The following is a 128,429-nucleotide window of genomic DNA, read 5'->3' as shown; positions in this document are numbered from 1 at the left end:
TCTCATCACGGCTCAGAATTACTTTCTGATGGGGAAACTCTCACATTTAACATTTTTATTTATGGCCCTACAATTACTGAAATTATTATTATGTAATAAGTGTAAAAAAAATGAATCAGACAAGAAAATGCAAACAAAGTGTTCCATATGTTTAAAGTACAAATATTCTAAAGCGTATTTTAAAGTCACACTTCAGATATGATGCTAAACCTTATTTTGAAATATAGACCAAAACCACAGGCTAGCAGTTTACAAGGCGTGGCACCTGTTAGAGTATTGAGTATGATAACCTGGTGATTTGGGTTTCCAAAGAAAATGACTTGCTATAGAAGGCAGATGAATATCAGCCGGCCAGCCTGGTCCTCAGAGCCAGAGTAGTTTTGTGTGAGATTTAAAGAGGAGCTATGTGCAGGTTTCAAAACCCCACGCTGTAAATCCCCCACAGGGACATCTGTGCCTGTGGCCTGAGTGGGCTGGGTGGCCTGCTCACAGCAGGGTGACATCAAGGTGACATCTCGACACATGTCAGCACGTGGTGGGATCGTGGGGAGGAGAGGATAGGGTTTTTTTTTTCTTGATGCGGTTTGTCAAGTGCAGATGATTTGAGAAGATGTTCATGTGTGCTGCCATCTACAGACTGGAGGCTGCAGTATAGATTATATGAAATAGATTACACGAATATTTTCCTTTGAAATTTACGATTTCCTCCTCTACAGCTGTGGCTGCAGGTGAACACAAAGTTGTGAATCAGGCTGAAATGATCTGTATTTAAGTGCATTTACTCAAGCTCTGTATTTAAGTCGAAATTCAGTGTAATTGTACTTTGATATATCCAGATTATGTAACTTTATACTTTACTCTGCTCTGCTCTGCTTTGAAGGAAATATTGTTTTTTCACTCCACCATATTTGTCTGACAGTTTTAGTTAGCAGTAACTTTTCACTTTTCACTTTTCACCCCCATCCTGTCTGGTGAAAACTATACATTTGTTGATTTAGAATTTGAATCAGATTTACATTTGTTGTTGTTTGTCTGAAAAATTACTCAAGTGGTTAATTTATTATCAGAATAGTCTTCTTGGTGGCCCTCTATGTGATGAACTGCCTTCTATTATTTTTGCCCCTGCCCCTCAAGAGTGCTTCTTAGAGATTATTATTTTGGATGAAGAGTATTTCACAAGAAAATATCAAAGATGAGTGAAATGTATCTGTGTGTAGAAGATATGTGTGTTTTTTTTCATCTCTCCTAACTTGTTAAGCATCACAAGACCCCTTCAATTTGGACTTGCTGGTCTAAAGTATAGATCTTAATATAGATCAGGGAATGACCAAAAAATGATCAAAGAAATAAGTTAACAACTAGGGACACATTTTTAGATTAGAACTCAAAATCCTAGAAATAATAGGGGGTCATCATCTACAACCTCCTACTGTTTTAACTGAAAATATGCTTGTGCAAGATTTTAAAATGGCATAAGATCATATATCACATTATTTAACTATATTACACAATGTAATTTTCATTCTGCCTGATCTGAGCAACTTACTGTTGAGTGCTGTTGAGAAATGTTGTGAAAGAGGAAATACATCACACCAGGCAAAAGCACTGTGGTGGCCACCTGTGTTTTGCTTCGTTTTTTTTCATATAAGCCACATTTGCTTTGTGCGTCAACATCTGCTTTACAGCTGTCAGGTGATTAAATGTGTTGACAACTGCATACAAAAGGTAGAACAACCTGCAGCTGCTGGGGAAAATCAATGTTTATGTTACATAACTGACATGGCAGCTTGGGGAAAAAATGTGTGTAATAAATTGTTCTAATCTCAAGTTTTCCTCCCTCTCTCTCTCTCTCTCTCTCTCTCTTCTCGTCGTCCCTCCTGTTGTTTATCACTGATTGTAGTGTTGCTTTAGCTGCTCCACTCGATCCCGACTCTCAATGGGAATCATAATTGCGTTCAATTTGAATAAAATCATAAACTTATTCACGTACTTTTGCAAGTCAATCAATTAATTTATCCCTGCTAAAAAAAAAATCAGAGGTAGGTGGCAGTTACGCAACACTACTCTCATTCTCTAGAAAGAGAGAAAACATGGCATCCTTCAAGTGAAATAACTACTGATGAGATGCCAAAACAACTTCTGCTCAGTGACAAACAGCAGACAGTTGGAGAAGACTGTGATTTCACTTGCAGTTCTCTATGAATAAGAGACGGGGCATTACAGAAGCTTTAAAACAATAACACACACACCTGATAGGAGACCATGGCATCCCCAACGCCTTCCCAAAGACCAGTGACGGGGCGGAGCGTCGCCTGTTAGCCAAGTGTCTGAGGTGCTGTAAGAAAACAGAGGTGAAACAACATCAGTGTGTCTGTTTATTTCACACATGCTTTCACACTGTAAATTAGCAGCTGTGGGGGATTTGGCACCGTTGTCTTTGTTTCGGCGCCGGTGAAACTCTCTGACATCAGCACAGAAAGTCCAACATTACACAGCACGAATGGAGCTAAATACAAGGCAGAAATCCAATGAGAAACCTGCTTGGAAATACAGAACGTCTCAGATTGAGTCTGTAATTTATACTCCAGTGAGTCAAACAATTCAAATAATCCTTTAATTTTAAGAGTTTAATACGCATCTGTGAGGGAAAAAGGGAAGACTGCAACATATTCGCGCATGTTGGTGCATGAGCTCATCAGGATCCACTTCAGACATGTTTTCCCTAATCGAAAAATCCCGAATCTATGTATATTTAATGTCATTTTCAAAATTAAAATGTCGAGCACAAGAAAAGTCCTTTCTCGGTGTTTGTGCACTGGGTGTTTCAAGTTTCTACATCACACTTGCGTACGTTGTGTATTGGACCACCACTGGCTTCAAAACTAGCATCATTATTCAATATATCATTGTTGAAATCATGTTAACAGAGAGCTCCGTTATGTTTAGAATTTGTACATATTTTGGCGTGTAAATGGCTAGTAAGTACAAAATGTTTTGCAACTGTCCCAGTAGACTGTGTCAGACAGCAGCTGTGAAACAGGTTGCAATGGATGCAACATAATCCTTTGGGGCAACTGCGCCCAATCAAAGTACGTCCACTAAAAGTGCTTGTTTTTGCCACTGACAGGCTCAGATTCCTCCTCAAAGAGTCTAACAACGTTATGGTGGTTGGATCCTTTTTGTTTAACCAGAAACAGCAGTTATATCGTTCTCTTCAAAGCCACAAAACTGGGAGGTGTGGGACTACCGCTGCCTGGGTCGGTTTGTGTCTTTGTGTTATTGTGTGACTTTGGTGTTTTAGGTGTAGGTTTTAGTTCAAAACCAAAGTCCCTCTTTAAAACACACAAAGTCACATGTTCTGCAGGGTGAAATTACTGTTTTTATCAGTGTAGTTTGGTGGCTTTGAAGAGAGAGGAACTCTTTGAAAGATAGGTTGATGTTTAGAATAGTTTAGTGAGCAGGTTTAAAACTACCTGAGTTCTCCTTTAAAGTGAGATTCAATTTTGGTGCAGAGAGCCTTCCCTGAAGAGGAAGATTCATGTGAAAACAGCCTTCAAGTGTCAAACTCTTGCTCATTTATCATTCTGCTGCGATGACCCCTGAGGTCATCTTGAGGGCAGCCCTGGTGGTTCGTGTCTGTTGTGCTTGAGTGGCTGATTGGGTTACTCAGAAGCACCTGTGGGGCCCAGGGTGCTCCTGGGTTATTTAAGAGCTAGCCACCTACCAGCCACTCTCTCTGCTCACCTTCGCAGGTAAAACACGCACCGAGCTCGGCCATAGTGTTCCAGTTTTCTCCTTTATGATTTGGCATGCATTTACGACGCTCACGCAGACATGATTCACACATTCATCACACCCACACTACTGATTCTACTTACTTTCATATTTGGTTTAAGTTAAATAAAATACACCTTAACCTTTATGCTTTGTGTGTCTCTCCTTTTTGTCGTGGCCTTTTGAGCCAGGTCCTAACACTGCGCAATGAAGGTCAAACATCCATGAGGTTGGAGTCATGAGGTGACAAGAAAAAATAACACATTTCTGAGTGGAGGATGAGAAATCATTCACCTGTATGTTTTCATTTGTTTTGTGTTGTTCAGAAGCAAACTGCTCCCTCAAAAGACTGAACATAAAGGAGGCAGAATGAGATGGTCAAAGTCAGACACAGCTTTGAATGCAGTGGACATAGTCAGTGGTGGATGTGTACCACAGCCATCTACAGATAATGAGGTGTTAAGAGCCAGCGGGAAGCACAGAAAAATAGCTCCAAGCCTCACCTCACTTCATCTAATGGAACAAATTCAGAGAGTGTTTGTGTTCATTCAGTGGAGAAGACGGACACAACACCATCACAGGAAAATATCTGAATCTCGCTGAAGCAGCCGATGCATGACAATAACATACAGTGTGTGTTTTTGAAAGCCTGAACGTATCTGCGGTTGATCGCTCATGTATTCACTCGCCAGCCCAGAAGTGACTGAGAAAAGCTGGCAACGAGACCCTCTCTGTGCAAAAGAAAAAAAGCTATACTATAATAAAAGGTAGAGAAAATGTTAATGAAAAAAAGGCTTATGTCAGCTTTGAGAAGTAATCCTAAAGGGGATAAGAGCTCTGTTTCAGTCTGTCCTTGATTAAATTTATCACTTTTACTGAGCGCACACTCAAGAAGAAGTGATATTTTCCAATGTCTCATGGTTGGAAATGCATCTGGGTTTGTATATATGTGTATCTAGTAGCACATTCTTTTAATTTTCCCAGCAGGAACAGTCTTCTATAAGCACATCGACTGTTTTGTTAATTTGGGTGAAAGAAAACAAACAGGTTTTCCATCCTGTTGTAGTTGCTCTTGTGCGCTAATTGCTGGACAAACTGAGAATTTGGGTTGAGCAGAACTAAAGACAATGAGGAAAAACATCGAAACAAAACAAACAAAAGCAGGAACACTTGGCAAAGCATCTCTTTCTGGCCTCTGTCTCTGCAGCAAGTTCCATGCCGACACCCATTGACTCCCACTGACTCGTGATGGACAAGGACACAAAGGGTGCACGCAAAACTTCAGCTGTCTTGTTTTCTGTCATGAAGGAAGAGAGCTTTGGCCTTTCAAATGGTAAAATTTAAGATTTAACGGCATTATTGTAATAAGATGGTATTTGCCAATGTGTAAATAGCCAATGTGGCTATTACAGTGAATGTTGGGAATGTTTAATGTACGCTGCCGTTTATATTTGTATTCAATTTATTATATCAAAGTAGTTTTGCTGCCTAAACCTAAACAAACTGCAACTGAAAACTGATAATAATAAAAGAAAACTAAAATATAAAATCTAAATAAATTGATAAAATAGCATATTTCTAGTATATTGTTAGTTTCACACAGAATTTGTACCTTATTCTTCTGAGTGAAAGTCCTGTTACTAAACCATTCAGCCATGACACCCACCGTAATCTAGCTAAGAATTTATTGTTCTTCATGCTCTATGACCAAACCTATTTGCACCCAAGTGTAAATAGACACTATTTCTTCTTTCCCACAAATTCCTCTACTGATCTTTCTAAATCATTAGTAAAGGATTGGTTCTCTGATCTCATAACACAGAGGCTACATGCACTGTGTGTTAATTATAATGGCTTTTATCTGCTCTCTGTGAAAGTCAGAGAGCCTGATTCGCATCCAGATACTGAACTGAAATCGTTGCAACAACAGGCCTCTTTCTTTTGTAACACAGCCTTGACATTTTTCCCATATACACACAACAAGTGATGAACAAGGTGCAACAGTACGCTGATGTAAGTGGCAGATTCATGAGCCGGGCAAAATTAAAAAGCAACATCTCACACTCAGAGGTCGACAGCAACAGGATCTTTTTCACCTGTGCCTATGGATGGCGGGTCGATACTCACAGGGCGGAGAGAAGCAGCAGCATCATCATAGCTCCCTCTCCTCATTGCTGCAATCCCATAATCTGGAGAGTCCATGTTGGTGTCTCCAAGCTTGCCCGCTGCAGTCCTGTGCTGCAGTTTGTGTGGTTGTTCTGAAAGTAGAGGGGAAGTAGTTTGCGTCCCAGTTTGAGAGGTCTGCAGTGAACGAGCCGGGCAGCAGCTTCAGAATGATGCCTACTGTCCTGTAGAACAGTCTCTTCTAACCGGTGCTAATGAGGGTTACAACAATGGAGGCCCGGCTGGCACGCAGAATAGGAGAGAGGGTTTTTGTGCATGACCTAGACCTGCAGTGCCAGTCTGATCCCAGCCACCACCACCACCACCACCACCCTGCCCCCTCTCTTCCCGAGAAAAAAAATAACGGCACCCATCCAACCATCATCCCTCCCTCCATCACAGTCTGTCCTGTTACGCTCCAGTGGGGCAGCTTCCTCTCATAATGAGATCGCCGTGCGTCCCATCAGGACCGGTCTACTAACGAGGGTGGGATGCTGTGACAGACTGTCCTTCTGAAAAACAGGCTCTCACAGATTCTCCTCACCCCACCCCCCCCCACCCCCCATGTATATACATGAATAGCTGCACATACACAGATGTACTTTTTTAAGGCTAGTACAGTCTACTTTCAGTTTGGTCACAGTCAATACATTGATGCGAAATGTACGGATAGGCATGAAATCCAAAATCTTCTCTGAATGCAACGAGCAGGAGAGAGTTCGACAGTAAACTGAGCAGAAAGGAGAGCATTTGTCAAGGAAAAGTGAAATGTGTTTCTGTCTGCTTAACTGAACTGTTGTGGCAGTGAAGTTTTAGCTTTTCAAAGCAGGAATAATTGCATCGGCGAAGCAGGATATCTGTGGACAGAGCCGGGGAGCCATAGTTAGTCTAAAAGAATAAAGTGTCACACTGCAACAAAAGAGCGGCTCTGAATCTTTGACCCAGCGCAGCCAATCACAGCGGACTCATAGACACACCCTCTGATCTGCTTCCCACAATATGAACACATGCAGAACATGTTGGGATTTGATTTTTAGGCTACAAACACAATGCTCAGTGGTAGAGGAAGTATTCACATGCTTTACTGCAGTAAAAGTACCAATAAAACGACGTACAGTAAAAAATCCATTACAAGTAACAGTCTTGCATTCAAAGTATTATCATGAAAATGTACTGGAAGGATCAAAAGTAAGAGCACTCATTATTCAGAAAAATGGCCCCTGTGACACATATATCAGCAAGGCTGATACGTCCAGCTTAAGCATTACTTTACTGTTACTGCTGGTCAAAATGGAGAAATGTTCAACTACTTTATATACAGTACAGTTGGGTGGTTTAGTTTAATACTCGTGATTTATAAATTGTTACGTCGCGGCTTTGTTGAATATTCTGATTGTTTTTTTCTGTACAGCAGAATGCTGTTGAGTATGACAGACTGTCTCGTAAGTATGAAGCCATGTAATAAGGCCTGCATCACCCTGTCGGGGTTTGCTTTGCAATAACAACCGGCTCGCTGCACATCTTCTGTTACCTAATCATACTTTTGGCAGCGCTTCTTTCTCCACTTTCGAGCAAGTGTAATATACGTCAGACCTTGAGCCAGCTGGATCACACAGCTCAATCACAGGTTAAAAAGGTACCATTTAGACTGAACAGCAGAGTAAAATAGGGACCCAGCTGTTTTCTTAATAGTAATCATAATTATAATAAAGTTGTTACTTTCCCCCAACTTCATTTATCCCACACAGAGGAAATGCTGGTGCAGGTTCGTAGTCCACTCATAGACATGAGGCACAAGTATGACACAAGTATTAGTTACACATCAGGAGGACTGATTTACCATACAGTCATTACCTGGACCATTATCCACCTTAAAGCTGCACTAATCAATAATTTTATATGAACAATGGATCATGTGATTACATGTAATGTAGAAGGTGTCTCTCATAGGAACAAACTCACAGAGAATTATCACCCAGCTCTGCATTTCAGCCCCATCGCTCTCACGTTTTTTTATTACCACAGTGAGATCCCTTAGAAGTCCGTGATCACACCAGCGTGACGTAGTGTCGTAACAAAAAACCCAGGTCACCTGGAGCACTGCTATTAACTTCACTCGAAAGTACAAATTTCAAACTCTCCCAGTTTTTGTTTGACGTTGTTAGACCATGTAAAACTGGAGATATGATGAGAAATGCAAACAACAAATACATTAGCTTCTTTATTTATCACTGAAGTTCACCACTATCACTTACATTTATGCTAAATTTTATCATATATATATGTGTGTGTGTGTATATATATATATATATATATATATATATATATGTGTGTGTGTGTGTGTGTGTGTGTGTGTGTGTGTGTGTGTGTATATATATATACACACACACATCTATATTTTAATCTTTAGATTAAGATATAGATCTTTAGATGTATGTATATATATACATCTATATTTTAATCTTTAATCTTTAGAATCTTTGCGTACCAACGCAATTTCGTTGTATGCTGTTAACAGTTGTACAATGGCAATAAAACCTCTTATGTCTTATGTCTTATGTTAATAACTACACTCATTGACACAAAAACATGCTAGCAGCCGGAGGGAACATTCAAACATAGAAATAGCACTTTTGCCCTATTGTTATTATTGTTATTATTGTTATTGTTGTTTTCAGTTGGCCCTGTTCCTGGGGGACTCCATTTAGTCTTGTTTAGAAAAGTTAATGATTTCCATCCAGTTGTCAAAGGCTCAGCATGGAACCAATTCTGAGTAGGTCACTGCTTTCATTAGTGGAGTGGCAGTGATTTGTTCAATGGATGTATTTAATTTTTCACATGTTTTCTTTCATAGTTCTCCTCTTGAGACCTCTGAGCCCTTGCAGTGAGCAAGCAGCAAACAGGAAGTTGACCCTGTAACACATTGAGGGAGGAAAATGACGTAAAGCTTAGCTAGTTTTATTTAAGATTTTCATTTTATTGCACAATCCTTCACTAATAAATCTTAACAGAAATGAATGTGTCTTAATTGATAATGATCCACTGGAAAAGGAAGATGTGCATGTGAAATATTATATATAAGTATAAATCAAATTGTGGTAAAATATGCTTAGACTAAGCATCAAAAGATCCCAAATGAACCCAAGAAAAAAAAAGGCAATAGACACAAAAGGGCAGGCCCTTCTTTCCTTTTCAGATGGACAGGAAATATCTTTTTTTTTTTATTTATGGCAACGAAGCTTACACATGGTGGAAAATAAAAGAAATGTGCCATCACCCTTAATTCACCAGATTTGAGACCACGTTAATGTTGCTGATGGAATCCTGGTGAGTTCGTACAGAGAAATGCTATGAAGTCTGGTTGTTGGTGGGACAGTGGAGGAAACACGCTGCAGCTTTGCTCATCAATGCAGCCTCTTGTCAAGACGTTACATAATCCTCAGCACATAAACAAAGCCCGGCTAAACAGCTCACCGCTCAGCTTTACACAATGATGGCTCCGGGGCTTTAACCAATGGGCCGCTTGACAACTGATGCAACACAAAATAAACATATTTTCAAATAACCCCAGCCATGAATAAAAATGACCTGTGTGGCTGACTGGCTAAGCCGGGCGGGCGGGCGGGCTGCCAACTGTGGGGGTTTTACATCTGTCACCAGTTCAACTGTTCTCCAGAGTTTTGCAAATAATGTTCAGGTGGCGACATCGTTTCCCTGCCAAGCACGACAGAGGGTTATGAGGCAGATGGTGAAAATGATTGACAACTTCTTTGGTTGTGAACTACTTGTGATCAGACAGCCACACTTTGACACAGAACTCAAGTTTTTAATATTTTTTAGACATAAAAAACTTGCGTATGTCATTGTTGTATATAGCTACATGTAAATTATATTCCTGTCTCAATGTTTTACACCTGTGGTGTTTGGAAGAGCCAAAAACACTCACATCTCGTGTCATGCTCTAACCTGAAAACGAGAGAACGTGTTGGGAGCGTAGGTGTTTGAACTTTATGACTTTGTGAGATTCTACAGAAATCCTGCTGGCACTGTTAGCTGGAAATTTTTTATGTGTGAGTCGTACATCAAAACAAGTTGTAACTACAGCTGCAGTGAACGTCCTCAGTGTAACATTTTCACAGAGTGTGGATTTGAATTTGTTAATGTTAGCTTGTGTGCTAATGCAGTGGATGTGTGTCTTCATTATGCATGGATTATTTTTCATTTATTTTGTGTTCGTACTGGTTGCTGTTGGCAATGTTTTATTAGAAATAGGGCGTATTGTCCAAAAGTCAGAATCATTGTTTTTATGATACAAATAAAGTTGTGATTACAATATTAATGTAGTTCCAGGTGATGATCGCAGAGTTGTTGCATGGTTGTTTAGTATGAGCTTATCAGGATTAGAGAGCTGAATTTTAGCAGTGGAATAGACGTGTTTAGACGTAGCTAGTAGATGTATTTGTCGTAATGACATTACCACGTTCATCTGTATGAGTGTGTAGGTATTAAAATCAATAAATATGTGAGTCAGTTAAAGCTGTGCCACTATTATTACAGACGCCCATGTGGGTGCAGGCAGTTGTGGGTCAATCAATCAGAGAATATAATTAATTGAGGAAGGTGGTTGATGATTTATGAGGATTCGACTGATGGCTGAAGACTGAGTAACAAACGTCATTTGTATGACACTTATCTTAACTCATGTTAGAACATGCAAAGATCAGAGGACATACGCACACAGCAAGCAAAAACAATAAAAGAATTAAGATAAGATAAATAGGAACAGTACAATCTCATTAACATGTATGAAGCTATTAAAATCACTCAGATTGAGGATTCAGAAATGAAATGAAGCTCATTCTGCTCAGTGAGGGAATTTTTCTTCTTTCCATGTACACCACTGTTGAATCATCAGAGCATTAGACTGTGGACTGAATAGAAATGTGAGAATATTTGAGGATTTAGAAGCATGAAATATTTACAGGAAACAGTGGAAGGCACGTTTATTCTCAGTTAAAATGAATCTGACGTTAAACTGTCGTTTTTCTATCCACATATTTTGTGAGGACTTTCATAGAAACACATTCTTCGTATGATGTCACAAAAGAAATTTGAGTTTTTACGGCTGTCTAAAAAAAAAAAAACACTACACAAAAGAAATTCAAAACTCAACTTTCTGTTAATATCTGGGAGCCAAAGCAGGCAAAGAAATAGTCGGCACACATCAGCATTGGTAGTTACTGATCAAATAAATATTCAAAATGTTGGATAATTCATGAACTTTGAGTGAAAAGAGCATCACAGATAGGACTCCCAGCTGGTAAAATGAGGCTTTTATTATCATTATCTTTTTTAATCCACAAATTCACAAAAAAAGAAACACATCAAAGTTACATAGAGACATTCAAATATCATTAAAATGCAGGTAAATCAGTTTAGATTAAAATCAAAGCATCATTTGAAAACTTTAGTAAAATATAAAAGATAATTTCAAAAATCAGACAGGAAATTATATGTTGATTCAACATTACATCATTACTGACATTGTTACAGGTAGGGAACAGAACCACATGTAAAAAAACACAACAAATAACTCCACAATCACAGAATTCAGACGGTGCAAACAGTGACGCACACACACACACATGATGACACACACACACTGATCCAGCATCAAAACAGCACGTGTTCCTGTTTCTTTGTGTTCGGTAGATGAAGCAGAGCAAGCGGACAGAAAACTCTCTCTCAAAGTGGGTCTGCTGGATGTAGAAAAGGCAACTGCAGGCTGAAACTAAGATACAACAAACAGAAAAAACCTAAAGAGCTGGATGATTGCAGAGTTGGTCATGTGGGCATAAAAGTACTGTGCATTGGTGTCGTGACACCAAATCCATTAAATTTGAGTGAAATTTCACCTCGTGTGGATTTGAATTTGCTAATGTTAGCTTGTGTGCTAATGCAGTGGATGTGTGTCTTCATTATGCATGGATTATTTTTTAACTTATTTTGTGTTCGTACTGGTTGCTGTTGGCAATGTTTTATTAGAAATAGGGCGTATTGTCCAAAAGTCAGAATCATTGTTTTTATGATACAAATAAAGTTGTGATTACAATATTAATGTAGTTCCAGGTCCAGGGGTACAGTTCTGATTGGGACCTTAACTGGACCATTGTGTTACTGATTTTAAAGTGAGTCTTGGTATCAGGGTAGGACGTCTTAGCAATGCAATTAAGTTTTAAAGAATTAAATCGTTTATGCATTAATGATGATCACAGAGTTGTTGCATGGTTGTTTAGTATGTGCTTATCAGGATTATTTTGTAAATTACACGTTACATAAACAGACATCCAAGTCAGACAGAACTTTAGCAGCTGAATAGACGTGTTTAGACGTAGCTAGTAGATGTATTTGTCGTAATGACATTACCACGTTCATCTGTATGAGTGTGTAGGTATTAAAATCAATAAATATGTGAGTCAGTAAAAGCTGTGCCACTGTATGGAACTTTATTCTTTGTAATTAATTGAGAGCAGTGCCCCTTTTTTTCTCTCTGGAGGACCTGCCCCCTCAAATACATCCTGAGCTCCATCACAGTTGTAGAAATGTTTTATTTCAAAAGCTTGAAGTTTAATTCTGTTTGCCCTATAGGCTACAGGTTTTAGTTTTTCTGCTTAAATGACCCACGATATTTGCTACACTGACACACATGGAAACATTTACAATTGCTAAAAGCCTCTCTAGCCTTTAAAGTAAATTATTACAGACATCCATGTGGGTGCAGGCAGTTGTGAGTCAATCAATCAGAGAATATAATTAATTGAGGAAGGTGGTTGATGATTTATGCGTATGAGGATTCGACTGATGGCTGAAGACTGAATAGCAACCGTCATTTGTATGACACTTATCTTAACTCATGTTAGAACATGCAAAGATCAGAGGACATACGCACACAGCAAGCAAAAACAATAAAAGAATTAAGATAAGATAAATAGGAACAGTACAATCTCATTAACATGTATGAAGCTATTAAAATCACTCAGATTGAGGATTCAGAAATGAAATGAAGCTCATTCTGCTCAGTGAGGGAATTTTTTTTTCTTTCCATGTACACCACTGTTGAATCATCAGAGCATTAGACTGTGGACTGAATAGAAATGTGAGAATATTTGAGGATTTAGAAGCATGAAATATTTACAGGAAACAGTGGAAGGCACGTTTATTCTCAGTTAAAATGAATCTGACGTTAAACTGTTGGTTTTCTATCCACATATTTTGTGAGGACTTTCATAGAAACACATTCTTCGTATGATGTCACAAAAGAAATTTGAGTTTTTACGGCTGTCTTGTTAGTAAAAAAAAACACTACACAAAAGAAATTCAAAACTCAACTTTCTGTTAATATCTGGGAGCCAAAGCAGGCAAAGAAATAGTCAGCACACATCAGCATTGGTACTTACTGATCAAATAAATATTCAAAATGTTGGATAATTCATGAACTTTGAGTGAAAAGAGCATCACAGATAGGACTCCCAGCTGGTAAAATTAGGCTTTTATTATAATTATCTTTTTTAATCCACAAATTCATAAAAAAAGAAACACATCAAAGTTACATAGAGACATTCAAATATCATTAAAATGCAGGTAAATCAATTGAGATTTAAATCAAAGCATCATTTGAAAACTTTAGTAAAATATAAAAGATAATTTCAAAAATCAGACAGGAAATTATATGTTGATTCAACATTACATCATTACTGACATTGTTACAGGTAGGGAACAGAACCACATGTAAAAAACACAACAAATAACTCCACAATCACGGAATTCAGACGGTGCAAACAGTGACGCACACACACACATGATGACACACACACACTGATCCAGCATAAAAACAGCACGTGTTCCTGTTTCTTTGTGTTCGGTAGATGAAGCAGAGCAAGCGGACAGAAAACTCTCTCTCAAAGTGGGTCTGCTGGATGTAGAAAAGGCAACTGCAGGCTGAAACTAAGATACAACAAACAGCAAAAACCTAAAGAGCTGGATGAATGCAGAGTTGGTCATGTGGGCATAAAAGTACTGTGCATTGGTGTCGTGACACCAAATCCATTAAATTTGAGTGAAATTTCACTGAGATTGGTCTTAGATAGAATTCCTCCAACATGGCAAGACTGCAGCAGAAAGCACAGTTGTACTTTCAGCCAAATGCTCATAATGACGATGCTAACATTCTGATGTTTAACTTTTAACATGTTTATCATCTTAGTTTTAGCCCGTTAGCATGCAGACAATTGTCAGTTAGCACTAACCACTAAGTACAGCAAAGGCTGATGGGAATGTCATTCATTTGGCATTTAGGTATTAAGGTATTTTAGATCTTAAACCAAAGTACAGGACAAATTTATGGACAAGAATTAGAAGTCTGCACAACACAAACACATTATGTTTCATGTGTTCATATTTCCATGTAACATATAACTAATGGTTATGGTCAGTAATGTCAGTAGCGTGCAGAGTGATGCACATAACGCTGAATATAACACAGCCATGGCGATTTGAATCTTGAATAGGAGTATTGTGTCAACAGAGGACAAACTTACAAGCTAATCAGCTACCACTTATTACTCCTATTCTTAATAAGTACATTATCAAAGCATTTAACAAGATGGAGACTGTTGTGCTCACTGAGGACAATGCTGCCTTTAAATCAGATGCTGTGTCTGTGTAACAATAGACAGAGTTCATATGGAGCCAGGCAGGGAGTCTTTGGCGGGTTTATTTTCTAAGAGGTTGGGGGCGTTCTTGGATGAGGACCCCCAGCAGGTGTACACCGGCCTGTTGCGGTTATGGTTACTGTTGTTGTACGTAGCTTTGCCTTTGCCTTTGCCTTTGCTATTACTGTTAGTGTAAGTTTTGTCCTGAGACAAACCAAAGTTTTTCTTTCGGACGCAGCCTCTCTCCTGGAGCTGAATGTGGATGGGATGCGGGGGTTGGTGGCCCGTGCCGACGTGATCGCCCACTCGATTTCCTGCCAGCTTGGGCCAGAAAGAGAGCAGCAGGCAGCGGAGCTCCTGCTTAAAAGTCTTGTTGAAGTAGAAGTAGATGAACGGGTTGTAGACGTGGGAGCTTTTGGCGAAGAGGGCGGGGAAGACAAAGCCCTCGGGAGCCATGTAGCGGTTCTCCTTGTGGAAGATGAAGAGGAAGGACACGACAGTGTACGGGGCCCAGGCTATCACAAAACCCAGGCTGATGCAGAAGAACATCTGGAAGAGGAAGTAACAGGTTACAGAGGGTTACTACACTGGAAACATTGTCAGCGCTGTAAAAAAACAGAAACTCAATGAATCATTTGTTATGATGTTCAGTAGTGACAGAGGGGTGTAGTCACATGAAGCCTGTTTCCTAGGAGATTGTCTTCTTAAGAAAAATTTAAGTAATGGTCTTGTGGTCAAGTGGCCATTTTCCAGGCAAGTAATCGCTTCTAGTCATGTGAATAATGACAGCATCAGCCACATGTTCGAGTGACCTAAAGGTTTATTTTTAGTAGCAAAGCAGGATATTTTGTGCTGTTTCATAGCTCTGAATAACCTTTGAAGCAGAAGCTGAGGCATCTGACTCTGCTATCAGCCTCAACTTTGACTTCTTTTGACCATAATCGCCATCTCTTGCTACATCTTTGCTTTCACCAAGTGAAGTTCATGCCTCTAAAACTTCCTCAAATAAAAAAAAAAAAAAAGGCAAAGTCACTGTGTGGTTGACCTTTCTTAATCAGTAGACACATGCAACTGGTAGAAAGTTGACCTTGCTTTGCCAAAAAAAGCCAAAAAAAAAAACAGAACCTGCACTAAAGAACACTCGAGACATATCGTATAGTTTCAGGCTATTCGATATAAGTATGTTTCAGGCAATTTAGATGCTTATAAGTGTAGATGCTTAGACGTTTATACTCCACAGATCACTCACAATTCCATTTAGTATTTTCTTCACAAACTACATCTTTTTTTCCGCTGTACAAGAGGACATACTCGGCACAAAATGAATTTCACCCTCGAGGATAACCTCACACACTTTAATAAAACAAGTATATTAAATAGTGATGCTGGAGGAATAACAAGCTTATCGCTATATCTCTGTCTGGCAAAAAAAGGTACAAGCGACCCACGTGAGATTTAGTTTAGTCAAGGCCAAATACCTTTTCATTGAAAGCTTAGAGGGTAGGAATCAAATTAAGTACGTAATCACACTCAGATGGACATGTGAATGAGAGACAAAGGAAAACCTGTATCAATGCATGACAAATGTTTCTGTTACATGTGAGTGGTTCTGTGTATGTTCTATAACAGCTTTTATAAAATAAAGAAAGCTTTCTGCCATTTGAAGATTGTTTTTTTCAACAAACACTATATGGTCTTTTTCTCTAGGGTTCTACCAGGTAAAAGAGGTAAAAGGGACTTGAATGTTTTTGTCGTTGAGTCGTTTAGGGTCAAGTTGTAGAGCAGTCAAGTTCATGTCAAGTCTCAAGTCTTCATCTGTGCAGCCTCGTGTGAAGTCAGTACTCCTGGCCAAGAGGTAAACTTCTCTCACCATGGAGAGTCGTCTTTCAGTAAATCGCAGGTTGTTGCGGATGCCTCTTGCAGACAGCGAGTAGGAGAAGCTGGACACCTTGTAGAGGATCTGACACTGAGACACCACGATGAGGAGGACAGGGATCAGCGTGAAGCAGGTGAAGGAGCAGATCACGTAGAAGGCGTCCTTGGCTGAGGTATGGTAACCCCTCCAGGCGATGGTGCAGGACAGTCCGTAAGGCTCAGGGACGTACTCGCCCCAGCCAAACAGAGGGAAGCTTGACCAAACTGTAGCCACGAGCCAGATGGCACAGCACGCTATCCAGATGTTGGCCCCCTCCAGCCACACAGCTGTAAAGAGGAACCAAACCTGTAAACCAGCTATACAGCAGTGTTCGTACAGAGTTGCATACACTTAGATGACAAGACCAATACTGCTTTAACGTCTGTACAGCAGTGGCGGGCCGTTCATTTTACACCTGGGCCTTCAGTGGCGTCCTACCTGAATCAAACCACCTCTTAATACCATCATTATGACGTCACGGCTATAGAAACCATCAATATTATACAGAAAGGCAGTATAACAGGATGCTGCATTGCAGACAGGTATCTCATGCTGGAGAATGAATGACATCACTAAAGCAAGAAACCCAATTAAAAGAATTCAACAAGTTGTCAACACCAGGCATTCTCAGCAACACAATCTGCTCCTCTGAGCCTGTAAGCCGAGGGTACCGCTCGTAGTTGCTGACCTGAAAGTGGCGGACGAACCCTTTTCCCGACTGGGACAGGCTTGCTAGCATTTCCTCAAAATGTCCAGCTTTTCTTGGAAAGTCCGCCTTGAAAATGGATTTCTAAGTGAACGTCTTCTCCTCCGTCAGCCATTGTGGGTTAAAAAAACTGCTATTAATACTTACGATTATGATAAAGTTTTAGCTTGTGCTAACATAACTAACATAAACATACACTGCTGGAAGCACCCCAGCCCAGAGACGCGCTATGAAATGAAGAGCATAGACTATTAGGAATAATCTAAAATGATTAATGGGAAAATATTAAAACGTAAATCAGTGATTCTGAGTTTAGGCCAGCAGTGAAGGCCTTGCTGGCCCTGACGGCCCACCACTGCTGTACAGAAAACATGAAACTTCAACCAGTAGTCAGTTAGATTAGCATAGCTTAGCTTAGCACTAAAACTACAAATAGGAAAAAAGGGGGGGAAAATCCACTCACCAGCAACAGCTAACAGGTCCTAATTTGTTTAATCTATTCCAAAAAGTGCAAATAGGACTGTCAGGCAGATTTAATTACCTTTGGACAGAGCCAGGCTAGCTGTTTCCAGTCTTCATGCTAAGCTAAGCTAACTGGCTGCTGGCTGTAGCTACATATTCACTGTACAGACACGAGCAATCTTTTCATCTAATTCTCAGGAAGAAAGGAAATTAGCTCATTTTTAAAGAAAATGTCTATTTCTTTTTTTAAAAATCAATCTTTTACAAGTGAAATCAGTGAGGAATCATTTCCTGTTATGTACCAGGTGTTTTAATGAGTCATAGTTATTAGTTGTTCAATCATACAGCTTGTCTTTTGATTTTTCTTTTATTATTATAATTTTTTAAAGACACAAAATCAGAAAAAAGGTGTTTAGTCCACTCTTAAGGATACGCAGCAAGCTAATGGATGGAATAATGAATATTTTTACAAATTGAATACTAAAACCTACCTTTTAAAGGACAAGTATCTCAGCATTAAAGATCCCTTCCCCCACCCCCCCTACTGTGTTAGCTGAGTAGTTTAGCTGAGTCTGTCGCTGGGCAGCAGCTCTGACTCATTTTCCAGCTAAGTTTTGATCCAGAGGAGCTCAGACTAGAACACACACAAGAGCGAGTGTGACTTAATTCTTTGCTCAGGTCGCCATTTCTCCACTGTATCTTTACATAGCAAATTGTTGTTTAACGCTCTGACTATCATATAGAGGATGTATAACCTTTTGTCAACATTTCATTCAAAATCCTTGATCAGTCCCCACCCAATCCACAAACGGCCACACACCGTAGACCAGGCTGTAGCAGGTCTTCAGGTAGCGCATGATGCTGATGGCGGCGATGGTGAACATGCCACACAGGCCGAAGATAAAGCAGCCGAAGCCGTAGTAAACGCACGTGATGTTTTCTCCCAGCCACGCGTGGTTGAAGGAGGACAGGATGGAGAGCGGGTAGAAGCAGATGCAGCAGAGGAAGTCGACCACAGCCAGGTTGACACACAGCAGCTCCGAGTCCAACATCTTCTTCCTGCTGCGGTAACAAATCACCAGAACCAGCCCATTGCCCAGAACGGAGAGCACAACTAGACAGCGAGACAGAAGACGAGAGGAAAGCATCATCTTTGTTTTTCGAAATTACTATTTGGTATGTGAGAGGTGTCGCTCACAGCTGTTTTGGTTGTATGGCCTGCACCCTGTTTGGGCATCTGTTTTCTGTTTTTTAGAAATAAAAAATAATCCACTGTGCACTACCTGCCCAGCACCGAACAGCAGGCAGACAAAGCAAGTGACTAGTTGGCGGACATAGCGCCGCATTCAGCAGCTAAACAGCCAAATATTTCCCTCAGGAGTTGGTAGAGACCAAAAACAGAGTTAAAAAAAAATATAGCGAATACTGGATTAACATTCATCAGGTGACCAGAGACACAACTCCAAATGAAGGATGACGTTGCTCTGAACTAATCAGCTGATGATATGTCAGTGCTCACAACTCACTTCACAACACAATTTCTACTGACCCCAAGTGTCCAAAAATCTGTTACTGCAGCTTTAACCTCTGTAATTAAAATGTTCTCTCTTCACAGATCACTGCAGACAGATTCAGCCTCTCGTCTGCCATGGAGATGAACATATCAATGACAGGAGGGTGGATCAACGTCTTCATCGCTCAGACATTTGTAGAATTCAGCAGTCAGCCAATTAGGTGATTCAGTGGGTAGGAAAATAATCATATATGGATCAATAAGGATTACAGTGACAGATTCCTGGAGGTTCCTGGAGACTCTTCGATTGAGGAAAAAAACACACAGAAATGTGTATCTTTAAATGAGATAAAAAGGTAAACTGGACCTTGACATTTTCATTGATTAGTCATCTTCAACTTTAAAAAGCATATAGAATATCCTTTAAGACTCAGAGAGAAGTAAGGATTTGGTCTTATCTGTATTTGTTTTTTTAATATTTATAAGGAAAATAAAAGATGAATGATGGAAAAAGATAAAGGGAAATTAAAAGATGTGTCTTTTATCAATAAAAAATCTTCCCCATCACAGTGTGTAAAGAAGTCAGCGATACAAGAGACAACAACCACTGATGAAACTTCACATTTTAACCGGGTATTTCATACACAGTCTAATAACTCCTCCTCATAAATGACAGACCTTCATCAAATGAACCAAACCAAATGATGTCGTCAAATTTGATTTAAAAAGTTGAATCACCATCCGAGTGCTGATAAAAAAAAAAACAACAACACATTTTCTGTTATTAAAATGCTTCATAGTTGAATATGTTTGGAGTCTGGAAGTCCTACTTTTCTGAAATCTGTCAGCATGTCGCTGTAAAATACATATTTTAGCAGAGAAATAACACACACGTCTAACTAACATTTTTCTCTCCGGCTTCATGCAGCAGATCGTCTAGATGAGTGTTAGAAATGTCCTCAGGTCCAGAGGGAGGCACATACCGACGGAGAGGATGGCCAGTCCCACACATATGTCTGCAGCGGGGGTCAGTTTGGAGGCGAACACTGAGGCGGTCCGGTCGGAGGAGTTCAGAGGCATCGGCTCCTTCTGGTGCTGCTGCGGGTCAAATCATCGGGACTTGTCTCGCGGAGTCGAGGTGTGAAACCGCGGAGGCTGATTTTTATGAGGGTTGTACCGTGGTTACCATGGTAACGAGAGCCTGGAGCCAAACCGGCTCCGTTAAAAGCGCGGAGGGCGCGTGAGAGCCGAGAGGTTGATGCCTGATGAATGATCGGATCAGATCCTGTGGATGGTATTTTTTCTGCTTTTCATTTCCAGTCCTCTCGCTTTTGTGTGTATATATGAATATATATATAGTTGGACTCAACATTATTCAACCCCCCACTGCTAATTAGGTGTTTTATCAAAATGTACCAACTTTCAGCTGTGTTCAGTGAACAACACTAATATTACAGGTGGTTTCTTCAAATTTAACACAACAGTTTCAAAATTATTCACCGCCCTGAACAGGATCCCTCATAAGAGCACTGATTTGCATATCAGGTGTTATCTGAAGTTCACCTGATGGAACTGATCAGAGGCCTCACTGGTTGCATCAGATGCGCTTGAGATCGAACGCATCAAATACCTGGACTGGCCAGGGGTTAGTTCACAGTGACGTTTGGCTGCATGTTAGAAATAAGTCAGGAGGATTGAAACAACGGCTGCCACCAGATTTCTGGCCAGAAACACTTGAGTGAACGAAAAAGACCTCCAGCAAGACATAACGGCAGCAGACACTGAGGCTTCAGTTCCTACAGTAAGGCGTGTACTAAACGCTGAAGGCCTCACTGCCAAAACTCCAAGATGTAGATGCACTACTGACCCAACAGCACAACACAAGTCGCTCCAATATGCTCCAAACCATATAAATAAGCCACAGATGATACGGGATTCTGTTCTGTGGAGCGATGAAACAAAACTGGATCTTTTCAGGTTTATGGATCAGCGGTATGTGTGGAGGAGGAAGAATGAGGCAGACGCTGAAAAGACACACCCTGTCTACAGTGAAGCATGGCGCTTTGCTTCTTCTGGCTCTGGAAACCTGCAGCGTTTAGAGGGAAAGATGGATTCAATCAAGTATCAGGAAATCCTAGAAGACAATGTCATGCTGTCTGTGAGGAAACTGAAGCTTGGGCGTCATTGGACCTTTGATCCCAAACATACCTCAAAGTCCACAAAGGCTTAGCTTCAGAAAAAGTCCTGGAAGACACTAGAGTGGACGTCACAGTCGCCTGACTTGAATCCCGTGAAAAATCTCTGGTGAGATTTGAAGAAGGCGGTTTCAGCACGCAAACCCAAGAATATTAGAGAGCTGGAGGCTATTGGCCACAAGGAACGGGCTACGAGTCCTCAGGAATGCTGTCAGAACCTGGTGTCTGGATGTGCATCACGTTTTCTGCAGGTCACAACGGCAATAGGGTGCTCTACTAATTAATGAAGGTGGTTGTCAAGAAGGGGTTTGAGACAGCAGTTGTCATTAAAAGTGACATTGTGTTGAATTTGGAGAAGCCACCTGTGATATTAGTTGTGTTGAGCTATTTCAATTGTTCTTGTTTGAGTTGATCATTAAACTCAGCTGATAGTTTCTAAATTCTGCCAGTACAGCTCATTTGCAGTGGGGGTTGAATAATTTTGAGTGCAACTGTGTGCGTGTGTATATATGTATTAAAAAATATATATATAAAATGCAATCAAATGAATGGACCCTGTTGCTTTCTCTCCGTCTGTGAGCTGAAAGCCTCATATGTGTTATTTCCATTAGTAACCTTCACTGCTGAGCCGTCAAATGGCCTCAGACCCTGCTGGAAGGCCACAGGCTGCACAGGTCTAAGTAATCAAATGAATGACGGCTGAATTCCATTTAGCCGCTTCAGTTTCAGGGTCCAGCTGTAGTGCACCGTCACACTCACCGTCACGCTGGCCTCTCTCGCTTTCTTCATTGTTCCCAAATGAAGCAGACATGTCATGTTGACTTGGCATAGCGGGAGAAACAGAGGTGGAACAAACAACAACTGCTCTGTTCCAGCTGTAATAACTTAGTGACAGATCACATATCTGCTGTGAAAGTAGTCCAGTTAGTTTGCTTCATACAATCTGACATTACATCAAGTACCTGTTGCGACATTCTCCTTGTAAACAGTGGGCAGTAATGACTGATTGGTCACTAATGTTCTCTAAACACAGTTCAGTACTATCAGCTCTGCGTTAAGAGCGGATCTTGACTGATGTCTTCAATGAGAACTGATTTCTATTGTTTCATTAATGATCCTGTTTCCGGGTTAAACAACATGTGATTACATCATACACACTTTCTGCTGTTCTGTTATCATGTGACTTGTAACTATACTACCACTGTGCACTATATTATACTTATTATACTGTTCTACACTGCACTATACCACTACTGTATTATACTACACTGCTTACTATACTTTATCATTCTACTTTACACACTACTGTATTGTATTAAATACTTTAAGTACATTTAGCTGATGGCACTTCTGCTTCATTAGTAGGATTTTGAATGCAGCACTTTTCCTTGTATGGTTGTATCAGTACTTTTACATAACAATCTGAATACTTCCCCCACCACTGACCTTGCATCAGATAAATGCAAAAATGCAATAGAACATCCAATTAGGTGAATTTTAACTCTTAAAGTTTGAACAGTTTTTAGAGCTGTCTTGATTTCAATGTGAGAGGTTATGCAGAGAGGACACATAATGACTTTTTAAAGGAATATATTTGTCAAATGAAGCAACTGAAAATGAAACCTGCGGCCCAGGAGCTCAGAGCTGGTGACAGGCAGCAGAAAAGATGACCTTGCTCCATCTATTGACCTCCATGATGTACTACACAATTCAACACACTTCAGTAAAAAAAGATCGGAAAAAAGGGACACTGGTATTTTGGCCTTGAGTAGAAAGATAAAAGTCGACTTTATTTGATGGTGAAACCTAAATAAGATCTGCGATTACAAAACAGGTTCCCCACACAGTTTTTTAGACGTCACAAAGGTTGGAATGCTGTACTGACAGAAAGGCATCAGAGGAGACTGGACCTATGAACTCAAAAGGTAAGAGAGCACACACTCGGGTTCACTTTTAAAACCTCAACAAGTTGTTCCTATAATCTATGGCAGTCAGATTAAGTTCATGAACACATAACAACTCCCAGTGCCACAAACTGCAAAATAAAAGCGATTGTGAGGTTATAAAGTCTGGAGACGAAGGGAGTGAACAGGCATTAATGTGTAAAGATTACTTGTAAAAACAATCCTGTGGGATATTCTGGTATTAAGCGTTAATTTCCTTGATATCGCTACTTCATAATGAGCCTTGCTTGGATATAAAAAGTCACAATACACAAAATCAGCCTCTTGTGCATTGTAAGATACCAGATAAGTGGTGAGACGAGTGCTTTTCAGCTTTGACAGAGAACAGTTTACGTTCCTAAGCACTGACTGCACTTTCCTAGACCACAGAAACAATATACTGTACATAAAATCTTGAATTGAGTGGCATTTCCCTTTAAGTAGCCTCCAAACTAACATATACACATTTACGCACTCAACAAAATTACACTCAAGCGCATCCTACACCCCCATCGTAATCCATCGGAGAAATAAAACATTCAAAAATATTTGCCCTCTCAATACTCTGGAAAAATATAGTACTGTAGGTCTCATGTTTTTATTTCTTTAAACTACTATTTTTTTAAAGGAATAGTTCAACGTTTTGAGAAAACTAGTATTTGCTGCCATGCCGAGAGTTAGAGGAGCATATTAATACCACTCTTGTGTATGTAGGGTAAAAATTAAGCTAATGTCAGCAGCTGGTTGGCTTAGTTTAGCTAACAGCGAGCCTGGTTCTGTCCACAAGTAACACAATCTGATTACCAGCAGCTCCACAGCACCTTTTATGTTGTTTTGTTTAATCTATACAAGCATCCAAGTGTAAAAACACCAATCCAGTGCGTAAAATCCCTAAACTGTAATTTTTACACTCTGTTTTGAGTGAATTAACAATCACTAGGTAACGTTTGAAGTCGTGAGTTTGAGAGATTTACGATTCTGGAACGTAAAATGATTTTATCTTTGGTCATGGCGATCGAGAGAGTAAACACAAGTATTATGGCGTTCTCCTTACAAAGTAATGGACCAGAAATGTATGTTTGCTTGTGTGTGATTAGTAAATGTGGCTCCTCGCTGGAGCAAAAATTGAGCCTCGTTCAACTTTTAAATATATGAGTAAGCTGTGTTCTGGGCTTAGCTGGGCTGACGTCGGTCAGAAGGTGGCTTCAGGCAGAGCTTTATGCTAAGCTAAGCGGCTGCTGACTGTAGCTTCACATTTACTGCACAGACATGGCAACGGCCTCAATCGTCTCATCTAATGCTCAGCAGGAAAGCCGATAAGCCCATTTCCCAAAACGTCAACCTATTCCTTTAGTTGCAGTCATGCTGAAAAATGTTAAATTCTTTAAAAGCCCTGTCCTCAATACTTTAGAGTAAATCATCTTATAAATGTAGGTGTTGTGTTACAGCTGTTAGCTTCACGTTTTCGCCCAGATAAAAAATATTTACCAACAACTGAAACACAAAAATAATCTCACAAATCTGACATTAACCCTCATTGTGAAGTAGTTTCAACATCATCGTCTCAACTAGAGTCACTCCAGAGATATTGCTCCATTTGTGGGATTATTATTCTTCAGGATTGATCTTTTTGGGCCATGAACTTCTAAACCCTCCATCTCTAACGGGATATAACTAACCTCTGGCTTCCTCTGCTCCTGAAAACAGCCCTGTTCTATATGTTAATGGCCACTAAATGTCTAATTGTGGATCTGGTCCCATCAGCCCCAAATACTCCCAAAGTCCACGGTGCCCTTCTTCCTTAAGGTTTGCACCCAAGTGTTGGCAGCAACAAGGAAAAGCACATTAAAAAATAGACATCTTTAAATAGCTACTCAGCTTGTCTAAGTGCAGCACAATCGGAAACATTAAATTCAAGTCATTATTATTTTCTCCCCTCCCAGGTATCATACAATGAATATAACAAAAAAATCATTTTCAGTTAAGAAACTAAATGTGAAAGGATACATCTTTGATCAGACAAATAAAACAATATACTGCAGCCACACTGTAACATCCAAAAATAGTCTTAAGTTGAAATATATATATATATATATATTTTTCTGCCAAAGAAATGCTGGCGTTCTAAGTCACTCTAAGTAGATTTAATATACTGTTGAGGTGTAATTTGTGTTTTTCTGTCTCCGTTAATCCTCTCCTGACAGTCCTGAACACGTTGTCAAACCGAAATGGAATAAAAAGCTGACATCCGGTGTCATTTGGCACATGGGGTGCTCTCACTGACTGCCCCACTGGCGTCTGGATCGCTGTTGTCTGTAGTGACGGCAGCAGCATCAACGCTCTTGTCCTGGTTGTCATGATTATTATTACTATTACTATTGTTGTTGTTGTTGTTGTTGTTGTTGTTCTGGACGCTGGGGAGCCTGTGGCTGTTGTTCTGGACGAGGGCGGTGTTGCTGAGCCTTAGTTCCTCCAGCTTCTTCCACAGCTCGTCCCTCTCCTGCTCCTTCTTCTTCTCACTGGGAAGACAACATTTTAAGACTTCTATTTAGGTTTGGATTAAAATATAGCCAGCAGCAACAAAAATATAAAGAGTAAATGACACTAATTGTGCAGCAATTCAGTGTAGAAGAAGCAGCATCTAGTTCAAAAATGGCAACACTTGGTAACATCAAAAACAAATGTAGAAAACCTGCTTGAACCTGGCAGACATGTACATATTCCTCAATACTCCTGACAAACTGATGCTCTCCTTTACAAAAGAAAAACGGTTTACTGGCTGTAATGTTTAAAACCACTTCTCCAGGTCCCTTTGGGGGTTGGGTAAATAAAATTTAGCCAAATAATTCTATACACAGGGACCGATAATGATAAAAATGACTAATTTTGTGATTTGTGATGTACTGACACGCAGCTAGATCTCGAATGGACTTGAGGGTGGCAAACTCAGCTGATTGGACATGATTTGAAAAAGGCTCACACCAGCAATTCACTGGGCTCATCAGACCAAAACCTGATCCGAACAGACACAACATCTGCTTTACAAGATGAACACAGCCGAATTGATTTAACTGCCTGGCAGACAACCAGCAATCCTTTGCAGAATTCAGTCGATCGTGCCCCTCAGACCCCAGAGAGTTAATGTGTTCAGAATGTTAATGTGTGCACATGTCAAACACATTATTTGTGGCATCAGGGACAATTAGTGAAATTGGCCCAGTAGGTGACAAACATGCTGAGCTAACATTTATGGTCCATGTTTGATATTCTGGAAGTGTCTGATACTCACCGCTGTCTGTCTGCTTTATAGGAGGAAGTCAGCTCATCGAACAGCGTGCAGTTCATCTCCATCAGTGTCTTCAGCACGTTGTAGACCAGAGCAACGATTGTCCTGTAACACGGCACAGAGACTCTGGCATCAGTAACACAACCAGGAAACATAACACACAACAGGGTTTAGCTTTAGCGTTCATTTAGTGGCAGTATTTAAAGGGTCATGCAAATTACCCCCAAATGAAAATCAAACTGAAACTGAGGGATAAGTCTGGTATTTTTAACTGTGGCCTTACTTTTTATATACATATTTTTGTGTTCAGCAGCTGGGCACCCTCAGCTGGCAGCCAGCATCAGACTACAATGGCTGTAACGTAATCCTTTAGGCAATCTAAGTGTCTGACAACATTACAGAAATGATCCCTACAGAGATAGACCTGTAAGATCCTTTTTGTTCAACAGGAAACAGTCGTTGACACCACTCTGATAAAAACAGTAATTTTACCTCACAGAACAAAGGCTTTACTGGTCTACTGTGACTTTGGTGTTTTAACGCATTAGTTCAGATTGGATCCAACTCTACAAAACACCAGTCACACAAACAAACTAACTAACTAACCCAGGCAGCAGTAGACCATGGTTGCATGGTTGCAGTGACTATAATGCTTACGTACGCTTTACGCAGACATGGAAGGTTTCCGTGAATAGGTAGTTCATTCTTTAGCCTTGGGAACAATGTGTGGGTCCAAACTATTCATTGGTCCGCTTGCTTATGATTCATAGATGTGGTTCAAGTTGATGATTATTAATCAGACCTTTGTGCTCAGATTCTCTTCATAAAATAGCAGGTTTTCTTTAAAAAGCAGAGGACCCAAATACCTATGGGGCAGTAGGCAGCTTGGCAGAAAGATTTGAAGGACTTACGGATTCCAGTGCTCTTTTGAGATTCTGTACAGGCTACCGAACATGATGGGAAGGACCTTGTCGATGTTCTCCTCGATGAGGCTGAGGATGTATTCGTTATTCCAGAAGTAGAGCGCTCGCTCTGCTACCTGAGGACAGAGACAAGTAGAAAAATGCAAAGTAAAATCTCTCCATATGGCTGGCTGAGTGGGTTTGTGCTGGTTTATGATAAAGACCTCTGATTTCCTACTGAATCCAAAAAAAGGAAAAGGTCAAATGAAGGAGAGAATAAAAGCCCCTTACAGACACGCACCCCGCTGGGTTGATGTTACAGCAATTTCCCATGTAATGTGTCGTATCAGAATAAGCACCTGAGCCACTTAATTATATGACAGCAATCTCTAGAAAATAAACTCTGTTTATCAGGACACCTGACTAAAACTAATGGGGTCAGAGACAACAGTCCTGCAAAGAATCTTTCTGTTTTAGAGACATGTTGATTCATCCTTTATGAGCATTTTGTGGTCCTGTTGAACTGTGTTGTGTTATCCAAAGAGGTGACTGAAGTATAAAACCAAAGGGAAAATATTAATTATAACATTAAATCTAAATCAAATTCTCTTTACTTTTCTACTTTCCTGCATCATCCATATAATACTTGATGAGGTGTCAGAGTTGCAGCAGTATAGAAATACAGCATATGCAATCAACAGTATTTAAAACCTTAACCTACTACATATCTGGTTAGTGTAAATGTAATGGAGAAACAGAACAGTTCTTTCCTTTGAAAAAGAAGTCTGAAGAAACACTAAGTGGAAGTACAAAGTGTAAAAGTACATTACTTGAGGGACTTGATCACTTGCTGTCATTTGATGCTTTGCATTGTCAGACTATATAAACTGAGAATCCTGATAAATGGTTATGAGGGCTGAGGATTCACTGTGAGAAGCTGAACGAATGTCATTAATCAACGGTTCAACTACAAAACATTCTGAAGTCAGTCTCTGAAGCAGCAGAACAGAAAACACTCAAATGTAGGTACGATATTTGTCAGCAATTATAACTTCTCATATAAGGACATATTTTGTATTATTATAACTGTTTTAATATATTGTCCTTAATTATCTGTTCATACAGCCATTTCTATTTATAAGTGTCCACGGGGGAGTTATCGTTGTTGACAGGTACATTAATACACACCTTAATCTGCTTACAGACGGGAATTAAAGTAAAGTGTTACTGACGTGCATGTCTGAATGACAAAACGCTGTTACAGGGCGTCTATATGTATCAGCATGTTAAATTTAAGACTTTTTAATACCACAGTTTAATTTAATTTAAGCAGAATTTTAGAATAAAAATAAACATCAAGTGTGAAAATATAATTGCGCCCTTTTGAGCAAATACATATTTCATAAGGTCAAAAATATGAGTACGGCAAAATCACAGTAACTGGTTGACTTTAAGAACATTTGCTCAACTATGTTTATCAGTAAGAAAGAAGTATACTTGTCCTTAATGATATTAATCACAAGAAGAGTCTGAAATTAGGCTGTCTTGAAGTCAAATGCCAAAGCTGAAAGTCATTTAGAGCCGTGTGTGAGTATTGTGGTTTTCTGTTTTCTGGATAAATTATGGAGGAAGCAATCCCACAGACGCAAACTGAGGTGTCTGCTGAATTGATTTCATCATATTAACACACATTAAATGTACATACATTTTGGACTTGAAGTGTATTTTAGACCATGCTTACCGCATTCAATAAATATGTCCTGAACATACCTGAAAGTGTGGATTGGCCACACATTTAGAGATCTGTTTGAATAGCGGCTCTTGGATTTTCTTGAACTGCGTTGGCTCAATGACATCCAGGATCTCCTCAACCTCGCCCAGGAACATCACCTAATCAGATGAGAGGTGCAAGCCGTGAAGCAACATTAAGATGCGTGTTTTCTTACATTAAGATGTGGTTGTAAACTGCGTAAGACAAGTGTATGGCAAACTTGCAGAATACCTCCTTCTGGCTGCAGGTTTTAGGCCAAAACTTCAGTAGCCCCCTGATCACCTGTACAGACAGCAGAGAATTTCATGAGAATTTCTAACCAATGTGAAAAAAAACAGAGTATATTTGAGTGGGTGGTTGTTCGCACCCACTATAAATTCATCTGCAGTGTAGACTAATTTAGTGCTTGAGGCTTTGTGCTTTGAGTGGGAGGAATGATAAAAAAAAAAAAAAAAGTACCGGTTCAGTGAGTGTGGGATCCTTCTCCAGGAACTGGACCACGCAGTAGGCCAGCTGATTGACATGAACGAAAAACAGTAAGTGTACCCAAACACTGCATCACATAAAACCTCACCCGAAGAGATGTCTCTTGTTAAATATGTATTTGGACTGAGAACTGAGGAGTGAAATCGAAGACTCACTAAAGCACAGGCTGTATTTGAAACGGTCTACTACATACCACTGAGAAAAGCAGTGAGCAGTATGTTCTCCGTACTGCATACATACAGTTTTTCATAGTAGCATGCAGCAGGAAACGGTTATGCTGATTTAAGTTTAGTTTACCATAAACATTACAGTGATAACTGGAACCAGTTATATAAATTAAAAAAGAAAATCTTGCAGTAAACTGCATGCTAATGTTAGCTAACTTGCAAACCTCTATAGGACATTACAGTAGTAAGCTAATAGGCTAGTGGCTGAGAAAGCAGCTTGGCGACACTCTGAACAGCCTGTAGATCTAATATGAGTAAATATTCAGCAGGTGGATAGCTTAGTTCTTGCCTCAAATTTCTTCAGAAACACATTTTAGTGGGCTGCTGAGGTAAAATAAGTGCAAGTTTATGTAGCTTTCTAAACCATCTATTCATACAACCGTATGTGCTTTGCATTTTGGTACCAGTGCCAGTTGGCATGGTAGATTGGTGCGATGCATACTGGAGAATTTTTCCGAATCAGTACGATATCTGGGTATCTTTGGCATATTGCAGATTTTGCTTTTGTTTGCACACGACTTAATACTTTTTAACCAAATCAGTATGTACGGCCTGTGTAGTATGTGGTTTTGAATACAACCAGAGTAATTATAACTGAACCGGTGCATTTCCACTTCCAAGCCACCGGGAGGTGCTATAGTGCAGAGATAACATAATGAATCCTGCAGACTCACAAATGGTACAATTTAGCTATAGATCAAGTCAAATATTTTCTGTGCAGTTTTAAATGATATAACTCAAGGATATGCAGACAAAGTTAATGGTACTTATAACAAAATAACAGAATTAATAGTGGACAGTTCTTCCTACCTGTGCATGGAAGAGGGACAATGCTTTAGCTGTATGTAGGGGGATGAGCACCTTCATAAGGAACTGCTTGTGCTCTGCCTTCAGAGGCAATGCAAACCCATTGATGATACTGTAAACAGAAAAACACCATGCCAGTGTTAGACGCTAGATTGCTGTTGAGCAGCACAGACTGAATACTACAAGATCAGAGCTTGGTATGGCTGTGAATATTCGGTTCCTGAAGCAGAAAAGAAATATATAGAGAAAATTCACTGCACTGGTAGAACCAGGGTGACAGAAGGGAAGAAGCCTGAGGGGCCTTTTAGTTTCGGGCTGCAAGAGAGCACAAGTCCTCCATGTCGTCAGACACAGTTAAAGTTCTGCACAAGCCTGTTTAACAACTTTGACTGCCTCCAGTAACGCAACGACAAAAAAGTCTATTACCAAATACCAGACTCAAAAAAGTTCAAACAAATAATAGTACTTGTTAAAAAGGACCCAAGGCAAATGGCTGAAGGTTTAGCTGTCAATATTCATTAGTTTCCAGCCTACTGTGTTTACCATCAGCTATAAGTAGAGGTCTTTCAGTTTTGTTTCCAGGGCATATCCAGATGATGTCCCATGACCAAACGTTATTACTCACCTTCCCAGGATTTCTAGCAGCTCAGCAACGCCATTGAAGTGCTCCGTTTCATAGATGAACCTGCAACAGCAAGAGAGATTATGAAACACTTGAACCCCAAAAAACATCACAACTCTAAAAACAGCACAGTGAACAGAACGACTGATTTAGGCTGCTCCCAATGCTGTTCTCCTTTGAAATATTGTCACTCTGATTTGGATTTCATCTCTGGCGTTCTGTAATTCTAGTTTTAATATGATGTTTTATTGGTCTTGTGCCCAAACATTCTCTGATTGATAAAAAAGTCCCATTTATATAGCTGTTCTAATAAATAATTAGAAAAACTAAACATATTGAGCTAAATTGACTGCTCTTATGTAATTTAACAATCCATACATCATCCAGGTCCTCTGTTTGGTCACCCACCCATCTAGCTGTGCAGCCATGGTATGTACAGACAGGGCCTGACAACTGTGACACTATTTTTATTCTCAGTGACAGATGGTCGAAGTACGTGCAACCGTCTTGCCACCTCGCCTGTTGGAAACGACATCAAGTGCCCCCTGTTTCAATCATCTAAAGCCCTTTGTCACGCAGCAACAGGAGCCGTAAAGAATCAACTCGCTGCTGTTCAGAATACTTGATGCCAGATGACTGAACATTTGTCATCTTGTTCTCCATTTTAGGGGGCAGGATAAACTGGTTTATAGCCCCCAAACTTATCTAGACATTACCCGGAGGAGTTTTATTAGGGTTCGCAAATGTCTGAAGCAGTTGCAGTTGCCATTGACTGGACCTAGTACCAAGTCTGTGTACAAAGTTCGATGTGTGAACGTCCGGAGAATTCACAGCGAGTGAGTGGGCGTGTTTATGACATTGCTCAGAGCGTAGCTGCTTTTTACTCTTTTCTGCTTGCATCCATGTTGCATTCCACTCTTTAGGTGATATTGCGGGTACGTCCAACTGTATGTAGCCTCTCTTCCTGCACACTCTACCCAGGTGCCATCCCTCGCCTGAACCGGAGTATCTACATTAGGTGAAAACACGCCTGGACAACGTCCACACCTGATTCTCCACACATTGTCTGGACACTGCTATTGTCTGCATAACGCAATGACGTGTAGAGAAAATTCTTGTCCTGGATGCCTAAAACATCTATTTTGAGTCCAACATGCTCACAGTGGGGTCAATTGAAAACCAAAACCAGAAACTCCACACCAGAGCTTACAGTTAACTGAGTTGATGGAACATATTTTACGGCTGCATTCATTGTATGTTTCTGTGAAGCAGAAAGCCAATGTAAACTGAGACAGGCCAGAAAGTGCTCCAACACTCCTGCAGGGGAGCCGTCCTATAATTCAGATGAAGATGCTTTAAACCAGCTGAGACATCCTCAGTAAAAGCTCTTTTTGACCATTTAGTCTCAAACAAGTATGGAGCCAAAGGAACTTAAATGGGAACCATAAAGCTCCCTTTGCATGTTCCTGTCTGAATTTCCAATATGCCTGAAGACCTGAGAAGATTCAGTGTCAGATAAAACACAGATACTAGGACACAACACAGAATAATCATGTCTGAATCCAAAATACACACATTGAGTGTTTCATGTTATGTATTTCTGCTTTATGGAGTAGCTGACATGATGCTATCATCAAATGATTCAAACTTGTTAGAAAGCAGACATCATAACCTGTTTTAACATTTGTCCTAATCTTGACTAGTACTAGTAGCGGCCAGTGGTTCCTTGTTTTTGTTTTTTTTGAATGAAGCACCACACAGGTTGAATCAGCCACAGTGTCTGTTTGACCAGGCAGCGACCCTGTAAAACTCTGTAAACTCTGCCCTGGTAGCTGCCAAACTTTGGAAGCTACCCCCTGAGAAAGGACTTTATGGTACCTGGAACTATTGTACAAGAGCTAAATTTAGTCCCAGACTCCTCTGGTTGAAATGCAATTTTAGTTCCTGTTTTTGTTTCTGTGGTGGAAAAGCCCCATTGGACCCTTGGTGTCTTCTTTAAAATACTTGATTGATGTGGGGGTATGTCAGGGTGTCTATAAATCACTGGTCCAACTTTCTGCCAAAGTCTCAGAAGAGAGTTTCAGTTTACCAGATCAACTGGCTGATGACAGGTAAAAAGAAATAAAGGGAGCAGGTGTTGGGGGTCTATAGATCAGTTCCACTGACGTTGGTGAGAGCAGCAGGTCAATCAAACTGATTAGTGACTTGTTTTCTCATTTCTATCTGAATTGATCACACTATCAAAAGATGTGAATATTACACGAAATTACTTGTTTGTTTGTGTTACACTTCTTATTGTAACAAAGTTTTGATGCTGCCTTCCTCTCTTGATATTTTAATCAATGTGATTTTACCAGGTTAAATAAAGGAAAATTAAGACTTTCATTGCACAATGACATACAACAGATGAAGAATTTGAAAAGAGAAGAAAAAGAAAGAACCACTCAGCACGACTACCTGATAGAACATCTAACACGTTTCCTGCCACATTGGCTGCCGTTTGAAGACTTCACTCACCGCAAGAAAATGTTGTTGATCTGCTTCCTGATGAAGGCTCGCAACCCCAGGAACTTTCCATAAATCCGATGCAGGATGGTCTTCAGGAAGTCCCTCTCCCTCGGGTCCTCGCTGTCGAACAGCTCCAGCAGCTGAAAGGACAGATGGAGAATAAGACAAACATTCACTTCCTCAGATTTCAGTTCTGACTGAACTGAAATGGGTAATAAAATATTATCTTTTATCATGTCTCAATAAAATGTGACTGGATGGAGATGCACGTGTATACAGTGTAATGCCGGCTGGTGGTTCTGACTGACTGGGCTGCTGCTCTCTAGTTTATCAACATGTAAAATCATAGACTGTTTTCTTTTGTTTTTTTCTAATGTTGTGACGTGTTGCTCTGATTGACTACTGCAAAGTGGGCGTATGACGTGATCAGCCCATCAATCACCTGCTGATGACAGGTTCTGGCGCTTCTCGTGTCGTTCTCCATGTCATTACTTGATGACTTATTTAAAATGTGTACTGGACATTTTCCCTGAAGCCTTCGCCATAAAACACTGCGGGTTACCCTGGTATTGCTACTGAAATGCCGTTGTGTGCTGTGATCACGGATTACTTATTGTGATATTAGTTCTCCCTACATCGCCAACCTAACCGCTCTGAAAAGCAAACTAGGGACACATGTTCCACTCGAGCATTAATTGATTAGTTGTCAACTATCAAATTCAACTATCGGAAACTATTTTACTAATAGTTTAATAATTTTGAGAAATCTCAAATGTGAATATTTCCTTGTTTCGTTACTCCTCTACAACAGTAAACAGAATATTTTTGTGCTGTGAACAACACAAGACATTTGACAACGTATTTTTGGGCTTTGGGAATCACTAATCGACATTTTTCACAATTTTCTGACATTTTCGGGCAAAACAACAAATCAATTATTCGACAATGAAAACATTTGTTTTTTGCAGCCCTGTTTCCTACCAAGCTTGACAAATTTACTGTGCTTGCTGTATAGCTGTAATTTGTACAAATGCCACCATCTTCTATAACAAGTATACAGTATGTGTGCCAAGATTGTACTCTATTGTAAATAGCTTTGAAACCTCTGGCATTTAACAGCTATTTCCAGCAACATATGACGACATGAGTCATTTTTATGGTACAGTTGAAGGCAGCCAAACCAATGACACTGGGTTCAAAAAGAATGGTTTCAGGCTCAAATCAGTGTAACACTACGGTTCTTATCTTCCACAGAGCGCCATCAGCACCTCGGTGACAGGTGTCTATTTTTAAACCCATGTACATACATTAACGGGTTTCATCATGGACACATGTCCTTCTTCTGCACTGCACTGATTCACATTCATTCAGTTTCATGTAGCAAACCATGAGAGTTAAACAGTGCAATGAGTCTCTGTGTTATAACTGCAAACCAGAGGTTTGATCACAGACCCTTCCAGCAAGCCATAATTATTTATAATCACCTTCCACATGTAGTGAAACACTAAATGTTTGTTCTTGTCAAAAATATGTTTTGAAACAGTTTGTCCACTAGAGAATGGTGACAAGCTGATTTTTTTCAACTGTACAATTACCTGCTCTGTACATTTCTTGGCTGCAATTGTTAAAAAAGGTTATATTGTGTGTGAAGAAATTGTATCAGGCAATATATCATTATTGGATTTTTTAACTGTAAAACATCAATATGGGGATCAGTCTAAAAAATATATAATGATAAGAAAAATAAACAGAGGCAATTGACTATTACTAGTGCTGGTCAAGTCCAGCTTCAGATTTACTTATATATCCAAACATCCCTAATATCACAAAATACCAGTACCTTTGGACTCTGTATGACAATATATGACAATGACATCAGGGAAACTAACCCTAATCGCTCTGCTTTGTGACCAACACTGGATTTACAGAATTTTTGCATCAATGAGTTGAAATACCTTAATTTATCAGATATTCAATTCTAGCAAACATTTCCATCTGTTATTCTGTCTACGAACACTTTCTCAAGTTTACTATATCATGATATATGTACATGTATATAATGGTGTAAATGTATCCAATAGTGATAGAAGACCTCCCATGAAATGACCCTAAACAGATAAATCAGCATTGAAACAAAGAGTTGATCAACAGAACATGAATTTCCAACTATTTTGAAGTTTGGTTTTGAAGTTATTGAGCCTCCAGAATTAAAAGTATGGTTTTTACCTTGAGTTCAAAAGGCTACATGTTATGTCCATCTGTAGTTAGACACAAGGATCAATCATGAAGGCAATCTACTTACATAGGGTCCATAGAACTATTCAGGAAAAAAACAAAAACATCTAGGAGTGGACATTTCTTTTGGAAATCATATGCAATCAAGTCTATTTCTGTCCCTTTCATAGTTATGATAAAAGACTATCCACCATGAAATTGTATTAGTAATTCCCCGACTAAAAGCCTGTCTGTCTCCCAAGTATGAGCGAGATTGAGACTCTCCTCATACACAGACAGACCAAGTGTCACCATGTGACAACAACAAAAACAGAATAACTGAGAAAACTATTTGTATTTACATGTAAATCATCAGCTCTACCAGATAGAATCGGGCTACTACTACTCTACATATATAATATACTACTCTACATATATAATATACTATTCTACATATAAGATTTGGAAGTTTTCACTATGTTAAATGTATGACTGTTAATAGGCCCAATGTGTAATAGGAGCCCTCAGTAATATTTAACAGAGGAAATAAGTAACAAAGAGACTAATATGAGAAAAAATAGAGAGAGACAGACCCACTCTAACGTTTTGCCGGTGATCCCTGTCATAAAAAAGCCTAAAATACACACTGACCACATGTCTGACCACACGTTGTGCTTTTAGCTCCACATATGGTTGTTTTCCCATGTCGAAGGCTGTTTTCTGCAGCAGCTGTGCTCTCCACAAGTTGATCCAGAAGCACCAGAGCAGGGCTAGTTTTAAAGCTATGTATTCAAGGACCAAAATATGCCATTAACTGGTGGTCATCAGGCTTGAAAGCACAAGCCACAAAGACTATCGTATCGTATAATTGTTTTCGGCTACTTCAGGATGTTAAAGGACAAGTATTAGTGGAACAGCATGATTACACAGAACAGGTACACAGCTTCACACGACGCTGACTAAATCAAAGTTGACATCAAAACATTTTTTTCCACACTGAGCTGCTATGCAGCATGTTCGTATTACTCCACACCCATTTCACATTAACAGAGTCACTCGAGTACATGTGCAAATGTCAAATACTTTGGAACAAAGTCTGAAATAAGTATGGTGCACCCAGATACACTTAACAAGGATACCCCCTTGGTGGCTTTGTATGGATGCCCTAGTGCTTCATCCATTTGACCAGTGCAACAGGGGCATTTTGACTCCCTGTCAAAATGTCCCTGAGCAAACTACTGAACCTCTGCCTCCTCTGTCCGACCGCCCTTGTGCTTTGACCCTTACAGTATTTATGTACGTGAACTTTTCAGATGGGACACTTGAGACCTTTTCCTATGCCGTGTGTATTATGATAACTGAAAATTACCAAACCACGGGCCTTCTCTCCCTGCCTTTATTGCCACCCAAACCTCCACCTTGTTTCCTCTGCTCCAACCACAGTCCTCTTCTCTCAACCTGAAGAGTCAACAACAGGCAGCTATTTAAAGCTCCCCCACGACACACGCTCGCATCATGGAAAGTCGGTCCAGGCACCTCGGATGTGGCCCAGCCAACATTCCTGGCCCTGTGGTTCCCTGTTAGCTGCTGCTTCGCTCTGCAGCTTCTCATAAGAAATGAAGCATTCCTGCAGTAGGTGGGTACACAGCAGGGACAGATGTGGTATGGCTACAGCAAATTAATGGTCTGACTCATCCAACATACTACACACACATCACAATGTGCTGGTAATTACTGTTATAGTATGTAGTTGTTATAATATATAGTATAATATACCACAAAAAAATCTAATCTGTAACAGCTGATGGAAGCTGTAACAATTAATCACTCAAAGGTTTACAGTAAAAACACAAAAGGTTGCAGCTTCTTAAATGTGAATATTTTCAGATTTCCTTACCCTTCTGTGATCTTTGGACTTTGGACTGTTAGTTGAATGAAATTTGAACACCGAACTCTGAACTTGTGACAGCTGCTTTTCAAAATTTGCTGACGTTTTTTGTTTCAACAATGAATCAACTATTTGAGAACATAATCAGCAGTTGCAGCCCTAAAGTTGTCACAACAGCCAGCTAGTAGTCTCCTCTGACATACAATATATACAGTACTAATTACCTTAATGACAAACTATTTATTATGTTAACTATGATAACTATTAAAAGTTCTTAGCTTTCTGAACTGCACTGATGCATGTACAGTTGTACAATCTAGTTAATGTGATACAATATGATCCGAAATGTCTGTTTTACAAGAAATCGAGATTAATGCCTGTTACTGACAACTTTTGTATTTTACTTTGAACCTGTTGATACATTTACACAATCGTTATCATGATAAAAGTTTTCAAAAAAGGACTCCTACCTGCAGAACAAATTTCTGATCAATGTATCGCTTTGCAATGCTGGGCTGGAAGTCTGGATTCTCTAGAAAGCGGAGCAGAAACTCGTAGACCAGCTGGAAGAAAATTGAAAAGTTTAAAGATGAATACAAATATGCACCTTGGAACTACTACAACACACAGCAATGTAATTTAAGGGTTGATAAGGACAGACAGGCTGAAGTATTGAATCCTTACTTGAATGTGGGGCCAGGAAGCCTCTAAAGTGGGCTCATCCTCCTCTGGGTCAAAATCAGGGTTTTCACTTGGTGGAAGAGTTCTGAATATATTGGTGCTGATCTGGAGGGGGGAGAGAGTCTTATTAGTAAAAAACAGAACACAATGGCTAACATCCCAGGAACACTTGAGATGAGATAATAGGAAATAGATGGTTATTCACATAAATCAACAAGTGAGCCTTTGCTTAAACATGCATAGATGATGGACAATGCTGAAATCTGAGAAAAAATGGGGATATTTTTCTCATTTCTGTGGCAGATTATTGTGATGATTGTATGCCACCAAACGTTGTTTAGTTTCACCAAACTGTATTTGGTTTCCAAAACAATTAGCAGGACAATATGCTTACAGAGTGACAATCCTCACAAAAGTTAAGTTGGCTGTATACCATATACAACTGAGACATGATTATTTCATTTGTAGCCAACGCAAGATACCAAATACACACTGTATGGCACATTTTGTTGTGATTAACAGCTGTTAAACTTTACCAGAGATTAAATAAATGTGGGTGGGAAAACAAAATTTCATTGCAAGCCATTACAAGGTTGGTCAAGGTTCGTTTTGAGAGTCAAGCCAGGTGTGAACTGCGATCCATCTCAACTGGACCTACACACAGTCTGGACATAAAATTAATGAACTGGTGGTCCGTCCCAAAGGGAATATAAAGCCAACACACGTTCGTGACATCACTGACAGCTTGCTAATTGGAGTGGAAAGCAACTGTTTTAGAGTGTGATGTTTAATTTAATTGAGAATGCTTAATAATACCGCCAAAACACGGACAGGTTGGGTAAAACCATTACAGACTCTGCATCTGTCGCAACCCCCTATTAAAATTCTGCACCAATTGTCATTGTAGACAGGTCACCGCCACCTCTATCCTACCTTGTTATTTTTAGCAAGGGTAAATTTGAGAGTGACACACATAGCAGTGGGGAGCTGGAAAAGCTGGCATAATGTGGCTGGGTGCACACTCTCATGCTGAAGTGATAAGGACAACATCAAATTACGTATTGGCAGCTGGAAAATCCAAATGACACTAATGGGAGAGGAAAGTGGCAAAGGAATTTTCAACCCGACAGTGGCCCAAAATCTGACATGCTGAAAAACCCACAGAACAACTTGGCAGCGGAGTGTCATTTCTGAACTAGCTAGTAGAAATGCCATGGATGGAAATGGTAAAAACAAAGCATGGGCACTGAATTAAGAATATTAATTTTCTATTGTCACGTCCTAGTGACATTTTGTGTCATGCTTGAGAATTTTTGTCATTAATGTCCTGGCAGGATCAGAGAGCAGCGTTTCATCAATGATTCCCAACCTTTTTTGGTTTGCAACCCCTCAAAACAAAGCTGTACCTACTCGTGACCCCAATTCACAACTTACACATATTTATTCTTAGTTTAGTTTTAGATGATTGGAGACTTTATCCAGTAATCAAAGAAAGAAGTCAAAAGAAAAAAAGTCTTTAAAAAATAATTAATTTTGTCTTTGTTTGCCTTTGTTGTGACCCTTGGGAGGCAAGGGTTCTTTTAACTTTGGCCACACAACCCCAGCTGATTCAAAATAGCTGGATTTGTTCCTTAAATGTTGATTAAAGCAGACTTGATAACATCATAATTCATATATTTCTTGCAGATGAAAACCAGAGCCACTACAATATGAGAGATGAAAATGCTTTTAACATTACATATGACTCTACTGGAGAACTTTGGCCAGCAACAATGCACATGATCTGATTTTGATTTTCACATGACTGTTTGCTTGATCTCGTTATTAGCTGAAAGAAATGGTGCCCAGCATGGTCTTGTGCTACTGTAGCCCATCCCCTTCAAGGTTGAATGAGCTGTGCATTCAGAGATGCCCTTCAGCTCACCACTGTTGTACTAAGTTGTTATTTGCCTGCTTGTGTCCTTCCTGTTATTTTAGAGAAGTCTGACAGAGTAGTGCAGCTGTTTCAGAGCTGCTGAAAACAACATCTGGAAACAACAACTGTACAATATTCAAACGTGCTTATGCTGAACATTGCGTCCATTCTTTAGCCAAGCTTTATACATAAACTAATTCACTCTTTGGAGTTTCTGGCTGTTTGCATTAAGCAGCACTTTTGACAACCACACACCCACAAATACATCAGAGAGCCATTATATCCAGCTTATTTTAACTATGCCTATGACCTGTGGCTGGCAGTACACCTCAGCACAAAGCAGCCAATGCATTGCAATCCTTTCGAACAAAGGATAAACAGGCAAAACTATTATCTCTACTTATTGACCAGAAACGCCTTTTACATTTTCCTAGAGCTGTTATTACAGAAGAAAAAGGAAACCAGGAAATATTGACATTTGAGAAGATGGAAACAGTGAATATTTGGCATTTCTGGTTTTAAAAAATAACTTAACTGATTAACAAAATTGTTGCAGATTCATTTTCTGTCAATGAATACTTGCAGCTCTACGGTAAACACAGGATAAATGAAGTGGATAATGATTTCCTTCACTACAGAAGCCTCTGACCTGCCCTCTTCTAAAGACTCGCCTGTTAAGTCAAGGTTTAAACTGACATGCTGAGTGTTGCGCAGGCTATGGAGCACACCTTATGATACAGTCACATTAGTTTACATTTTCTTTTCTTTAGATTAGCAACAATTTTCACTGAATGCGAGGATGCTCCGCAGGCCTTCAGGTAAGACTTTGTGATGGCTTTAATGATCTGCACAGTATGCAGATGTAAGCAGATGCTGATAATGAGGCAGATGAATAAATCAGCGTGCCATCTCTTTGAGCTCTCTGTGGCATATTACTCTGAGGCATATCATTGGCAGAGCTTGAAACAGATGACTCACAGAGTGGGTTGCCAGGCGGGACGCTGTGCCTCAGTATGATGCCCATTTTTCCCAGGGGAGTGCTCTGAGGCCAAATGCTCACAAAGTCAAGATAAATGGTACGGTTGATGGCATTGGGGCTCACACAGGAGCAGCATCTAAACCATGTCTAGTCTGGAGATGGCATAGAGGTGTAACTATTGTTTAATAAGGATCACATTTAACATCACAGAACTCCTGTGTCAGCCCGTCTCCATTAAGGGTATTAATCTGTCTGTTCCTTACCCTACAGCAAAGGTTTTCAAACTGTGAGCTGCACATATATCTGCTTAGAAATCACATCCATGGTTAAATTACCTACAGAACTGTAATGGCCAATTCTGTATATTTGCAGTTGGTGACAATTTGCCTAAGTGTTAACAAATATAAAGAAACAGGCCTAAAGTTATGGGAAATTATGGGAACCGGGGAAATTTGAGCAAAAAATGTAAGACAAAGACAAAATTTTAAGTTGTAGATGGTGAATTACATAATTCACCACACACGCACAAGGCACCTTTAGGACAGGGCTCCAGACTGAGACCATTATCTTGCATTTTGTGACAATTTTTGCCAATACTGCAAAATTTTACAATTAAGCAAGCATTATATTGGGGTGGTGTGTGCGTGTAAAGCTGCAAGCAGCTATGAATGGGACCCTCGCACCTTAGTTCAAATCGGGGTGCACCGCAACTGTAGTGCTATACAAATCTGATGTCAGGTGCACAATAATTCCTGTAACATGCTGGAATTAACAGGCAAGTGTTTTTGATTTCGCTTTGTGAAATGTGTACAGTGCTCAAAGTTCCTTGTTTACTTGTTTTGCTGTGGTTATTGTGCTATACTGAGAGCAATGTACGGACTAGAAACTGAACCTTATGTTTACATTTGTAAATTCATTATTCTGGTATTTGGTGTCTGATAAACACAGTTTTTTGAATTGATTGTGACAGATAAATGAAAAGTACCACTTATTATACAACTGCTATTTCTGTATAATCTATTTATTAGCAAAGCATTTATCAGTAAGACAATTAAGATGGAAAAAATATAAATATGTTGCACTGCATGCCGATTTTAGAGGTGCTGCTGAATTTTGTGCTGGTGCTCCTAAAATTTTGGGAGCTACTAAATCAGCCTGGAGCTCTGGTTTAATTAATTCCCCCAGTCACTTCAAAATATTGAAAATTAACTACAGTTGGACAAAATATTGTGAGAAAATACTGTGAGGAGAGCATGAGAAGTGTGAGAGCAATTTTTATTAAAGGAAAAAGGAAACAGCGATTTGTGTGTGAGTGTGAAAGTAATGTAGGAGGATCCTAAAACAGCCATTCCTCAGTGACTGTATAAGTGAAAGTGGTGCATGCTTGCTGATGACAGGGGAGGCTGCAACTCTGTATGGGGTCATACTGACAGTGACAGTAGTAGCAACCAACACCTAGCAACAGGATGATGGAGAGAGAGAGAGAGAGATGGCAGAGGAGTGAGATAGAGAAAAAGTGCAAGCATTGAGTGCAGCATTAGCAAAAAGGATTAAAAAGGTGGGAATTAAAGCAAATAATGGGAGAATTATAGCTCATAGATGCCCTTTTCAACAAACTGTCGTTTTTTTGCTCATCTCTGGCACAGAAAAGGAAGAATTCAATCAAAACTGTCTGAGAGAAGTGATTTTCTTTTAACGCCAATTATAGAGTTGATGAGAAACCTTGCTGTTTGTACACTTAACAACCTCAGTGATCAAAGCAGTCTTCACTGCAGCAGAATAATGGGTGGCACTTTGAACACTCACCTCTTCATTATCATGCGATGCCAAGCATGGTGTATCCGGGAGAGCTATTATCAAGCCAGCTTTATGAAAGTGCAGTTGCTATTTGTCTAACCTCATTCAGAAGGCTGGCTGTTACACAGACACTTGGCTGTGAACTGGTTTCTCCTGAGCTTGACCCATGTCCCTCCATTCTGCCCTGAATAGATAAATGACATTACTAAAGCCTCTTTTCCACTGCATGATATGGCTTGGCTGGAGCCATTCTTTTTTGGTTTTCCATTGGCAAAGGTTGTGGATAGTACCTGGTACTTTTTTGGATATCACCTAATTCGAGGTTCCAAGTGAGCTGAGCTGATATGAAAAGGTGGAGTGAAAACCCAAAGCTAAGCCACTGACAAAGCCAGAGTCATGCATTTAAACTACTCCACCTTACACCCAGAAGCCCAGGAGGTCACTAATGTGCAATGTGCAACCAAGCAACACTCATTTGCCGCATTATGATAATACTAAAAACTGAATTTCAGATACTTAAAATCAAAGGATATATTCTTAAAATGAACACACCAAAATAATTAGTTGTCGTGATTTTAAGATGGGCAGCATGGTGGTGCTGTGGTTAGCACTGTTGCCTCACAGCAAGAAGGTCCCGGGTTTGAATCCCGGTTTGAACCCGGGGTGTTTCTGTGTGGAGTTTGCATGTTCTCCCCATGCTAGCGTGGGTTTGGCTTCCTCCCACAATCCAAAGACATGCACATTAGGTTAATTGGTAACTCTAAAAAATTGCCCGTAGGTGTGAGAGAGTGAGTGGTTGTCTGTCTGTATGTGGCCCTGCGATTGGCTGGTGACCAGTCCAGGGTGTACCCCGCCTCTCGCCCGCGACCCTGACGGATAAGCGGTATAGAAAATGGATGGATGGATTTTAAAATTAACTAAAGCAGATATTTCTTGCTTCTGCTGTGTGATTTATTAGGATGATTGCATTAGTGCGAGTATAATTCACCATCACTTTTATTTCTACATCAGAGGATTTGCTGCTTTGTTTACCGTCTGTGTTGGCACATTGAAAAGTTATTCATGCCATGTTGCACACAGAGCACAAAACCCCATTTATCCATCTCGTATTTATCACGAAGTGCAATGTTTATATTAAGAAAAAAATCTGCTTTATTATTCTACAGACATGCCAATAGTGTTCTATTGCCATCATTTGCCTGATTGTAAAAACTAAGAAAGATCCTGCAAGTTTTTGTATGTTGTGTTTCTGTTTATATGAGCTATTTTTGATTGCTATGTTTGTTTGCTATAATTGTTTGTATAGTTTTACGGTTTCATCAACTCCCAAAAAAGTGAAAGTGGACCGCAAGTATATATTTGAATTCTAGTTTTAATTGTAGTTGCCACAAATGACAACTGTCATAATTCTCTGGGCAGACTCTCCATTTGAAATCAAAACTTTGTCCTTGATGTGTGTTTTTCTGGTTGCTTTAAGGGTGGGACCAGCACAAAAAGAGAATAGAGTGTTGCTAATACACAGTTTCTTAAAGGCATGTTGATGTTGCATCAGTTTAAATATTGACATTAAATGTAGTGTAAGCTGGTTGACACTGGTAGCTGTCAACGTCTTATTGACCCTCCTATGTTTGCAGTGCCTTCCCAATTTGCAGCACCCAAAGCCAGCTTACACTGCCGGTGAACTCTTTATTTGCGCATGTTTTTCTGTCACTGTCACTGTTCGACTTTAATCTTGTTGGAAATGGCCCATTTCTTGATCACTGTAATTAGACATCTTCACCATGCAACATGTAGTTTTGACACAAATGAATCCAGAAAATATAATTTAGCAGATGACAGCTGCATTATGATGCTGTTTGCTAAATCTGACAGCTGGTTTGTCATTGGAGCACTTAAGAAATATTAGCATTAAATTCGTCTAAATGGTGTTTTTTCACAGATATGGTCAAAAAAAAAAAAAAAAGAAGAATGATATGACCGCACTCACTGCACTTGTACCCCTGTCCAAATTAATGCAGATTAAGGGGCAGATCAACTTCAATAAACATATTCAGCGTATTGCCATGATACAGATTGATCAACGTACGTGTCTATCAATTTGCATCTTTCTCCCAAATGTTTACCACCCACTTAAACAAAGTGATCTCATTGTTCTGTAAAACACCTTTAAAGACAACAGTGACAAACTGAATCCTAAATCAATAGTGGCAAGGTATGACATGGATTACCACCTACAGTCCATTAATCGTCTGAGGACTCCTCGACTCAGCTGTGTGTGCGCTCATTCGTGTCCATCATGATAATCTGCGCGTGGACTGAATCACTGCAGCACTGACTACAGTACTGACTGTTGTGGTCTAAATGTTGCACATGAGTCACTATTGTACTGTAGGAGGAAACTAGGCAGCTCAGGGCACCTGCTCCATGAGCACAAATCTATACCACGTTGGCCAAAGATACTTTGCTGGGGGTTGGGTTGGTTTTCAAACAGACTATTGTGTAACACGAGTCCTAAAACAGCCAATGTGTTAATCAATCAGCCCCGACCTTTGCTTAACTGGCTGTGCAAACTGACTTTTCTCGTCAATGCACTCATTGAAGTCCTGTATGTATACCATATATCTCCAGGTAAAATGTTAAAAAAAATGCAAATTAATATAATATTCGTCCTTAAGTGTCATGTTCACATGCAACTGGGTGATTTTCCGATTTGATTACTATTTGATGTTTTGTGCAAAACTGGCAAATTAATTGTAATATACTGTATGCTGCCATGTAAATAATAATGACCAACACCTACATAAGGTGGGAGGACTTAGGGCTTTTAAATATATATTGGATCTAATGGTTTAAATTATGATAACTGAAGGAGGAGCATTCAAGCAATGTTCTCCGCACTTTAAAGTTGTTTCTTTATGTTGATGTTTGGGAAAGGATGTCAGGTGAACTGCCCACAGAAGAGCACTGCTTCTTGGAGTTTGGAGAGAGCATTGAGACAAGGGACAAGTAGAGTAACAACATTTCAACAAAGACGTGTGTGTATGGGGTTTGTTGTGAAATAGATCCAGGAGGACTTGCATGGTAGACACCATGCTATAGATTAGTATTATGTATTTAGGTTTAACTGAGGTTAGAAGTTTAACACAGTGGAAAAAGACAGTGGCAGTGAGCTGAAGACTCTTACTGCAGTAAACCTCAAACCTACGGCAAACATCATTAAGGTCAGCAGTGTTTTTCCCTGTGCTGTGGCTAGAATAATAACAAAATGAATGGGTGGGTGTCATCATAAAAGCTTTCAACAGCAGCAACCGCTAATAGACATCATGACTAACGTTGAGAGTCAGCACTTATTACTCTCTAAATCAAACATGCTTGCGAGTGAAATTGAGAAAAAAGAATGACCAAAACTGTGTCAAACAGACATTCAGTTTGTACAGAGCCATGTTAGAGATGATGAAAGATCAAAATCTGATTTTAAGAACTCCATATGCACTGTATTCAGTGGGTGATGAAGTGGGTGAGAGAGAGAGAAGAAAAGAAATGGACAAAACTTCAAGTTCAAGGCTTTTCCTGTGGATTTTGAACTTAAATGGAACCAGGGGTTTGGTATGAAGATGGGAACATGTTCCTCTCGTGCTGCTGACATGACACACCCTGTCTAGACACACGATCAGCCTCCATTTTTTAATCCAGCTCAAGTGCACAGGATGTTACACAGTGACAACGAGAGGAGACCTCTTTGCTGTTTAATAATAAACACTGGAAATAGCACATAATTTAACACTTTGGAATTAGTTTCACCGATTGTGAGATTCTTGGCCAATAGTGTTTAAAATCATAATTTGGATCGGAGATGCTTTTTATCATGTTTATTTCATTTATTCCCCTTTTTGTGCAAGGTAAACAAATAAATCTTAATTATTAAAAAACCTCTAACTGAACTGTTTTGAAGTCATTCAGCCTCGTCTATCTTGCGGTGTTTATCGAGGACTGTGTCGTGCTGGTGGATTTCTGTTTTTCAAATGGTTGATCAGATTTGATGAGATAAAAGTCTTCCTTGTGGTACCTCCTCTAAATGAAAAACATGTCTTACAAACTGCATGTGAATGATCTTTCTCCTACAGTGTTAGTGCTCCCACACAGCTAACTTTCCCTATTCTTTCACTTTTATTTGAAAAGACCATACGTGAGCATAGCACCTGTTGCCGTGTTACGTCATCAGCAGCTGGGCATGCTGGCTACTGCTGATGACAGAGACTGACGTCAAATGCCAAACACAACACTTAGCCAGCGCATAATTAATGCGGCACAACAGAAGTGTGTTACTTACTGCCGTTAGGCCGTTAAATCAGTGCATCCCCACTTTGCATGTAGAGTTTATTTTCCAAATCTAAATAAGGTCAGAAAATTAGAGAAGCACAAAAGAGCTTAGAGCCCAATGCACATTATGTATCCTCACCATATCAGTGATCTCTGGGTACGCAGACTCCACCAGCACACCTCTGTTGGTGGAAACATAGTCCACAAGCTCATTGAGTGTGGCCCTCTTGATCTCCTTGCTCTTCAGATCCGTCACGGAGTCCAGGAAGTCGAACAGCATGCAGCACTGCTGGAGTTTCTGGGTGAACAGTTCCTGCTGCTCTGTGGAAGGGGCATCTGGAATTACACAAGAAGAAGAAATACACTGAATCCCTGCTCATATACACTAGAAAGAATAATCTAATGCTCTATGGAGACAGTTATAGATGAGACAGGAGGACTGATGGCTGCAACTGTTCCCTCTAGGTGGTGTGACTTGCTTGTGTAGAAGTACAAGTACAGTAGTAAGGCAGAGCATTTTCATGTGGCATGAATTAAAATTTTTGTTTTTAACCTCCCCAGCTATTTGAAATCCTCAATGAATGTAATTAATGGCACTCTGACACACAGACACACATAAAAAATGCCTATAAATGGTTTATTGCTCACTGTTGCATATCTAACTAAACCTCTGGACAAACTGGGCGACAGACACAATACTCCAGTGCATTTTGCCACACAGAGACAGCCCAGTCATTCTCGGCTTTGATTGTAAAGCCTTTTATGGATTAGACGGTGAGTGCGTTCAGGGTTATTAGAGCTGTCAAACTTGACCCCAGCTAAGCTATAAACAGCATCTGGCAGTCGTCCAGAAATACAGTGACACACTGTACAGTGATGTTCTGTTCCAACACAGCAGCAGCTCATGGCTGCAGACACAGAACTCTCTCTGTAATGGGAGCAGAAGGACACAGTCCTTAAACACTGCAGGTCCGAATTACAACTCCTCCAGAACCAGTTACCCCAAAGTTTCTGGGGTTACGCAAATAGAGATGCCATCCATGGCACTTGTTGACTAATGCTAATAAATGTCTTCATTAAAACGACTGACTAATTTACACATATTCTATGTGTAAATTAGACGGACATAATTACAATTGGATCTTGTATTAGTTCATTTTAGTTATTCTTTAGCAAAAAGATTTTATCTAAGTCTAAGAAAAGGCAACTGCAAATGAAATTATTTGAGACAGATGGGCATGTATTTTTTTAGTTTCCTTTTGTTCTGTTATATTTTATCTGAGAATATGTGCGCCTCACAGGTAGGCTACATTGAACATATGCGAACCCTTTTGAGGTGCAGCTGCTGCTTCCACTATTAATGAACCTGGCTCCACTTGGCTTGAGAGTAGCACGGCAGAAATAGGTCAGTCTTCTATCTGCTTTACTTTCTACTTTTTATTAAACTACTGATATACAGGAAATTTTGGAATTTATTTTGCCTGACTCACACAATCTTAAACTGTATGTGCGCTGCAGGTGTAGCCACTGTGGCTCACCAGCTCTGCACTGCGACTTATTTTAATTGGAATAAAGTCTCCTCCTTTCAAATAAAAAAAATGTCTACAGGCCTTGATATTGTTCTCAATATAGCCTGCCAATCAGTCGTTTTAAAGCTCAATAAACACAGATAATATTTCACCGGAATCTCTCCAATTTGACAAAACGGTTCACAGATGAATCTATCATCATATTGTTTCTTGCAGCCCTAAACCACACAAACACACTTGTGCATTGTATTTTAACAGCAAAAGCAGATGAGTGAGGGTGAGAAGTATCAGGCTGCAGGATTTCTTATTAAGTGATATAATGCAACTGAAAAGGCGTTACCTGTAAAATGAATTTTTTGGCTCTTCCTGACTGTGCGTTGCCTCCATGCCACACCAGTGAGTTTCACACCTAGTGAAAATGTTCCAGTGGTGTTGACAGCTGACAAAGTACTTACGCAACTGAACTCCACAGGTCAGACCACAGGGCTGCTGCTCTGAGTGAACTCAATATCCGAGTGTAACTACACCAAGCTGACTTGTTAACACACTGCTTTGCCTTAATGCCAATTTTCCGAAGTATCGAATCTCTAAAGGATTCCACATTCAAAGGGCGGACTGAATACCAAACTCGAACAAGAGAGGAAGAAGAACCATGATGTCCCTGTGGCCCGAGTGTGCCGTTATTGACATGACACATGGGTAGCTCATATTTCGTGCATGCAAGTTCATAAACTGGCATACAGCATATGTGAACCTGGGTATAGATCACTTTGGGCAGGCATGCTGGACTCAGACCTTCAGTGTTTTCTAGGTGCACATCATTTCAGTCTCTAAGAAAGATACAGCACTGACGGCACCTTCAAAAATCGTTTGACATCTTAGGAAATGCACTCATTTACTTTTTGGCCAAGAACTACATAAGAAGATCTGTGCCTCATGCTTATAAAAAAGTAAATAGAAGATATTTAGCTTAGCACCCTCAACACAAAGGGAAACAGCCAGCCTCACTGTCCAAAAGGTAAAAATGTTATGTGCATTTGGCCTTTCACAATTTCCTTCTGGAGCCTCAGCTGGTTGCCCAGCAACCTCATGGTGACGCCAAAACTCACCTTGAACATAATCACCCGTACAAACCACAAATTATTGTTTTTTAGGCTTCAGTGTTTAGAAGCTTAAACAAACAAGATATAGCATGTTAATTAGTGAGCTTTTGAGGTTCTAGTAGGTGATTTTTGCTGCCTATGGACAGCTGTTTCCCCTGGATTTCAGACTTAAACGAAGCAGTCTGACTGCATCTTCATATTCACTGTACAGATAGCTGTCTTCTCATCTAACTCTCAACAAGAAAGCACATGCATTTTTATTCCACTATTCTTCTGAGTCTAAACACTAAAGCCCTTCTCTTTTTGTGAATCTTGAATATGTATTTTTTTCTCTATTTGAAATGCTCCAAAATTCCTTCATTGTACGTCATGGCCATAGGAAGACTAACTTGGCCTCCCGTGCTGTTTCATAGAAACAATGTGCATGGGGTTTTTATATTTACAGAATGTGCTTTCTGTAAACTTTTTTTTTTTTTACGAGTATTTGCCAAGTGTTTACAAGATAATTTTTTTTCTTCACAGGAAATTGTCCTTAGGAGAGATGGCTGGGCCTGTTAGATAGAGTCTGACATGTAGATGCTTTTCCCAAAGTGAATCTATTTTTGCCTTTCTGATACAGATGCATTAGTGCAAATTCCTCTGGGTTTTTTGAGGAAGGAAGGAAACTATGAAGCTATGTATGAAAACAAAGAAGCAGAAAACATCAGAGAGATGTGATAGATATTCTAAATTAACCAAGATGCCACAGAGCTACATGGGTTTTGTTCCAGAGCAATACATGGCCAAGTTAATCTGAAGGATAAAATAAGAGTCATTTACTCCCACATCAAATGTTTTCCAGAGGTAAGATGACGAAACACATTAAATAAAAGTAATCTCCCTCCCTGTACTGAATATTCTGACAGCTGTATCTCACACAAAGCTTTGGAAATCACCTAAACAATAATCTGGATACAATAACATGCAATTTCAGAACCACACATGGGCATGAGTAAGAAAGAGGCAGGGTTAAAAGGAGAGACAAATGCAGCACAAGGTGTGTAATTATTCCTTAGAGTGAGTTAGAGTAAATAACTTACAAAAGGTCTTTGTTGATTGCTGCAGGTATTTGTATCTTATAGCTGACCTAACATATCTTTTGAGTATAAATGCCTCTACTGAGAGGGGCTCTGTGGCACTGGATTACAGGTTTTACCATTCATTACTGGCCTTTTAAATATCTTAAAGATGATAGCATGACCTCAAATGACAGACCCAAGAAGCACAATTTTGCCTTAACAGCAAATAAAATGAGAAGCCATTGGATAAATGTTACCAATCAAATGTACTAAAACAGCATTTACAGGAAACCTGAATTGCTTCTGCACAATTCTGTGGGCAGCCATCACCCATAGGTTTCAACGTCTATTATGTCCTGAAATATGCTGCAACTTTTTCTGTTGTGTGAAAAACTTTGAAACAAAAAGAAACAGAGCAGCTCATCTGCTCTGTATTTAGCAACACCAGACTATTTACTGCCGACCACTGTTGAAACCAAATGTTGCACAAGCCATTCAGTCAAGATGTTTTCTGGGTTTCTTTTCATGCTGGTCAAATTTTTCAGTCTACTATAAATGGGTGACTACAGCAATGGTGTGTCGCTATGAGACAAATATCATGCTGGGATTTGTTAAGCACCATACTTGCAGAACAAAGCCTGTTTGGCAGGGTGCACACGGTACAATGCCGTTGTTATTTCCAAATCCTATAATGGCATATCTAGAAGATTTGCTGAAATGAATAGTCTTGTTTGTGTGCTGAAACTAAACTTTTCCAGATATCACTGAGAAACTGCAATTAAACAACGCAGTTTTGCATGTATGATGCACAGTAATTTCTCAGAAACATCCACTGTATGACACACTGCAGAGACAAGATTTGGTGACAAAAACAGGAAATATGATCACAGATCTAAGAACCACAGCACTGAAAGAGAGTTTGAAGAAATCATGTCATGAATTGTTCAATTAACTACATATAGATGCGTGTGAAATGAAGTGAAAAGCCTGAATAAATCATAAAAAGCACAACATAAGCACATGTTTCCACACAGGGTGGGAATGTATCACTGGATCTTATGCTACAGCCTTCCAAGGACCTGATCTAAACTCAATCTAACACCTACAAGACATTTTGAACCAACAATTCTCACATACAAACAGACACATAATACCTCACACTGACAAAGTAAAAGCATATTTCCATAAACGAGGTACATACAAGGTGGTCGGTCCATAATTGTGAGGCTGAGGGCTGAAGGCATTTCACAGTGGAATTCATGGAATTTAAAGTTTCAGGTTAGATAAAGCATTCAGTTGTCTATCAAGGTGTAGCATGACCTGACACTGACAAGGAAGATGATGAGCTTCTTCTTTAAAAAGCTGCTAAAAATCTCCAGAGCTAAGCTATTTTGTCAATGTGTCAATGATTTGAGTGCATGGCTGCATGCACATACACAGTAACAAAGAGGGGACATTTCTAGAACTTGTGTGGAGTTCAGACTAATGTAGTTTCATCAGCATTATTTAGAAAGGCTAAAAATGTCTAATTAAGGTCCTAATGTTTACAATTAATGCCAGAAAACCACAAAATGTCATGACAATGTCCAAGCAACTTACCATTACACATCATTGAATAGGAAAGCCTCAAAAATGCAAACTGCAGCATACAGGGTGCAGATTCACTACTAAAACACCAATACTAATATCCACATCACCACTGAAATGTGTTGCATGTAAACAGAATGCAACACTGTACATGACAATGGTGCAGTTATGCAACCATTTTCCATTTCAGAGTCCCTTCTTTCACTGCCCCAGTGACGGATGTGTTGTGCCTTGAATGAGCAGTGTTCTGCTGCTTTCTACTGCAGCAGAGGGCAGTGGTCGGGGGGGAACAAAAATACATCTCTCTCAGGGCACATTTGTGGCGATCATGCAGTTTTTCCTCAACACAAGCAGGATTACATTACACTATGTGAAAACCTGCAAGTATAAAATTCAATGAACAACATGCTGCAGTATTAGGAACAGACATTAAATGTACAAAAAGCTATTTTCAGAACAATGGCAGTTTGATACTCTGCAGCTAGAGTTAAGTATCTGACCTCTATTTGCATTTTGATTACCATTATTTAGCAGCAACAGTACTTGTGTGGTTAAACAGAAGGAAAATACTCACACTGTAAGGGAATGTATCAAGCCTAAGTTTAGGTTTGTCTGTTTTGGCCAAATCGTCAGTTTTTAAGCTTTAGCACAGCAACAGCTACAGATTTGTAGTGTGAACATAGACAAATTATCACCATGATGGTAGAAACACTGGAGTTCCTGACCTATCCAGTTAAATATACAACAAACATATTTATATCACACTTCAGAAAACCAAAAGTCAAAACTGCTTTACACTAATCCCTGCCCTTATGGTGCCCATCAACATTTCACAGAATTATAGCCAAGCAGAAAGAGACCAAAACAAACTGAAGCCAAGTATGCGGGTCAGGTGACCTCTGAACGGTGACAGACGGGTCCTGCAGAGTCTTTGTCACTTAGGAGTTAGATTTGCTCTACCACAAACGTATGTATGCAGAGCCACCTGTTTTAAAACAGCTACAAAAAGCTTAACCAATCAAATCTTTCACGTTATTAATGATTTCTGTTCAGATAAAGCCCATTGTTTACGTTAAAGTTTTGTACTGTATGTAGTCTTGAACAAGGCCTGTCTGAGAGGCTCAATCAAAAAGAAAAGAAAAAAAGTGTACAAACCCGCCTCCTTCTTTGACAAATCTTGAAAGATTTTTGGTATATTGAAACAGAGAAACCTAAGAGACATGAAAAGGTATTTGCCAAAAAACATTACATTTCACGTAAAATAAAAAAAACTGAATTAACTAAAAGGGTGTCGTATTTGGCTGTAACTTCCAGATAACCAGTAGGGAATGATGGTAGAAGGCCCTGAGCGTTACATCTGTAGATGCCCTTGTTAAGAATCCTGTAGTGTTCATTTACACTTGTCTCCACATTTGTTTTGAGTGGACATTAAAAAAAAGTTGGCACGACAGCAACCAATTCTTAGAACGGTGTGTTCGTCAGTTTGAGAGAGAAATATACTCATCAGGTGTGCCCATTTTCAGTGGAAATGTTAATCAGCTTTAACAAATACAACACAGTTACCACAAGCTGTAAGCAGAAGACGGTGCCAATAAGTGTGTTTAGGTATACCAATGCTATTCTTTGTTTAGTGTTATAATGAGAAATACATACAACAATGACAACTGTGAAGAGAAAATCAGGCTAAAAAAGTGAAATCATTCCCATATCAGCTGTCCTTTTCACCCAAATTCAAACTTGAAGAAAAGTGACAACCCTAAACGCAACTTTAGCCATTATGTGTCTCTGGCTGGCTGTAATCTGCAGTCCCTCCCTCGCCTTGGCTAAACATTTGCATCAATGATAAACTGTAAACAAGTGCACTTTAAGAAAACATTATACATAAGACATTAGAAAGGCATGCAGTAAACTGAATACTGTTGTCTGACAATCAGCCACCAGCAGAATGCTAATAAGTAACAGCTGTCGCTAATATGTTTGTTCACCCACTGGGAGCTTCAGTAGCTAACCAGTGATCATTCAACAAGTGTTTCAAGACTGTGTTTCACTAGATAGACTGACAATTACGTGGTGGACAGAAGGCATCAAATGTTTCTTCACTAATGTCAGGAATTTGTAATCAAGAATCAAGTGCAAACAAGATGGCCATTGGTCTCTAGTTACAAGCCCATTCAACACCAAAAGCGGTGCACAATGCTCATTTAAAAATGAACCCAATTACAGTAAAGGCATAAAGCCACAACTCCTCTCTTCTTCTTTTTTCTTATATGTTCAAAGATGGTAAAAACATGAATGGGAAAATAACTCCTTAGCAGTTTAGATCTATTTTGGACTTTACACTGTTGTACAACAAACAGTAATCCAGCCTGTGAACATTTTACTCACATTACCTCTATAGGTTACTCTGAAACCTGAGCATGTGTTACAGTTGCTGAGGAAGATGAATGTCAGACGATCTCGCCAAAGGAGGTCAGGGCTGTGAGTCAAGTAAGGGTGAACAGAGCTGGCAGGCCATGTGCCTGGCACATTCCCATTTCAACCTCGGTTCGAAGATTTCAACACATCAAGGTCTGCTTTTGCATCACAGGACTTGTCAATCCCAAATGGACCCATAAGGGTACATTCATGCTGTTCCTGTTTTCAGGGTTCCCACACCTAATTCTGTATCTGGTCAATAGAGAACAGCCATAAGGTGGATGGAAACCAGGTGCTTGAGATGGTGGAGTTTCTTCTAATTGCAAGACTTTGTGCCTTTTTAAAGTGTTTAGATCTATAAATGATTATGGTTTGCTCAAAGTGACAGGTGCGGGTTGATTGAGGTTGAATTATTTTCGACATCATCATCATTAGATGATGTCACATTGTGCTCTAGGGTATTGTGATGGCCAGTTTTCATTGTTTCCTAAAGTTTCACTGATGAAAATATAAACCAATTAAAGAAAATAACTGGCAGATTAATCAATAATGAAAGCAATAATCATTACTTGCAGACCTTGGTATAACCAATATAAATAAAATGGCAGTGTTAGAGATACATACTATTATGTAGCTCAGTCTTTTATTCTGGTATAGCACATACTTCAATTGTCATGTCACATAAAGTGCAGCATCAGTGCAACTTAATGCATGTTAACGAGCATACATTTCTTTATCTAAGCTATAATGCCGATAAAACATTGGTGAAGAGATGAAGACAGGCAGGCTCAGATGATGAGGAAACATTTCTGCAAGACTGATTAGGAATGTGCCGTCAAAACAAGTAGCTTTAGCAGTGGGAAATAGAAAAAACACAACTAAGGCATTTTTGCCTCACTGATTGGTCATTATCCACATAAAAAAGTCAGTGGTGGAGGACATGACATATGACATAACTGTGAATCTATGTCAAGACGCTGTTGCCATCAAAACAGCTGTAAGAGACAGATTTAAAGCAATGGTGGCAAAGCTGCATTTGCTATATTTTGTACCAAGCTGCAAACAATTTACAATAAATAAATCCCAGACGGGTTACAGCACCCATTCTATGATAAAAATGTGTTATGTAACGACACCCAGCCCTAGTTGCAGCTGGTCATTATGGGAGCACAGCTTCACACAACCCACGTCTTCAGCCAGCAGACTGCCAGCAGAAAATAAAGTTGAGGCGGCAGTTTTATAAAAAAAAAAAAGGTGGAAGCACATCCCAATCTGTCAGAGGCCACAATTACGACACCGACAGCTACAGACCCAAGAATACAAATGCCGTCGCAGTGCTTTACAAAACTTTTGCCCCTTTATTTCCTGGAAAATTATGTATCGATTTGCCATCTGCTGGCACACATGATGGAAACGGATTGTGTGGTGCATTTGTTAATCAATAGGCTAACAGAGTGGGCATGTTTCCATGAACAGAAATGAGCCAATGGTAAAGGTTGCTGTAATCAAAACTGGCTAAAACTCATGAACATAGGCTGCAGCGAACGATAATTAACAATACAAGCAATGTTATCATTTTTAATTAAAGTGTTAAGAAAATTGTGAAAATGTCCTTCATAATGTCCAACAGTTCAGGGTGATGTCTTGCAATTATTTCGTAGTCCAAAAATCTAAAGATACTCATAAACAGAGACATGCTTCAGATCCTCACATTTGGGAAACCAGAACCATTGAAAGTTGGGTGTTTTTACTTCAAAAATTTTCTGTCAATCAACTGATCGATTAATTTTTCAGCACTATGAGGCACTAAATTAATGCACAGTCGATGCTAGGATTAAGTGAGGCCAAAGAAAACATTCAATAATACAAACACTTAATAAAGAAATAAAAGAAAACGTGTGTAAAATACCACTCTGGGCTTATATAGTTCAATCAGGGGAAACTATCTCAAGCTGAGAGAAGTGGTACATGTAGTGTTCAGCTGGGTCGTATATCTTTGACTGAAGAGACAGCAGGTGAATGGACAGAGGCCAACAAGCTGGTTTAAAAAGTGTACAGGTTATACTAGCAGTGTAATGTAGCAGGCTACATTAGCTGTTACTCTCCAACTGAACCCTTGATGGTTGACTTGCATAGTGGGTAATGTAAACGCCAGGATTTGACAAGAAAGAAGACAAATCTCTGGTTTTGCTTCATCGATTCTTATCCTTTTTTAAAAACAGCCCATCTTGAGTCCAGTGTATAAATCAGCGTATTACTCCTTTAAAAGATGTACTAATTGAAGGAGTAAGAGGAGACGAATAAACTAGTTGTCAGCCAACAGATTCAAGAATCACAAGAACAAAACAAGGACAGAAAATAGGACAACATACACAAAAGAACATCAGCCCTGGTTTTCCATCATGGAAATTGAAATCAAAGACTTTTCGACTGATACTGTCACTGTAGTGTATTCAGGCTACAGACAGTATCCACCACACCGCCCAAACGTAAGCTTAGCTCTGGTTGGGAATCATGGCTCAGCTCAAAATTTCACTGCAGTGACAGAAATATCAACCTAAATGAAGCAGCCTGTATTTGGAAAGTAAAACATTTCCCTGGCTTGCTCTCAAGGCTTCTGGCTGCCATGGCAACAATGTTGGTCTCTGAGTGACTCATCTTTTCAGTGTCTATCACACAACAGGAGCTATAAGCACTCCAACCTCTCCATTGCAGGAGGGAAGAAGCATCTTTGTAGACTACTATCTTTTAGGACCTGAAACCTACCGACTGCAAAGATTTACTTAGTCTAGTTAGTCGGGAAACAAGAAATAGTGCCGATTAACTCAACAGGGCAACTCAGATAAAGTAGGCCAGCTAAGCATGTGCTCCAATTTGTCATTCCATGTTAAGAAGCTTGATTTATACTAATAAAGATGGCTATTGTTGCATGTTAACACTGCACTCCTATCACTTTTAGGGAACTATGTAAATTGATTCAGAACAGCAGTATCAGCTGATAGCACAATGTCACCATGATTTTGTTTCCTTTTATCCACAGCATTACAACTATTGCACTCTCTCAGTTAGACATGGTTAAGGTTACTAGCAGGTGTGGATACTTGGTATGTATGTGGTGTATAGTTGGCTGATCAAAATCAAATGTAAAATTAATTCACAATATTCAATACGAAATTTACCCCAAACACAAATTCAGCACTTAGATCTACAATATCCGTCACATTTCTTTGCCGTGCCAATAAGAGTTGCAGCTAACGATTATTTTCATTATCGATTAATCTGCAAGTTACTTTCTGGACCAAGTGACTAATTGTTTTGTCTGTGAATTATTAAGAAATAATGAAAAAATGGCATTCACACTTAGTCAGACAAGAAAAGGCACACTTGAGACATCATAGTGGCCTCTGCTTAACAGTCCTAAACCTTAACATATTCAATTTGTACAACAAGGCATAAGGAACCTGACTGCAGAAAGCCATCTTCATAAGGTAAATATGAGTGAGCATTTTCTGCTGCATGCCCGAGGCCAGCAGACACACGTAAAGTGGATAACTCCAGACTTAGTTTGCATTAATCACAAAAACAGGACTCAGCCTTTAAGTCCTTATGGGAAATCACTCACAACTGTGGTTCATGGCCGCAGGAGAAAATAGCAATCACATGTATCAATCTGTCTTGAGACACAAGACTACACAGATTTCACTGCAAAAGTGAACTCCACAGAGAGTAAATTATGTATTCATTTTACTGAGGAGGACTCATTTACTGTTACACATTTACAGTGCAGGCTACTCAACATCACAGCATGCACGTTGGTCTCCAATTTCAGTCATTTCTGCTGCTAATATGATGATATCTCTGTTTTTAAGTGCGAAAGAGTCTTACTCTTATAAAATTAGCTTCTGATTATCACAGGTATGATTCAAGCTGTCTCGCCATTTACAGTGGATAATTAACACGTTTCTACGGATCCACTCTACCAAAAAAAGTCCCAAAACCTGTACGAATCTAACTTTTAGATTTCCTTAATTCTATAAAAGCAGCAGTCGCCATGACACAAATGGCACAAATTAGCCTCAAGCTTTTAGTGGAACAAAGTCGGATAATTTGCCTGTCGCTTTCACACTTGTCAACAAGACAGTTGCTGCCATGCTGTTTCAAGTTAATTTTGGGCGCTGTCGTGGTGCAATGCTCTAGTTTGGGGGGAAAAAAAGTTTGGAGCGGTTGCATCATGTTGAAAAGTTCCAACTGCTTGATCAGGCAAGTCTTTTTTATTATTTCAACTGTGCTCTTTACTCCAGCACCATACACACTTTTGATAAGTTGTTGAGGCTTGTCTGTATAAGTATGAGCAAACCCTCATTAGATTTTAAAACAATGTTTAGGAAAAAAAATTACACAAAAGCTCTTGATATAAGTGAGTGCAGCAATGTGTGCCCAAAATTCAGTATTTTTTGAGTAGGATGCAACAGAATAGAATATTTTTCATTTAGTATCATACACAATAGTGTGTCTGACAAATTATGTAGTGAATACATCTGTGTCATATTTGGTGTTGTAGGTTTTGTTGTGTGTCATATCTCCATTCCTCTGTATTATGCTGGCTTAATGTAAAAAAAAAGTACAAGAGTTTTCCTCTCCGCCACTAGCCATGACCATCACTTTTGCTTTTGTCTTTTTCTTCCTCTTTGTTTTTTTGCAAGGCAAGCATCCTTGATTGATTTGTTGTGATTCAACATGCCTCATTCACATGAACACACTACTGCTTATTCATGATCAAGCTACAGACACTACAAATAGCTCTGGTGTGTTAGCCTTTCCTGTTCAGCTTACAGCTTTATGCTTAACAAGCTGTACATTTATTGGTTAACTTTTCCCCTGCTCGCATTCACCATCACTTTATCTGAAGTTCACTCTCTCTCTCTCACTCGCTCGACCACACACTCACCATAGGCACTGCCCAAAGGAGCTATGCTACTCTTTTGACAGTTGTCATCTATAATTTGTGAAATGAGGCCTGCTTTGGACCAAATATTTTAAACTTGTACATTTTAATAGTGCTGGTCAACAGTTAATAATCCCTCAACAAAGCTTGGCTATTGGTCAGAAATAGTTTTCTATACAAGCATCCATAAATGGAATGCAGCAATATCATGGGAGGTCTATGTTGAAATAAATTGCACAGGCAGAGATTGACACAGCTTGTAGTTCAACATCCGAGTATACAAGATGAGGGGTATATAGAATATATAACTCTACACTGAAGAAACAAACAGACAACTTGCTGAAAAGTCTGCAAGGGTTACAAGTGCCTATGACTTCAGAGAACTATTAAATTCCTAATTAATATACGTGTTTGTGTATGACAGTCGTAGTTCACAAAAAAAAAGGTTAAGGGATTCTCCTTTTAGGAAGAGCAGTACTACACTTGACAGGAAGGGAACAGACTCCAGGATCAGGTCACTTGGCAAATCGTGCCAGACCACCGCCCATCATTCCCAACTCCAACTACAACAGCGTACTGCATCAACTGACAACAGGCTCCCAACACCCACATTACCCCCCCACAGTGTCACGTTTCACTTAATGCATTTTTGCTGTCCTATATTTTCCAGTTTTCTAAAGGCATAGTCCTTGCTGGTTGCCACTGACATACATTCAGTGTATTATGATAAGAACTAGGGTGGCAAAGGGTCGATCAATTTCCAGGAATTTTCCAAGCATTTTCAATATAAATATTCTAAAAAAATCATGCCATTTGGCATGTTTTATATTCCTGCTATTTCCTGTAAATTTACATAATTTGCTGTTAATTACTATGCGTGCATGTTTCCACCGTGAATATACCTGGACTTTTATTTCAGGGTACAGATGATCCCCTGAAAAAAAGCTGAAACTAACTAATCAAAAACAAACCCTGTGGTAATTCAACAGGTAGTTCGAATTTTTCCTAGGTGCTCACCTCTTCACAGACACCTGTCAGTTTTGTGAAGTGCTGGAATACTACCCTTTTATTGGGACCAGGCATTAGTATCAGGCTTGGATCACATGGTTTGTGACCTTGCAGCTTCCATGTTCAAATTCTCAGACTTGCTAGGATGATTTAAGTAGTGTACTGGAATTAATGGATATGAGTTAAGACAGCCGTATGCTTAGTGGAGGTGTTCCAGCGATCCTGCCTCTGGCTCAGCACTTGAGCTATAACTCAGCATGTTTGCACTGGAAATGGCTTTGGCAACACCACAAAACGTAAACTTGTCGAGCCATACAGGAAAGACTGCTGCACCTTTCTCGGTGCTGTTTGCACTAACAACAGTCTTTACCAGCATCAACATACAGAGGGTAAAAACACAAACAACCCACTCTGATCCGTCACAGGCCTTGTGTTTTACATGCTGGTTCTCCACAGCACCAAACTGTAGACAGTGGTTTATGGAGCATAAATCCCTCTTAACCCCCTTTTCAACATCTCTCTAGATGTGCCTCTGCATGTAAATTCAACTGCTCCAGAGGGGTTACTCTGGGTCTTGTGACTTGGAAGTAAGCACAATGCAACTGTGATGCAAGGGAAGTGAACGAAACTGTTGAGGAAACTCAGTATTATTCATCACAAACACAAGACTGATGTATTGTACTTTGGCAGTCAGTCGTGCCATTTTTTTTTTTTCCCCCCCCAAGTGATCTGTGGTCAATTCTTCTAATCTGTTACTGCAGAAGAAAAGCAGCAAATAACTAAGAAGGAGATATGTCCATAACTCTTTTGACCACTGTGTCCAGCTGGTTTAAACATGGTGGCCTTCGACTTATGCACCGTGCTTGCTGTATGTGAACTAGAAAATATTTGCAAGACTTGCTTCCACTTTCTCTGCGTCTGCTGCAGCTCCGGTAACATGCAGGCGTGCTGAATGCATGTGCAGCACATCTAGCAGGGCAGATAACACACTAGTCATGACAGCCTATTTTAAGCGGCAGACCCCTTCATCCTCTTACCGTACCTTTGAGCTGCGGCAGCGGTGAAAGCTCGACCGGAGCGCTCTGAGTGCGATACTGAGACGAGCCTTGGGATTTCCTCTGTTTCTGGGCCTTCCTCATGGACTTTCTCGTAAACCCGTCCACTTTCTCGGATGCGGAGATGGCCGACATTTTGATGCATTAACTGACGAAGACTTCAGACAAGATATTGAATCCCTAGGTCAAATCAAAGGTTTCCTCTTGTCCTCCTACTGTTCGCATCAGCACAAAAATATGGAGCCGACCGCAAGACTTGAAGCTCGTCCCCTGTCCAAGTCTTGTGTTATTCTGTATGATCCAACATGGTCGCTCGGTTTTGGGGTTAGACTGTGTCCAAAGACCGCATCATAGGTGCAGCTTGTTTTCGGAAAAACGGGAACAATCTTCAAAACACGATGCAAAAAGCCAAACAACTACTTATGACATTGCCCGCAGAATAACCCGAAGATACCGACGTAAGGAAATTATCACTTAAGTTTATAAATTTCCGCTGTTTTTTTACTGCTTTGTTGTGTTTGCAAAATGTCTACCTGTTGCAAAACATACGAAAGTCATTGTCACGAAAAAAGTTGCCTCGATTAGTTGTGAAGTCCTAACAGCAGCGAACTACTGTACTGCTAGGCTGCGAGCTAATGCACCTAAGCTAGCTAGCTACGGTTAGCTGACGTTCATCTATGTCGCTACGACAACACTTTGCACCGCTGCGGAGGGGGGAAAGTTACAAAAAAATAGTTGCCCCATGAAATAAGCGTTGTTCTTCGTGAAAAATAAGTCCAAATGCTGTTTTTAATCCTACTTAGACTTCCGCTGCGAGTATTTTCAGAAAGAACTATCCGCGATCGATGAAGTTCAATTTCGCTCGACGACCGAGTCTCATTTAGCACTTAAAAGTTAGCCGCGTCCACATCCGATTGACTTTGTTATGAGTACATTCCTCGGTGAATTCAGAGCGGTGGGTTCGTTTACAGGCCTCTGAGAAGACCTGGCGTTCTTAAATACAACAAATGAGTGGCTGTCGCGCTGAGTAGGCAGCCGTAAAACACTCCCAGCGCTGCCGTTCAGACGCCGTCTGCCTGCCTTCACTGTTCAGCGGACTGCAGAGCCCGACGGGCGTACGTCACTGGTTGACACGTCCGGCGGCCAATCACAAGCAGAGAATTAAGAACACGGTAAACTTTTTAAACCAATCAGATCGCGCAGAAAGCGGGCCCTGACCATGTGACATGTGAAAACAAATAGGTGACGTTGTACGGCTGAATGAGGAGTGGCAGCTGTAGTGAGTGTTATAGTCAGTCTGTGGTATCAATGAGCAGAGAAAGTTACTGCAGTTACCCCGCTCAGAGGGAAAAAAGGACATCTATTCTGCCTATTGTATGTATTTATGTTTGTGTATCTTAACAAGAAGGATGATGGTCTTATTATTTATTTGCCTACAGGATATTATTGGTTCCCAAACAGGCGGTCAGGTCTATGCCAAGAGATTGTTTTACAAATGGACCTTTTTCACTGCAGACATTTTGACTGGTCATATTAGGAAGAGCATAGGGTTACTAAAAACATTAACATGACACATTGTAGTTCTTTTTTTACTGTTCCAGTAAGCCGTAACAGTCTGCACAATGCCAGCACTATGAAAATAAAGCAGCTAAATGTCATCCAGCTCTCATTCATTTCATTATTTACACAGTGCTTTTTCTGCAGTCAAATTGTCTTCAGTGAAAAAGAGCTATTAGGTGTAGCAAGAGGCCTAATGGGATAGAAAATGAAAGGAAGACACGTTTCATTTCCAGATTTTTTTCTTTCCTCTTTGAATAACTGAATTATTCAAACTCTCCACGCCCTTAAAAGTTCTGCAATAAATCAATCAGAAGACAGAGATATGTGTAACCTGTGGGGAAGGGTGCAGTACATGATTAAAGTCATGGCTTTAGCGCTGTCACTTATCAAACAAGGACATGGCTCACACTGATAATATGCAACCAGCAGCAGTCCACACACTCTGAAAACTCTTTTCAATTTAATAAAATCTGATCACAGAAAATTTGTGTCAATTAAATACAAAGGAACCAAGCAACAATGTTGTTTTGTACATATAAACAACTTAAGCATTTGCTCAAGAAAAATTACATTTTATACGTGTAACACAGAAAGAAAAAAGGTCAAAACCATATACATGAAAAAAAAAACAGAGAGGAAGTGATGAATCTCAGTGAAGTGGCTAAAATGGCTCAAAGATTTGGATCAAATATGTATCAAATGTTTGGGTTTTTTTTAAAGCAGAACTTAAAATGACGACGCCTGCAGAAAAAATACTTTTCTCTGCACTTGAGGATCAATACTTGGCTGACCTCCTGGACTACTTCATTAAACACTAATGTGTCTCTTAAAGTTGTCTGGCTTGAGTAAAATGAAAGATTTACTCAGCAACACGCAACTTGATTTTTCAACCAGAGATTCTGCACAGCACCAGAAAATTGTGTAGGAGGCAAGTGCAAAAACCTATGACCCATTTAAAATTAAAAAAAAAAAAAAAAAAGCTCCCTCTGGGATGTGAAAACCGCAGCATCAAATATTCAGAATGACAGTTTTGTCAATCTCTGTGCAGCCCAGACTCATGTACTCACGTCATCTGGACACAGATCAGGATGCTCAGAGGAGTTTTGCCTGCGGGTTCAGGTTAAAAATACCCCAAATACAAACATTTTAAACACAAGCACAGAGCATCTGACAAGTGGTCACTCCAGAGGCCTCCTCGTGAAATACGTGGAGATTTTCTTCATGGTTTGTGGTGAGCGGATGGTCTGAAAAACAAGAAAGAAAAAAAAAATGTCACCTGCAATATTGGCTAGAAAACATTCCCATGCATTGTAAACATTAGTACGCATAAGGAGGGACAGAGCTCAGTCATCAAACTATCATTCCTCAACCAAGACTGCTGTTTTTTCCAAGATTTTTCTTTTGGCATTTTCTCTTTTTTCAATGGCGGACAGTATAGCAGCAAACAGGAAATGCGAGGGTAAAGAAAGAGAGGGGTATGGCATGCAACAATAGTCCTGAGCTGGAATCGAACCGTTGCAGTTATGTGGTATGCCCTTAATTATCCGGCTTTCAGGATGCCCTTAACCCGCTGCCACCTGTAGCTTCATATTAACCATTACCAGAGCAGTATTCACTATATAGTATACTCAAAAAAGACTATTCCTCAAAATGTCGACCAATTGCTTTAAGAAAGTTCTACTCCTAAAAAGAACTTCATTATTTCAGTCCTCCATAATCTAACAGCTATGCCAAAGAGATTTTTATGCTGACAAGGAAAAAGCTCCAAAAGGACTCGATAGAGAAGCCGTAATACTTGTGAGGGAAGGTAAATGTTAAAAACTGATTAACTGCTGATTAAGCAGGGATTTTTGTGCTTACTGGTGAAGCTGGAATCTTGCCTTCTTGTCTCTTAGAGGCACTGGGACTTCTGGGAGTACTGGGGCTTCCTTGACCTTTCCTCATCTTTTGGCCCATTACTGACAACCAGTCGCTGGCTCTGGGAGAGCAGTTCTCCTTGTCAGTCTGTCTTAGTGAGACTTGCTTCTTGTCCTGTGTGTGACAGTCTGTTTGTGCGTGGCTCTCCTGAGCGGCGCAGCAGATTCCTGACAGGTCCCGGCTTCTCTTGGCTGCGGGGTAAAGTTCAGTAACACAGTCACACTGTTCTGCACCGCCGCAGCTCGCGGATGGACTGTCGCCAGTCTCCAGCCTGCGTTTGGCCCGTCGTTCTGTGGGAGAGGTGCTGCTCGCCGGGCTCTGGGGACAGGGGCTCAGCACCCTACGGAGCAGAGGGCTGACCTGACCAGGAGAGCCGCGGTTGGGGGATAGCCACTGTTTGATAGAGGAAGGTGTTCTCTGGCGAACAGCAGCGGGCTTAGCATCCTGAGAAGGGGCAGGTGAGGAGGTGGTGCTGGAGGACAGCGGCATGGCGGCTCCACTGGGAGCACAGGCAGCCACCTGGGGTGATGCCAGGCCACCAAGGCTCTCCGTCCTCTGGCTCTTGGGAGGGGTCGTCTCAGCTCTGAGTGAAGGCCCTTAACAGAAGCAGAAGGTCTCCTTAGTTTAGATGTGACAACATCTGAATAATTGCATTTTGCATTCAAGAGCAAGACGGCAGTGATTTATGACTTCTCTCTTTTCTCACACAAAGGTAAGACATCAATACAACGAAAAGAAGAGTAAGAGAAAAACATTGTGTACGTTGTTACGAGGTGGTTAGTGGTATTTGTAAATCGTACCTGATGGAGACTTAGGACGCGCCCAGCCCACAAGGTTGGCCTCTCCCACTGAGGACTGAGCTCCATCCATTTCCCGGCGAAGCCTCCAGATCCGCACAGTGTGGTCATCAGAGCAGGAAGCAATCTGCCAAGAGAGCAGCGGAGATTATACAGAGCCTAAATCCATCTTCCTAGCCCATTAAAACAGCTCAGCTTCACAGCTGGGATGCAAAAATACCTCTAAATCAATCTCAGGTAGTGCAGAAAGGAAACAGGATAGAGATTACCATAGCTGTGATTGGTTATATGTCTACAGGTTTCTCAAAAGTCTTCGAAACACTGAAAGTTTATCTCCTCACCTTGGTGAAATCTGTTGGACACCATGCAACAGAGGTCACTTCCTCGCTATGGCCTTGGAGCATCATGGGAGGACATTTAGGATCAGAGATCTGAAATAGACAAAAGATGCTAAAATACACCACCAGGATCACCTTAAAGCATCACAAATACAAAACAATTTTCCATTTTGATGCAGCAAATAAAACAGAGGCCGTACCTTCCAGATGTATGCGTGATTGTCACTTGAGCCGCTGGCCACGAACTGGTCGTCTGGGCTGATACTGGACTTTACATAAAACGAGGAGTTCTGGTGGCCGCTGAAAACCGCCACTGTGGAGGCCAACAAACGGCAACATTAGAACCACTAAATAATAAAAATAGAGTAATACAAACAAATGATGCGAGCCTGAATAAGATGCAACACGGTGCATCTCATTATGCTACAGCAAGGGTACAACAAGCACCACTCTGTACTGTGTGATGTTTCAAAATGGTTCCCTGGGTTGCAATGCGAGTATTAAGCAGCTGATTGGGAGTCCACATCCACATCCACATCCCCCAGGACAACACATTCAAACCTCTGACTGCAAGATATTAGAATATGAGTCCCTGCAACCTCTAGGTTTCCTCTATAAAAAATCTTGTTCGACTCTCCCCTTTTAATTTAAAGCAAATGACATTAGTTTGCAGCCCCATCTAGTGATCTGTAATGGCAATGAATTCAATCAGTAACAGACTAGAAAAAGTCCACTTTGGGCAGAGACACACAACGATTAGAGTCAGAGTCCTCGTTTACCTGGAGTGGTTTTTATTCCAGTAACATTGAACATGTAGATGCTGTCATCAGTGCAGTTGCAGAAGACGTTGGACCTCGTGGAGTCCAAAGCAAGTCCGGAATAACCTGCAACAGATGGAAAACAATCACTTAATCTGGTCATCTGCATGATTCAGATAGACATGATGCTCAGTATGGCAAAAAACTAACCGAGTCGCATGCGCATGCAAGAACCGGGGTAGCGGTACGTCTGGAGTGGAGCAGGATCGTGATGGTGTGCGGTGTAGTTCTTCCTCAGATCCCACATCTTGATCACTCTGGTTGAGACAAAAGAAATGCAAAATATATATATATCATGACCATGCAAGATGCTTTGCTTTGGCAGCCATTTTAAATTCATGTCAGGAATAGGTAACAGCAGTTTCTTACCCATCAACAGCCCCAGAAGAAATGAGGGTGTGCTGATCCCGAAACACAACCACTGTGACACTCTGCTGGGTGTCCTGCAAGAGAGACGAGGTGCTCAAAGATCAGCCTTCCTTCTGCACAGCCCTCTTTCATTACAGAGAGTCAGCTTGTTGAAGAAACTCACCACACTAGGAGCCATTCCACGCATGCTATTCCGCCTCTTCTTTGTTTTGGTCGACGGGTTTGTCTCTGCTTTGTTGTGAGCACCGCTGATCTGTTTCACTTGTCTGTAGAAACCATCTAAAAAGGGGAGGCATAAACATGATAACACACTCTGAATGCAATTCATTTGCCTAAAATATTGTAGCACTTTAGAAATGAAGATTGGGTTTGACCAAGCACAAAAACAAACCTATTGTAATTGAAATGTCTAACTGATACCTTTTTTGCTGCACCTGGTGTCCCACACCATGATGTTTCCATCTCTGGCTCCAGTACAGAACACAGCTGTTTAATAGAAGACAAAGCATCAAAAATGTGCACAAAAAAGCATCATGAATGCAAAATTTAAATTACATTTAAATGAAAAATTACACCTACATGCTTCCAAATTAAATACTTATAAAAAAGTTGTTTCTTTCCTTTGATTTTGCAATCAGATCCCAGTAATTTTTCCCCCTGCTGGCATATGTATTAGAGGCTATTAATGCCCTACTAATAGACGAGGGTGTATATAAACATCCCAAACAAAAACATGCTGCCAGAGCCCCAAAAGCCAGCGTCACACAATAGAAGATGGGGTTTTTTTTGAGAGAAAACAGGGACCAAATTATCTCCCAGCGATGTAGTAATTGGTCTGTATATACTGTAGTATACCTTTCTCCTGTGGTGTGAATGCAACAGATTTGAGGCTGCACAGGTGACCCTTGAAGCTGCCTAAGAGCGCCCCTGACTTCACATCCCACAGCCGAGCCATCTGATCACCGGCAGCGGTCACCTAAAGATGAACAATAATCAAATTTAAAGAAGGCTTTACTTGTATGAAAAAGGAGGTTAAAAGGAAATTTAAGCACAGTCACTTGAACAAGGGTAGCTAATCAGATACAATGCATAAATGTCTATATGGCTCTATAAATGCATACAAATAAAAGATATCAAAGATGTTACTGACTTAACATCATGGTTCATAGTGGACTATAAAATGAACGAGTTGTACTTACTAATTGAGGCTCCCCCGGTACCCAGGCGATGTCAAAGACAGCATTCTCATGGGCCAGCCATTCTGCAGACATTCACACAACATGAGCAACTAATATTTCCTCATAACGGACAGAACTACAGATGGAAAAAAGGAGTGTCTGCACATACCTTTAAGAAGCGGGTTTTCGCGGCTCTCTGTGTTGTAGATCCTGACAATACCTTCCTCATTCGCCACTGCAAGGACGCTGTGCAGGTCTCCGGCTGAAGGGAGATGGGATAGGAGGGGACATGCAGGTTAGACAAAGAAAAGGAAACATCTTCTAGCTCTGTTGTGTAGAGATTATGTGACTGGTGGGTTACCGGAGGCGAAAGCCAGTCCAAACGGTGGTACAGAGTCACCAAGGTTGCCGTAGGAGATGTGTTCGTCATGTCGGACACACTGGTAGCCCCCCAGCAGGGAGCTCAGAGGGTACCTGGGCCAGGGATCTGCAGGGAGGGCTGGAAACACAAGAAGAAAGTACATTTAGTCAGACTATTTTGAGATGCTGGTACATGAGTGATTTGAATTTATGATTTTACACCAATTCAGAGGTTAGATTGTACTTTTTAATTCTACTACATCTGTTGGCTATAGTTACTTGTGGGTTTTTTCAGGATATGTTTGATTTTTATTTGACTTCTTCCGGTTCAGGGCAAGCACTCCGTATTATCGTAGCTTTACTGACTTTTTAGTTGCATCCCAATGTTGAAATCATGTGTTTTCACCGCATTTCATTGATTACAAACTAATTATAACTTTTATGTAGCCAAATTAGTCAACGTATGGTTTACTTGTCTTATTTTAATTGGAGTTTAGTCTGATATAATGCATAAGAGCAGAATACATTAGCTTAAAATACTTTACATCAACTTCGTCAACGAGAGATCAACGATCCACCTGTAAACTTTGGTGGTTTTATGACTCCAAACGTAACGCAGAAATGTTACGTTGTTATTATTACCCTGGATGTTAAGTTAGCTCAAGGTAAACCAGTTACTGTGTAGATAGCACAATAAACCACAGGGCACAACCCAAAAGCCCCCCCAATTCTCCCAAATACATTAATTTCTCACCACTCTGCCTTCGTCTGCCCACTCTCCTGTCAACAATTGAGCGGAAAAGCATCCCAACACCCCGGCAGAAGACGATCTGAAATAGTTTTTAATAATAACACTGAGATGTTTTTTAGATCGTTAGCTGGAGATCTTTTTCCGTGTTGCCACTGCTCTTCTTTCCCGCGAACAGCTCCTCTGAACACAGAGACCGAATCCCCCGCTAAACTTGCGCTGAGCGCTGCCATTGGTCGAAACTACCACTTCCTCAATGTCATCACTTCCGCTTCCGCTTTCTTTGTGCCGCGGTAACAACTGACTAATCCGTTCTTTCAAAATAAATGACACCCTTTAAGTTTATGGTTTTCATTTCTCATATGCGCACAACAGTTACAGTGGAGCAGTCATTGATAATGAAATTCTTCAAAATCTCAGGCTCCCTGCAACGATGCTCATGCGATAGTTTATAAGAGACACATAAATAAAAGTAAAATGGGATTCATAAAATAATCCAGAATTAATATAGAATAAATTATGAGATAGCTATATATGGAATATAGAATAAACTATAACACTGAAGTAAGCAGGTATACAGTTAATGATAAAAATGAATAAACTATAATGTACACAGGACGTGCAAATGTAGTAATGAGATTGGATGTGAAAGTACCAAAAAAAAAGCACAGTACTACATGCACTTTGGTGTTTTGCACCACTTTAAACGGAATAATTTACCTAAGAATTATTAACTTGAAGATTTTGATTTTAAGAAAAAAGTCAAACTCAATTAATGAAACTTGTAAATGTAACACGAGCGCTTTATTACGAAAAACCAAGCCGGAAGTAGTTAAATCGTAACACCCGGTCAGCCGCTGGTACAATGAAATGCTAACAGCCCATGGGTGTCAAGCCTGTTCCCTTTTCAAGTTAAAAAACTAAACAACAATGTCGCTTTCAACTGCGCGTTCATTCTTGTCAGAGGCTTGTTATGGCGAACAAGAACTCGACGCCAATTCCGCCCTCATGGAGCTGGACAAAGGTGCGTTTTCTAGCTTGCTAACAAATTAGCAAACGGCTCATCGGTTGAAGCCTGATCTTGTGTGTCGTGTCTTCTCATTGCGTTTGCTTTTCTTTTTTTTTTTTTTTACTGTATCACCCTTCCCTGCTTTATCGTAACCAGTAAAATTGCTTCAATTCCAGGGTTGCGGTCGGGGAAGCTTGGGGAGCAGTGCGAGGCCGTGGTGCTCTTCCCCAAACTCTTCCAGAAGTACCCATTTCCCATCCTCATCAACTCTGCATTCCTCAAACTAGCAGACATCTTCAGACTTGGGTATGGATGCTTTATATAGTTGGACTATAGTTGCTCGTTCTTAAAATCATAATGGTTTTCGATTTTGATGGTTGCTACTAAGCTGACAGGTGTCATGCATGAAGTTGTTAGTTTGTCAGGTACACCCAGGTACCACCCAAAAACAATGCAGTTTATTACAAGGTTACAACAGCCCTGCGATAAATCCTAATCTAAAAACATAGAGCCACCTCTCAATAATACACTAGAATTCTACAACACCGCCAACTACAACTGTCGCCTCCAAAATGATCATAAACTGAACATTTTAACCTTCATGAAAGGAGGGTTTAGTGCAGGATGGGTGCATTAAACTACATTACTTTTACTTAGGTGTACCTGAGGGAACTGACAGCTGGGTGCATGCCAAGTAAAACGTCTCACACTACTACTAGTTTGCTGGTTACAGCTACTTGCTTTTGCTCATTAGACTTTAGACTTAGACTTTTCTTTATTTGATCCCCCATAGGGGGAAATTCTCATGTTACAGCAGCAACAATAGTACAGGGAGAGTGAAAAGAAGCAATAGTAAAAGAAAAAATAGCAATAGCAAAATAAATATAAATATATGGCTGTGATGAAATAAATATTTTCACTATGAGATATTTACACTTTGGTACATTACATGTAACTATAATACTTTAGTTTTCTTTGAGAGCTGAACACACCTAGAAAGCAATTTGAAGACATTTGGTGCTCAGGTAATTTGTCATAAACAATATTCTAAACCTTTTGTGGAATGCAAGATGAGTTCATTAACAGTAAGTAATTATTAATAATATGTGCTGCATGATTATTGCATCTGGTTGAACTCTGGCACAGACCTCTTTGTTTATAAAAGCGTGTCTCTCTGATTTCAGGAACAACTTTCTGCGCCTCTGTGTGCTGAAGGTAACTCAACAGAGTGAGAAGCATCTCGAAAAAATCCTCAATGTGGATGAATTTGTCAAAAGAGTGTTTTCGGTCATCCACAGCAACGACCCAGTGGCCAGAGCCATCACTCTGAGGTAATAATGCATAATCTACTTAAGTTTTATGTTTTGCTGGTGGGCACAGGATTTCTAATTTTAGAACGTAAAGACCAACAACCAGTAACACTGCACTACTCTACAGCCTGAGAGGAAATGAGTGATTCTTTCTCGCCAGATGTCTATCTGAGGCTTAAAACAAACGATTTCCCTGTTGTTGCTTCTATTCAGGATGCTCGGTAGTTTGGCCTCTATCATCCCAGAGAGGAAGAATGCCCACCACAGTATTCGCCAAAGCCTGGACTCTCATGACAATGTAGAAGTGGAGGCTGCCATATTTGCCGCTGCAAGCTTCTCTGCACAGTCTAAGTAAGGAAAATTGTCGCTTTACCTAAAACCGTAGTGCAGATAAATGGGACGATGATTTGAATGAAATAAATTTGGTGTGTTTTCTGATTTTCAGAGACTTTGCAGCTGGGATTTGCAACAAAGTCAGTGAGATGATTCAAGGTAAAATCTCTGTTCTGTAGTAAAATCATTGCAGATCACTTGCAGAAAGACAACAGCCATGTCCCCATTTTAGCTTTACACATTTGGTGAATATTACAAACATTCCAAAATTTTAATAAGATAAGATAAGGTAAACAGATAAGATAAAATTTGCTGAAAAAACACTATATAGATACAATATATTTAATAATCAGAATTAAAATGCAACTCTGTACATTCAAATAGCACCAAATACCAATAACATATTTTATATAGAGTTTGCATTCCTCTTCAGCCCATATCTCAACCTTGTGTTAACCCCCAGGTTTAGACACTCCAGTGGAACTGAAGCTGAAGTTGATCCCCATGCTGCAGCACATGCATCATGATGCCAGCTTGGCCTCGAGCAGCAGAGAGCTCCTACAGCACCTGGTTAACTCTTATCCCTCCACCCCTATGGTCATCGTCACCCTGCACACCTTCACCCAGCTGGCTGCCTCCTCCCTCATCGATATCCCAAAGCAGGTAACACCATGACAGAGCGGTACCTCAGTGTTTGGTTATTTACTGTGACGGGCTGTTTCACCCAAAAGCTGAGACGGCATTATGCTGCTGTTCATTGCTAATGGGATCTGGCCATGTAGCTGTGCACCATCCGATGAAGATGCAGAGATTTAAAAGGAGACCATGGGCACTACGGGCGACAGTTGTGAAAAGCTAAACTTTATGCAAATACTCTCTGGTGCAATGTGAGTGACAACCAGGCCAAAGCCATTCACAGCATAAATACATGCTGTTGTTTTTTGTCTTGATAGGAGATCTACACATGCATATACACATGGTCTGTTGCCATTATTAAGCTTCGTCCTCTCTTTTTAAAAAAACGTAGTGATTGACTTTTTCTTAAATTTTGTGTCTGTACAGCTCCAGCTTCTCCTTCAGTACTTGAAAGATGACCCAAGAAAAGCGGTGAAGAGACTCGCAATCAATGACCTGAAGTTCCTGGCAAAAAAGGCTCCTCACCTTTGGATGAGAGAAAACACTCAGGTAGAGTGTCTGTGGAGTGTGACCGATGTACTGTGTCATTGTCTCCATGTTGGTTTAAAAGCTGGAGGTTATTCAGTGGTTTTGTTTTCTCTGCAGACCCTGTGTGAGTGTGCTTTGACCAGCCCTTACAACAGCTTGAAGCTGGGGATGCTGGCTGTCCTCTCCACCCTCTCTGGAACAATTGCAATCAAGCAGTACTTTAATAATATGACAGGTTGTGTTCACTTTTAAATCTTTTCCCATCACATTGTGAATTTCTTACATTACTAAGAGTTTAATCTTAACCAGGCTTTAATAGCAACTCTCTCATGCTGTTATTTGTCTTGTGAAGAAGGGAACAACTCCAGACTGATCTGTATTCCTCTCAAACATCCCTCTCAGGTGGCTCCTCTGTTCCCCCCCGGCTCACTGACCTGGTTAAACTGGCACAAGAATGCTGTTACCACAGCAACCTGGCAGTGGCTGCTCACGGGGTCATAGTGCTCTCCAACATCGCCATTTCCTGTCCAGAAAAAGGTTAGTCACAGCAAGTAATGGCTCATCAAAGCATTGATTTCTCATTCACCCCGCTGATTTTTGCTCCTTTGTGCCAAGGGTAAGTGTCGCTATTTCTGCTCCTCAGATATCATACAGCTGGAGCAAGACACAGTTTTGGGAGTGGAGTCCCTCCTGATGCTTTGCAGTCAGGACAGCAGCTCCAGTGCACAGGCCACGCTCAAAGTAAGACAACACTGTAACATTTTTCATACCAACTTAAATGTACCAACTAAAAATATCTTGTTCTAAAAGCTGGCATCAAATGTCTGGTCAGATTTGTAGTCTAGTTTACTTATTCTTTGATCTGCTTTGGCTGCTTGTGTTTAGAATACATTTAACATATGAGCAGTCTGGCCTCTTCTGTTAAATTCAAAAGAACTCTCAGGAAAACTCAAATGTTTTATTGGAAATAATATTACATTTCAAATTATACCCAGCTCCAGTCAGTGATATTTGGAGGAAATGCCATGCTGAGTGTTATTGATAGTTTAATGCTGACTTGGAAAGGTAAAACTGGTCCAGTGTGTGAACTTTTAAGACTCACTATCCCAGACTCACCACACACACACACACACACACACACACACACACACACACACACACACACACACCAGCAGCATCCATATATAGAAGATATATACATAGATATAATACCATCTAATATCTGCTGTACAAATGTAACAATGCAACTAATGAGGGCAGAATTACTTTATGAGCATTTGTCATTAAAGCTGAATTATTGAACTTACAATCATAAAACCTGTATACCTTTAACTGACTGCACCATTGATCAATCGGCATCCACATTATGACTTTAGCCATCCTTCTACTTACCATTTGTGCCAACCCCAGACGGCGCTCACCTCACTGGTTAAACTGCTGAAGAGTCGACCCCATCTGAGCCAGTCTGCTGTGGATTTCCTGCTCGGCCAGCTCCACTTATCCTGCGACTCCTCCCGCGTTCTCATGTGCCACGCTCTGGCGGCCATCGCCACCCACCTGCCGGTGCTGGGCGACGGCATGCTGGGAGATCTGGTGGACCTCTACAGAGTAGCCAGTCACTCCTCCACTGACAAGCAGCAAGAGCTTCTGGTGAGAGACCCTGTATGAGTCAGACATCAGTTGCTGTTTAGACAGTAAATTAAGGCTTTAAGAGTCTCACAACACTTAAATGCAGCTTTTACGTTTTAAGCATAGACACAAGAGACTCAACTAAATTTACATCACAGTTAAGCAGTAATCTATATTCTAGTGGGAAATCAATCTGCACATGCAAACCTGTTTGGAATGGATTAATTCAGTTTTAAAATCCTTCTTGTTTTTCTACTTGTTTTATTGCCCTTGTAAATATATCTCTTTGAGTTTGGATTTAACACTCCACTCATGATTTCTGCAGGTTTCCTTGGCAACAGTGATTTTTGTTGCTAGCCAGTCGTCTCTGTCAGCCGAAGTGAAGACTGTCATCAAACAGCAGCTGGAGAATGTGGCTAATGGCTGGACGGTGTACCGCATCGCACGACAGGCCTCACGCATGGTAATCTGATCAGCTCATACATGACCAGCACTACCCAGCATTTGTTCACTTAAACCGGACGCTCTAAGGGTACCGTTGGTCTCAGGCAGGTACGGTATCTGATAAAGTCTTGATGAAATATTATAATTGATCTGCAGGGATGCCACGAGTTCTCCAGCGAGCTGTACCAGAGTCTGCGGACCCGCGTGGCATCAGAGCACTTCTACTTCTGGCTGAACAGCCTGAAGGAGTTTTCCCAGGCAGAGCAGTGCCTGAGTCACGTGGAGGATGGAGACTACAGTGGAGCCATGACCGCCATCGCAGAGGCCCTGCGCTCTTACCAAAAGGGCATCGCTTCCCTCACAGTCAGTTAACTGCCATGCATCCACTTGTCAAAACACATTGATGCAACTCCTCCCACCTCACCAATGACAGATGCTTAAAGCTGCTTTTAGTCAGTCTGGAGAGTCTTGATATTGAAGCTGATTTCGCAGCATCTCAAATAGTTAATGGATTAACTCACCTAATACCTGACTATACCTTGTTAGGTCAACTCAACAAAGACCTGTGTCGCTATTTAACTGTTGTGTTTTTGTTCTGTTATCTGATTAATCCCCCCCCTCCAGGCAGCCAGCACTCCTCTGAGCCCGCTTACGTTCCAGTGCGAGTTCATTAAGCTGCGGATCGACACCCTGCAAGCCCTGTCTCAGCTCATTTGTACCTGCAACAGCTTGAAAACCAGCCCTCCTCCTGCCATTGCCACCACAGTCGCCCTCACCTCAGGCAATGACCTGCAGCGGTGCGGCCGCATTTCCATGCAGGTAAAACCTAAAGCCGAAGACATTACCATGAGAAATTACCAGATAAGTAATAAATACAAGCAGAATAGATACAGCAATTATGAATCACTAAAACACAGCAAAAACAAGTGCAGAGAAAGTGGAAGAATAACAGATTGAAGAGAAAACAATTCTGAAAAGTGAATTTTAGTTTTTTACACAAATTACAAATGTGAGGAAATGGGATGGTAATTGGCACAGATGGGCTGAAAAAGCATATACACACATTTTAAAGTCTTGCAGTAGCGCTGGGCTGTGGGTCAAAATCCAGCAGCAGGGAGGAACTGAGAGCACAGACTCTCTACATGGATGGATGGATGGACTTAATTGATCCCAGTCTGGGAAATTGTATTGTTACAGCAGCATGAATAAAATAAATACACGGTAAGGACAAAGTAATAACACTAGAGGAAGGTGTATCCTAGAAGATTAAATGTGCTCCAAATGTAGTTAATCGTCACACCATTGCTTTTCCCCCCAGATGAAGGTATGCATGGATGAGTTCAGAGGTCTCGCCGCTCGCTACGCCGATTTGCACCAGTCGTCGTTCGATGCCGATTATGCCACCCTTCGCAACGTGGAGCTGTATCCTTAAACGTGCCTGCGCCACATCACACTTGAACCCTGGTTCCTCTGGTGTAATCTCTTCTCTCTTTAAAGTCGCCTCTCTTTAACTGTCTGCTCAGACAACAGCAGAGCTGTTTGCTTGTCTCCCATGTCATAGAAGCACTGATACTGGACCCACAGGCAGCCAGGTGAGAGCTGTTGTAGTCTAAAAAGGTGGAACAGTGTCATTTTTATCCATTTCTTTGGTGGTTTAGGAGAAAGTTTAACATTAAAGTTAGCACGTATCTCATTGTGTATCATTTCCGAGTTTATGAGAAAACTGCTGTAGATTGAAACAACTTGTAGCTTTTATTAATTTCCTCGGGTTTGAGGTCCTTCACTGACTGGACATATGAGGAAATGTAGATTTTATGTGGTAGACTGCTACTGAAGTGTTAGCTGTAAATGTAACTTAGTTTAAATGCATCATATGTTATGCGGTCATGACTTAATCCACTACAGTGTGATGCAATAGAGCATGTGTGATGTAAGCTGCACATTTGACATTGAAGCTGCTGTAATGAAAATAAATAAGTCTTGTTTAATACGACAAAAAGGTTTCTCGCTGCACCACATACTTGAATGTGTTCTAATGAAAGTGCTCTGCCATAACACACATCCTCAGGAGGCCTTTTCCTGGCAGACGTTTTGCCTGTAACAGATTGTCTCTGTAATCTAGTTTTCAGGAGTACGGCACCCTGGGGTCGGTGCAGACAGAGAGCGAATATGAGCGACGGATGCTGTCGGTCTTCAGTCGTGTGTTGGAGGAAGTGGAGGGCCTCACCAAGAAACACCCTCCCGTCTCGTGCCTGGTAAAAACACCCTGTGATCACAAAATCATCTTGCACGGATGGTGAAACTATGTTTTAATGCTGCCGTCTTGATCAGGTCTTTGTTGAGGAAGATATTTTAGCCTCAACATGACTTTTACTTGGATTAAAAAACCAAAAAATGACAAATAATGCCAATAATGAAACTGCGGTTTGCTTTTGTTGTTGTGTTTCAGCACACAGGTTGTCTCTGTGACGCTGTCATAGCTTTGCTAAAGGTCCCGCTCTCTCTCCAGAGGTACTTCTTCCAAAAGCTCCAGTCAACAAGCATTAAGGTACAGTAATCACTTCAGTCAGAAAAAATGTACATCCTAATTTGTAATTACAGATAAGTGAGCCCTGGTGCATGCCATCTTTGCTCTTTAGGCTGACCCAGGCGTTTTTCTTTCTTTTTTGCAGCTTGCCCTCTCTCCATCCCCGCGGACACCGAGTGAACCGATCCCAGTGCAGAACAGTCAGCAGCTGACTCTAAAGGTGGAGGGGGTGGTGCAGCACGGTTCGACTCCAGGGCTCTTCAGGAAGATCCAGTCTGTCTGTCTCAACGTCACCTCGGTTCTCCAGAGCAAGACAGGCCCCGACTACAAGGTTTCTAGTGTTTGCCTTTTGTCTCTCTTGACCGCTCAGATAATTAGGGAAATGTGCGTGCTTTGACCTTTGGAAAAATCTGTGGCGGACAGTGAGTGGTTTCAGGAGGTTTTCATGGGGGGGCAGTCGGCCTGCTGAAGGGCTGGGGGAGATCACATGATCAAAAAAAAAAAATCCCTTTATGACATCATAAGAGGAGCCAAATCTAAATAGAGCGTTTTCATACATTTACTGAAAGATGGAGCAGCAGAAAAAGAGAGAAAATGGTTTTTCTCACGTTCTAGACACTGTGGACACATTTATGTTAAAAAGCCATTAAAAGTGCATTTTGCATAAATGGGACCTTTAAAATAAATACATACAAATCTGATGAAATCTTCCATTCCCCTGTGCTCCTCATACAGAATATTCTCCTGGTTATATTGCTCTTTGTGCCATGTATTGAGGCTTTTATCTGGTATTTTCAACAGACAGTGCAAACACAGCCACATGGTGTATTTATCCACAGGTCACACAAGTTCTGACATTTGTTCTCCCATTTGTTGCATTTCTTTTTGGTGAATTATGGCTGCGATGAGAACACTCCAATAATTATGCTGTTTTCTTTTAGATCCCACTGGACACGAAAACTAATGAGATTGAGCAGCGGGTAGAACCCCACAACGACTACTTCAGCACCCAGTTCTTGCTGAATTTCTCCATCTTGGGCACGCACACTGTCACCGTGGAGGCCTCTGTGGTGGATGAGAGCGGCATCGAGTGGAAGACCGGGCCCAAGACGACGGTGTCCGTCAAATCCATGGAGGATCCCTACTCCCAGCAGCTCCGCCATCAGCTGCAGCAGGGTGGAGCTCAGCCAGCTCCACAGAGGAGTGCATACGCTCGCTTCTAGTGATTGTCCTCTGTGCTTTAGAGTCAAAATCTGTTTTAGTTTGTGTACTTTGACCTGTTTTGTCTTGTAGAAACTAAATATGTACATATTTTTTCAATGATTAAAAAGCCAGATTTAATTTTTACTGCTTTACACCCAGTGCAATCCTTCCAAAATAATGTGTAAATGATAATAATAATGTGTATAATAAGTGTAAAGGACATAATGCAGTCACTTCAGCGTAAATCCAAAGTTCACTCAGTATTGACCTTCAGTATAATCTGATGGTGAAGATTTTAAGAATTAAGGTCGCCCACCAGAAAAAGCAAAATTGCTTTTAATTCCCTGACCATATTCTTAATCCAAAAGTATTTCATGCATACTGTAAACTCAGGACGATTTGGCGTTAAATGTCCTTGGATTTACTGTGTCGCCTAGAGTGTAATAGCATACAGGGCCATGAGGGGGCGCACCATAGTCATTAACTGGACATCATTGTGTGGCGAGGACTCAAATCTGTCATGTCGATTCCACTCGTCTGGATCACAGTGTTAAATTTAGACTTTTTCGAACACGTTTTATGTTTTACGTGTGTAATCCCCCAGAATAACATTAATTATCACCTAACCAAACCACAATCTTATGCTTTTCATGTCCCCCACATTTATGACTCCTCAGCTCCGAACTACTTCAAATAATAACATGCTTTAACAATACAAATAATAATGCAAACTCTGTCCAAATAGCCCACCGTGTCTCTGGTTAAAATTGAATCAAATGCATTGATTTTTTTTTTTCACGATGAACTCTCGCACACACACTGATGATGTAATCTGACAGTAACCTGCTGCCGAGTCCAGATGATTTAAGATGAAGTCATAAAATCTGCTCACAAAATCAGTTTCTTGTTCGTAGACACTGAAATAATCGGTACTGGGCATCAGTGAGTCTGCGCACTTCACGGTTAGAGCTGGCGTCAGGTGAACACTGGAGCGTCAAGTCACGAGGAATAACAAGCATACTTCCGCACGTGGATTTCAAGATAAAAGCTACGTGTAGCACATAAAATATCTTAAAATGGGCTAAAATGAAAGAAGCAGATTCAAAGGATGACTTCGTTTGGTAATAGGAGACTGTCTTCAGAACAGCACATGCTTTATTCTTGTAAACACACATATTGTTTATTCCCCTTCTCCAGTTCGTGAAATAATATATAAGTTTACAATGATGTATTTTCCAATCCTGGATTTTCAAGAGTGCATAATAGGCACTTGTCTCTGCCCTAGGAGCACCAGGTATACAGTGTATCAGATTTAATTAATGTCATTTTATTACTTGCAAGTTGTATGGGCAATTTGCACTACTGATGTACAACATCAACCAAAGTAGGGCCTTCATTATCAGCATTATGGTCATTTGTAGATATTCCAACCAAATGTGTGTTGTGTGGGTCAAAGTCTGCATATTTCTGCCTCTGTGCTTGTGTAAGCACATACTTTTTTAAGTTACTTAATATATATTTTCAAGAAATTCAGCATTTGAAAGCAAAGTTTCTTTTCCTTTTATTTTATAAGTAAGTAAATCAAACTACATCTCCTCACAACGTTTTATTTGCTTAATGTACCTATAAAAATAAATATAAAACACACATAATACAAGGGGTTATTTCTAATTAAAAACGTTTTTTTAAATTTCCCATCTGAAGAGACTACCTACAAATGCAGCTTTTATTCTGAAGGTGAAGCGGGCTCACTTCCGGGCCCACTCTCTGGATCTTTGTGTACATGGACGCTGTGAGAGTCTGGAGAAAGATAACGGGTCCTGCCTGCCCTGAGAAGAAAAATCGCCGTTGCTCGCGGTCGGCTGTGCATGTGTCCTTTATAGTTTGTGTATCGTTTAGTCCAACTTAGCAGCGCTGCTCCCAGGCCCGGCTCGGCTCGGCCCCGAACCGCCTCCCGTCCACACTCGCTAATGGGAGCTCAGTAGCTAGCTAACTTGACGATGATGATGATGCATCGGTGGATTTATCCCGGCGTCTCCGACTGAGATGGAGCCAGCGTCGCTCAAGTGGAGTTGCTTGCTAGCTAGCTAGCGAGCTAACGGTGCCCGCCGGGACCCGCTGAGCCCGAGCAGCCCTGGATAACGTTAGCTAGATGGGTGCAATTGCACTTTTATCGCACGGGCTTTCTTCTAACGCTGTTCCCACCGCTGTCCTCAGATTTGGCTCAGGCTGGCCATGTCAACTAGCCAAAAATAAAAAATGCTAACTTAACCGTTTAGGTTAGCCACACGTGACACAATTTATCTTGCTCCAACAAATTAGCCTCATCTCTGACCGTCCTTGGATGCTTCAGCGACATTAAGTGGGTGAGTAAACCGAGCTGGCGCTTCCAGACTTGAACTAAATTACAGGCTCGGGCTACGTCCTGGAGGAGCCTCACGGATATTCCGCTTTGCAGCAGCTGCCCCCAAACACTCAGCGTCCGAGTGAACGTTTGGTGTTGTTTCATTAAATACCGGGGCGCTCAAGCTTATTATCCACCTCTGCTATTTGTGTGAGTGTGTTTCACAGTGGTGTTTCAGCCCCGTGGGTCGTCACAGCCGACACATTTCTTAACATCTGCTCCCGTCACGCTAACTCAGCCCACCGCTAGCTAGCATGTCTTGGAAGTGCCCGACCACGTCCCGTGCGACTGGTCCTTTTATGGTCCTGTCTCTGCTTACATTACGTTACTGTACAGGACGGGCAGCTAGCTAGCAGGAAGTCACGAAGAACAAATAGCCAGAGTTCAGAGCAAATCCTCTTGGATAATGATAATAATCAGAAGATAGCGTCCACCACGAGTGTAGTGTCACATTTACATGCCGTGAAACAGCCTCACCCTCCACCGGGTAGCTGCAGACTCTCTCCTCTGTGCCTCCACAGTCAGGGTTTTAACATTGGGATGTTTGGTGGGTTTGTGTCCTGTTTAGAGCACATCAGTTAGTTGATATTGAGGATAATGTTGTGTACACGCATGACCAAGCCAAGCCGAGATGCTAACTGCTGCTGTGTCTCTGTTTCAGACGGTGTGTATCAGGATGGCTCAGCTCTTGGACGGGGCCGGCAGACTGGGCTGGGTTCTGCTGGTATCTGTGGTCCGCTTCGTGTTTATGTTCCTCAACAACTGTGTAGCCATCCCATCCTACTGCTTGAACCTGCTGCTCCTGCAGCCGTTGAGAATATGGGACAGCTCCACTTTCTGGCACATTGAGGGAATCATGTTCAAATGGTTGCTGGCCATGGTGTCTTCGTGGGGCTGGATCGCAGGATACACAGGTATGAATAGGTTATGATTCGTACACGCCACCATGCTCCCATGTGCAGCCTTGCATGCAAAGATATATTTGCATGCAAGGACTCGACGGTGACAGCTTTCTGGTTGCTCCAAAACGTTGCTCACCAGCCCCGGTTTGTGCCTCGTGTGTTTACTTTGGAGTTACAGAGACAAACTTCGATTTCACCCAAAAATACAGCGTGTGGAAAACCCAGAGGATCTTTTAACAACTAAAAATATTCTGTTTGCTGCAAGATAACGTTACAATGCTGTTTCCTGAGCCAAACAAAGATTGTAGCTCTAAAATGACACGTCTTTGCGTAATTCTTACAGCATGAATCAAAAATTCACCATGTTAATGTTGGTGTTCCTTTTATATCTTTATACACAATCACTTTCTTATGTTGTACAAACAGGGTCAGGGCAAAAGGCTCCTTTGTTGTGCAGTGAACAGAATATTTTTTTCATCCAGTTGGTCAGAAGAGTCTTTGAGGATTTAAGAAATGCACCTTTAGTCCAGCTGTAAGTCTTTGTCCAATTTTCTGGGCTTTTGGAAAATATATTAAGAGAAACGGATGCTTACGTCTCTGATTCTAATGTAAACACACGAGAGGCATGAATTAGGGGTCGTTGCTCCCTAAATGATGGCTGTTGTCTAGTGAACATGAGCGCCAATGTTGTTGTTTCGTATCCCACTGCCATCAATCTCCAAGTGTTTCCTCCTGAATTAGAAATAAGTCAGTAACAGGATTGTATTCGGCTACATGATCTTTGGCTTTAATTGAGAGAATTGTCAGCAGGTTGATTAATAATGAAAATAATTGTTGGTTCTAATTACTTGATTTACTAAGTACAGTCAAAACACTGGGTTTTAACAAACAAACATGGTAGAAGAACAGCAGGATATCATGAGTGTTTGTTGGTTTCTCTCAACTGGCTGGCTGAATACGTTGAGGTGATTGAGGCAGTCAGCGGTGTTTGGTTGCACAGAGCTGTGAGCAAAATGCTTACAAACTGCTAAGTGGTGAACACGGGCAGCGACACGACGCGCTGCTTAATAATGCAAAGCTTTGTGCCTATAGAACACCTGCTCTGGCGTGAAGCAATGTGTGTTACAGACCTTGATTGAAAGTGTGACTAAAGTTTAACTTGGGACGATCAGGTTATATACTTGAATTTGCAGTATGGCACTTTTTATACGAATTTTATACACTCGTGAATAGCACAGTTTGTATTAGGCTACAGTAAAACGGCAGGTAAAATGCACCAAATCAACTGGAAAAACCTGGCATTTATAATGAAAAACATGATTTTGGTTCATCCCATGTGTGCTGCTTATTCTGACAGTGATATCAGAATTTATGCATTTTTGCAGCTCCAGTTATTAAGGACCGGTGAGCTGTCTGCTCACATAATCATTTTAAAAGTAACCCCAATGCGGCAAAACCTGAGTGACACATATTAAAAATGGTCGAAGGGGGCCACAGGATAGTGTGAGCGCTGAATGTTAACACAAAGTTAAAATGAACTTGTAAGAAGTGACAGTGGGTAACTTTACAATCAGTTACTGTTTAATAAACGATAATCCCAGCAGTAATGCCGTCCAGTTGAATGATGGCCTGTGTAAACCACTGTCCGATGTTAGCCATGTTGTAAAAAAACAAAAAAAAAACGAGCTCTGTGCAATAAATCAGTATGAAACAACACTGGCGATGTAAACACAGTGTCAGATAAACAGTTTATAGCGGAGAGGTCAGCGTTCAGGGGCAATAGTGCCAAAGCATGTGTGAGCATCAGCGGTGTGACCTGCACTCAAGGACACTTTGACAAAGAGAGGTCGATCAACGCTGTGGCAGTACCTTTCCCTCACTGTGTGACCACCAGTTCCCTGCACCGTGTGAACGACCTTTGAGTCTGGTCAACACATACACATCCAGGTTTGGCCCAAGGTCACCGCTTTACTGTTGCAGAGATTTTCCCCCATTCTGTCCAAGTAACGGCTGCAAATCATGTCCGTGTAAACGTCTGTACCCCTGGTTTTAAACGCAAACAGTTTGGCCTGCGTAGAGCTGACTACTGGCCAATGACTCTTCTTTAAAATCTCCTCTTGAATATCAGTAAATATAAATGCTTATAGAGTTTCCACATTTCTGTAACATTTTGTGGTGTTGTTTGGTTCAACCTGCACTCAAGAAATCCTAAATGTGAGGTGAACGGGGGTCTCAATCACAGCTTGACCCACTGCAGTCTGGAGGCTGAGCTTTGGTCAACTGTCAGAGATGAAGGATGTTGCATCAAACCACTGGAGAAGCAGAACAACGGTGCTTTGTAGATGATATACGCTCATGTTATTAGTACCAGACTTTGACATATACTGTATATTCTTTATCTTTTTGGGGCAGTTTGGACAAAAAGACAAATAGATTCTTTAGATGATTTTTTTTTTTAGGAAAACATTCTAAACTGACCTTCGTTTACAAGTTAAATCTCAAGCTCCTCACAGAGGCTTAGCTTGAAGGCTGAAGGGGAGAGTATCTATAATAGTGTGACGTGAACACACTCTTCTCATGTGTGTCCTTAAATGTTTCTTGAACTCCAGAGAACAGCACTCACATTCAACAAGAAAAATAGTTTGCAAGGAATTTCGTTATTGTTTCATTGGGTCTATGCTGACGTACGTTATGTCACAGAGTTGGTTACATCACTTACAAAAAAAAAAAGAAAAATTGAAACATGGCCGAAGCAGAGAAAAATATTCAGAATTCAGAATCCATAGTATGGGAGCACTTCACATTACATTTGAGTAAAAAGTGTATTAGCTGCAAACTAGGTCTTTCCATTATATTGCCGGCACTGTCTGCTTCAGAATTTTATGAAAAGCCCCAAAGTCGCAATTACTCGACTCTGCGGAGCTGAACTCAAATGAACGGTTGAAACCTCGGTGAAATAATTGCGAACAAAGTATACATAAGCTATGTGTTAAAATATTCCTGATTGCATTTTCAGATGAGTTTGTCAGAAGGCAAGGGCTCGATTAGCTAAGCCCCGAAGTTTTGATGGCAAAGAAATGCCTGGCATTATGTAAGAATAGATAGACGCCATTGAATATGTTCTAAAGTTTGTTTTTCAATCCAATGTCATTTTATTTGATACTGAAAATAATCGGTAGTGGCAGCAGTACTCTGCATGCATACAGCAGGGCTGATGGATGTTTTTGCGTAATTAATTACACTGGACGCCTAAAAGACACTTTTTTTACGCTGCACCAAAGAGTCTTCAGGTGTAGATTTCCTCGTTATGATGTCGAAGACAGACTGCAGCATTCGGTCACTGGACAGAGGTTTCACTCTCCAAACAGGTTAATTTGTGAGAAACAATTAAACTCATTCACGCAACTTCTGACATAATACTGATGTGTGATGACAGCATGGGCCAATGAGGTTTTCAGGAGGTCCTCATCACTCTGATATCCATCCCGTTGTGTTTGTAGAAATGTAATAATGACAACTGATGGAGTTCAGCTCAGCTCTCAGTGGACGAGGTCCCAGTGATCTGTGTGCAAGTCATTCATCCATAACTAAAACAACTGGGCTCCATCCCTTTTGAAAAGTACTAATTTTATTATAGAACAGGCTTCCCCCGGCCAAGCTAATATTGCTATCAGTAGCACAATGGCTTCACTTACCAGTGCATCAATAACGCCTTCGCAGTGTATTTTATTTTATTATCTAAGATCCAAAAAAGATCATTAACGTCAAACCAAACATCACAATGTTTTAATCAGGATGCTGTTTTTGTGCTGTGCTGATGCTCCTCCTTTCCTTAACCAGCACATTTTGACGCGAAGGCTGCGCTCCAGCCTTTTTTATTTATACATTTGTATGTTCATGGAGTTTGCGATTCAGCAGTACAGCAGAGACACCCCGGATCATTGGTGCAACTAATTATAGTAATTACAATATGTTAACTCAATCTGCAGGGTTGATTTTGATGATTTGAGGACAAAGTTTCAGAGATCTGTCAGATTCTCACGTCACGAATGAATCATCTTGACATTAAAAAAAGTTTCTTACAGTTCCTTCAAAAACCACCCACGTGGACGTTTTACAGGAACCCGTCTATTCGTGTATTTAGTGGTCACTTGTATTGTCATTTGACCTGACCCCCTTTTTCCCTGTTGTTGACAAAAGCAGCACAACAGCATGAGGCCTGATTGGAGTGTCACACACACACACACACACACACACACGCAGTGGGCACAGACAGGTGCACTAAAGCCAACAGGATTAAGTTTTCATTGCATGTTCCATGAGTGGGTGGTCTGTTGGACCTGTGTGGAGATCAAAGATGATGACCGTCAGATTGCAGACATTACACATGTGTTTCCCAGTTCTGAGTTATGTTGCAGAGTCCTTGATCGTATTCACAATATGATGTTTATGTGAAACGCAGACTGTCCATGTCCGTTTATATATGAATATAAGATAATCCAGACTGTCCTCTCTGCTGTCCACACAGGCATGTCTTTTACTACAGCTTCTTTGCAGTTTTACTTCATACTAAACTTAATACTGTGGGGATTTGGACTGTTGGTTGGACAAAACAAGACATTTGATTATGGCTCTTCAGATGAGGGCGCTTTATGCTGAAGGACATTTGTCAAAACCCCCCTGGATTTAACAGAAGTTAATTTAACAGAACCCCACATCAACAGAAGTTGGAAAAAAAAAAACTTGAACTCCTTTGTTTTTCTTAGTTGATGATCTTATTATTATTGTTACTAATAATACTATAACTACTGTAACTACTATAACTTTCTTACACATCACTCACTCACTCGCTTACTTCCTGTTCAAGACAAATAGATTAATCTAGAGAAAATAATTTGTGAATGTAATCTCAACAGTTCAGGACGATTCCACCTGTTGCATGATGCATTTTGGTTTCTCCATCTTATCACTGGTAGTGAAAGTGACGAGAGGAGTAATTAGAGTCACAACTGATACTCAACCTATCCTCCTCTCAAACCAGCGGCAAGCTTTCACTTCCAGCAGCATGTAAATTATTATTATTTGGAGCTTAGATGATCAGCAGCTGTTTTGATAATTGTAGAAGTCTTTTTTTTTTTTTTTTCAAGCAAAAATGGCAACAAAAAAAACTGTGGTTCTAGTTTGAAAGTGTGAATATTTGAGAAGTCTAAGGCCTCAAAGCCCAGGGTGACATATGCAAATTGCTAGTGAATATTTGAGAAGCATAAACTGAAAATCTCTGGGTTTTCGGCTGCTCGTCAGACAAAACAAGCAATTTGCATATGTCGGCTTTGGCTGTGGGAGACTGTGATGGACATTTTCCACCATTTTCTGACATTTCATAGACCAAGCAATCAAACGATAAATTGAGAAAATAATCTACACATAAGTTGATAATGAAAGTGATCCTTCATTACGTTACATCAATCAAGGTGAAGACACCCACATGTAGATGGCAGAGAATTTCCAGAGACCTGTTTGAGATGTTTATCTGTCCCAACATCCTTTTTTTCTTTGAAAATAAACTAATTGTGGCCATGACTAACGATTATTATTTTTCAATTAACCCAACAATTATTTCCTTGATTTGGTCAATAAAATGTAAGAAAAAAGGGGAAAATGCCTGTTATCATTTCTATATGTATCCATAGAGCCTGTTTTCACCCAAATGTCCAAAACCCAAAGATTATAAATGAAATCCTCGCGTTTGAGCAGTTGTGCATGTACATCAGATCGTTTTCAGTGTTCCTGTTAATGTTTCAGTACCAGAACGATCAGGGTTCAGATGTGCTAAGTGGTAGGAAGGGCTGGACTAGATTCAGTGTGGACCATCTCACTTTGAAGCTCTTAACGGAAACCGCTCCTCATTTGTTAAAGCCTCTGTGCAGCCACGGTGCACCCACACAAGTGTTATCACTTACTTGGCTGATTAGACTTATTCTCTGGACTGTGTGGGTGTGTACAGACCGTACTTGATTGACATCTCCCGATCTGTCCTGAATTATCTTCATTGCACCTGTTAGGCCGAGACGGTTTACAGCTTTATGATTCTATTCAGTGTTCCAACCTCAGCTTAGCTTGTCTTTTGTCTTTCTCAAGTTATGGCGGGTAGCCTCCTGTTTAATCTGAGCATTTCTCGTATTTTTGAAAGATTTTTCTGTATGCTGGCAGGGTCTTTGCGATCGATGCATAGACAGAAAGCAAGAAAGCTACGCAAGAAGGAAATGCAAGTATGTATCTTTAAAAAAAAAAAAAAAAAAAAAAGAGCATTAGGATTGTGCACTATTGGAAGCTTTTAATCGATGAGAGGAAACTTTTGGTTTCCTGCCAACAGGCTTCGGTCAGGTTTTAACGTGTATAATGCATGAAAACATACTGTAGGTGGACATACACAGGCAGTCACGTCTAGTAGCACAAGTGAAGGAGGCGAACCAGCATGGAATAATGGCACTGCAGTGTGGGGTCAGTTGAGAGGGCAACAGCATGAATGGGAATTAGCATCACTTTTGTTCTGAAGCACTGAAACATGTTTGCATAAGTGGAGGCTGATGTTTCCTTCCCCAGTGGACAGAGACTGTGGGGTATTGATATGGATGAACAGCACATTATTTTATGATGAATAGCACATTATTTTAATGTTAATGTGTTGTGATGCAATTGATGCAACCAACTTTCAGAAGCAATGGATGAGGTCAAATGAGCTTTTAGCTTTTAATGAGGGCAAGATATTTACTCCAGTGAACCAACATGGAGATGACTGGGCTGGGCTTGATAACTGGATTTAGCCTAGTAGCATACTGTTTAGCCTGTTGGGTTCCCACAGACTGATTCTAACTGTTTCTGTACTGTCAGGACACGGCTGTGACTATTGTTATTGTTGGTGAACAGATCGCTCAACCGTCAAGATGTGGTTTAGACATTTCTCATATTTAGGTGCCATCTATGCTGTTGAACAAAGAGTTTTCATCCTTTCCAGAGGAGTCATTAGCATTATGTTATTACAGCCAGACCAATGCAGGATTACTGTGGCTGGTATTGATATAGGACAATTTAAAAATAAAAAATAAAAATCCGATAATGACACATACTGAGGAACTGGCAATGTTGGTCAATCCACTATGTGGTCCAGGCTGAAATATTTTAACAACTAAACAACAACAGGCATACATGTTCCCCAGAAGATGACTCCTACTTTTTTTGGTTGCCACAATGAGATTTATATTTAAGGTTTTTGGTGAAACTGACATTTAACAACAGTCAACAGTTTGGTTTCCTTTACAGTAAGCATAACAGCTTCTCAGAGTGAGCTATAGTATGGCTGAGGCGACCTACTCCTATTCATGAAGTACGGGATCCCTCACATTTGTCTTTTGAAAGAAATGTCACCGATGTATGCACTTAGCGGGACATTTTACAGTCAACTATGTAAATTATGCCATTGTGACACTGTCACTCTTTGGCATTTCTGTTTTTTTTGTTGCGTATTGGCCAACATATACACTAATGAAAAACATGTGCAGTAAGCTAATACTGGTCTGGATCTAATAATTGTTACTACTGACAGTCTTTGTCTACTTTTTCTAGACCCTTTGCTCCCTCATACCTAAGATCAGAGTCATTGTAAAAGCAGAAGGGCTCCAAATTTTGTCTTCCAATGTCTAAAAAAAGTGGGTAAACATGGCAGAATACATTGAAATATATGTAGAATATCACCAGTATGTTGCTGGCATTCATTTACAACCCTAAATCTTTGCCCTTCACCCAGTTGACCCAGTAACCAAACAGCTTTAACTATCAATGAAATTGTCACCTTTCTACTCTGGTTTGTCACACAGGCGTCATGTTTTTTGGGACTCTTTCCTCTTTGGCCACACTCAGGTGTGGACAGCAGCATTTGTGAAGCAGTTGGGGTGATTCCTCGCCACATCTTTCTTGTCCTCTAGAGAGAGAGAAAGAAGTCTAGCGATCAGCGCCAAGGTCAGCTGTACACCGTTTAGCTGACCACCGATACCGGATTAGACAGTGTGCCTGCAGCATGGCTGTCATCCTGCTGCGCTAACTGTGTCATCTCTCAAAGACAATTTCCCTAATGTATTCTATCTGACAGATGACCCATCTCTGTGATATCATTTACGCTCATCTCCCGCAACAATGGGGACTTCAGCGGGCATGAAGGCATGCTCCTTATGAAATGACATTGCCTTCAAGCTACATACACCCCACACAACCCTGTCCGGTGTCACAGATATGTCATTTTTCTATAAGTATGCTCCCGATTCCTGCACCCATGAGAATTGATCTTATTCTCCAGAGGACAGGAGGTGGGGAAAAAAAAGGCCTAAATTGAACATGCCAACAACTCGCCCCCCTCCATCCCATTTTATTAATTCACTTTCTTTAACCTGATGGAGATCTCCATGTGAGGATGTGTCATGTTGGAAGACTCAAAAGCACCCTGTGTCGCCAGGCTGCAGCTCAGATAATGAGCACAAAATGCATTAAAGGTAGAATGAACAATGATTAACGCATGCACCAAACAATTAATAAGCTCAGATGTCTGTAATATGACCCAATATAAAGCAGCAGGGAGCTTCCTGCATTAAATATTTCAAAATCATTGTTCATCTTTGCAGCCATATAGTGCATTCTCCGATGTCTACTAATGAGCTGCCGAGTTAATAAGTTGTGCATTAGCATTACATGTCTAATTTTGAACATGGTGAATAGCTAGCAGCAGGTACAGTGGTTTGAATTTCAAGATAGAAAGAGTCCAGCGTGCAGTCTTTTGTCATGAAAAGCTGTCCTGTCAGGAAAATGACTTGGCCTTTTACTGTGAGTCATGCAGAAATGGTTAATCTGACAGGAAATGCTTTTCTCCCAGGGGTTATGACAGCAGATCATACACCTCATTCAGCTGAGTCCACACTTACATGTAATTGCAGTTTTTTGCATAAAAGCCTGCTTTATTTGGATGTCTACCTGCTTGGTATGTAGTTGATACGATTAACACATTGTAGTTGTTTTTATTTCAGGAAACCTTTGCTGTCATCAAAACTTGTGAAAATTCAGGAAGCTAAAGTAGAGTTAAATGTTTCAATCAGTCATATTCGGGAGAGATGTGTATGTGCAAAAACTCACCACACATAAAATATTGTTGCAAAAATAGCATGCGATCTCACCACACCAAGACCACAACCAGGTCTTCACAAAAATGTTATGCAAGCAATCTATCAGAGATATTGTTCTTCGACATGCCAGCTGTGTTGTATTCTGCACTGACAGATCCTTTGTCACTGTATTTTCAACCACAGCTACTTCAATCCAATTTCAAGATGGACCTACCATGTTCAGCTTTGCTCTTCACTGTGACCATATGTCACACATGACTATTACTTAACAGGACACCCCCTATCCTTTTCACTACTGGCACAGCTAGTGCCAAAGCTGCTGCTGCTGCTGCTGCTGCTGCTGCTAAAGGAAAGAAAAAAACTGTTTATTTCCCCCAGCTGTCCATGTGTACTCTTAGTTTGTGTCATGACTTCATTTCCTTGAATGGCTTTTGTCTTACCCCAGAGAGTGTGCTCGACCTTGGTACTCTTTTATATAAAGATAGAGCTGTAGTAAGAGCAAGAAAGTGAGATTCTACAGTAAAGAGCTGCTTTGCATTCTTGTCTTTTTTCTTTTTTTTTTGCTACTGCCAGGAGAGAAATTGCTGCTTAATTTTTTTTTTTTCAGTTTTACTCCTATTTGTATGACTTGCTCTTTGATTCTGAGCGACTGACACCAAAATCTGACGGTGATCATCTTTGATCCCAATGTGACATCATGTTGTGTGCAGCAGGAAAGTCATCCACTAAAATATGAAAACTGCAACACACAAAAACAAAAGGCCCCAAAATGCAAATTTTACTGAAAAGAGCTTTTATTTATAAGGGTAAACACCAGTGTTTTTACAGTGAATTTTTGTCTCTATGTGACAGTGCAGCACAATCATGTCCTGTTCTGGGGTCCTTTTAACATTTCATCAATTAGCAAATATGTCTTACGTCTCGTAACTGTCTGGTACTGCATTGGTATCACATTCTTGCTTAATTAAATGTTAAACTTGTATAAGAACAATTCTGATTAATCCTTACTGCCAGCAATGCTACCATTAACTCCCTATAGAGAGGAAATGCTCACTCACTCACTCACTCTGCACCCTCAGGCCTGACTGATGCAACATTTGTATTACACAGAATGGGAACGGGAGTCGGTCAGACCCACCCATAACTGTAGGGATTCCCAGCAAATGATTGCATCCCAGCTGAATCTTCTCACCTCCTTGCCTCTCTGTTAATATGCAGAGCTGCTGAAGCGCATTTTAAATTGCGAAGGAAGCTCGTGTGTTCTCCAGCAGGGCCATTGTTGTCTCTTCTCATCTCACAGCCGCCTTTCCTCCTTTTGTTGCGGCTCCTGTGTGTATCCCGTCAACAACCACCCACAGGTGAATGGTTAGTTAAGTAGCCTGTGTGCTCTGAGGCCTGACAATGTAAATCAGGGACGAGAGCCGCTGGAGATCCACTCCTGGAGGCGCTGATGGAGACGCTGGTCATTGTTTGGTTGAAAGCATTTGTCAGGAAGAAGCATAAATTATACACAGTGGAAAGGGTTCACTGCTTTACCACATAGTACACTGCTATTAAAGACCATGCTGTTAGTAGTTACCATTAAACGTAAATGATGTGTATCTCTAACTTTCAAATGAGTTGACGTACTGAAATGGAAGCAATACATTTATATTGATGATATGTTGTGAGCCAGTATTGATACGATTCAGCCATGATTTAATATTCAATTCAGAATTGATAGAATTTGATATTTTTACTTGTTCATGACTTAAAGTGCATTCATTTGAGTATCTTAATAACTAAAACAATATTTTGTTTAAGGTACTTTAAGTCTTTGGAAACGTTTAATCTATTCCCAAGAGGCAGAATGAGTAGGATTAGTCAGTTGTGGCTCGTAAACACAACATTCAAACTTCCCGTAGCTTCCTCCTGGATGCATGCTTATGATCTGCAATCCTGTCGCAACTTTTTTTTTTTATAGTATTGCCCTCACGCTGCCTGCTGGTATTGGCTTGGGGCCCAAAAGTTGACACCAAATAACACCCTGAACACATCAAAATAAGATAATACAGGAAGAGGGCAGGGGCACCACAAAAACATACACCACTTTTTTTTTTTTTTTTAGGGAAATAGACACGTGAATAAAACCACCTGTGGCTTAAGATGTTGCCTTCAATGGGTGAAGTTTAACTGGTGCAAATATAGAGCTATAAAGGTAAGTTTTGAAAAAAATGTTGCTGTTTGAACTCATAAATGAGATAACATACCGGTCACATGTGCCAATGCACCTTGATCTTAAGCAGATCCTAGACCGATCACAAGACCACAGATCCATTGACATCCCATTTCTTGTGGTTTGCTTGTTGTGGCTGGGTCACCAGTTAGTTAGTTAACCCACGATTTCTGCTGCATGCCATGGACACGAGATCACAATCCTCGATTGACTACTGACTGACGGAAGATTGATTTGGTGTCTTTATCAGTGATTCAGCCTAATATTATTAATCCAAACTGTTTGGCTCTGACGTTTGAACAAATCTGGCTGTGAAGTCGCAAAAACAGGAAATGAGTCATATTTCCACAACATTTGGTCGGATCATGATTATAATTGGTCTGTGGGTAGATGAGACCTCGATGTACCTGTGTGCAGTGTACCCTGCTTGATGTGCCTGTACTTGGCCCAAAGAACTGCAGCTTGCAGCTATATTTTGCTTTGTATTATTTTTATCACTTTGACAGTGAACAAAGCCCTGGTTCTGTTCTCAGCCGTACATGGATGCCTTGTGTAGTTTCACCGAAGAGGGAAGCATTATTTATGGATCGTAGACATGCAAATAAGCCTGATGTGCTGTTGCAGCAGGATGTAGACATAACTTACTGCTTATCCAAATGTAGAATGTTATTTCAGGCAGGGAGCTCCCTTAACAACAATGTTTAGTGTTGATGACACGAAGCCTGGTGATTATTTTAAACGGAGGATATTCAGGCTGTATTCTTTGTCAAGTACCTACTGTGCTTTTTTACTAAAAATAAATTAATGCTCTCTAAAAAAAGAAATAGGTGCACAAGTGCCACTTCTGATACCAAGTAGAAATGGTTATGCTAATATTTTGTATCCCTTAAGATTGTTCAGTACATTGATTTTTTTTGTTTTGTTTTGTTTTGTTTAGGAAATGTGATTGTGTGACTGTAGAAACTGATGAGCTGAAAAGACAGCTGATATAATTTGACAAAATATCATAAAATGCCCATAAATAAGTTAGTTGTAATGCTTTTTGAGCTATAAATAATTTGATTTCTTGAAATGTCACACAAGTACAAACGTTTAACCTACTTCAAACACCATGTTTAGGTTAACATGGCAACATGGCATGGTGATAAATCAAGCAACTATCTCTTCGTTATTGTCATAAGTTGTTAGATATTCAGGCCGTTTGTTACTACTCATACACCTTGTGGCTGCGCCAGAAATAACATATGACAGTTCAGAAGATCAGACGAGGATTTGAAAGTCTGTTACAATGAAATAAAATTATACACAGTCCTCTTTTTTTTTCTCTTTCTACTCTTACTGTTTCCTCTACTCCTTTCAGTGGTCAATAGTGAGAACAATTGTGATACCATTTCCTGAAACTCGCTTCCTCTTTCTCATTTCAAACTGTATTTTGTCATTCCCTTTCAACATACACGCATTGACAAATGCTAGCTTTAAATGATTACATGATGTAATCATTTAAACCACCTTTGGAGGAGGCCTGAGACTCATTTGGCCACATAAACAGCAAAGTTAAACTGTGTTTCCAACACGGTCAGAGACGGTAGGAGCATGGAAACAAACTTTTGCTGTCTGATCCAGACAGGGAGGATATGCAGATTAGACAAGTGGCAGTCTGTCTGTAGTCAGGGTGTGTCAGGACACGTGTGGATTTAGGAACAACACATAACAAGGGTCAGGCAGTCAGTTTTAAAGGAGCAACATTCTCTCTTGGTATTGACGAATTGGCTGTCAGTGTGTATACCAGAGATGGTGGTGATGGTGTTTTAAGCAAACTTGTTGCCTTCACTAGTTTTGCATTCACACTGTATGTTTATCACTGGGCATAATGTGAGCGTACCTTTTAAACTCTTGATTTGTCAGTGAACGGTGGTGGAAAGAGTTTTTGATGTGAATCAGAATCCAGGTGCAAATCATTGATTTCAAAATATGTTCAGAATATTATAAGAGTGTGTTTTTGAAAGTTTTCTCTTGTTTCTTATGAACTGCTGCACTTGAATGAAAAACAGATGTATATTGTGATGGTCCATCAGTGTGTATTTTAAAGCTGATCCCTTAAAAACAGTTTGTGATGATTACATTTAGTGCATTTTTGGCAGAGGAATGGGCTCCATTTTTAAAGCTACCTTGAGGAGTTTTTGATTTGTGGTGGCACTACGGAGGGTGATGCAGTGCAGAATGGTTTTACACTTTGTGGTAAAACAAGCAACGATGCACACAAAATAAACAAACACTAACTGTCAACAGAAACTTTGCCACAAGCAAACTCCACGGGACTCTTTTACAAGATCTTATCTGCACAGCTTGTTAACCCATAATGTCTCTTTTTTTTTTTTTTTTTTTTGGCGCCTTGCAGTAACAGAATGGGGTGACGACGTACGGCCCATCTCCGAAGAAGAAGCCATGGTCATCGTCAACCACCAATCCACAGGAGATGTGTGCACCCTCATGATGTGCCTGCAAGACAAGGGCACGGTAAGAGGACAGAGAAATGTGTTACTTCATTGTTTTTCTTTTTGGAAATCCAAAAATATGTCAAGTGTAAAGGTTGAGCGGGGACACGTCAGTGTGAATACAAGCCGTGCAGTAGTTTGAACCTCCAGGCCACTTGGCACCATCTGTATTTTGCAGAACAGGATTCTGTCTCGCCGCGTTTATGTACAGTTGTCGCTGCAAATTGCACACATTCCTCTAAAAACCCCCTCAGCTCAAGTTACGGATGTTTGTTTTAAGGATGTTTGTCAAAGGATAACTAATGTCCTAATAGTCAGTTTGTTTAGCCAAGTGCTGGTTGCACAGAGTGAAGAAAACAAGGTTCAGTTCAAAGTAAAGGTCCTACATTACTAGTTATGAAGTTTAAAATGCGATCATATGAAGTTATAATATGATTTACTGTTTCACACATTGCCTTTTTGATAGCCACTATGGCAGGAGGGAGTTGTAGTTTTGTAGAGCAATAGAGAGCCACGGTGATGGGAGTAGAGGCGGACCGCAGCACAAAGCAGCGCTGTGGTTGGATACATTCAAATCAGGGTGTTCATGCCGCCGCCGGCAGATGTGCAAAGATTCGTGCTATGGCTGCTTTGCATTCTGTCACCCTGATTGTTTTCAACAGGCGAGGCAGACAAACGTGTCCAAGCATCACCTCCCTTCCTCTGTTTCAAGACGGTACTTGTTGATTTTGAACACATTTTCATTGAAAAAAAAAAACAACACATCATGTAAACATAGATAGTCATAGATAGTCTGGCAACATGAAAATAAATGCAGATTGTATCTGTTTTTCAAATTCTTATATACTGAGATGAAGTGAGCTAGTACAGAGACAATCGGAGAAACATTTTGACATTTTTGGGGGAATGGAAAATGTTTTGAGTGGTGTTTATAACAAAGAGATAAAGTTGCATTTAGAATTTATTGACTGGGAAGTAACAAGCCCAAATCTGCAGCAAAGCACACTCCTCCTCAGGCAGGAGCGCCAGCACACTACAAAGTGTACAACTCCAGTCTGTAGTGTCGGTCACTTTGAATCTAATCAGTCTGTTTTTTTCTCAGTGTTAATCAGACAGCGTTGGGGGCTCAGCTGCTTTTTTAATTGTCTAGCTTGACATGTGGCCACTATACTCTGTTATTAACCAGATGTACATTAATCACATTCAGAAACGGCTCCCTGAAAGATGCCGTCAGCAGCAGAAGTGAGTTTGAAAATAGAACATCTGGAGACAAAAGGCGCATTATGTGTCAAGTCACTTTTCACTCCAAGAATTATTTCCCTCCATCTTCACAACTTGCTGTCCTGCCACCGTGTACAAATCATCCCAGAGATTGGCTGTCAGGCAGCTGTGTCACTGTGTGTTGTTTTTTTTTTTTTCCCCGTTTTTTTGGCTGAGGCTGATGCTGCACTGGAGCTGACGAGCTGTGCTGCACAAACATGATGACATGATCCGCCTCAGCAACTGCATCCCTGGCCCAGTTTATCCTCTTAGCACTGAAAGGACAGTAAGCCAAAGCTGCATGGGTGCAGGTCATGAGGGTGGAAGCGCTCAGAGGGGCTGTATCAGTTTGGGGCACTGACACCAAAGCCAAAGCCGTGTACTTTTGCTTACAAGTAAATGTGGGGATGAGCAAAATTATGCTGGGCTTGTTACAGATGGTCATTGTAATTCTCTTTTTTTCCAGGTGGTACGGAAAATGATGTGGTTGATGGACCATGTGTTCAAATACACCAACTTTGGCCTAGTGTCCCTGATCCATGGGGACTTCTTCATCAGACAGGTAAGAGACCCACATCAACCATCAAAGGTCCTAGCAGGTTTGCTTTTAATATAATGTGAAACGTTGCAGTGCTTAATATGTTTGTTTTGTATCGTCACGGCTGTTATTCAGCCATCAGAAGTTGAAGATTAACATGCTCTGCTTCACATTGTTAACTCTACATATATTTACATCCAGGCCCAGCAGGTTTTTGACGGTCGATTAGCCTCAAGTCTGCATCAACAATAGCCGCAGCAAGATGAATGACAACTTTCGCTCATATGTCAACACCTTGTATTTCCCTGATGGTCTAAAGGAATAAAAACATACACCTTTAGGCCATAACTCAACTCTCTACACTCAACCTCCCGGCTACTGCTGGCCTGTTTTTTACTGCGTGCAGCAATAGTGGAGCTGCTACCCATCTGCCTGTCCCAGCTGGACAGCAGATAATGTTAGCAGGCTTCCTGCGGCCATGGCGTCCTCTGAGCAGGATAACGGCAATGGACAGTAGTGTGGGAGGTCTGCTCGGCCCCTCTGGGTCAGACTGACCCTTTGTTGCGGGGGCAGCTGGAACAGAGCGGCCTGCTCTGACAGGCCTACACTACAGGGCTCCTGTTGGTCAGGGAATTCCTGGAATATCATGGACGTTTAAGCGTTAAATTCCAGACTGGGAGCAATGTTTCGCATCGCAAATAAAACTGGAAGAATTCACTCACAAGCGAAGAGAGATGAAATAAATCTATCTCTTTATTTAATTTTTTTTAGATTTTTTTTTTTTTTTTTTTTAGATTCACAATTTTAATACAATATTTTGTTGGACTTTGTGTAAGACAGTTGTGCAAGAATGATAAGACATGCAACACTGCAAGGCTATCATGCATATTAGAGAAATACCGTTCAGCTGTGGACGCTGATTCATCTGCTTCTGCTGTTTGTGCATCTTGACATCGATCTGATATCTACTGACAGCTGGACAGCTAGCATTAGCTACCCAGCTAGCAGAGACAGAGAGTTGAATTTGCGCACTGATCAGTCGACGCCTGCTCTTCAGATAATGCCCTGTCATCAAAACACAAGCCGAGAGCACAGATCAGTGTGTGTGAGTCTTCTGTCAGTCTGTCCCTCTTGTAACGTTAGAAGCGGCCGTTTAATTCGCTACGAGATCGCCAGAACGAGTATCCGGAGTCAGGAGACACCAGGCATCACAACAACTCCGTAAAGTGCGGCAGCTGTGTACATAGTGTCAAGTCACAGTTTACAGGACTGTTTGGACTAAGGATGGCTAATGTAGACAGCTAGTGTCAATTTTACTGTTTGACTGAAGGGAAAAAAAACTTTGCATGTTTAGTTTGAGTGTCACAATGTAGGTATTTCACACATTGTGGGGGGAAAAATACTGGATGTATTGCCCAGCCCTACTACTGTACGTCAGAGTACATCAGTTTATGTACAGTTCATGCCTTAAATATTGGTAATAAATTGATAATATTTCCCATATTTTCTCTATGCGACTAAACGGGCACCCACTGCAATAGGACAAAAATTTTAAAATGTCATTATTCCATGTTAAATGAAATAGGTAGGTTGTCTCAGTTGATTTGTTTTGTTGGAAAATTAATGAAAAGCCCACACATCCCTCTTTCGCTATTTGAGCTGCGGAAACACCACAGCAATGGCAAGAGGGAATTAAATTTTTTAGGTCATGGAAATGCTTTACCGTGGAATTTCACATCAGGTGCTGCTGGCAGGCTGCAGTCGAAGGCCCGAGCAGGCTCGGCCATTCCTGCCATCCGCTCCCTGCGATCCCCTCTGGCAGTCTTGCGCGTGCATTCTTGACGTCCTTCCCCAGAACACTTCACACATCCGCACAGCACAGCAAACATCTGCGCAAGCCTCCCAAGCATCTGCTGTCCACTCAGGCTGGCAGACATGTCTCCAACATCATTATGCACAGCACAACACAGCAGGCTTTGATGGCAGTAGCACAGTTACTTGTGGTACAGGGCTGTAATTGACCTGTCTTCCTCTGTAGTGTTAGTGTTCTCAACCTCTAAAACTTGGGTGGCCTTTCATTAAAAGCCAACCTCAAAATAGGATGTCATGTTGTTGAATTTAAGATGTGCACACTCAAATATTGCACATCACATTTCATTCATCTAGTTATACAAAATCCTTACTGTGGAGTCATGTCAAACTGGAGAGTTAGGTGCCAGCGCACATTTGAACTTGAAATATTATACATCAGATAACCACACAGTGTCAAACCACTGTCTAGCACAGCTACAAACCTAGCTGCAAACTTAGAAACATATGTGTCGCATTCTTTTTTTATAAGAGCAAGCTTTATAAGGGTAAATGAAATCATCTGGTCAAAAAGTTTAAAAAACATTTCTTGAGAGGAAATGATAAGGATGAGATGTAGTTTCAGTTAGCATTAGTAGTTTGAAAAAAAAAAAAGTGTTAGTCTGGCTGAATGTCAGCAGAAAACAGGAAAGATCTGAAAGCGCTGCTATACATCTGTAGGAATCCCTCTGCATCTAAATTACATTTTCACGTTGTAAAATGTAGATGTTGGGTATATTTACAATAACTAATGTTGCCTGTGACACTTGTTTGTCAAATTCAGCACCCTCATATACATTCTTTGATTGTTCACTATGGTTACTCCTCAGATCTGTGGCTAATGCGTGTATAGTACCATTTTTTTTTTTTCATATGTGCTACTCAGTTGGCAGTTTATTAGATGCACAGAGATAGAAATGATACACCCTTACAGAAGGTGTGATGTTCGGCTGTTGTTGCAGATGTTAATTCCACTTTACGGTCATTTTCGAGGCTGCAGTTTGTGGCATTTTCAAATTGTATTCCTTCATAGTGACAGATGCTTGTTATGCTTCATGCATCAAAGAGTAGGACTACACCTCTCAGAATACAATTCATCAGCTCCACAAACTACCGCCTCCAAAGTAAACGTTAAGTTGAACCAACGCCTCTCTAAAACCTGAACATCATAACGTTTATTTAAGAAGGATTTAAAGCAGGACTGGTGGATTTAACTGCACTAGTGTTAGCCACTGAGTGTATATCCTTGGTTCCAACTGAAGAAAGCATGTGGGAGTGTAGCTGAGACAGCGCTGAGCAGGTTGCTCATTTGAGAGACAGGTGGCATAATATCACAGACCTTCAGCTACCCTCTGATGATTCAGTCAAATCCAACCCCAGGTCCAAATGCAAAACAATAAATAAAAAAATGCAATTCCTCTGACATGGACTCTAACTGCAACATTGTGGTTTACATTTCTCCCAGTTCACGTGACTCCTGTAGCAGCAGTAAAACCACAGCACTAATTTCATGTCATGTATAGGTTTGTGATGTGCCCAGGACCTCTCTCTCTCTCTCTCTCTCTCTCTCTCTCTCTCTCTCTCTCTCTCTCTCTCTCTCTCTCTCTCTCTCTCTCTCTCTCTCTCTCTCTCTCTCTCTCTCTCTCACTCTCACTGTCTCACTCTCAGCTACTTTGTAGCTGCAGCTAATATGAAATCTTCCCTTTTTTTTTTTTTTGGCAAAACAATCATGATATTTAGTAATTTTCATTTCATTGTACGCAGTTTTACAACCTCCAGCTGCACGTGTGCTCGCATGACACACACACACACACACACACATACACAGAGTCGCGTCCGGCTATACTAATGCATTTAGAATGGCTTTTGACTGGGCCTAACTAAAAATCAATCCTGCTCCTCCTCGTCCCGTCACTGCTAATGCTCTTAATGTTGTCAAGGCCATCATGTTTTGCATCCATTTTAGTTGTGCCATTAATGCTGCTCTGAGTGCTCCACAGTGTTACTGCACCTAACTTCTGGTTTGTGTTGGCTTGTTGTCATGTGTGTGCTTGTCTTTGAGGCTAAATGCTAAATTCATTAACTTGATAGGATATTCTTGTTTGCTTTGGGCAAATAGAGAAAGATACAATTTCAAATAATTGTACTAGTTTTGAATGAAGTCACCTAGTTTTTTGACTGCTGTCGGTCTGAAAAGGTACCGGAAACTCGCACCATGTGTGTGACTAAAGTGAATAGATTAAACAGATTAAACTATAATGCTTGTTTTGTTTTGTTTCCTTAAACACATTTTCTTACAGGGTAAAGCTCACCGAGACAAGCAGCTGGTCTACCTGAAAGATCACCTAGACAAATACTACCACAGCCGCGACAGGAAGTGGATAGTGCTGTTTCCTGAGGGAGGCTTCCTGCGTAAGCGGCGGGAAACCAGCCAATTGTTTGCCAAGAAGCACACTCTCCCCCACCTGACCCACGTCACGTTGCCTCGTCTCGGGGCCACCCAGGTTATCCTGAAAACCCTGTCAGCCCAGCAGGAGAACGGCAGCGTGGGCAGCGAGACTGGGACCACTAACCAGACAGGTAACAAAAAAACACTTGTGCAGTCTTATGTTTCCCAAATCTTTTCACATGAATATTTATGAGATCAGTTTGGATCCATCACATTTATTCTTGTACTGATTTGTGTATTACAGTATATTTTCTTTTTATTCATTCATTTATTTGTTTGTTAATTTTACGCCTTGGGTAGTGACATTCAGCTAATCTCCCCGGCTGTACTGTACTGTACTGTATTTCGATTGCATTGTCTGCACCTTAAATCCCAAGGCCACAATCTTCCCTCCAAGTTAAGCTTCAGTATGTTTTCCCTGGCTGTAAATGAGATCCATCCTTTCAAGAAACATAACTTCTATAGAAATCAATTTAGCTTTTCTTAAAAATGTTATTTTAATCCCTTTGCCCTGAAACTGAGACCTCAGTCACGAATAAATACATAAATGAGTCTGTAGACCAGTCCAGAATGCCTCCTTTTGGATTTTAGTCTCATGAACATCTCCCCTGGGCCACATCACATGTTAAAATGAGCCAATAGTGCTTGCTACCACACTTCAGAAGGCCACTTCCTGATGTCTTTGATGTTGAGGGAAAACATTTTCAAATGATCTGGAATCTGTTTTCTGATTTGCCGTCATTTGGAAATGTTAAATGGATTTTGAGTATATTGTATTAGGCCTTTTGATTTGCTGATCATGGGATTGAATTTGAAGCTTTATGCGTCTCAAAGAGTAGGATGCTGTTTTCAGGGGTAAGTCTGGCAGAAGCTACATATTTTCTTTCTTCCTTTACATCACAGTCATACGTGAACTCTCCCGCCGCACAGTGTACACTAGATCAAATACAGTCTTATGCTGGCGAGAAGGTCAGGGATGGAGCATGCTTCAAACATGAAGTATTAAATCATCACCTCTGTGCACCACTGTCCTCTGGGAGCATTGTTTTAAATGAAAGGTGACTGGTGGTAAAGATTGCCAGGAGAGGAAAGGGGTGACGTGCACAGAGGTGCCAGAAATTGCATCAAGGTCCTTGAAACCCCAGTGGTTATTTGCAGGAGAGTAATTTTTCTGTCCAGAGACCAGCCCTAAATACAGCCAGGAAGATAACTCTGCAATTAACAACCTATGAGAGGGAAATTTCTTTTTTGGACACTTTTATTTTCAAATATTTTACAACAGAAAAGTAGAAAAGAAACCTCAGCAAAACACAGAAACCTGAAAAGTGGCTTAAGCATTTATTAGTCTACTGTCTGTATGTCCATATTGCCTTTAGAAAGATTCTCTACATAGATTTAGATAGATCTTTGAGGTAGATAATTGACCAATCACAATCAAGATTTCAAAAAAGCTGTGTAATAATGGAAAAGTAGTTTTACTCACATTACTATTACTATTAAGCAGATTTACTCAGTAATGTGGTTGTTAGAACCATCCCCAGCACAAAGCACAGCGTTAAAACGGCCATAAACGTACCTGTCAATGAGTCCCTCATGCCCGCGCACACTGCACCCCCAGTTTACCCAGCTGACTCTCCTGGCTTTGGTTCAAAATCCATTTTAAGAGTGTGCTGTGTTAATAGTAATTTGGAGCGAGTTTGGGGCAAGCGTTATTGAGATTGTGGCTCAGGGGCTTTAGCCCTTCACAAGTTTGCTAACACAGCGCTGTGTCCTACACCCTCAGCACTAACGGCCAGATTCCCTCAGTTTATCCCTCTGCAGGACGGGCCGTCAAACCAAAGGAGGAGCATCTCTTAGTCGGCCCCCGTAAAAATCTAGATGAAGACGAGCACAGCTTCATTTATGAGCTGTATGGGCACGTTTTAGTTTTGGCTTTTTTGTTAGCTTTGCACAAAATCCTTAAACATCTCATCGGTGTCAACAAACACTGACAGCAGAGGTTTTGTTCATGACCTCTGGCAGGAAGGGGATTTTTAAACATTTTAGGGTTGAAGACATGTCAATCCTTTTCATGTCTAATCGCATATTGTATTTTTCCCTGCTTTTGTATACTGTAGTTCCACTTCATATCCCAGTGCTTTATCTCCCTGTGTCCTTTCCTCTGTTCTAGCCGCTCTGGAGGAGGGGAAGCTGGTTGCTGCAGTAGGGCTTGTCCTTCCACTTGAATCTAGCTAATGGCATTAAAACCTAGGGCAAAGGAAAAAAACACACATACCCAGAAGAGCACTATGTCCCTCACTATCTTGTGCTGTGTATGCGTGTGTGCGTGTGCCTGGCTGATCAAAGACACAGCTCTGTCTCCCTCTGACCCTCCCTGATGCTCTGCAGAGGTGCCCAGAGCTTGCTGACTCACTCAGAGACAAATGGGCCTCTTGGAGAAAATAGGATTTGATGTAAATGTGTGTGCCGTTGTGTATCAGCCATGTAATGTCAACTGGGCTAAATACACTGCTCAGTGTAGATGCAAAGCACATGGGTCACTGGTCACCATTGTAGTTCACAGCCCGCAGAAAGGGCTCCTTGTGCAGCTAAGACTGATAACGTTTATGTGTTATAAAACAGTATTTACAGTTGGCAGGTACGCAAAGTTCACAACGGTGAGTCATTTAGGCTGAGAGTAGAGCACCATGTGACCCAAGGGTAAATGTGTTTCATAGTACCAACCAATCAGGAGCAGTTTTTCTCAACATTTTAGTCAGTGGGAGGGACAGGTGGGGGTTTCAAGAGTTGTAATTGGCCTGCACAGTGGCCTGACACAGAGCCAGATATCTGGCAGTGTATTTCCTTCCTCTAACTGTTTACAGAAGGACGGGGCCTCTCTGGTGTCATTTTAAATTACCACGGCTGCTGTTATTACAGTATTGTTTGTCACAGCGTATAGGGCACCACTGAAACCTTGGCTCAGGGCCTCGTTCTTTGGCTGGCCGCTCACGGGAGACGATGGCTGCCTTTCAGCACACTTGGACAGAGATCTAGATCCAATTACCCACACAGGGATAGCTGTGGTGTTAGCCATTCAGCCATTCCCATCAATACCAAGGATGCCTATCGAGTCACTTTAACATCAGTATAAATGAGGTAGCAGCCTGTGCCTCAGCTGCTTTTTTTTTTTTTTTTTTTTACTTAATCTTGTGTTTTCTGAAACCAGTTTACTGCTAAGTAGATGGAGGTGTACATTTTTAAAGCTCTTGTCTCATTCATGTTCTTCTGCCCTCTTCGATGAAGGCACTAGCTACACAGCGAGCTAAACACACACAACAAATTCAATGATAATTGATAGTGACAAATCAGAATAAACCTATTCTATACTATAAACCAGAGCTTGACCAAAGGAAGAGTTTATTAGTACAGGGACGAGGACAGCAGTGTGACCTGTGTCACAGTTAAAGAGCAATATGAGGTCATCATAAGAAGTATAAGATAGAAAATCATTTACAAAACAAAAAGTATAAGTTATAAAATACATTAGCTAGCCCAACAGTAATTGATACTGACTTCACATTAGCCTCAGCTAGCTAGTTTGCTAGCTCTGGTGGCTCATGCTAAACTGATCACAGCTAAACTAAATTAACAAACAATCAACAATCACAACAGCTTTGATGAAGACTACCAAAGATAAAGGCCCGACAGAGAGAAGATACAGTAAAAGATGGTTGTCAATATTTACTCATTTACAGAGCAGACAAAAAGGCGGCTGTAACAATGGCGGTTAAACTGTAACCTCCATGGGACTGTGTGGTACAGGTTGCTGTAGCAACAGAATGTTAATGTGACAACAACAGTGGTGACAGAGTACATGAGTTTGGTGAGTTCAAGTTAAGCAAAATTCAGACCAAAGATTTGTGACGAGGAGAGCTGAAATTTATACCTACCTGAAACCTGCCAGTTTACACCAATGTGGCTTTCCAGGCTTTTTTTTTTTTTTTTTTTTTTTGTAGCGTCTTAAAATATGACCGAGCTTTGCCTTGTCTCACTGGCTCGGCATGTTTACCCTGCATAAAGAAGCCAGTGTGCTCAGAGGGTGAAGTGCTTGCTGCACAGTAACAGCAGCCTGGGCTGTGACATTAGTCAAGCAGTCAAATATGCCGCATTGCTTCACATCAACCTCATTTTGGAGTTGTTAGCACTGACTGAGGCCGCTTGTGTCTTTTCCTTTACGTCTGACAAGCTTGTCCAGCTTAAAGGAGCGTTTAGTTAATGCACTTGTTTGCTGTCAAAGCCCACAGTCAGGTGTTAAGGGTCGCTATTGGTTTCATACCTGTGCGTTCAGTACAAAGACAGGTGCGTTTAGATCAGCTTAGTTTTAATTCTGGATGCACAGGGAAACAGTTTCTTTCAGAAGTGAAGAAATATTTTCAACAATGTTATTGTGGTGGATTAAGTCTTTCTCAAGATTCAGCACCCCCTATATAGTGACACTCATTGACACACAGTGGAAACCCTTATTGTCAAAGCCACAGCATACGTCACACACACACAAGCGATGTTTGAGTCGACTTCAGTCAATTGAGAGTCAGTCTTATCATACACCTCCTTTCATTTATTAATTTTCTTATTTGCAGTGGCTCACCCCAAATGATGTACATAAAACATCCATGACAAATGTTTTATCAGTGTTAAGCGTTTCCTCTCCCATCTGCTGTCCTTCGTTCCTAACTCACTACTTTCTTCAGCCTTTTCCCACCTGTCTTCCTTCCCGTCTTCCCTGTCTCACTCTGCCATAAATGCAGGGTGAGAAATTTAAGGTCCACCAGGCTTTCATGATGTCCACTTTTTGTGATCATCTGTTGGTAAAATGCAATCGTATCAAAAATTAGCATTTGAGGTGAAAATATTTCTTTTACTGTGACTCATAAATGTAGCTGCCCGCCAAGTTCTGTCAAGTTATATGGCTTAAGCTGCTAAGACTGTTTTCCACCAGTCGGTGTGGCAGATAGCCAGTCTTCATTTGGCTGCACTTCTGTCATATAAAAATCTCCAGGGACACCTAGTAGTTAAAGATACTTTCCTTTAGCTGGTTGACCAGGATTCAGACTCTGTGATGGTGAGTGTCTGATCTATGGTCATGTTATTGAATCTCTTCCAGCTGTGGGGCTTCTGTGATGTTTGTCCTTGTTGGTTGTGGGCGAACAAGGCAGCCTTCACTGTGTGAAGATGAGATTTGTGTATTTCAAATGTGTCCTTACTCCATCCCTGTACTTGTGCTTCTTCCATGACAGGTAATAAACGTAAAGGCCTGCAGTGGGTAATAGACGTGACCATAGCTTACCCCAAAGCCAGACCCATGGACATCCAGACCTGGATCTTTGGCTACAGGCCACCTACAGTCACACATGTCCACTACAGGTAAGAACAAAATGTTGGTCATTACATTCAACTGTAACATTAGTATTAGTAACCGAACCTATTTTTCAAAACTGTATGTGGTTATTCACATAAGAGGAGAACACAAGGACCATTTTTACTCTGCAAATTTGTTATGCAGCCAACATGCAAAGAAAACTGCATCCCATGAAAATGTACCACATTACATCATGAAACCAGTTCATGTTTCATGTTTGTAGTTTTTGTATCCGTAATGCATTTTTAGCATTTTAGATTAGTGTTGGAACTTCAGTTCATTATTGCTAGTAAACTGTGTGTTTTAAAACTGACAGCACAGTTGCTTGGGGCCATTTGCTCCTGTCAGTTGTCAAATCCCTCCCCATGTCACAACAACAAACCAGGGAAAAATATGAATACTTCTTTCTTAAGAGGAATCTGTATTACCAGAGAGTCACATCACAGGCCTATAATAGAGTTACAGGTTACTCGGGTTCGACTTTGAGACTCTGCACTATTCATGCACCTCAAGTTAGCAGCGTTTACTTATATTGAGGGAGAACTTGCGTTCTCTCCACCCATGGAGATTTCACTGCAAAAAACTAACTACATGGAAACTCCACCTGGCCCCTTTTTTTAAAGAGTTTCAAGATGCGTTCACGTGTGGCAATACATTGTTATGTGTTCGCCATCATGTCATCATGTCATCTCACAATTGCTTGCTTTTCCTCTGTGCTGATTGTAGGCAGACACGGCTAAGGCTTTTTGCATCATCATGAAATGTCAGGTCGGACATTGCACAAATGTAATGGCATGTTTGTTCATTTACCGAGTCACTGCTGGGATACAGAAATAATCCAATTTAAAGAAGATGGCAAACATGGAGGATTTATCGATTTTCTTTGTCATATATGATAGTTAACTACATCGTTTTTTTGGTTTTCGACTGTTGGTTGGACAAAACAAGCAATCTGAAGATGTCCCTTTGGGCTCTGGGAAATTATGGCCATTTTTCATATTTTACAGGCAGAGCAATTAAGAAAATGAGAGGCAGATGTATCACAAATGAAAGTGATTGTTAACTTCAGACTTGTGTGGTTTTGTTTGTGTAGTTCCACTGCACCTGTCCAAGTGGTGAATGTACAACAGAAAACGAATATACATTTTAGTTGGTGATTTCACAGTGTAGCCTTATTGGCTTTCAAAGGCCATGTTGACTAGGAATGAGACAATTTGGAAAAACAAAAAAGCTGATGGTAATACCAAGTAAGCACATCTATCATGCTGTATTCAGTGGCTAAGAGTATCACAGCTCTTATGCAAAGCAGAGCCAATACATTTGCCCCTCCATATTGTCCTGCTGTCAGTGCCCTCCAGGTTCCCCTCTGAAGCTAATCCGCCCACTCGAGGAAATGATGAAGGTGAGCCAGGATTAGATTTTCTGTAGACTCACTTCAAGATAAATGTGGCCCTCTGTGCATTGTCTTGACAGGGTAGCTCAAGCAGAAGTCATCTTGACCCTTAAGGTTTTCCCTTGCCCCCGAACAACCTCCTTACATAGCTTGTGTGGGTGTGTGTGGGTGTGTGTGGGTGTGTGTGTGTGTGTGTGTGTGTTTGCGCTCACCTCTGTGTGCAGGGTGGGATGGGCTAAAGTAAAAGCTGATTTATGAACCCTGGCTCACCAGCCCCCTCTCCGGAGGCTTCTCTGCCCACTTGGACTAAAGCTAAGGACTCATTAAGTCTGTAATTAGACGAGCAGAGGATGCACTAGTCCCACCCCACCTCTGGGACTCTCTAATCAGCCATTGACACAATCAGCTTCCCTCGCTTGGTCAGCAGCTCTGCAGTTTGGGGACGGACAGGGAGGCACCCAACCAAGCTAAAGGCACAGCTGTTCCTGTTACAAGTGTGTGCACAGCGGTCCTGCCGTGTATCCGACACTGATCATACAGACGGTGGACTCATGCTGGTACAGGTGTAGAGTCACCGACAGGATTAATCAAGAGGACACTGTGGGGGGGCGAGCAATATGATGCACTTTGGTGCTGCAGATAGGACAGGGAGCTAGATCAGTGTGCCAACCTACAACAGTGTTGTACAATTTCTACAATGAGTAGACGCAACATTTTTTTCACCCACCTACAAATAGAAAATACATGAATATATCATGGACTTAATCAACACTTAATAGCAAAGCTTTTATGCTCAGGCATTATCAGAGCAACAGTCAAAGAAGTCAGTTTAATTGACCATTCACGACATCATCATTCATATCATCAACATCGCCAACTTAACAAGAATATCATAAAATGTGTTTTTGAGAAGAAATGAAAGGGTCTCATTGTTTTGAGACTCTGCATTACCTACTTGATCTGAAAGTTTGTCTCTTTCAGTACAACAACGGGGTAAAAAAAAAAAAAAGCAGTTTACTTCAGACTTGGTAGGTCAAGGATGTTGAGTTCTCAGGGGAAGTCAGTGAATTTTACAAATGGGTCATTTCACTAAAATATACTGCTCTTGCACAAATCGAACAAAAAAGAACCAACTCAGTGTCAAAATCTTACCCCGTGTGATGGAATAGAAATTTAACATATAGCTTTTAATAGTGTTGCGATTCCTTGGAAGCCGCAAATCAAACTAAAATGAGCCTGATTGAACCACTTTAATAATACCGCAATAACAATAAAGTCATGAAGCTTTTGTACCAGGAATTTTATGGAAACCCAGGTTCCTGTTCGGATTGTCATGACAGCAGCCTGAGAAATGTGATATTCATGCTGACATGGGAATCATGAGGAGAAAAGCTTCCCTGTCTTAGAGGGTGTTTCAAAGTGCGTCACGCCTCCAGATCGCCTTAGATTGTTTTAATACTATTATGAAAACTTCAGAGTTGACAGTGTTATCAGAAAACATGCAGAAAAGAGACTCCGTGATGCCAAGCTGAGTGTCAGCCGCTGGCCCTTATCGGTGATTCAGCATGTTGAGTCTGCAGACTGGAGGCTGTCTGGATGAGAGCTCGCTGACTGGCCGTTCAGCTTAGCAAATCGGTGATTTCACCCATTTAGTGAGGTGTCTCCTTATTTTTTGCATCCGCCTCTTCTTTCGTTGTTCGACAAGAAGATGACCAAAGGCGTTTTTAACCAGATTCCACAATAGCATGAAAATGGTTTGTATTTTGTCCGTTTATCTTTCTGAGATGCTTGTAATTGTGTGTTTATCAGTAACACAGACCGCTGTCGAGTTATTCCCTCTCCCTCACAGGCACTGGATGTTGATGCGTGTCAGCTGTTAGCTAGACGTCAACTGTAGTCCTTGTGGTGCGTTCAAGTCATGCAGTTTTAATAGAAGACATGAGGCGTTTGATTCTTTTCGTCGTGTTGGTGCATCAGGGCCCTAAATCCGGCGGCTGCAGCCCGCCTGTTTTTTATGTGAGCTGACCTTGATAATAGACTGCCGTCCTCCTCCTGTGTTATCGTTTTACGGGGCTGTATAGATTACCACTACGCCTGAGCCTCAGAACAGGCAGCCGAGAATTGGGTAATATTCTAGATGAATCCACGCTGAGTGCTCTGCACTTTTTTTTTTTTTTTTAATCCTTCCACCTCCCTCGTTCTCTCGCTGCCTCCAGTCCTCACCCCTCAGCCCCACCCTCGCTCGCTGTGTCTCCTGCCCTCTCCCCATATAATCTCAGTCTTCCAGATTGCAGCATCATAAGCCCTCTGTGAATGGCAGATGGGAGAGCTAGGTGGGCGTACAGAGGCCTAGCGAGGGCAGTAGTGGGTGTTAAATACGTTGAAATCCTTTTTCTTTTAAATGCACCTTCTTCTCTCTTTTTTTTTGCGGCTGTGTGCATTCCTGAATGCTGCTGTTTGAAAATATCTGAAAGGTGACATGATTTATGGAGTCTGAGCCTGCCTGGTCATCACATGGATGCTTTCGAGCTGCACACCTGGTTTTCTCTCTGAGACAAGGCACTCACGCAGAATTGTCGACTTTGCAGCTGTGTGGCTTTCTTAAGATATATGTGGCAGTTTTTTTTTTAATCCCCTAAGCACTTTGTAAAATGGCTGCAGAGATTTAAATCAGACTCTACATTTCCTCCTCCTTTTTACTAATTTTGCATTTATTCATTCAACACTCCACTTAGGATCAATATCTCTTACCCCTGTGTTTTACCTGCGCGTGTAATGAGTGCTTTGGTGATTAGAGACGGTGTCTTGGGATAATGAATGAGTAGAGGGAATTTTTTTTTTTCTTTCGAAGCTTAGGGTCTTAAAAGGACACTTGTCGCCATAGAAACCCATTAAAGGAGTCATCATCCCCCACGCTTATACCCTTCATTCGACGGAGAATCCTCCTCCAAGAGGTGTCAGAGTTCAAAGCTCATCGACAGGGTGGAGGACATCTGAAATTAGGTTCCTCAAACAAAAAGCCGTAGAAGCCGTAAATCTATATATATCTGTATCACAATGAATTGTTGGTATGTACTGATGGATAGTACAGAAAAACAATGTGATACAATAGTAAATGATTCTAGGCCATGTTCTTCTTACTGGGTTTACATCATGCTTTAATACTTTGGCTAGTATGATTGTGAAACGGTTATTAAATTATGTGGTGTTTAAAAAGGCCCTAAGAAGTCTTGCATGTAAGGAGCATTTAGTTTTTGTCAGTAAGTAAAAATAGTAGTACCTCGGTGTAAAAGTACTCCATTACAAGTAAAAGTCCTGCCTTGTTTGTCTCAGTTTGTCTTTGGGAGCAGCGTCCTACCTCTGTACAGTTAAACTGACCTCGAATGCACTCCCTGATAAACGGCAGGGTGTGCTGATATCTGTGTGACTGTGAAGTTAGTTCAGGCCACGTTGTCCATATCCACCTGTGACAGTGGCCGCTTTATGGCCCCTTGCTTCTGACCTCTGCACTGATAAGAGGCCGATGCTCCCATGCTAAGCTATCATTAACCCCCACACTGTTCCTCCCTCACCCTCCCATCTCTGTCCCGTGTCTTCAAATGACAACAGCAGCACTCTGTCGGAGGTGCACTGTCACAGCGACGAGGTTAAAGTGTGCTGTTGCCACGTCGACACAGATCAGGTGGGGGTAAGGGGAACAAACGCGTGGCAGCTGTTTCTGGTTACTCAGATTCAAAGCAGGTTTTAAGGTGACTTTCACACCTGTAGTTCAGTTCAGTTGGTCCAGACCAAGTGGAGAGTAAAGATGCAACATTCCTCTTAAGTTCTTGCCCATTTTGTGTCCACACTCATGAACGTGGTGAGGTAAATCAAAATCTGGTGACTGACAGCAGGTCTTGCAACACTGCAGCATATTATATAATGAATAATGGCTTTTCCATATAATCAGACTTGTTCTTAAGTTTGTTGATATAATATCACAACATCAAACGGCAAATGAGGACAGAGATGCGACTTTCCCATCTACTTTGGAGCTAGCTGTGCATTAGGACTGTGTTCTCCCCCCAAGACTTGTTTTACATGAAACTAATTACCTGCACACACAAGTGGATTATTTTGAAGTCGTGGTAAGCTTCATGAGAAGACTTACAAATCAGTGGCTTTGTTTACATGCACACTGGAATCACAGTTTCGAGTCTGATCCTGGTTTTGATCATGTTCTGGTCCTGGATGTCATTTCAGGTTGTCGATCACATCAATTGACAGCATATATTTGTGACTGATTTTCTGACTTCAGATCTTATCCGGGTTTTTCCCAAACCAGGATATGATAATTACACACTCTGAGCTGAGGAACTATCAGCTGTTTCTTTGATCAACACACCCTCGCCAAAAGTACTGTGTAGTAATGTGACAAGAATTGGCACCATTATCTTTATTCAATACATTTTGCCTAAAGTATGTACTGCTTTTTTTTAAGTAGTGGTCACTGCTGCAAGAATACCTTGTTTGATGAAGTTAGCGAGCTTGCATGTCGAAGCATCCAGATAAGAGAAAGTATCAGTTGGTCTGCCTACTTCTACCTCGCCTTAAGGTTTTAGTGCTTAATCTTTTTCTTCTGAATAGGTTTTTATGTGAACAGAAAATAGTCCTATGTGTGAACATTTTGGCAATTTTCGCAACTTTTCTCCCCCTGGTCAAGCACTTTTCTTTCTTAAAAAATATGCTGGTGAAGATTCTGTCGTGTCCATTGTTCTGCACCAAACCATTTCCTGGAAATATCGTCCGCCTTGAGCCAAAGAGGAAGCAGATTAAAGACTAAATGGAGCAATTAAAGAGCCGACTCCTACCGTCCCTCAACTTCTCTCTGATTGTAGATAAGCGCTTGGCATTCAGCAAGAGCCCTTAAGAGTCATGTGGAGTGTGTGGTTTACTGGGTAAAATCACACAAGGGAACCTTCGTCATAATTGATGTAGCACAAACTCTGCAAAACCTGTATACTGTTTTCTTTTATCATATTGTTTAATGGTTGCTTTAGCTGGTAAAACTGACCCTGACTCCACAGGAGGAGTGAGAGGAAGAACTCAAAGGCAGATTGGGATTTAGAGCTTCTCTGCACATAGATGAAGACCCTTAACTAGAAAGAGGCAGGGAGTAGGACAGGAGACTTTTTTTTTCCCCTTGTTTTGGTCCCCAAGCTACGCTGTTCACTAATCTCAATATTCACCTTTTGCAACATTGTGCCCAAGAGCAGGTCTCCCAGGGCACCTCTTTGTTTCTCAAGCTTTCGCAGCCAGAGAGATTTAAGGCCGTATAGAGTCCCTAAACAATGAGTGGCTACCCTCCGAAGAGGCTTGTTGAGTGGACAGACTTTTCCAGCAACAGTCCAAATTTAATTAGCTTCCTAGCCTTGTTAGAAGGGGAAACAATATCTCAAGAATAAGAGCAGGCAGAAACTAAACTGCTCAAACAAGGCAGTAAATGTGAAGGATCCAAAGCTTCTGACTTGCACGGTGTTTTAACCAAATTTATCTGTCTTCTAATGAATAAACACATATGCAACTGTCCAGGGAACTATATTTGAATTGGTTTGTAATTTGTTCAGTATATATTTTCCATAAAATAACAACCACAAGTATTTTAAATCTGATGTTGAAGGTTATTGATGGGAGAAACTGCAGCTCTCTCACAGCTGTCTGTCCGTGCACCAGGGTGTCAGGTTAACACGGAGGTCGGTGCCAAGTGGGTTAGGGTGGAAATGAGAGTGCAGCCATGGCCCCATGCCACCACATCACCACCAGCTCCTCACCACCACCACCACCACCACCGCTGTACACTGTCACACCAGCCGCTGCACCTCCCTGCACACAAAACACAAATACTGCCATACTCTGTTTCTTTTCTCTCAGCACAATATTGGCTATACAGCGCAATGTTTCCATTTTTCACACTACAGCAGAGCATAGCTGGCGTCTGCTTGGCACGTCCATGCAGTCGGCGCTCATTGTAACCGTGCAACCTCCAGGCTAGATGGTGCACTGATTGATTATAGTCTGTTTGTTTTCTGTTAGCCAAAACTGATGTTGACCGCAGCTTGAACTTTTGTACTGGTGCGTCAAAGACAACCAGACAAATGCCACAAACGGTAGTTTAACAAAGATCTGAATTGACTGTTGGCAGAACCCGTTTTATTTTCTTATCTATTACATCCTATAGGCCACAGTGTCTTTCACCTGCACATATTTTCAGCGTACTTTCTTAACATACAAAGAAAGCAGAAACTGTGTGCCTTCAGGGCTTAAAAAGAAAGGATGACAACCTCGTATTCTTCTGGGGCAAACATGTTTATGAAGTCAACTGTAAGGTGATTAAAAGCAATAAATGTGTTTTTATGAAATATTCAGTAAGCCCTGTTCTAAAATCATTCAGCTCTGCATATAGATCCCTCTAAGGTTGACTCTACATAAAGTTGGATATGCTGATAAAAAACTCATGATGGGAAAAATCATGGGAACTCAAACTTTAATTTAAAAAAAATCTGAACATTAACACCAGTGCAACAGTTACAGAAATGAAATAAACCATTTAGATCCTCTATTAATCGTTTCAGTCTTTGTTCAGGCACAAATTCCAAACTTTTGCTCATTCCACCTTCTCCAATGTGAAGATTAGATTTTTTTTGGTTGGTTTTAGCCTTAAGCTAAAATGGTCCGTGGGACTGGAGCAAGACAGTGTGATTGATAGCGGCCTAAATGTAGAGTCAGGTGTTTTCAGGGCAGGAAATGAACCCTGTGAACTTCCCACATGCTGGTTTATTTTGGCTGAGAGTGCTTAGTCTGAAGCCACTCTCACAGATGTGTCTGCAGTCATTGTTTTCCAAGCAAACCTGGCTGTTTAAAGCAGCTGATACAGGGAAGACGCTGCGTGCCATCTAAGCCTGTTGTGTTTATTCGCGTCTTTCAACCTCAGTTGTCCTCTGCGGCCAGACGACAAAAGATCCTGATTTGTGCATAAATATTTCAGCTGCGGGAAAGTGCCGTGGCAGCCACCTGCTACCCGCGGCCCTAAACGCTCAAACCTTCCGATAAGTGGCCCAAGCCGGTTCCTGTTCTCCTCTTCCAGGATTACAGAGCTATCAGCTTACATTTAAGAGTAGAGAGGGCCTTCGGCAGGCAGGCTACACTGGAGCAGGTGAGAGACTCTCTCTAGTCTCTCACCTGCCAGTCATTCCTGTGAAAATGCACAATTTTCCAACCTAAAATAGATTCTTTAATGGGAGCCACGTGTACAGCCAAAACCAAAAAATCACCACCTATCACCACAACTACAAAGCAGTTACAGGAAAACACAGCTTTTATTGTTCTAGTGGTGACTTGTTTGATTTATCCTTTGCTTTAATTGCTACTTTCTGTCCACACATTATCGCATCAGCTGTACTATTACGGGGTTGCTGGTGTCTCTATTATTCCCAGCCTCTTTCTGGACTTCTTTTCTCCCTCTGTAGTGCTCAGTGGATCTATCAGCGGTAGTAATGTGTAAGATACCTGATTCCCACAGACACAGTAGGTGAAGCTTTGTGGAGCATCTTGCTTTGGCCTCTAATCACCCTATCTGGTGGCTTCAGCAGCTTAGCTCCAGTTTTGTGCAGCCAGAGCTGCTCAGGGGGCCTGGTGTTGCTGTTAGTTAAAAGCCATTTTATCTTCAGCTTTATTAGGACCTTTTAAAACAGATGAAAGTGGCAAATTTTAGTTTGTTTTATCTTGGATTTAACCAGAGTTTCATGCCAGTAGGGACACAAAAGTTGCTGTACTTCAAGAGGACCTCGTTCAGACTTTCCACAGAGCAACAGCCCACACAGTGAACTGCTGGATAATGAGTAGAAGGGTCTGCTGATATGCACTTCACATATACAGACCTAACGGAAGTCTGTGTTGAATCATCAGCTCCTGTTGTTGTGATCTGTGGAACAAGCAGGCCCAACCCTTTCCTGATTTGGACTTACAGACTGATCCAGTTCAAACCCCAAACAGTTCTTACTGTTGCGAACAACCATCTGCACTCAAACCCTCTGTAACAGAAGCTTTTTACGCCATAAAATTCAAAATATGGACTTGGTGAGAATAGAAATGCTTCACGTAAACCCTGTAATTAGTCTGCTGTGGCTCATTCGCATTCATTTTGTGTTTTCATGACATTCATCAATTTGTTAAGGAGATCATGTGAATACTTTTGTAGAAATTATGGCTGCAGCTCAAGATTATTTTCATTACCAATTACTCATTTGTCTATGACGTGAGAAAATTGAGAAAAGTGCCCATCATAATTTCCCTTGGTGACGTCTTCAAATTCCTTGTTTCATCTGACAATCTGTCCAAAATCTAAAGAGACACAGTTTACAGTAATATAAGACAAAGAAAAGCAGTAAATCCTCCCATATGAGAAGCCGAAAAACAAAAGTTTTTCTTAAAATGTGACGTAATGAACAATATATTGATCCGATTATTTTTCCCACTTTTGATTTTGATTTTAAGTGGTCTAAAATTTAGACAGAAAATGAAGAGCAAACATGCCTCATTTAACCTTATTCAGAATAAACAAACAAACACTCCTGATCATATTTTATTTTCCTAATATTGATATTTTTATTCAAGGGACCATGTGAATAATGCAGCCGCAGTCATAGTGTATAGAAAGAAACATGCCCGTGCTCTTAAAACATGAGACAGCAGTGCTCAGATTGTTCTTAAATACATATTGATCACTTTAGTAATCAATACTCTATCACATATACTTCCCTCTTACCTAGGCTTTCTGCATAGGCGCAGATGTACTCTTACAGTGGACATTATCCGGACGGGAGTATTGAGCAAACGTTGAGTGCAGAGGAAATGCTTGTCTGAGGGAGGAGACTGTAACCTCTATTTGAAGGTGACCAGGAGCTGGATGTGTGGGAGTGCAGCCTACTAGGGACCCCTTCTGGCTAGAAGCAAGATTTCATCAGCACTCTCATCATGGCTTGTAACAGTGACCCTTTTTATAAGCCACCTTCTGATTTCACAATGTCAACCGCTGCATCAGTCATCAGCTTTGTCATTTGTGGTCGTAACCACTCGTTGTTTTGGCAAGCTGGAAATGGTTGATTTAAGAAGTAAGGATGAAAGAATTAGTCGATCGACAGGAAATTAATTGGCAGCTGTTTTGATAATTGAGAAATCGCTTATGTAAATGTGTAATAACAAAGTGCCAAACAGTTCTCTGGTTTGCTCTTTTCTTTCGTCTTCTGTGATGGTAAGGTGAATATTTTGGGGTTTGGGACTGTTGGTTGGACAAGTTCTGACTTTGAGAGTGCAGAAACAGTGCAGACTAATTAAAACAGGCCTCACAACTCTTGCTGTGTTTAACAGCTATCATTGTTTTCAGCAGGATGGTGTCTGAGGCTGTTTCTGGTTTCCTTATTCCTTAATCATGTGACTGGTAAATCATCATGGATACCAAGTAAACAACAACAAAACAAACCTTTTTCTTAAAGAATACTATTTGTAAAATATACAGTTTTGTCATGAATGCCAAAAATATAAACGGCCAAAGATTTAATGTTAGAACCATCTTTTCAGACTTTGTTCTAGCATTCGTCTTAACCCATAAAAATGTTGAATATCAATTTTTCTCATCCCACACAGTATTATTTAAACCCCATTTAAAACAAAATTTAGCTCGTGATGGGCAGTTTTGCTTGAGCTGATGTTTCATAGGCCAAAACACTGAGCAAATAATCGAGAAACTTAACAGTAGATTTGATGATAATAAAAAGGAGCCTTAGTTGCAGCCTTGCTAGTGTCTCATTGTACCCACATGGGCGCCACAGGCACCATAGATGAAAGACGCTGTCTATGATTGCAAAGAACCGAAAACCTAAGCTCTTGTCAGGATTTAATAGTGCTGCTTCTCTCTGGCTTGTTTTTCTTGTTTTTTTTTTTTTCTTCTTTTTTTTACTTCCCACACACTTCTAACCAAAAGCTGTTTTGTGGAGCTCTGTGGCTTGTCTGTCTCCTGTCAGGGCTCTCCCTCAGCACTTCTGTCTCCCTCTGACACTCTGATGAGCCTGCCAGCTAATGAATCCCCAAAACGAGCTGAAGCTACTGCAAACACGCAGAGTGCCGCAATAGATTCCAGGTCGAAACAGACGCCTCCGCTCGGGGGGCCACGGCTGACACCCCGGGTTTGGGCTGCAGCCTCCACAACGGATCAATGCAGACGGTTTCTGCTGAGTTAGACTTCAGTAATCCTTTTCCATGTTTCATCTCACTCCCCGTCTGCCTGTCTCCCTCTTTTCCTTCAGGATGTACCCAATAAAAGAGGTTCCTGTGGAGGCAGAGGCCCTGACTGACTGGCTGTATCAGAGGTTTGTGGAGAAAGAAGAGCTGCTGGCCCACTTCTACGACACAGGTCTGTCTCACCATGTCACTTTGTTAAAGTTTAATCTGAATTCTTCTCACTTTTGTGTAAGGAAATATAAAACCATGCTGCTGTGTCCAAGCTTTTGCCCTCTGGCTGAGTGTTTCCCATGGCAACAGTTGACTGATATTTGAGGGCCTTTGTTGCCAGGAGACACTGTCAACTTCAACAAACTGTATAGTCTGCAAACATTGATTTAAGACTGTTGTTTACCCTTTATTCAGGTTAATGAACCATTGGGAATTTAAAATGCGTTGACTGTCACATCACAACATTCAACATTTGGACCGGTTGTGCTTTTCGTTTGTTTTTTCACTCGAAAAGTGGAAGCTAGTTAGCCTAGCTTGCTGGCGTAGTTTTCACATTAGGACTAAAAATAGACATATTAGTCTTTGTTGTAAATGTGCATACATGCAAAAAACTGATTAGAAACTAGGCTGCCCGCATACATGGCCATGAAATCGGCTTTCTCCTGGAGAAATCTACCAGGGGAGATTATGGAAACGTGCTCCTCCATGATGTTTAAGATATCAGCCCTGAGGCTCACAGCAACATGTGGTCCTGTTACCTCAGTACTCAGTAATCACCCGTTAGACAGACAGGAAGTCAGCGTTCGCGTCATATCATGTTTAGACAGTAGCATGAAATAAATTTGATGCATAAAGGACATCTGTATTTGCATCTTCCTCAACAGGATCATTCCCTATTCAGGAAGGACAGAAGGAGGCTTCTTCCCGGCAGATGACCCTCGACCCCGTGTGGCTGTGTATTATCCAATCTTCTGCTTTCGCCTGCGGCTATGTGTGGTACAGCGCCCTCCAGTACCTCTACTGCTGTTTATTTTGAGTGCGCTGATGAGGCGAGAGTCTTTATCGGACCACTGGAAAAGCCTCAGGATCAGTTGGTGTGTGGCCCAGCGTCATACTCGCCCCTACGATGGATGAATGTACATTTACAACAGTGGAGAGACTTAACAGGCAAACAAAGCATAGGAAGACAAGTACGCACACACACACAGAGATTACAAATACCCATACAAGATGAAATCAGTCACCGGCATAGTTAACTTACACACAACCCTAACACCACACACTCGCTCCAACGGCCTAGCAGAATAATCTCTCGCACTCGTCACGACTCACATTTTGATGTTTACACGTCCTCATACACGTAGACGCTGACACGTACATAACTTTTTATTCAAAGTTAACGAAATGAGGCTCAGGACTCCTCCAGAGGACACTCTGGACCAGACTCTCTCTCTTCCTCTCCTAGGCTTTAGCCGTAGTAGTTTTACAGAGTCTAAAGTGTGCGTGGACGCGCGTGTGAGTGAATATATGTGACTAGAAGCATAATATCTGCCCTTATTCTTCTTCCTGGCGAGAGTTGATGAAGCCCACTGGACCTCTGTTTCAGCCCGCTGACTTGCCGGCTGGCCACACCTTTCCAGAGCGAGCGGCTGTATGAACGTTGAGGCCGCGCTGCCGGCCGCTCCTCTGGCCTTCATTGCACTAAGGATCCATACTGCCCTAACTGCTCCCTGTCCCAGGAAATATTCCTGAGTGGTAGCCGTCAATGTTTTAATTTTATTTGTGTTCTTCCCCTAACCCACGAATCTCCACAACAACGGTCATTGTATTTGTTGTTGATGTCTTTCTGTTGACTTTTTTTGTTTTTTTTCTCTTCTTCCTGTTTCCGCCTGTCTGTTCGAGGCAGTATTCTGAGCTCACTGAGAAAGGGGGATCATGTTTACACTGGCGGCCCTGCTGAAAGCCTAAAGGGATGGCGACCACGATACAGTGCTCAATTAAGGAATCGTTTCTGTGTCAAACGTTGAAGGGAAGAAGAGGAGACAGTGCTGTAGTGCAGATTAAAAAAAAATAAAAAATGAAAAAAGAAGGAAGAAAAAAACAGGAGGCACGCAGGGCACGAATCGCAGGCTGATCACTAAAAAGTAACTCCCTCTTTGTGGATTCCCCTTTTCATCCTCTGCTCTCAAACAAACACACACACACATACACACACACTTGCACAAACAAATACACGTGTGCACACGTAGCCATGTGCAGCTACACGCAGCAGAGTAGACGTCTGTCTCGAAGGATCATCTCAGCCAGCCAGACTGAGAAGGCAGAGACTCTTCTTCCCCCATTGGACTACATAGTTTTACAAATATTCAAGCCATATGCTTAGTGTCGTCGGGGTGGGAAAAAGACATGGAGAAAAAAAAAACAGATTTTTATAGAAAGCTACCCTAATGTTCAGCATTCTAAAATAGAGATTTTGGCTTACAGAACTATAGGTGTCATTACTGTAAATTTACAGCATAACCTGCCTAAGTGAGTGTGTGTGGTTGTCCCCCCCCCCACCCCCACCCTCGCCCATTTTTTGATATATATGATTCATGTCGTGTTGCTCTGTGATGTCAGAGTGTGGCGGCAATCTCGAGTGGTCAAATTTGATTTCATTTTAAATTACACGAACTGTTGTCCTCATGTCATAGTATGTTTAAATCTTGTACATAAAGCTGAGGAAGAGTTTTCATCGTTGGAAATGACTGCGACGTTTCTCTCTTTTTTGGTGCGTGATAATTTCAGAGAATTTTCGTTTAAAATTTCATGAATGTTTTTAAAAATGATGACGAAAGCAAGGATTTTCCCCTCACTTCTCAGTGTTACCCTGTGTTTTAAATTTTTATTTATTTATATGTTGTTTTTTTTTTCTTCCTGAGTTCCTGACCAGGAAGTTGTTGTGCTTCAGGACACTAGAGCTACTGTACGTCCGTGTGCTGGCTGACGCAACATTTACACAGCGACACCCGGGTCCACTTTCTGACTTGTACCATTGTACATTTTTAAGCGATCAGGATTTGGTGGAAAACCTCGACTATCAAGCCTTACCTGAGGTCCTTGTAGTCCACAATCCAAAATAATGCCGTTTCCTCGCGCTCCCTCTGTACGACCGTTTTGGGGTGTTCGTTATAATGATGGTTTCTCGGCGTCGAGCTAAAACTTGGCCCGTGAGGACAAGATCACTCTTCACTGACGAGGGAGATTCTGCCAGGGCCCTGCACTGACGCAGCTGCTCTCCCTAGAATGTACTTGTGTTGTGGTTTTGAAGTCAATGATATGTAATTTGCTACGCCTGCTTTAATTAGGAAAATTATAGAGAAGCAGCTATTATCATTGTCATAAACTAATGCATAAAAGGTGCGTTTTAGTAGTTTGCTGCCCTCCCTGTGTGCCGCTGTGGGTGGAAACTGTGTGAAATGCAAAAAAAAATAAGGGCTACCTGCCTGGGTAGTTAAAACATTTTAAAATCAGGCTGTAAATGTGATTCATCCAGCGGCCCTTTCAGATTCCCCTCCATTGTGAGAGTGACTTGAAATGAAGCTTCATCTTTTTTTTTTTTCTTTTTTGTTTGTTTGTTTGTTTTTCCCACCTTTTTCACTTTTTTTTTTTTTTTTTTTTTTTTTTTTTCTGACCATGTTTCCAAAGAAGGCAGGGAAATGATGTTTTCCTAGATGTGGTTTTAGGAAATAAACACTAGGGATTTAAACAAATTATACTAGAACTGTCTGTAATTTTCCATTTTGTACTTCTCCTTTAATTCCTAGCTACACAGCCATTTTACAACACAAAAGACTTGTGCTGGAATAAAACATCATAAAGATCCTAACAGTGTAACGCTCATCTTTTAACGTGTTTTATGCCAAACACGCATAGCGCTGCATCACAGTGAATGTTGACATAAGAGGACATTTATGGAATTAAACCAGTCTTAAAGGGTTAGTTCAACATTCTGGGAACTATGCTTATTCACTTCACATCTGTCCACTAGTACGACGCTTAAAGCATAAAGAGTAGAAACTGGAACGGCTCGCCTCAGGAAAATTGAAAATGTGAGGAAAAGCAAATATTGCTCTGAGAAAATAGGAACTAGATGAATGAGGAAATTAACGAGATGAAATGGTGAAATATAAATAATAGAGTTTTAATTCATGGTAAAGGAAACACAAAAAGCGTCTTTGATTTTTTTTACTCCATTTCAATAATGAACTAATATTTATTGATGTATTTAGTTATATAATACATGTTTTTGTCACAATTTTTGTCACTTTTGGGGCTCCACATCTCAGCAGGTTATGTACTAAGGAATAGTTCAGTACACAATCCCCCTAATAAATAAATAATAATCACGCAGATATAAAGATTTAACATGTTAACTGAGCTTTAGATGTGTACATTTACTCATGACTACCACTTCTTGCCACTTTACTTCTACTTCACCACAATTAAGAGGCAAATATTGAAGTTACTCAGGGAAAAGCATCATTTCCCACTGGTTTTAAACAGTTCTAATGGATGTTCCCTCCCTCTCGTCTGCCAGTGTAAATGTCGTCTTTTGCATTTTCTCTCTGCCAAGTTACCGGCTGGTCTGGTCTCCAGGTAACCAGAGCCTGTGTTTGCTCAGGTCTGTGCCCGTTGTTTAACTGTGGTGTCAGTCACTGGCTGTTGAAAGTCGCTGGTTTATATTACAGAGCTCTGATTTCAGCCGTGACGGTGGGCTGATGTCTCGCCACTGGACGGCTTGGATGTCTTTACTCTGGCTGATGATCGTTCTCTCCTGTCTGGAGATCCTTTACTTCAGGAAAAGCAGTAATACCTCAATGTAGAAGTAGTAACAGGCCTGCAGTCAAAGTCATGCTGTACTTATTCCACAAGCTAAAAGTACAATATTATCAGCGAAATGTGCTTGAAGTAAAGTACTTGTTTCTTTCATAGTGATATTTACAGTATATTATAGCATTATTGTCACTGATGCTTTAATGTGAGCAGTGTTTTTTTCCATCATTAACTCAGAGCTAAAAATCTTTTTTCAGTGTAATAACATTTCATAATTCAGTTATGCAGGAAAATAAAACTTTAAGGACTCAAATCCAGACTGGAATGATGAGAGGCAGATTCTGTCACTGATCAATGTGTCTTGTGTTATATGCTCATCAAACATTTTGGCATATTGGCAAAGTCATAACTACAGATGTCAGAAAAATGTGGTGATGTAAAATGTATATTTGCCTCTGAATTGTGGAGTATGAGTACAAGGTAGCGTCAAGTACAAATACATCAAAACTACTGAAAAGACATCAGCTTGCATGTCCGTACAGTAAATATGCCAGCTGTTTTCCTGCTGTAGCTTCATATTTATGCCTCAGACATTAGTGGGGTATCCATCTTCTCCTCTAGCTCTCTAACAGAAGGAGAATGAGCGAATCTTGCGAGATGTTAAACTATTTCTTCAGGTTCAATACTTCACAGTCCAGCGTTGACACACTGGCAGCCCTTCCTCCAGGTCTGATCATCGCTCACTTGCAGTTTGAAAGACAGTCTGGTCACGTTATGCTCCTCATATAAACCACTACGAATCAGCTGCTGTGAAAGAATTCATAAATGTCACCTTCCCTGACTCTCCAGTGTGCCTTAAAATAGCTGGATTCACAGGATAAATGAAACCCAAGGGCTGTGGTGGCGTGCCATCGACTACGTTTCTGTGGCAGCTGGGGTGGTGAGTGGAGGGCCGGGTCTGCAGGAGGGCCACACGCTTCGGGCCAACCAATGGGAACTGAGGGTGAAAACAGCGGGAAGTGAGCTGGAAAATGGGATTAAACATGCACGAAGCTTCACCAGCATACCAAAGGGCTGACAGTCAGGAGCCTGGGTGGCTGCGGCTCAGCGTGGCGTCCAGATGGAGAAGGAGCAGCATCACCCTCCATGGAGAATCTTCCTCCTCCTCTTCAGTGCAGCTCAAAGTCTCTTCCCAGGCTCACCCACATCACAGACAAATTAGTCTCCAGAGGAGCTGCTGTGCCCTCTGCAGCAGCACCCGTGTTCCTCCTCAGACACCTGCGATGAACTATTTCACGGGCGCTGCTCCCTAAGGTCCTCGCTGTCACGCTTTGATGCCTGCTCCCTCATGAATGCTGCGGTGGCAGCGGCGTCCCTTGAGTCAGCAAGCACTAAAGCACCCAGCTGCGAAAAGGAGGGTCGGGCTGAATGTCACTGCAGCAGCCACGGGCGTCACAGGGTCCCTCCGGCCCCTCCTGCTGTCACAGGAGAGCACGATGACGGGGACGGCTGGTCGGACGCTCGCTGCTGCTGTCGTGACAAACACGTGAATTTTGATGTAAAGAGATGAAGTGAACATCTAACATCAACAGCAGGAAAGTGGATTTATGGAGGCACATTTCCACCAGTGTGATGGGGGGAGGGGGGGAGGGGGGGTCCTGTGTGTCATTAGAATGACAAACTTCATTTTGAGGATGTTTCTCATTATAATGACTTTCAGGATCACCTTGGCAGAAATGGGCTTCCATATCGATTTAAAGGGTCATCGCCAAATTACAAAAAATGCATCGTCTCTTTACCGCTTAGTGGCATCCAGCCATGCAGGCAGTTTCAGTTTAATACATCCTGACTACTAGATCTCCACCCAACACAACGCAGGTGAGCAGAAATTCATTTATGATGCTCAAAGCAGTGAAGAATTACATGTGAGAAAGTTCACTCAGGATAAACTTCTGCTGGTCAAAACTATCTGCTTGGTGAGATACCACTGGGGGAACTTCTGTCCATGTGATTTGGGTGAACTGTTCCTTTAATGTGTGCACGTATTATTGTTTCCTTTTATTTCCACCTCTGTTTCCGTCGTTCAGGGAAGACGCCTCCGTTACAAAAGGGTGGGAAGCAAAATTCCTGGCATGATCTTACTTGTCAAAATATGCTCACATGTTCCCCGTCACAGCGGGCCTGTCCAGGCGATGCCTGCAACTCCATTTCACAACTCTTGGGTGTGAAAATATATCTGGTCCTTAAAGGAGTCTGAAAACTTGGTTTCAGTGCTCTGCCAAGTTTTAGAGCCCGATATTTGCTTATTGCAGGTCTACTGTAACTTGTCAGCCGATAAGTGACGAGAAAGTGCTCAACTACATTTGATTGTCCATGAAAGTAGATTTTTCTGCTGTAACATGTCCCACTCTGTGTATATTAGTCACAAATCTTGTGAAATAAATAGTATCTGAGTGATCAAGCAGGATTAGAAGGTGATCAGAAAAAAATAACCCTAATCCTAGAATGTAGTTTGTGTGTTATTAGCCTAATGGCGTCTATTAAACAGAGGCTATGTAGCTTTTAAGAGAGGCGTTAACACAGCCTTCCTCTTACAAACGATACCACTGTCATATCTGTGTGTAGCCGGAGCCACCAGCTTTGGCTCAGCAGAGGGAAATGAAAAAAGGGGGGGAAACTGTTTTCATGGTTCAGTCCAAAGGCAACAAAATGTACCCACGGGCTCCTCTTCATCGCTCAATTCATCAGTACATCATATCCAGGTTGTTTCATCTATACAAAATCAACAATTCAGCGTTTGAAGGGGAGAAGTCTGCAAGGCTATTTTTTGGCTGGGAGCAGTTGCTTGGCAACCGGCAGAGACTCCAGGAAGTTTCTGGTCCAGGGCCGACACACGACCCCCTAAAACTGTGACTTGTCATCCTGACGCTTTGTTTGTGTACAGATTAATCATATGAAATGTACATTAGTGAGTTTTAGAGGCGCTGGGGGGTGGATTTAGTTGCCTTTGGACGGAGCCAGGCTAGCCGTTTCCAACTGTTTCCAGTCTTTATGCTAAGCTAAGCTAACCATTGCGGCTGTAGCTTT

At 41.0% G+C, this 128,429-nt stretch overlaps 5 protein-coding genes across 5 annotated transcripts; 2 read left to right on the top strand and 3 right to left on the bottom strand.

Moving 5' to 3' along the window:
* Positions 1-14,675: 14,675 nt before the first annotated feature.
* Positions 14,676-20,342, bottom strand: opn8c (opsin 8, group member c). The gene is made up of 4 exons (XM_070849936.1): positions 20,228-20,342; positions 18,552-18,845; positions 16,519-16,850; positions 14,676-15,197 (listed from the first exon to the last, which is right to left on the bottom strand). The coding sequence occupies exons 1-4, from the start codon at positions 20,322-20,324 to the stop codon at positions 14,676-14,678; spliced, it is 1,245 nt and encodes a 414-aa protein (XP_070706037.1). The 5' UTR covers positions 20,325-20,342.
* A 2,670-nt stretch (positions 20,343-23,012) lies between these two features.
* On the bottom strand, positions 23,013-63,565 carry ppp2r5a (protein phosphatase 2, regulatory subunit B', alpha isoform). The gene is made up of 13 exons (XM_070848859.1): positions 62,473-63,565; positions 47,925-48,121; positions 38,778-38,879; positions 38,564-38,656; positions 34,001-34,131; positions 31,487-31,546; positions 30,865-30,973; positions 29,801-29,854; positions 29,573-29,623; positions 29,341-29,460; positions 27,580-27,707; positions 26,672-26,773; positions 23,013-25,901 (listed from the first exon to the last, which is right to left on the bottom strand). The coding sequence occupies exons 1-13, from the start codon at positions 62,618-62,620 to the stop codon at positions 25,637-25,639; spliced, it is 1,560 nt and encodes a 519-aa protein (XP_070704960.1). The 5' UTR covers positions 62,621-63,565; the 3' UTR covers positions 23,013-25,636.
* Positions 63,566-65,003: 1,438 nt separating this feature from the next.
* dtl (denticleless E3 ubiquitin protein ligase homolog (Drosophila)) lies at positions 65,004-70,628 on the bottom strand. Its single transcript, XM_070848858.1, has 15 exons — positions 70,577-70,628; positions 69,824-69,961; positions 69,632-69,724; positions 69,484-69,545; positions 69,140-69,260; positions 68,705-68,770; positions 68,448-68,563; positions 68,285-68,358; positions 68,066-68,172; positions 67,877-67,981; positions 67,298-67,410; positions 67,101-67,190; positions 66,763-66,886; positions 65,906-66,558; positions 65,004-65,289 (listed from the first exon to the last, which is right to left on the bottom strand). Exons 1-15 carry the CDS (start codon positions 70,626-70,628, stop codon positions 65,224-65,226), a joined length of 1,980 nt encoding a protein of 659 aa, XP_070704959.1. The 3' UTR covers positions 65,004-65,223.
* Positions 70,629-71,429: 801 nt separating this feature from the next.
* Positions 71,430-80,314, top strand: ints7 (integrator complex subunit 7). Its single transcript, XM_070849197.1, has 20 exons — positions 71,430-71,594; positions 71,756-71,885; positions 72,764-72,910; positions 73,103-73,240; positions 73,335-73,381; positions 73,686-73,885; positions 74,285-74,407; positions 74,504-74,621; positions 74,789-74,923; positions 75,030-75,127; positions 75,797-76,036; positions 76,341-76,478; positions 76,616-76,822; positions 77,084-77,278; positions 77,778-77,881; positions 77,983-78,051; positions 78,582-78,714; positions 78,909-79,007; positions 79,132-79,317; positions 79,928-80,314. Exons 1-20 carry the CDS (start codon positions 71,501-71,503, stop codon positions 80,207-80,209), a joined length of 2,883 nt encoding a protein of 960 aa, XP_070705298.1. The 5' UTR covers positions 71,430-71,500; the 3' UTR covers positions 80,210-80,314.
* Positions 80,315-81,964: 1,650 nt separating this feature from the next.
* lpgat1 (lysophosphatidylglycerol acyltransferase 1) lies at positions 81,965-124,391 on the top strand. The gene is made up of 8 exons (XM_070849421.1): positions 81,965-82,555; positions 83,255-83,507; positions 97,276-97,394; positions 99,099-99,194; positions 103,319-103,598; positions 108,747-108,873; positions 120,602-120,708; positions 121,412-124,391. The coding sequence occupies exons 2-8, from the start codon at positions 83,270-83,272 to the stop codon at positions 121,561-121,563; spliced, it is 1,119 nt and encodes a 372-aa protein (XP_070705522.1). The 5' UTR covers positions 81,965-82,555; positions 83,255-83,269; the 3' UTR covers positions 121,564-124,391.
* The last annotated feature ends 4,038 nt before the right edge of the window (positions 124,392-128,429 follow it).

This window comes from Pempheris klunzingeri, chromosome 18, assembly GCF_042242105.1.
Source record: "Pempheris klunzingeri isolate RE-2024b chromosome 18, fPemKlu1.hap1, whole genome shotgun sequence".
NCBI lineage: Eukaryota > Metazoa > Chordata > Actinopteri > Acropomatiformes > Pempheridae > Pempheris > Pempheris klunzingeri.
The sequence above is the reverse complement of the archived record's forward strand: the minus strand, read 5'-3'. Positions and strand labels throughout refer to the sequence as shown.

Coding starts and splice junctions, on each gene's coding strand:
- opn8c (XM_070849936.1), bottom strand. CDS start 20,324: ATGCCTCTGAACTCCTCCGACCGGACCGCCTCAGTGTTCGCCTCCAAA. Junction 16,851..18,551: donor CTGCTACAGCCTGGTCTACG/GTGTGTGGCCGT, acceptor TCCTCTTTACAG/CTGTGTGGCTGGAGGGGGCC. Junction 15,198..16,518: donor CTGAAAGACGACTCTCCATG/GTGAGAGAAGTT, acceptor TTCCTCTTCCAG/ATGTTCTTCTGCATCAGCCT.
- ppp2r5a (XM_070848859.1), bottom strand. CDS start 62,620: ATGTCGGCCATCTCCGCATCCGAGAAAGTGGACGGGTTTACGAGAAAG. Junction 48,122..62,472: donor ACCGCTGCCGCAGCTCAAAG/GTACGGTAAGAG, acceptor GTGTAATTCCAG/ATGCCCCTTCCACAGAGCAG. Junction 29,624..29,800: donor ATCCCACACTCACTGAACCG/GTACTTTTTTTT, acceptor CTGTCTGTACAG/GTGATCAGGGGGCTACTGAA.
- dtl (XM_070848858.1), bottom strand. CDS start 70,628: ATGCTTTTCCGCTCAATTGTTGACAGGAGAGTGGGCAGACGAAGGCAG. Junction 68,771..69,139: donor ATTCACACCACAGGAGAAAG/GTATACTACAGT, acceptor TCTATTAAACAG/CTGTGTTCTGTACTGGAGCC. Junction 66,559..66,762: donor GCGTCCTAAGTCTCCATCAG/GTACGATTTACA, acceptor GCTTCTGTTAAG/GGCCTTCACTCAGAGCTGAG.
- ints7 (XM_070849197.1), top strand. CDS start 71,501: ATGTCGCTTTCAACTGCGCGTTCATTCTTGTCAGAGGCTTGTTATGGC. Junction 71,886..72,763: donor GCAGACATCTTCAGACTTGG/GTATGGATGCTT, acceptor CTCTGATTTCAG/GAACAACTTTCTGCGCCTCT. Junction 79,008..79,131: donor TCCAGTCAACAAGCATTAAG/GTACAGTAATCA, acceptor TCTTTTTTGCAG/CTTGCCCTCTCTCCATCCCC.
- lpgat1 (XM_070849421.1), top strand. CDS start 83,270: ATGGCTCAGCTCTTGGACGGGGCCGGCAGACTGGGCTGGGTTCTGCTG. Junction 83,508..97,275: donor CTGGATCGCAGGATACACAG/GTATGAATAGGT, acceptor GGCGCCTTGCAG/TAACAGAATGGGGTGACGAC. Junction 108,874..120,601: donor GTCACACATGTCCACTACAG/GTAAGAACAAAA, acceptor CTTTTCCTTCAG/GATGTACCCAATAAAAGAGG.